Source organism: Vicia villosa, linkage group LG3 (assembly GCF_029867415.1).
Source record: "Vicia villosa cultivar HV-30 ecotype Madison, WI linkage group LG3, Vvil1.0, whole genome shotgun sequence".
In the NCBI taxonomy this organism is placed as follows: domain Eukaryota; kingdom Viridiplantae; phylum Streptophyta; class Magnoliopsida; order Fabales; family Fabaceae; genus Vicia; species Vicia villosa.
Window position 1 is genome coordinate 37511966 of NC_081182.1, and position 144179 is coordinate 37656144.

The 144179-nt window shown below is 34.3% G+C and overlaps 12 protein-coding genes and 1 pseudogene across 12 annotated transcripts; 8 read left to right on the forward strand and 5 right to left on the reverse strand.

Annotated features, from left to right (window-relative positions):
- Window positions 1-930: 930 nt before the first annotated feature.
- Window positions 931-5117, forward strand: LOC131661037 (protein SUPPRESSOR OF GENE SILENCING 3). Its single transcript, XM_058930439.1, has 6 exons — window positions 931-1093; window positions 1833-2882; window positions 3048-3345; window positions 3491-3738; window positions 4447-4604; window positions 4722-5117. The coding sequence occupies exons 2-6, from the start codon at window positions 1842-1844 to the stop codon at window positions 4924-4926; spliced, it is 1950 nt and encodes a 649-aa protein (XP_058786422.1). The 5' UTR covers window positions 931-1093; window positions 1833-1841; the 3' UTR covers window positions 4927-5117.
- A 91-nt stretch (window positions 5118-5208) lies between these two features.
- Window positions 5209-11284, reverse strand: LOC131661036 (putative pentatricopeptide repeat-containing protein At5g08490). The gene has a single exon (XM_058930438.1). The coding sequence runs from the start codon at window positions 10901-10903 to the stop codon at window positions 8282-8284; it is 2622 nt and encodes an 873-aa protein (XP_058786421.1). The 5' UTR covers window positions 10904-11284; the 3' UTR covers window positions 5209-8281.
- An 8608-nt stretch (window positions 11285-19892) lies between these two features.
- LOC131661038 (uncharacterized) lies at window positions 19893-26978 on the forward strand. Its single transcript, XM_058930441.1, has 12 exons — window positions 19893-20232; window positions 20506-20652; window positions 20758-20872; window positions 20970-21064; window positions 22280-22395; window positions 22859-22896; window positions 23559-23794; window positions 24460-24553; window positions 24661-24851; window positions 25666-25885; window positions 26077-26244; window positions 26445-26978. The coding sequence occupies exons 1-12, from the start codon at window positions 20026-20028 to the stop codon at window positions 26597-26599; spliced, it is 1782 nt and encodes a 593-aa protein (XP_058786424.1). The 5' UTR covers window positions 19893-20025; the 3' UTR covers window positions 26600-26978.
- Window positions 26979-29736: 2758 nt separating this feature from the next.
- LOC131655429 (uncharacterized) lies at window positions 29737-31051 on the forward strand (annotated as a pseudogene).
- Window positions 31052-33405: 2354 nt separating this feature from the next.
- On the forward strand, window positions 33406-34541 carry LOC131655430 (uncharacterized). Its single transcript, XM_058925315.1, has 3 exons — window positions 33406-33734; window positions 33812-33958; window positions 34090-34541. The coding sequence occupies exons 1-3, from the start codon at window positions 33537-33539 to the stop codon at window positions 34234-34236; spliced, it is 492 nt and encodes a 163-aa protein (XP_058781298.1). The 5' UTR covers window positions 33406-33536; the 3' UTR covers window positions 34237-34541.
- Window positions 34542-34712: 171 nt separating this feature from the next.
- LOC131655431 (uncharacterized) lies at window positions 34713-36428 on the forward strand. The gene is made up of 2 exons (XM_058925316.1): window positions 34713-34840; window positions 35054-36428. Exons 1-2 carry the CDS (start codon window positions 34745-34747, stop codon window positions 35354-35356), a joined length of 399 nt encoding a protein of 132 aa, XP_058781299.1. The 5' UTR covers window positions 34713-34744; the 3' UTR covers window positions 35357-36428.
- Window positions 36429-39931: 3503 nt separating this feature from the next.
- Window positions 39932-40773, forward strand: LOC131661041 (uncharacterized). The gene is made up of 3 exons (XM_058930444.1): window positions 39932-40182; window positions 40264-40410; window positions 40521-40773. The coding sequence occupies exons 1-3, from the start codon at window positions 40012-40014 to the stop codon at window positions 40662-40664; spliced, it is 462 nt and encodes a 153-aa protein (XP_058786427.1). The 5' UTR covers window positions 39932-40011; the 3' UTR covers window positions 40665-40773.
- Window positions 40774-41865: 1092 nt separating this feature from the next.
- Window positions 41866-44864, reverse strand: LOC131661040 (calcium-dependent protein kinase SK5). The gene is made up of 7 exons (XM_058930443.1): window positions 44218-44864; window positions 43780-43923; window positions 43498-43650; window positions 43268-43383; window positions 42643-42810; window positions 42327-42551; window positions 41866-42146 (listed from the first exon to the last, which is right to left on the reverse strand). The coding sequence occupies exons 1-7, from the start codon at window positions 44759-44761 to the stop codon at window positions 42015-42017; spliced, it is 1482 nt and encodes a 493-aa protein (XP_058786426.1). The 5' UTR covers window positions 44762-44864; the 3' UTR covers window positions 41866-42014.
- Window positions 44865-50208: 5344 nt separating this feature from the next.
- LOC131661039 (uncharacterized) lies at window positions 50209-58521 on the forward strand. The gene is made up of 20 exons (XM_058930442.1): window positions 50209-50767; window positions 50857-50992; window positions 51102-51409; window positions 52249-52330; window positions 52405-52726; window positions 53337-53395; window positions 53537-53626; window positions 54147-54238; window positions 54337-54435; window positions 54524-54601; window positions 55243-55327; window positions 55445-55503; window positions 55651-55720; window positions 56202-56293; window positions 56584-56646; window positions 56817-56883; window positions 57042-57314; window positions 57470-57592; window positions 57811-57963; window positions 58065-58521. The coding sequence occupies exons 1-20, from the start codon at window positions 50376-50378 to the stop codon at window positions 58149-58151; spliced, it is 2730 nt and encodes a 909-aa protein (XP_058786425.1). The 5' UTR covers window positions 50209-50375; the 3' UTR covers window positions 58152-58521.
- A 209-nt stretch (window positions 58522-58730) lies between these two features.
- LOC131657890 (uncharacterized) lies at window positions 58731-59123 on the reverse strand. Its single transcript, XM_058927241.1, is given in 1 exon segment — window positions 58731-59123. A coding segment is annotated over 1 exon segment (393 nt).
- Window positions 59124-75537: 16414 nt separating this feature from the next.
- Window positions 75538-79132, reverse strand: LOC131661042 (protein DYAD). Its single transcript, XM_058930445.1, has 8 exons — window positions 78783-79132; window positions 77708-78158; window positions 77221-77607; window positions 77081-77138; window positions 76911-76994; window positions 76474-76772; window positions 76219-76333; window positions 75538-76129 (listed from the first exon to the last, which is right to left on the reverse strand). The coding sequence occupies exons 2-8, from the start codon at window positions 78070-78072 to the stop codon at window positions 76034-76036; spliced, it is 1404 nt and encodes a 467-aa protein (XP_058786428.1). The 5' UTR covers window positions 78073-78158; window positions 78783-79132; the 3' UTR covers window positions 75538-76033.
- A 10844-nt stretch (window positions 79133-89976) lies between these two features.
- Window positions 89977-103509, reverse strand: LOC131661043 (probable manganese-transporting ATPase PDR2). The gene is made up of 21 exons (XM_058930446.1): window positions 103051-103509; window positions 102880-102972; window positions 101381-101580; window positions 101031-101103; window positions 100772-100944; window positions 100513-100684; window positions 99696-99800; window positions 99488-99598; window positions 99304-99390; window positions 99025-99207; window positions 98864-98914; window positions 98655-98780; window positions 96580-96659; window positions 95121-95229; window positions 94371-94499; window positions 93885-93950; window positions 93712-93783; window positions 92293-92444; window positions 91992-92103; window positions 91796-91912; window positions 89977-91425 (listed from the first exon to the last, which is right to left on the reverse strand). Exons 1-21 carry the CDS (start codon window positions 103297-103299, stop codon window positions 90310-90312), a joined length of 3576 nt encoding a protein of 1191 aa, XP_058786429.1. The 5' UTR covers window positions 103300-103509; the 3' UTR covers window positions 89977-90309.
- Window positions 103510-136215: 32706 nt separating this feature from the next.
- LOC131655432 (uncharacterized) lies at window positions 136216-140540 on the forward strand. The gene is made up of 4 exons (XM_058925317.1): window positions 136216-136870; window positions 137022-137069; window positions 137283-137355; window positions 140314-140540. Exons 1-4 carry the CDS (start codon window positions 136302-136304, stop codon window positions 140500-140502), a joined length of 879 nt encoding a protein of 292 aa, XP_058781300.1. The 5' UTR covers window positions 136216-136301; the 3' UTR covers window positions 140503-140540.
- Window positions 140541-144179: the final 3639 nt, after the last annotated feature.

Genomic DNA, 144179 nt, shown 5'->3' on the forward strand with positions numbered 1-144179 from the left:
TAAGCCACAGGCCAGACTTAGACCTTTCAACTTTATCATAGGTCAGGCCAGACCCAGGTTTTATAAAACCTAATCTAACCTAATCTATTTTCACCCCTATTCTCGATGAAAACAAACTTTATTGTTTTTTTTTAAATGTTGTTAAACTTGATGCAAATGTAAAGAGTATGAAATTACTTTTCTCAATCTCACATTTTCCAAAAATAGCAATGGAGGAAGTTGTAGAATAGAAAAGGAGAAATAAAGTTGATATAAATATTTTTGTTTAATATGGTTAAGAATGAAATAAGTATGTCTACCAAATTCAATTATCATGAAGTTGAGTCCATCACAAACTACATGACTTGATTCTCCATCCTAAAAACCACCGTTATCTAATAGTATTTTTTTTTTAAAATAATGTACATCGATAGGTTTTTAATTGTCTTATTTAAAGATGACATGAAACTCGAACATAGACTAAGATTATGAAAACCTTTTTTTACAAAATAAAACTTTGAATTTCACATTTTCAAAAATAGTAATACAGAGAATGTTGAACAAAAGATGAAATAATTTATTATAAATTGATTAGAGTGAAATCATAGATCTTATTAAATCTAATTTACTAATTATAAAAATATTAATTAAAATCGAGTTGCGGATAAACATAACACTGAGTCTATTTTCTAAAAGTCACGGACAGATAAACATGACATCGAGTCTATATTCTAGAAGTCGCGAACAGATAAGCATGACACCAATATCTATTCTAAAAATCGTGTACCGATAAATTTTGACCCGATCTCTAACCTAAAATAGCGCTCCTAATTAAATTTCATTTTTATTTTTTATACCTAAAATATTTACTATCTTTTACCTAATGAATCAAATTAGAATTAAATTTCAAGTCCGGCATGAAATACCACCTGGTTGTTTGTTTATAAGATCCTCGTCTCTTTTTCATGAGATTTTGGTCCCAAATTTCACGTTTCATTTCTCACTCACTCTCACTCTCACTCTAAACCTCACTCTCGCTTACTCCGGCGGCGCGTGAGGCTCAACCGCCTCTTCTCTTCCGATTTTCCTTCAGCCGATCCTCCTTCCAACACCGGTGATTTCTTCCACTCTTGCTGATTTTCACTTCTTTCTTTAAGCTGTTGTACGGTTTCGCTTTGTGTTTTGTTCTTTGTTTTCCATTACCCACATTGCTTCTTGGATGATGATTCTTAGGTTAAAACTGTTGCGGTGTGTGTATTTTGCATGCTCATACTCTTTTCTGCTCGAAAATGAAATAAAGAAACGAACAATGTTAGAAAAATAAGAAATGAAATGAGGTTTTTATTTTGCTTTCTTGTTTGTGTTCGGTTCGTTTTCTGTGATGATCTTTGGTATGTTTTTTGTTGTTGAACTTTTTGGCATGTTTTCTGTTCTAGGTTTTATGTCTTTTTGTTCTTTTTCATTCTTAACCTTTTTTCTTGTATGTTTTACTATGAGTTTTCTTGTTGTTGTCGATGTTGTAGTGTACGTTATGTTGGACTCTATGTAGCATTGTATTGAGATTTCATCTTAGATATATATATTTTTTTTTATATCTATTCTTTCTGTGTTTCTGTGTGAGTTTGTAACATAGTGCCGATTGCGTTTTATTTGAGCGAATATTTTTTTTTCTCTGGGGGTTTTACTCGCTTCTGTATGTTAATATGCGCCGATTTGCCATTTTTTGTTTCAACGGATGAATTACGTTGAATGATATTTTGTCATAAGCTCCTTCTGCGGCTCTGCGCTATGATTCTTTAAGCATTTCACCCTTGTATTTATGATTGATTGACAGAAGTTGTGATCCAAAACAGGTCACAGAAATGAGTTCTAGAAGAGGTGGGAGGTCTTTTACTGCGGCCAGCAATGATGAAATTTCGTCCAAGGGGAAAGGTATTTCCCAATCTGATCCCAACTTTGAGCAGCTGACTCAAGGTGTTGCTGATGTTAACCTAGGCTCAGGACAAGATGACGACGGGCAATGGGAGGTCTATGGGAAGAAATCCAAGAACAGAGGTGGAGGTAATGCTGCAAAACAATGGGGTCCTCCAGCTCCAGCCTATACTTCTAACCCTAGAGGACGGGGATACACTGATGTAGCTCAAAGGCCAGGCCCACGTAATCCCGGTGGAGCTGGGAGAGGTGCTGGAAACCAATGGCAGACACCATATGTTAATAACAGGCCTGCTGGTAGAGGCAATGTAAGGCCTCTGTCAGCAACAGGTGGTTATGGATACAATGCGACTGCTAATCCAATCATTCGTCCTCCTCTGGAACATGGCTGGAACTGGCAATCTAGAGCTGGTGGAATGCAGACAAATGCAATGACTGAAATGTCACTACAGGAGTTTGAACAGAATAAAGACGATGAGGAGGAGGATGATGATGATGATGAGGGTGACTATGACTGCGATGATCTGGAAGATACTGATGATGATTTAATGAGTGATGAATATGATTCGGATGCCAGTCAAAAGAGCCATGAGACACGAAAGAAGAGCAAATGGTTCAGAAAATTCTTTGAGAATTTGGATAAACTGACTGTTGAAGAGATAAATGAACCTGAAAGACAGTGGCACTGTCCAGCTTGTCAACGTGGTCCTGGTGCTATTGATTGGTACAGAGGACTGCAGCCCCTTATGAATCATGCTAAAACAAAGGGTTCAAAAAGGGTGAAGGTTCACAGGGAGCTTGCTGTACTTCTTGACGAGGAATTGCGTAGAAGGGGCACTACAGTAGTTCCAGCTGGGGAAGCATTTGGAAAATGGAAAGGTTTGAAAGAAGAAGAGAAAGATCATGAAATAGTTTGGCCCCCGATGGTCATCATTCAGAATACTAGGCTTGAGCAAGATGATAATGAGAAGGTATATCTATATTTCTTATACACATCAAATGCTGAAGGATGAATAAACTAGCAATATCACATTTATTATTTTGTCATTTTGTATTAATATTGTAAAACCATTCACAATTGTACAAGAATATTGCTGGATTTTGTGTAAACTTTAGATTTTATGCTTTTTGTACAGTGGTTAGGCATGGGCAACCAAGAGCTTCTTGATTATTTTAACTCTTATGCTGCTGTGAGAGCAAGGCACTCATATGGCCCTCAAGGTCATAGAGGGATGAGTGTTTTGATGTTTGAAGCCTCGGCTAGTGGTTATCTAGAGGCAGAACGTCTGCACAAACATTTTGCTGAGCAAGGAACGGATAAAGAGACTTGGTTTAGTAATCGCCGAATTTTGTTTCTCCCCGGTGGTAATCGACAGCTCTATGGATACCTGGCTACTACAGAAGACCTGGAGTTTTTCAACAGGCATTGCCAAGGTTCATTCTCTTCAGTTATTTTTTCTCTATATACTTTCACTGTGTAGATTGTTTGATGCCTGCCAGTTGTGGGTCAACCAAGCCAGAATGATGTAAGTAAAGTATATGCTAACATGTTCTTATCTCTTTTCATCTGACTCTGTAGTTAAGAAGACTAGACTAAAGTATGAACTGAAATCATATCAAGAGATGGTTGTAAACCCAATCCGTCAGATGAGCGAGGACAACCAGCAGCTCAACTATTTCAAGAACAAGATGGTCAAAGAAAAGAAACACTCAAAAGCTATGGAAGAATCCTTTGGTCTTGTAACTGAGAAGCTGCGGAAAACAATGGAAGAGAATCGCATTGTCAGGCAGAGAACTAAACTGCAGCATGAGGAGATTAAAGAAGAGGTAATACCGTAATACTGACTTCAGACACATTACTTGGTGTATATTTGGTTTACTTTTTATTACTTAATTTATTCCCAGTATATAATTTTTTTGGATCATCAAGTTGAAGTTAGGATATGCTTCTGCTTGGATGTCTTGCTGAAATGTTTTTGCTGTTATTTATGTTTTTGTAATTCAAGAAAATGGATAAGCTAAAAAAAATAGTCACATTCTCATTATCTTCTTATATGAGATGGTGTTTGCATAGAAATGTGATTTATGTGCCCATTAAACTGCACTCTGATTTTCCATAGTAGACTAGCTAGGAGAACAAAGAAATACAATTACTGCCACAAAATGCTTAGTTGTTGGTGCAGCATCTTTTCCCCCATTCTTAAAAGTAAACACATCAATGAGAAACGATAATGAGTTGGCACCAGCACATAGTGTTTTGGATTTGGGGGTCAAGTACTTATATTTTGTTGTAGAAGTCTGATGCATAGTATCAATTAACCAGTTTTCCAGACCTGCTGGTGTTTATTCTAAATCAATTAGATAATTTCTCTACCACGCCCATATGTCCTATTAATTTCAAAAAAATTGTTCGTTTTTTTTACAACAAAATGCTTACTAAAACATATTTTTATCTGCTTTCTCCTGAAGAATCAGAATTATTATTTATTACTGTTGTTACTTTTTCTCACTATTGTCCCTGTTACTTGATGGAAGATGTACGCACAAGAACAATTCTTCAAGGAACAGATCACTAGCATCCATGATTCAAGGAATGAAAAAGAAGAAGACTTTGAAAGGATGCAGCAAGAGGAGCGTGAGAAGGTTAAGCAGTCAAGTACCACTCCTCTCAATGCAGAAGAACGTCGACTCAAGTAAGGAATTTTCTTTCCTTGAGACTATGTTTTCTATCCATATCTCAAGCTTAGCACATAAGACTAATTTTGTTTTATTTCAATGACTGACCATGAATTTAATCTCATTGTATGTAGGATGGAGGGATATGTGAAGTTTGTTGAAGTCCAGGAGAAGGAGATGGAGAACTTTGTTGAAGAAAAGGAAAAGCTCTTCCAAGCTCACGAGGAGAGCATTGCTGCTATGAGGCGGAGACACTGGGAGGAGGAGGTGGAGATGGAGAAGAAGTTTGATGAAGACTTAACCAAACTCATGAAGAAGTACTCCCCAACTCAGCAGTAGAAAAAGTGCAATGGCTCTCTGACAGTGATGATGCATGCAAATATAAACACAGGGAATAGAAAGGCAATGAATAGTTGGTTAAACATTTAACTTCTTAGAAATTTGAGAATTTGGATATGCTGTTTTAGACATGACGTAATGCTCCTTGACATTCACTTAGATATTTGAATTTGATTGACCATTTTCACAAATTGGGAGTTGCATGCTGTTATTAGATGTTTCTTAGCAGCTGATTTTTACAATAAATGTTTGCAGTGGAATGCAATTGGGTTATATAAATATATGTTGCTTTAATCTCGTCTGCAGTGCAATTGGGTTATATATCTGATGCTTTGGTGCAATTGGGTGTTAGCTTTAGGTGATTTAGATCTTTTAAAATGACTAAATGGCTTAAGTGATGAACAAGAGCTTAATGACTTGTTAGTTAGTGAGAATCTGTTTTCATTATGAGTTTCTCTCCTATTAGAAAAATAGTAGTAACGATTAGGCATATACTTGTGTTAGAATGCGGTTTATCAATCATATCTATTTTGTTTGTTATATTCAAAATTTCCGAAAATAGAGAATTTTAAACTAGAAACATGAATAATAGATCAAAGATAAATATAGGCTGAAGAAAAAAAACAAGAGGTACCACACATCAGCATCAATGATTGAAGAATGTGGCAAGTTCGAATATAAAAGTTGTTTTGGAAACTTGCTGAAGAAGATTAGGGACAATTAAGTTGGCTTGTTTGGACAAGGACATGTGCAAAACATGCAACGTCTCTTTATTTACTATAAAGAGGTAGAATAAAGCCACAATTAGAGTTCATTTCTTTTACTTTGCTTGTCCAAAATGATGCAAACATCTTCTCTTTTTTTTTTTTTTTTAATTTAAAATATAATAAAATTTTCACCACTAGTTTCATTTATATATCATTAGACCTCTATTTATCAAAATTTCTTATGCTAGAACCTTACATGTAAATCAATTTTTAAGAATTTGAACTATAAATATGTCAACTTAGAATGCAAAAGGAACTAATTTAAATTTTAGATTGATAATCGAGTTTATTTGTTGAGATTAATATTTTGTACCGTAACAAATTATTATGCTTAATGAGACAAAGTTAGAATTAATTTCTATATCAAATATTGGTAGACAAATGGGTCAAAAAACATGGAAATGGATCCTCTCGAGCATTTCGTACTACTATCTATCCTGCTCAATTTCCAGCCCTTAGATTTAGTCTAACCAACCATGTGATCTTATGTATTTTCTAATGCAATTTTTTTATTTCTTTTATTTTCAATCATTTGAACAAAGCATACGACAAAAGAAATTGACGAGAATTCAAATCTCAAAAACACAACAACCACAGTGGGTAGAATGTGACTTCATAGTGAATTCGAAAAACTTTGATTTAAAACAAAACTATTTGTAAAATTAGAATTTGAAAACATTTTGTAAAAAATTTGAATAAATTGGCAGTAGAAAATCAAAGGAAAGAAAAATATGGAGAAGTAAAAGAAATAAGGGAAGAGAATGATACTATAGAATCATATAGGTTCGGCTTTAAAATAACTTATTCCTGTCACTAAGAATTATTTTTGAGAATATCTACTAAAGTTGATAGTTTTTAGAAGGACGTGCCAACAAACTTCTTTATATAAGAAAATGAAGTTTATAGGCTAACTTCAAACAAAACAGGGAACACAGTTTTAGAGTTGTTAATCTCAAAACCAAACAGAGATTTTTCTTGGAATAATCTCGAACCAAGACGAAGTTTTGAGTTGGTTATCCACTGAATCGAACTAAGATTTTACACAGGTTAACCACCAAACCTACTAAACTTTTACACCAAGATGAACTCAAATACCAATAAAGATTTTAGTCGGATTGATCTCAAATTGATAGAGTTTTTAACTTGAATGAACTCAAAAATCATTGAGGAAATTTTCACTAATTGATTTTCACGAATCATTCACGAATCAAAAGAAAGTTTTTCTTCCCAATAAATCTCACAAACCAAATGGAAGATAATTCACCAACTATACAAGAGCTTTTAACATGTTTACCTTTTAACCCAAATAACAACTTCCTACTTATAAAGCAATTATTAAGAATTTGATTGGTAAACCTGTCAACTTGAAGTCCAAAAATATTTCACTTGAATCCTAGATTAACCACTTAATTTATTGTTGAGTTTAATATATTTAATTTTCAATACAACTAAAACAAAACATTATTGTTTTATTAGCTCCATTTTCTTTGATAATGTTTCTTGAATAATCAAGCACATGTGTCAATATATTGACGATTTGTAGCTTCACTCAATATTTTTTAGGAATTCTGATTTGCTGACTGTTCGATTAAAGAATAGTATTTTTAAATTTGTAAAATAAAAAATGAAATCAATTATTTTGATCAGACCAAGATTACAAGACCAGTGATGTCTTGACTACATAATTGCATGAAAATCCAACTACACTGAATCCATATCCATTTTTTAGCTTTTCTAAAACAATTTCTCAAAAGTTTTTCCCAACTCAGATACAGTGCAAGCAATTAATATTTGTTTCTTTGCTTTTTACTATTATTGAATTTCCATGAGGTCAAGTTTTCTTATTAATTGTGATTGAATTAATATTTCATTATATTGTTCTTCATCTTCTTTATCTATCTCATCAACAATCTCGAACAAAAACCAACTGTGATCACAGAAATATGCGTAACAGAGAAAAGTGAGAACCATTTGTGAGCACAACATAAAAATCAAGAACCAAGGAAAAAGAATGTCTAAAAACAAAAACTAATTTCTCTAATAGTCAATTTTACACATAATTGGGGATCACAAAAAACATAATATCTGATTTCTAAAAAAATCCAGTATTAATTTCTTAAGAAATCCAACCATTGCAAAAACAGAAAAGATGAAAACAATTGAGAAAAATATATCGTATTAGATGGAGACCTGCTATTGTTGCAGACGAGAGGCGTGCGGGAAAGATCTCTATGTTGTGAGCTGTCATTATTGTTTGATGATTGGAGAGAGATCTCTATCTTTAATTTAGTTTCTTAGCTTTTGTTGTTAATTTCTCTATCTATTAAAAGAAGCCTTTGATAATTAATTTGTTATTGATTAGTTTAGTCAACTCAATTTAATAAGATATTATTCTATACAAGTATATATTGAATTGCCAATAAAAGTTAGTTAAGTTGGTAAAGAGTTGGCTCACCCAAAAGAACATCTGTTCAATTTTTGTCGCCAATTGGAGGATCTTTTTGGTGGGGGGTGAAACCCTGAAGATATCGGTAGATGATTTCTCTTGAGATATCGGGAATGTCATGATGCATAAATCCAAGATTGGGCTAAAATTCCATTGGCTGTTTTACTTGTTGATCCAATGCATACAGTGTACTGTAAATCAAGCTTCTTTGTGGGTGGGAACAATCTCCTGCCACAAAAATGTTATTTGTCCTCTCAACTTCGATCCAGCTGCATCCTGCTGGTTTTTTCAAATCTTTGTTCCTCATCATCTTTCTGACCTCCATTACCCCATCCCATTTAGCATCTGCTGCGTATAAATTTGACATTAGAATATAGTTTCCAATATCATTATCTTCCATTTTGAAGAGTTTGTCAGCAACAATACAACCCAATTCGACCTCGTGATAGGTTTTACAGGCACCAAGCAATGTTCCCCAAATATTTGCATTAGCTTCAATTGGCATCTTGGTCACAAAAGAATATGCTTCACTAATGCGGCCACCTCGTGCTAATAGATCCACCACACAAGCACACTGTTCCATAGTTGGTTTCATACCATGGATTTTCTCTATGGAGTCAAAAATCTTCAGTCCTTCGTCTATGCGGCCGGCATGACTGCAAGCAGATAATATTGAAGTAAAAATAACATGGTCTGGCTTGATTCCCAAATTTAGCATATGAGAAAAAATCCTAAGCGCGTCTTCACTCATGCCATGCATAGCATACCCACCAATCATAGAAGTAAACATAACCAGATCCTTATCAGCACTTGATTGAAATATTTTATATGCACAGTCTATGACGCCACATTTTGCATAAGCATCTAAGAGAGTTCCTTTAAGATGAAGATCCTCAAAATTTGACCGAATAATGTAACTGTGACACTGTCTTATTAAGTGAACTGATGCCGTTTGTGTGCATACTGGGAGGAGGCTCATGATAGTCACCACATCAGGCTTCATCCCTTGAGTTTGTAACTTTAAGAACAATTCAAGTGCTTGCTCAGGACAATCATTTTCGGCATATACTCTAACCATGAGATTCCAGGTGGTAAGGTCTGTCTCTAGCATCTCACTAAATATCATATTTGCATCATGATGTGATCCTAAACCCACGTAACCTGATATCAATGAATTGCATGTGACCAGATTCCTTTTATCTGATAGATTCTGAAACATTTTATTTGCATTCTCAATCTTACCACATTTGGAATATGCATCAAGTATTGCATTCCCAACAGTTGGCGCAGTAGCACTAAATAAAGATTCAGTCCTAATTGAATAGCCGTGTATTTCTTTCACCTTTTCAACTCTCAAAAGAGAAGCACAAAAACGGATTATGGTTAATATTGTAACGGAGTCGGGTCTAATTCCTATTTTAAGCATCAAATGTAACAGACTGATAAATCTTGAATGATGCCTCTTCTCTCCAAAGGCATCCAAAATAGAATTCCATGAAATTAAATCTTTCCCAGATATCATAGAAAATGCATGATATGCTTCTTTTATATAGCCACATTTTGCATAGAAACTAACTAGAGCATTTCCAACAGAAGCATCTTCAAAAAGAAAAGGATGTCTGAGAATATATGCATGAACTTGTTTCCCCACCAGCAAGTTTTCCAATTGTGCACATGCTGGAAGTATGCTGACCATGGTCACAGAATCCAATAATAATGTCTCTAGAGACGCTAAATTACCAAATAGATACAATGCTTTTAACCATTCCCCATTTGATGCATATCCTGCAATAATTGCATTCCAAGAGACTAAATCCCTTGCATCCATTGCCCAAAACAAAGACTCGGCTTCTTTCGTCCGTCCAATTTTTAAGTAGAAGCTCATCAAAGCATTACATACAGAAACATCTCCAGACAATTCAGGCCACTGCAGTATATAAGAGTGGATTTGTCTTCCACAATAGTACGCAACATTGTCATCAAATGAAGCACAAACTGGCAGAATATTGGCTATGGTTGCATAGTTTGGCCCTATAGGTCCTTTCACCATTGAACTGAACAAAGAAAATGCTTCTTCTAACAACCCATTCTCAGCAAGGCCTGCGATCATTGCATTCCACGAAACAACATCTTTGTGAATAATACTATCAAAGACAGCATATGCATCACAAGACACGAGTCCACACTTCGCATACATTGACACTAGAGCATTACCAGCAAATGCGTCCTCTTCAAAACCAGATTTGATAACATAACCATGTACACTCTTTCCAGCATTGAGATTACCCAAACGAGCACACACCGGAAGAACCGTAGCAGCAGTAACAGAATTGGGCATAGCCTTTCCACTCATATGCATTGTCCTAAACACTCTCATCACGTCAGCATCATGTTTACTAGACCCTGAAAACCCAGACAAAACAATGTTCCAAATGACAGGATCACAATGACTGAGCTGAAAAAACAATCTCTGACAATCATCAAGCATGCCACATTTGGCATACAAGTTAAGCAACGCTTTACCAGTAACATGGCAAGAAGCATGACCTTGTTTAACAACATAACTATGCAGACATTTTCCCAAGTTAGCAGCCAAAAGGGATGAACAAGACTTGAGAATTGCAGCAAGGACTTGGTGATCTGGTTTAAAAGCTGCACAATCCTTCAAGCAACGATGGAAAAAGAACAAGGCTTCGTTGTGCCTGGAATCCACGCATAAGCTCCTAATGATGGAAGCCCATGTCTTGAAACTGTGCTGAAGCATGCCCACGAGAATATATCAATGGGACTTCAATGTTATACTGTCATATGAAAATACAACATGTGGAATGCTACGAAAAAGCTTCAAATTTTGAGCTTTCAGTTTCTTCTTTCCTGTATGAGAAAAAGGATAAGAATATTGTTGGATGGCATTTTCACAAACAGTGGATGTGCAAAATGAAAAAGACCCAGTGATGAATTTCAATGCGTTGGTTGAAGCTGTTCAGTGGGCTAACGAGGTTGAGTTTTGTGTTCGCCGACCATGTGGCACGTCGGCACTTACACGGTTTTGTAGCCGGGCAAATGACGAGCGGTGGCACCACCGAAAATAAACAGAGTGAGAAGAAATGGAGTGGGAACATATCTAAACCCGTGGGCAATGACACCGATACTCTTCAAACAAAAATAAGTAATAATTAACAATAATATCCAAAATAGTCTAGTCTCATATTTATTTTATAAAATCAATTTTATATTTTATATTAAGATTAAATATATGTGTGGTCCCTTAAATACCTTTTTCTCTTAATCCACCATTTTGGTCTCTTGCACAGCATCATGCGCATTGTCAAAAATGTCTCTGTTTTCGTAGATGTATTTTTGGAAATATTTTTTTATCAAAATTTATTTGTTCCGTAGATGCATCTATATAATTCTTTCTGTGAGAACGATTTGATGTTATATTCGCGCCAGACAGCTTCTCCTCCCTCATTCTCACACTTTTCATCTTCTCAAACTCTCTAAAATCAAAATTCCACCAAAATTATTTTTTTCTCTCGAGTTTGGCGTTAGAAGTGTGCATCAATGATTGACACATTTCAACAACTTCAAAACTCAATAGATAAATTTTAGACGTTTCGAGTTATTTTCGAGTTTTCCCGTAATAGAGTTAGAATTCAATTTTTAGGTGTAGAAATAATAGGATAGTTTTAGAAACATAGTTTAGAGACAATGTAGGTATTTTTGGATGTGTAAAACGGACGATCAAGCCACCAAAATTTGATTTTAAGACCTGGAACAGTGATAGACGTCATTGTTGTGTTGTTGGAGTTTCAGAATGTTTCATAGATGCATCTACAGAACAAATGAAACGTTAGGTTGTTCCGTAGATGCACGTACGGAACAACCCTAATTTTTTGAGATGTTGGGTGCTTCCGTAGATGTATATATGGAAGTTTTCCGTATTTGCACATACGAAATTAAATTTGATTTTTTTCTCCTTTTCTTTTATCAATTAATTGTATCTAACCCGACTTTATTTGTAATACAATGCAGACATTATGGCCGGCCAGTCATACCGTGTTATACATGGGAGGGTTGCACAACATGCCTGCGTGCGTCATGCACGGATACAGGTAGTCTCACAAGTGACAGATGGAGCCTCCGTTCCAGCAGATGCACCTGATACCCCTGTTCCAACAGAGGCACCTATTACAGTCGTTCTAGCAGATGGGTCTTCCATATCTACTACCTCATCCTGGAGGCCTAGGGATGATGGTGAGGGTTTCTCACAGACGTCGTCGGGACACTTCTTTTACTGCTGTGCCACCTCCGGCTAAGGATGTTGGATCTTCAAGGGCACCTCCTAAGCTGCACGAGGAGGATGATGCGGGTGAGGACTGTAACGCCCCATATTTTCTAATTTTAATTTAATCGGAAATTAAATTATTATTATTTAGAATTATTTAGTATTTTCGTTGAACTAATTGGAGGAATTATGGAATATTGGTCTTTGGGCCAAGTGTGGTATTTAGTAATGAGGGGGTGTTAAGTTGTTGAGCCCATTACTAAATTATGTTACGTTTTCATAAAACAAAGAAATAAGAGGAAATTGAGAAATAGAGAAGGAAAACCTAAGAGGGAGAGAAGAAGAACTCATGTACAAAACCCATTTTCGTATTCATGGTGCAGCCCTCACAAAATGAATCATAACTTTCTTCTCGTAGCTCCAAATCAGGTAATTCTTGAAGATTTGGATTCTACACGAAATTTCCTTTGATTTGTTATATTAATTCATGTCAGGGAAATTCTTGATGAGGGAGATAAGCGAGTTTGAAGATTGGAGATTCTTGCTGAATTTGAAGAAAGAGGGCTTACGGGTTTGATGGAGAAGAAAGGGAAGAGTCCAGATTCTTGGCTAAGATAAGGGGGACTCTTCTGGTTAATTTCTAATATGCGATTATATTTAATAGAATAGATTAACATGTGATTCGATTCAATTGAGTATATTGGAATTGAGATTGTTAGGTTTAGGAATGTTATGATTTAGATTAATTGATGAAATTGTATGAATTGTGGTTGGTAATGAGTTTTATTGATGTATGATGATGTAGTTGAGGATTGTATGTCTATAAGTGTTCTTTGGAATCGATTTTGGGTGAAAGGAGTGTGAAATCGCAGGTCTGTCACAGAGCGGAAAATATGCAAAATCGCATGTCCACTAAGCGGAGCTATGTTTGCTAAGCGGATGTTGTTCGTTTTCAAAAAATAAAAGGGCTCATTAAGCGTACCTAGCCCACTAAGCGGAGGTCCCAACGTAGTTCGCCTCTATGATGTGCCGCTTGAAGCGGGGTTATTGAATTTTGATACCATAAGCGCGCTAGTGGTCGCTAAGCGAACCCTGTAGCGCAGAAAATTATTAAAACTTTGAAATAACGTATCTTTTGATTCGTATATCCGTTCTTAGTGTCGTTTTGGGCGTTGTAAAGCAAATTACATATTTTATATGATGAATTGGTGATATAGGCGGTGGCCCAACTTAAATTTAAAAATCGGTTTAATTGCTTGTGAAATAAAATATTATGCATATATATGAATGTGTGAATATGACAATATCTTTGTGTGATGTTGGATGAATTGTGATTGTTGTTGTCGTAATGAATGTGTGAATGATTGAATGGTTGTGTAAACATAGACATACATGATCGGTGATGAAAATGGTGAGTTATGGTGAGACGATGTGATGCATCGGATCAGTGATGTTTTAAGTATGTTATATGTGTGCATTCATTCATATGCATTCGGCGATGGATCCCGGTGATGATTTGGATCAATGGTGGACATAATTCCAATTGTGTGAAATTTGTATCGATAAGGCCGTATCTCGATGAGGTTTAGATCGGTCAGGTGGATTATTTCCACGACTTATTGGTACCACATGCATAGTGTCAGTTGGTCATATGCATTGTTGTCATAACATGATTGAAATGATTCAGTGTTATGTTTGGTGTGTAATTATTGCGGTTGATGAATGATGATTGAAATATGAATATATGACTAATTGGGTGAATGATATATTATGATGTTTTGTTGCTTATGAATGCATAACATTGATTAATTGAGAATGAGACTCACCCTTACTTGTTGACATTTTTCAGATTGAGGAGTAGCGACATTAGTACTCGGTGAGGATGACTCGTAGAGTTTATCCATTATTTTGGGTCGTGTCGGTCATGCTCTGATCTTGTAACACTAGGGAACGATAGTTTTAGAGTTTTATGAGATTACTCTATTTTATTTGGTGTTGGATTATATTTCTATTGGTTGTACTGGCAATGTTTTCTTATTCCGCTGTGATGAATATGATTATGTTTTGATAAATCGTTTCCTAATGAAGCATGACTTCAGACTATAGTTGGCTTAATTGTTTTAAATAATTGTGGCACCCTTGTATTTATGTTTTTACGCCGCGGGGTTTAGAAAGGTGTTGCAAGGAGTATGTCGTCTACCTAGGGGGTCCTTCAGATTTATCCCTATTGACAAGGTATGCAGATCATTCAGTCAAACATATCTGAGACGAAGAGGTAAAATTTCTTAGACTTATTACTTTTTTGTATTTAATTTCTAATTTATTATTTCTAACTTTGCTTGTTATTAACAGTATTTTCTTTGTATATTTTTAGGATAGGGCTTCCCAAAAGTTCTACAACCACGGTCGAAAAATTTCCTCTCTCGTGCAGCCTACTGAGTCGTGGTTCCAGGATGTCCTTACAACTTCTGGGCTGAATGACCTCTATCAAATTGGGTACAACACGATATATAATGGGATGTTGATGGATTTTGCAGAGAGGTGGCACCCAGAGACTTCGTCATTCCATCTGCCACATGGTGAGATTACCTTCACTTTTGACGACATCGCATGCCTCCTGCATATACTTATCATGGGAACCCTTCTTGGTCACGATAGGCTGACGAAGGAGGAAGCGAGGGAGATTCTGATTGCTGAGCTCGGGGTTGATCCTGAGGACACGCTTGAGGAGGTGGAGAGAACCTGCGGCGCACACTTGAGGTTTTACTTCTTGACGCGGCAATACGAGGCCTAGATCCTTGCGGCATAGCAGGCTGCTGGTGATCCAGTAGAGGAAGACATACACATGCAACGGGTGCTGAGATGTTACTTCCTATTTTTGTTAGGCACTCGGCTGTTTGTGGACAACAGCTCCTCCTACACAGATGTCGTTTACCTGAAGTACTTATCGGATACCGCACATACTCATGAGTACAACTAGGAAGCGACTACATTGGCGTACAACTGCCATAGACTCGAAGAGGGATGCATACGGAAGGAAAGGATTGTGGCTGACAGCTGTTCCCTCTTAGTGGTAAGAATCTTATATCATTTTACTTTTTCTCAAAGTTGTTCATTATATATTTGTGATATGTTTGATCATCGTGTTTTTTTTTAATTTCAAGGTTGGATATTACAACACTTCCCCATGATCATTGGCTGGGGAGAGGTGTCTGGCTACAGTGAGGCCATGCCGCGTGTTAGTGCCTTAATCCCCCTCAGAGGGAACCAAGTGTCGGATCCCTACAGATACTATATGGACCACATGAAAGCAGAGGACGTCCGATACGACAGCTATGCTGCTCATCGTGAGACGATTGCATGGAATGACGTTGCCCTATATTATGGATGGTTGGCTTCCAGTTCGACCATCAATATTCATTATCTTCCGGAGCGCGTCATGCGGCAGTTTGGGTATTGTCAGACGATACCTTGCAACCCTCATGTCTCCGCTCCTATCTTGATGACCCACCAACAGATAGATGATGTCTTTGTAACTTTGAGCATCACATGGTTTTTGACGAGACTCGGACGACCAGATTAGAGAGAGACTAGAGTTACGCTGACGGATACATTACTTGGTACTTCACGGTGTCACACTCATACATGATCCCCACTATAGCAGGATCACCACCCAGACCATTCCATAAGGAATTAAAAAGGCACTGAACCGAGAGTATATAAAAACTTATAGGTCATCCATGTATACAGAGAGACTAACAAATGTGTGAATATAATGATAAAGTTAGGAATAACCTTTTAGATCGAAAAATATGTCTTTGATGAGTGTCTTATATAGGTCAATGGTTTGTTTATAGGTGATCTCATGGGATCAACAACCAGGAGAAATATTATAGTGTAGTGTTTGTTTTTTTTTGAAAATTTCTTTGCCAACCTCCCAACTCTCTAGCCCACCTCTGGTGAAAAACCCAAACTACCCCTGACTTCGGAAGTTCATTTCCGAACTGCAAGAAAAAGGTGTTTTCGGAGATGCATCTCCGAAAGCGCCTTTTTTTTTGAAAAAATTGTCTTTTTTCGGAAGTTCATTTCCGAAAACAGCATTTCGGAAATGAACTTCCGAAATAATGCGCGTTCTGCAGATTTATCAAAACACTCCCCCTCCCCCATTCATTTACCCTAACTCAAATCAAAAAACAACCCCTCTTCAAATTTTCTGCCAAAATCAAGTGTAAGATCAAAGAGCATTCCCAAGTCTTCTTCCAAACTCATCATCAAACACTAATTGGTAAGTTCTACATTGTTTTTTCAAGTTTTAGATCTATTTGAATAAACTCTAATAGGGTGTTTAGAAACTGAAAAAATCACATTAAGATAGGTTAGTACTGATATTAGGATGTTTAGTAGGCATAAAAGTAGTTTTGGTTTAGGTTTTTTGGGTCTGCCATTGAAGGTTGCAGAAAAGCTCTGCGCAGGGGTGTTTCGGAAGTTCATTTCCGAAAACACCTCCATCCCAGTTTCGGAAATGAACTTCCGAACTGTATCAGAAGTGCATTTTTTTTTGTTTTTTCATTTGTCTCGCATATTAATCGATTTCGATTGTTTACAGGAACATGTCAGGCAACCAGCCAGCACGCATCAGACAGGGCAGGGAGTCCCAGACTGCGTCGGCTAGACGCGAGCGGGCGGCGGCGCAGCTGGCGTCGACCCAGGGACGGGGCCGGGGACGCCGTGTGCGCGTTCCACAGGACTTGGTGGAGAGTTCATCTGCTTCAGGCTCTAGGAGTAGGCTGGCTCGGGTATCTTCTTCCCGCCAGCGAGAGGAGGAGGATGAGGATGAGGAGGAGGTGATACCGGATGTTGACCCTCCAGTCGGGGAGGAGGAGGAGCAGGAGGTGGATAGCTATCCGGGAGGGCCTTTTGACACTTCCCTGCTGATTCACTACCAGGATCACGTCGCTCGGCGGATCTGGGATGGAGAGGTATTTTTTTTAACTTAGCCGTTTATTTTTCACCATTTTTTATAATTTTACCGTTTATTTCTCGCTTATGTGTTTTTTTTTGTAACAGGAGAGAGAGCCATTGAAAATGGTGAACCACTCCAGGAAGATTTTCGGTCTGTTTAAACCATCAGCTCAGTGGTTTAACGACCATGTGCGAGGTTCAGGGCTTAGCGGGTTCTGCATGACCAGGTACACCACCATCAGCACCGGCATGTAGGGGGCATTTGTGGAGCGCTGGCACAAGGAGACGTCTTCTTTCCACTTGTCGGTGGGGGAGTTGACGATCACCTTGCATGACGTCCAGTGTCTTCTCCACCTGCCCATCAGGGGGCCGCTGTTGGACCACTCCAGGATCCAGAGGGTCGAGGCCATTAAGTGGATGATGCACTATTTGGGCATGCCGCACGAGGTTGCTCACCTGGAGTGCGTCTCGACTTCTGGGCCTCATGTCCGGTTCAACACACTGAGCCTCTATTTTGAGTTCCACCTGGACGCGGCGGTCGAGGCCGAGCAGGAGGGTAACGACCTATTCAGGGAGTACCACCGCGGCTGCGCTCTCCGGTGCTGGTACATGCATGTGGTAGGCGCTGCATGCTTTGTGGACAAGAGTGCCAGGTACGTCGACGTGGCCTACCTCCGCTATTTCATGGACCTGGATACCGTTCACCAGTGGAACTGGGGGTCAGCTACTCTGGCATATCTCTACCAGAAGCTGAATGAGGCCTCCAACTGGAGGACGAGGCAGTTGGTCGGATCCTGCACACTGCTTACGGTACGTTTTATTTTAATACATTATCGTATTTATTTATTTATATATGTTTCGTATTTAAATTTAATACATTATCTTGTTTCTGTTTCAGAGCTGGATCATCTCCCACTTCTCCCGCATCCACGGCTACCACCTCGATCCTGCGTACGTGGACGCCTTGCCCAGGGCCGCCAGATACGATCTCCAGAGGGGGAACGATGCGGTGGGACCATACCGTGGATACCTGGACCGCACTCTACACGACGACGTCACCTGGAGGCCGTTCATCGACTACGCTCAGATTGTCCCCTTTGACGGCATTGCACTTTATTCTGGCTGGTTGGCTTGCGGGACCGGCATCATGGTTCGATATCTCCCTGAGCGGTGCATGCGTCAGTTTGGATTCGTGCAGCGGATACCCAGGTCACCCTTTGAGGCTGCTCCCGACACTGTGACCCGAGTGCAGCTCACTGCCATATGGCAGAGGAGGTCTCAGGGGGAGAGGTTTAGGCACACCCAGTAGTGGTCGGGTTTATATATTTTTTGTTATGGGATTGTATCTTTAGCACACTATTTTTATTTTTTTCGGTTTGTATATATTATTTTCATCGGATTAGTATTTTTTTTTTGTTTATTTATCATATTAGTATTTTCAGTTTATCTATTGCTTATTTTATTTGGCGTTTGCGTTTAATTAAAATGCGAGACTGTTATGAAAAAACATAAAAAAAAACACAGTTTCTGCATAATTCGGAAGTTCATTTCCGAAGACACCCCCCATGAGGTATTTTCGGAAGTTCATCTCCGAAGACACCCCCATGGGGTGTTTTCGGAGATGCACTTCCGAATTAAGGAAATTTTTTAAAATAAAAAAGCGCTTCGGAAGTTCATTTCCGAAGCAGGGGTATTTTGAGATTTTCGCTGGGGGTGACTCCACAGGAAGGTGGCCAAAGAAAAAAACTTTTTTTTTGCCTCCAGTCCTATTTATATAAAAAAATATGATTTTTTATTTAAAAAAATTATTTAATAAAACTATTTAAGAAGATATTGGATTTTGAAATTGAAAATTTTGATTCATTTTGAAATATCGAACTTTATGAAATCTGGAACTTTGGAAAATATGAGATTTTGAAATTTTGAAAAATTTATTTAAAAATTGTGGGTAATTTTAATTTTTTATGCTATTGAAATCTAAAATTTGAACCTTCTCAGAAGTGGTTCATGCTTGGTCTTAATGTTTGTTACTGAATACGTTTTGGTTTTGTTCAAAATTTAGTTTTATTGTTGTTATGAAGTTATAGTTGTTGATGTTTGAGTTATGGTGATGGTGTACTTTTTTTGGATTTGAATGAAGACATGAGTTAGAAGTGATGCATGTCTTTGAATAAATAACTTTTAAGTTGAAAAAGATAAAAAATAATTTAGTTATTTCTTAAACATTTTTAAATCTAAACTTATAATTTTAATTAAAAAATTGAAGGGAATTTTAATAAATATTTTAAAAATATTTGATAATTATGAGTATGGTGTAGGCGGTTTCAAATCTAACCATCGATTCAAAAGTAAATCTCAGTTTTAAGGGCTGAGAATAAGATCCTCGAAATTAAAAAACAAACTTTACTCGATCTTAATCCAATAGCATCAGTGGGAGGTTACGTGGCAACCTTATTCTACGTCACTTGCTAACTATTCCTTTTTCTTACTCCCTAGGCCACTAGCAACCCAAACCCAAACACAAACCCTTTCTTTCTTTATTAATATCACCTTTATACATCACAGAGCATAAACAACAACACTTTCTTCTTAGCATTCGTTTCAAATCTTCGATTCCATCGCTCTCTCTGCCGAACATGGCGCCGCCAACGGCAGTAGTTGATGGTGGAGGCGCTGCACCTGCACCGCAAGGGAGACAACAAGGCGGCGGAGGCTTTAGTTTCACCGGAATCATTCGTATGGTTGTTTTCTGGTATTTCGCTTCCAAATTCTTTTCTCCGGCTAAAAAAACTACCGAACCTTCCGCTCTCGTCTCTAACCTCTTCCACAAAGGCCAGCCTATGGTACTCTCTCTCACTTCTAATCCTAATTCAACTTCCATTCCATGATCGATCCCGAATTAATCGTATTTATTAATTCAGATTTCGATGCATTTAATTAGGTTAGGTTACGTGTTAAAACCTCTATTATCACTTTTTTTTCTTCACTCTCTTAATTCTCTGATACTAATTTGATGTTAATGATGCTTTTAGGTTACTTAATTGTGGCAAGTTTGATATTAATTTTAGGTTATAATTATTGTTGTTATCGTTTTCTAACTGAATAGAGTTATTCAGGATATGTGGCTTTATCTTACTGAGAATGAGAAGTTCAATGAATTTGGTAACGAAACTGCTCTTGTATGGCATGAAACAAATATTCCCTATGCTGTTTGGGTACCTGAGAGTACCAGGACTCTTACTTTGAACTTTCCCTCAACTGAGGTATGGCTTTCTGAAATTGCTACTGCTACTTTTGTGTGGTTTATTTACTAATTGTTTGTTGAAGGTTGAAGGGAGTTTATTTATGGTTACTTCTTCTTTCTACAGTCTTTGAAGCACAATGGGAGTCTATATGCTCATGTGTTCTTTGCACAATCTGGATATTCGCCTGACCCTAGTGATCCTGAATACCAGCCTCAAGCTGCATTTGGAAGGACGCTTCGTATGCTTATTCTTTCTCAATAACACTTTAGTAATATTAAATATATATAACTATAGTTAAGTTATTTACAAAATGCCTTTCTTTTTATGGGTTTCAGCTGTTGTGGTATACTCGCCGAAGTCAAAAGCAGATAAAAAGAAGAGTCTGTTGGGAGGTGTACCGGATTCAAGTGAGGGTCAAGTAACAGCTGAGGTTTGTTACTTGCTCACATGATTTTATAATCAGCAATTTAATAACTTTTTATGATGTTACTTTGGGTTGAGTGCAAGATATTTCTTGTTTTGAGTTTTTACGTTTTGAACTATTATATTTTGCATATTGTCTAGGTTAACAACAGTCAAAACATTTTAACATGATAACCTATCATTATTCATTAGCCTCACTACGATTTAAATCCTATAGTTATGCCTATAGTTATAGTAAGTCTTCATCTATCAATAACTATTGAATTATCCTTCATCTTATTTATACTCATAACCAGTGCATTTATGGGTATTCTTCACACATGCTAAAGGAACCTAAGCCATGAGTATCATTATCATATGTTGTATACTGATAGTACTTCCCTGACTTTCCGTCTAAGGCTTTCTTTCATAACCCTATCTTGACACTTTAATAGAAAGCATATATCATCTTAGCTTGAATGCTAGGAAGGATCTTTCAAAGCAATTTCTTAAGCTCCCCTCTTGCAACTTTGGCCTCTATGCAAGCGGGTACTACAGTGATCTTACCATACGTTAGAGATAATACCTTGTATCTTAAGGAAATGCTTTTTTTTTTCTTTTTCTATCTATGAAAAATAGACACTTGTTGAAAAAAGGACACTTGTTGAGAGAGGCAAAACATGGACACTTGTTGAGAGCGGCAATACTTGGACACTTGTTGAGAAAGGCAAAACATGGACACTTACTTATACATAACAAAGGCCAGCGTAGGTCATCTCATCAAGGATGTATATGCTATAATATTTATGTGAGGGGGGCAATTCAATTAATTCAAAATGGAAATTGGTCAGCCCCCTTCCCCCTTATTTGGCCTGCGAGCAGAGAATATAGTTTAGTATTCCTATTTATCATGCTTCAAATCAGCTTTTAGCAGTTTCGATAATGATTGAAATATTATTCCGTAATCTTATTCCTACTTCCAAAGGGCCTAGAAGAGGTACCCCATAGGTCTAATAAGTATGCTTTGAATAGGTATTTGAGCAAAGAACTACTCACACCAGTCCACTGATTTTTTTCTAGAATTTATTGTTTATCTATATCATTGTTGTTGCTGTTACATTAGGTTTGTATCAATAATGTTCTAATTATTTAGTTGGTCAGTGTTGAGTGTTCAATGCTTGCCCCCAAGATATGTTACTTGTTTCACTATGGTCTCAGTATTGATCTCTTTTGGTTGTACTAGGTCGTTGATGATACTGAAGATGATTCTAAAGATGATTCTAAAGATGATGGTCCTGTGGAGTGGCTTGCATATTGGAAACCAAATATAACAATAAACTTGATTGCCGACTTCACTCAGTATGGTTCTTGGAATTCATTAAATTTGTTGGTGCACTATTTTTATCTATATGCTCTGGTTTTTGGCCAGTCAAAATTTCCCTTCAGTTAGTAACTGCTAATTTATTTCAAAAGTACACCAGATATAAAAGAGACTATTGGATAAATTGGCCTTCTTTCAAGTGGAATTACTTTTATATTTAGTTTTGCAGTAATTGAGATTGTTTGAAGTTTGAAATTTTTAGCTACCTTACTCAATGATTCTTCTCCCTTTCTCTCCCTTTATTTTTGGGGTGAATGAGGCTTTAACTTTCTACAATGAATGGTGGATGTTCAGAAGATTTATTTGGTTAACCATGGTTGAGAGTCCTACATTAGATGTGATATTGTCTAAAACACATTTAAAATCATCTAAGTTTTTATGTTGCCAACCCACTTAATATTCTTTCAAACCTTGCTAATTTTATACTTTTCCTGTTTGCAGGTACCCAAATACAGGCATACCACCTAACATCGCTCCACGTATCCTTTCCATTAACATTGTTTGCCTTTAGTCATTTCTTTTTTTAGCCTTTTTATCGTAGTTTCTTGGCATTGGTATCAGGATACTATGTCTTTAGCTTTAAAATAATATTGTTATTAGGCTTTTATATTGGTCTAACTCATCCTTGGTTCTTTACTAGCCGGTTTGTAAGATGAGGAGTATCACTATTTGTAAACTCTTCTCGTGTTTTATCTATTTTCAATGTGGGATTTGAATTTTTCCCAATACACCCTCTTGCACCCAGCACTATTGGGTCCGGTGTGTGTAAAATTTGGTAGGCGGCCTAGATCAATAAGCTCTAATACCATATTAGTTTTCTATATTAGGCCTAACTCAAGCTTACAAAACCGGCATGTAAGGTGAGTGTCAATCGTTCTAAATCTTTTTAGGCCTTATCTATTTTCGATGTGGGACTTGGGGCGTTTCTCAATAATAATGGTCCTCTTATGCAAGGTTAATGTTGAAAAATGGAGAACTTATCTAGCCCTGACATATTCTTTAATTGTGCGAGTCAGTGATATATCTTTTGTCTTATATATTGAACAAGTTTCTTTTTTGATCTTACAATGTGTTCACAATGATTCACTGCTGTATTCGTGCAAGTCTCGTATATATTAGTTCCCTTAACTTTGATGATCAGACTTGAACATTGATCCTATCACTGGGAACTACTATCCAACCATTTACTTCAATGAGTTCTGGTTACTGCGTGATAAGTTAATAGCTTTGAATGAGACAGTTACTGAACTGACACTTCATCTGGAAGTTGGTCCTATTAGCATGACGAAGTGGCAATTATTCATGCAAGTTGATCAGTCCTTCCAGATTCACCGTAGTTACGGAAGCATGATTGAAGGCGAGGCTGATGAACTTAAGGTCTGTTCTCTATAACTTGCAAAATTCCACTGCCCTCCGGTGACTATTACAGAAATTAAGATTAAATTTGTTAAGAATTGACATAATATTTTCAAATATACAAGCTACATGAGATATGGTTAATTTATCGTCTCCAAATTGTTTATTGTTTAATTATTGGTTGGTACAAAAAAGATATTGACTTAGAGATATTTTGGAAAAAAACAAAACTCATGCAATTGAAATGTGAAGGTGATTTTATTGAAAAGACAAGCATTTTTTAGAGGGTCTTATATTTAGGGGTTGGCATTGGAGGTGGTAAATAATTATAATGGACTGGACTAATTACGGATTTTTTTTTTTTGTTGGTTTATTCTTAAATAAATCTTCTTATAGTCCTCCATTGAATGTACACCTATCTCTGGGTACTTATCATACCCTACCAGAGTTTCACCTTGCTTATCTCTACTAAGCTATTTTATTGGATTTATCTCTTGGTAGCCTGGAAGAGTGATTTTCTTTTTTAGTTAAACAAACTGGGACTTGATACCCTAAAAGATTTTAAGATAGAATTTCAAAATATAAGAAACTCATGATTTTTGTGTATAAGTTTCCCATTGTATTAATTAGGAGGTGCCTTGTTTTTCAGATTGTCTGACAATTTGATTTTTTTATTATTGTATCAGAGGGTATTCTTGGAAGGAAATCCTTACCTCCTAGGAATTACCATGGTCGTTTCTCTTCTTCATTCAGTATTTGACTTTCTGGCTTTTAAGAATGGTAAGTTATTTTGCTAGACTATTTTTAGGACAGTAGCTCTGACAAGAAAATCCTTATTGATATGATTAGAACATAGATTATAATCTAATGATTTTCTTTCTGCCCAGACATTCAATTTTGGAACAAAAATAAGTCCATGGAAGGACTCTCTGCGAAGACTGTTGTTGTGAGCTTTATTTGTCAGCTCATCATCTTCCTTTATCTGCTTGACAATGACACATCTTGGATGATTCTTCTAAGCTCTGGAGTTGGTTTGATTATCGAGTTCTGGAAAATTGGAAAAGCCATGCACATAGAGGTAGTATTTGTGATCTTCTAGCCTTTTTTAAAAGTGCATAAACCACTCCCTCCGTAACAAAAAATCAAAATCAAAATTTCTCTTATTAGTAGAAATGATTGCTTACATTAATTAATGATGATTTCCATTAAAAATTCATTGTTTATACCTAAAATGCACTCCTGTTATTGTTTGTATTATAAAAAATTGACATTTAATATGGTTGTTTGTCTATACACGTTCCAAAATAATACCACTCCCTAAGCTAATTATTTTCAGGTGCTTTGATTTATAATTGGTTCTACACACTGCATATTCGAACTTTAGTGATGGTTCTTTTTTCCAGCCGTTGTAAAATTAATTATGTACATTACATACCTCTGAAAAAAAAATTAAAATTGAATAAAGCATTTTTGGTATATGAGCAATAATAAAATGCTCTATGTCAAATTTTGCTTATATTTTGTCACAAGCAAATTGGTTAAAATTTGCTTATAATCTATTACCGAGTGAGTATTTAATGAGTGCATTTTGAATTTTCTGATATAATAAGTAATATGGTTCCTGACACAATTATTGCTATTACCAACGTTGCAAACTTTTGCCCCTTAACTGTCATGTATTGTGTGTATAAAATAGTTTTTGCCAAGACCTTTCTTGTTTACTGATTCTGTAACTATGTATAGAGAATTTTTTTGGGGCATTCCTTTTCTTATTACTGTTTTATCACTTCTTTGAGTGAGGTAGATGCACGCTGACGTTACTTTCTAGCTTTGTCTACTTCCATAAATTCTATGCTTAATTATTTTTATCTGAAATCTGCAATTTCCCCCAGATTGATAGAACAGGAAGGATACCTATGTTGAGGTTCAGAGATCGGGAATCATATGCCGGGAATAAGACAAAAGAATATGATGATATTGCAATGAAGTATTTAACCTATGTTCTATTTCTCCTTGCTGCCGGCTTTGCTGCTTACTCACTAATGTACGAACGCCACAAGAGTTGGTATTCTTGGATTCTGTCTTCCCTCACAAGTTGTGTATACATGTTTGGTAAGCTCCCTTCCTAATTGGTTAAACTATCTGTGTTTTGGAGTGACACTATCATTTGTGATCTTGTCTAATGATTACTAAGTGCTTTTCACAACCACATATATGACCAATTTTAGCACATGTTCTGATCTTGAAATTTCTAGTTTGGTAAACTGTATGTTCATACTCTTTGTACTGGAAAACCTTTACAGGTTTTATTATGATGTGCCCTCAACTGTTCATCAACTACAAGCTCAAATCGGTTGCTCATCTACCTTGGAGGCAGATGACTTACAAGTTTCTCAACACCATCATTGATGATCTTTTTGCCTTTGTCATTAAAATGCCGACACTACATCGGCTTTCTGTCTTCCGTGATGGTAAGATTGGGATCATGACCTCTTGTTATTTGCAAGAAGCAATTGCTTTAGCTACATATTCATTAATGGCTTTCTTTATCATCATTCAAGTGCAGGCATTTGTTCCATCATTGGACAATTTTGACTGCACCTGTATATTTTATTAAAAAGGTATTCCAATCGCGATTACTGACTTGATTGCTTTTCTCCTTTCCTTGCAGATCTTATCTTTCTTATATATGTATACCAGAGGTGGATTTATCCCGTGGATAAGAAGCGTGTTAACGAATTTGGTTTTGGAGGTGAGGATGAACAACAGGCTGTCGATTCTGCAGAGACGGTTGCAGCAAAGGAAGAAGAGAAGAAAACTAATTGATTTGGTTTTCTCTCAAGCGCTTGAGGGAGTTAATTCCAAATATTCTAGAATTCAACAGGGATCACGTTATGTTGCTATTAGATTTTTGTTTGAAGAAGTGTTGGCCTTACCTTCTGGAAGTTTTGCTAGGACAGAAGATTGAAGGGCATCTGACTACTACAAGGCAGACTGTATGTGATGGTCATTCGGCTTTTAAGTTATCTTGTTTTGTGTATTAGAAGAATGCCTTCTCCCTAGTTTTTTATTATTTATTATAAAGTATTTTTGTCTTAATTTTTGTTTGGGTTAGGTTACTTTTTTCATGTATTGTTTTTTCCGCTTTCCTAATGTATTTTTTGACTAATATATCTTTGATCTTAAATTATTCTTTTTTTTGTAATTTTTGTTCAACCTTTTTCTATTGTCTCAGGTTAAACTAACTTTTACACAGTTGTTTTTTAAGAATATAGTCAATCATTTAATGTGATTTGTTGGGCCGAGTTTGAAAAAGTTCAGTAATATTCCACTACTGTCTCCATATATAAGCAGATTTCGATAATTTTTTACATTAAGATAAGACAGTGTAATAAGTGTGATTTTTCTCTCTTGCAATGAAATTCAAAGGGAGTGTTTGGTTTGGAAAAGAATTGTAAAGAGAAAAATGGTATGAGTGTGAAAAGAGAAAAATGGTATGAAATATATAAAGATTTGCTGAATTAGGAGAAATATAAAAGAGAGTTAGTTTTAAAAAATATTATATTGTCTTAATGTTAAACGACACAACAAAATTAGAAGACTGTCTATCCTTCTCCTTTTAGAATTTGATTCAATATTATTTATTATATTTTAATTATGGAATCTTATTTAAAGTATTATTTAATGTAAGTAAATTTATTAGTTATAAAGCATTAGCACTCAAATCCTCAAAGAAAAAGAAATGGCTTTATTACTACCATCTCCCCCATCTCTTCCAATCTTCTCACAGCTCCATTCTTTTAATAATATCGGTAGCTCGAAGGATCTAAGCTTCGATACCAGTTTAGTAGAAACAAATAATATGATAACCTGAAACTGTTGGAAAAGGAATTAAAGAAAAACTCAGAACTCATAAGATGAGTTCTCTATATTTGTATGAATAAAACAATAAATTAAATGAAATGGAGGAAGATGGATCTCCTATCAAATGGACGAACGTATAAGAGTCTCTCCTACAGGCTGCTCGTTAAGCACAAGTTGCAGCACCGGTTTTTGAATTCAGATTCTTTATTTCTTCTTGGTTGCAAAATATTAACATGACGAAATATTGACTTGGTTCAATTTGAAAGGTCATGGTTTTGAACCGCTGTGACTACAAACTACTCACCCGTCTCATATTATAAGAGAAATTTATTTTTTAAATTTATTGAATAATTAATGTATCTAATCTATATATGAATTAGTTACATTAATTACTCAATAAAAATAAATTTCTCTTATAATATGGAATAGAGGGAGTAATTTTTTAACCTGATATGGTAAATTAATTAGTATAATGTCATAGTAGCATTGATGCAATTAATAAAACTAGATATTGGCTCGTGCGCGCGCAGGATGCTGTGGGAGTTTTTTATAGAGTTTGTAATATCAAATATTATAATATATAAATTAGAATTGGTTTATGAAACTAATAGAAAAATAAAAGTAAAATATATTTTTTGGGTATTTAACTTTACCTATGGATCCATTTTGGTTCCTCACACTATTATAAAAATATATATTTAACGTTGGATGCGAAATGCGTTTGACATCGACTACGGAAGCGATGTAGTGAATGGCGTCATGAAAAGCTACCCCTTATCACCTCGGATATTAAAATACCGAGGGGTAAAGTGAACTGCACGTGAGTTCGATTTCCAACAACAATATCTTTATTATTTTTAGACGCACTCAGTATTAGGGGTGGCAAACGGGCATGCCCGCGCCCGTTTAGCCCGCCCCGCAAAAGCCCGCAAATAAACGGGGCGGGGCGGGGCGGGCATAGTTGAAGATGCGGGCCTAAAACCTAGCCCCGCCCCGCAAAAAAGTGACGGCGGGGCGGGCAAAGCCCGCGGGCATTGCACCTTTTAAGCCTAAAAACATAAAAAATTATGAAAATGCACATGCCCGCAAAAGCCCGCGTTGAAAACGGGGCGGGGCGGGGCGGTCATATTAGAGGGTGAGGGCCTAAAACCTTGGCCCGCCCCGCACTAAAGTGCGGGTAAAACGGGCATGCCCAACGGGCCGGGCCCGTTTTGCCACCCCTACTCAGTATTAACACTCGAAATTTTGAAGAACCTGAGATAATAAATCAATGTTCTTAATAGCAATAACAAGAGTAATGAAAAACAAAAACAAAAGTAATTGAGATCAACAACAACAAAAATAACATAAATGAATAATATTAAGAACAACAAGAGCCTTAATATGGAGAATAACAAAATTAACAACAACAAACAACAATAATAATAAAGAACAACAATAAAAACAACAAGAACAATAATAACATCAATGACACAGTTTCATTAAAAACCATACTTTATACCACTCGATTACACTATGGGCCCGTTTGTTTTGGCTTTTTTTAAAAATGATTTTTATAGTGTTACCAAATTTTGTGAAAATTTTTTTTACAAAAAAAACTTTTTATAAAAGCTTCAAATGAAAAATCTGTTTGAATATCAAAATTTGGGGAAAAAATTTGGATATCAAAATTTCAAAAAATCACTTAATTTTGAAGCTATTTCAAATAGATTTTCATAAAAATCATTTTTAAAATACATCTTTTTAAAAAAATTACGATTTTGACTAAGTTTTGGTCTTCAATTATGTATGTTTATGTTATAGGATGTCAAATTAAGTGTTTCATTTTAGAAAAAACGAATATAAAAAAACTTGCAATATTTTAAAAAACTGTTTTAGAAAATCTATTTTCAAAAATACAAAGAAAAAATCCATTTTTTTAAAGCTGAAACAAACTGGCCCTATATTCCATTTGATTTTAATTGATAAAAGAAAAAATGAATCTCATACCATACCATTTTGTTATGCTCCATTCAATTAATCTAAAGATACCCTAAATTATTGAAGAAAAAGAAAAAAGCAAAGATGCTTCATATTTCATTTCAAGAAGTGAAATTTAACTTTAAAAAAAAGGAAAACATTTACTCATTTAATTATGAAACACAAACACAACCCGAAAGTGAACGCGCTAAACAAACGAGGAAAAAAACAGAATGAATAAAAGAGTAGAAACAAGAACAGAGTTTGAATCAGTGAAGAGATGCTTAGAGAAAGGCGAATCATCAACCACAGATCATGAATTTCCTCCCAAATTTTTGGAGCCTCTAATCTTAGATGGCATACCCTCGATCTAATACAGCCTGGCCGTGTCGTCTTCTCGATGAATATACCCCCGCGTTTACTCGTACTATTCTTCAACCTTCTTTTTATCTTTCCCTAATTAGTAACTTTTGATGATGGATTTTCTTGTTTTTTTTTTTTTCACCTAAATGGCAGAACTCGAGTCAGTATTTGCACGGTGGTGCCCTCGTTACTCTGGTGGATTTGGCAGGCGCAGCTGCAATTCCCGCCGCTGGATTTCCATTAGAGACCGGTGTTTCCGTCGAGATCAACGTCTCGTGCTTCGATGCTGCCTATGTCCATGTTAGTGTATTTCAAAGCTTAATACTCTTGATAATTATTTTTCCGTTTTTTTTTTATTTTTTTTTTATATTGGATTTGTGTGATGAAGATATCATAACAATAGTTTTGTTTTTTTTTTAAATTTTCTATTGTTTATGTCATCTTAGGAGGAGATTGAGATTGATACTAGGGTTCTACGGGTAGGAAAGACGGTAGCTATTGTAAGCGTGGAGTTTAGGAAGAAAAAGAGTGGCAAAATATTTGCTCAAGGTCGTCATACCAAATATCTTCCTATTGCCAGTAAAATGTGAAGCTGAGAATAACAGAGGACACAGAAGAGAGGATATCATAGGAGTAAGACATTTTTTAGGCTAATGCAATGGGAATCTGATTCCCTATGATTTGGCTATTAGTTGGTTCTTTCATTTTTCCTTTTTTTTTTCCTGTCATATGTAATGTAACCAATAGTGGATCGACTCGTGATATGATGGTTTATCTTATCGTGTATGTTTTAACATGACAGCCAAATATTTTTGAGGCTCATTTGATGGTAATGATATGATAGAGTCAAATAGGATAAGAGAGTTGGATAATGATAGTATATGGAAATCATAAGGTCTTATCTTATCCTGTGTTGAATGTGCATCTTATAATAAACTAGACATTATAATTCTGGAGTGCTGGCTGAAAGGCATGAGGTCCTATTAAGTATAAATTTTTTACTGCTTCCTTTTCTTAAGGGAGTACATGAGGAGGTATGTTGTTGGTGGAGTGTTTTTAATACTGCTGCAAGAGGCCTGCTGCTTGAATTTCCTATGGGTGTATCTAACCTCTTGTTTTTTTTATTTATTTCATTAGCTTTTGCCTTTATGTAGCAAGTGTGGTAGGTGTAATATTAAGTTATCCTGTTCCTGGAGTGTAAGGCCAATAATATGTATGGTCTCTCATGAATTGAAAGAATAAGATTCTCTTGACACAACAACCCAAATACATTACATACACATTACATTACTTTATAACAAGAGTTACATTACAACTAATGCACACAAGTAAAAATATAATCATCCAAGATAAATATGGAAAAATCTCATAAATTTAGTCTTCACCTTTAGACATTCTTCATTTTTCTTTGAGTCACTCATAATCTATATATATAGGCTCATCATTCTAATCTTCAACGATCTAATGGCATCATTTGCAGCTCATCTCATAGTCAAACCATTTAACATAATTACAATATTTTTTTCTCATCACCTACATCAAACTGCAAAAATGTATAAAGGCAAATCAATAAAAAAAAGGGGAGTACGAACAATGCATACATCAACAAACATACTTTAAAACAACCATAATTATTAATCTTCTTCAGATATTCGCGCATGTCTATATTATCATCAATAGCGACTCAATCTCACACCAACGTCTATTTTCTCTTCTCTTTAGATCGGGCTAATTTGTGGTTGAAAAAAGTATGAGACATGGTGAAAGAAAAAATAAAAAAAATAAAAAGATGTGATATCAAATGGGAGCGAGAAATAGATGCTAATTAGGGAAGAATGAGTTCAGAATGACTCTCTAATTAGAAATTAGGGTGCTTTGTTTTATTTTAGTTTAAATGTTCTAGAAATATTTACTTAGTATACATAAATTACATTATTATTAAAATTATTGTGAAAAATTGGTAAAATAAATCATGATAGAATTATCCAAAAGTTCAAACAAATTAAGAAATTGGGACAAATAAACCGTGACAACCAAAATAAATAACATAAATCATCATATTAATATTAACGTGTAAAGAGTGAAAACAAATATACTTAGAAGAATATAAAGAAAAAATAATTTATTTATTCAATTTGATCAAACGAGCTGCTATGCTATGAAGGAGAGAGTATCTCTTTGATCTACTATACTTTCAAAGGTTGTTACAACAGATTACAAAATAGTTATAAGATAACAGTTACCCACATTCAAAAAAACAAACCCTATTTTTTATCCGAAATCTTTCTCAATTTCTCCACTTCTCTGTACATAAATCACACAATCTCAAAGTGTTATCTCCAAAGATTTACCAAATTCTAAGAACACACTCATATAAATTTCTTCCATTACCTTTAATAGTTTCCCTAAATTTGTCACCTTATCCTCTGTATATCATACTACATTTTAAATTGTTAAGACAAGAATTATACCGATACATATTTATAATTGTTGAAACTCAACCAATTCTTAACAATTCAAAATACAACTCTTTAATTATTATTAATATCTTATGCATCTCTAAAATAATGTAAAAGATATTTAATATTTTAACATTAACAAATGGATTTATGAAATGAAAACATCAAGCTCGATGCCCACGAACTGACTGAACCACCGTCCGCCAAACTCCCTTGACACTATCAGACCGGCGACGCCGCTTCTTTAATGCCATAAGCCAGTTGCCAAATTAACGCCATCATAAATCCCAATGTGTTGTTGGCCGTCATCCGCCTGCTAATACTACCCCGACATCTTCGATAAACTTTTATACTATTGTTTTCTAACTTTTTAATTTCTGATAATTTTAAAACATATTTTATTTCACTTCTTCACTCGATATTTTAAAACATACTTATACAAAAATTAATAAATAATAACATGTAGATATATTTTTACACTTAAGTCTTGACGCATCGTAATAAGAAACGTGTCATTTAAAAATAGAGATTAAATAGCTGATTATAAAATGGAGATTATACATTTTAAAAAACTAAAAATAAAGAATCAAAAGTGCATTTTTAGCATATTTAAATGTAATCTGAATTTAATAATGATAACTGATTAACACATTTTAATCTTTTTAATTTGAGTTTAATTGATATACACTGTCAGTGTAAAAAATTTTACACCATCATTAAATCATGAACATTCAATTGGATTACTTTAAAAGAAATTAAAATAAAAGTCAAACCTTTTATACTTATCAATGGTTGTGATTCACTGACAGTGTAAAAAATCTTTACATTGTCAGTGTATTTCAATTAAATTCTTTTAATTTACTTTTAAGTATATATTTTTGCAATTAATTTTGTTAATATTAAATTCACGTTAAACTTCTTAACTTAGAACTTGGGTGTATATCAGAAACAAATAAAATGTAGTTTGACTTTGGAAAATTGTAGAATCTATTAAAATCAAATCAACATGTGTAACATGATATCTATGTTTTTGCTAAATTTGCTTTAAATTTGTCTACTACTTGGAGTGAGTGAACACGCAAAACAATCCAAAAGAAGAAAGAAAAAAAAAAAACAGAATGGTGAAAACAGAAGGAAAGATAACAGATTTGGAATCAGTGAAGAGGTATTTGGAGAAAGAAGAAACATCAAATTCAAAGCAAGATGACGAATTTCCCAAAGAGTTTATAGAACCTCTAGTCTTCCATGACCTACGCCTCGATCTCATACAACCTGGCCGCGTCGTCTTCTCAATGAAGATACCGCCACGATTACTTGTCCGTATCGTATCTTCTTACTCTCTTCAATCAATTTTGTTTTCATTTAGATTTTGACCTAACTAACCTCATCGCAGAATTCAGCTAAATACTTGCACGGTGGTGCCATCGCTACTTTGGTAGATGTCGTAGGCGCAGCCGCAGTTCCCGCCGCGGGTTTTCCGTGGGATTCCGGTGTTTCTCTCGAGATCAACGTCTCATGCTTGGATGCTGCATATGTTCATGTTTGTATCTAAAATCTAGATCTATTATTTGTGAATTGTGATATCAATCAATTATATAACTGAATCTGTGTGATGAAGATATCACAAAAGTGGTATTTGTTTTTAATTTCATATGGTTTATGTTATGGTAGGAGGAGATCGAGATTGATGCTAGAGTTTTACGAGTAGGAAAGACTATAGCTGTTATAAGCGTGGATTTGAGGAAGAAGAAGACTGGCCAAATTTTTGCTCAAGGCCGTCATACCAAGTATCTTCCGGCTATTACTAGTAAAATGTGAAACTCATTACAGATTACTGAACAAGAAATAGGAAAATTTTCCCAAAAATAGAATAATTAGTTTCACATTCAGTTTGCAGGTGATTTAGGTTTTGTGAAATAAGTTGATTCATTGAACAGTATGATATGAATATTTGAAATTAGTTTTCTTATGTTAAAGAGGACGTATTAAACCTCCCTTCAACAATTAATGGGTTATGGCCGACAATTGAGTCATAACTTTATTCCAGGGGACTGTTTTGGGTTGGATATGATTCAAAATTCAAACAAAAAGAAAATTGAATCGACGGTATTAGATTTGATTGAGTCGTCGGATTGATTGAGTTAATTCACACTTTTTCACTTTTTCTACAAAAAATAGTAGTTTCCTATCCCTGAGAACTACTATCCAACTATTGTTTTCATTGAGTTCTGGTTACTGTCAGATACGTTGATAGTTTTGAATGAGACAGTAACACAGTAACGGCACTATCTCTTAATCTGGAAGTTGGTCCTATTAGCATGACAGAATGACAATTACGCCTGCAATTCGTGACAAGTTCTTCCGGATTCACCGTGTAGTTATATATGGAAGCATGATTGAAGGCGAGGCCGTTGAACCTAAGGTCTGCTATTCTCTAAACTTGTAAAATTATACTATCACCGTTCTTAAATGTACGATCCCGTTGATTATATTACAGAAATCAAGATTAATTTTGTTAAGAATTTATCATTGTTTTTACAAATAAACAATGTATTGATGATATGTTTCTAGGTTTGTCTACTTCAACAAATTCTGTTCTTAATTATTTTTATTTGAAACCTGCAATTTCCCCCAGAATAAGAGAACTGAGAGGATACATATGATGAGCAAAATCATATGCACGGAATATGACAAAAAGTGTGATGATATTGCAATGAAGTATTTAACCTATGCTCTATTTCTCCTTGCTGTTGGCTTTGCTGCTTACTCACTAAGGACTCTTTACAAGTGTTTTATATCCAAAAACATGCAAGTGTTCTTAAACTTGAATTTGTTGGAGAAAATGAATTTTAAGCTTGAAGTACAAGATGAAGATTGCTTGAAACTTGGTTGTTTCTTGGATGAAGGGATAGTGAAAGAGTTTAGAAAATCACTATAAGAGACTGGGATCATCAAACTTTTGGACAAATTGATTGGTTATTTTGTGATGATGGATAAACTTAAGGTAATTTGGAAACCTTGGTAGTCTTGATATAGTCGATGTAGGACGTGGATGCTACATGGTTAAGTTTGACGTGCATGAAGACCGCAAGAAGGTTTTTGGCGAAGAATCTTGGATGATCTTCAATCATTACTTAGCGGTTAGTACCTAGACTTAGGCATGGACACCTCTCGAGGTAAATTAGCAAGAAACTACATTGAGATTGATTTGAGTCTTTATGTAGTTGATAAACAAGGATTTCGAGAAAGATGGTTCCATAAAGATGGTTCCATATAGATTATGATGGTCTCTACCTCTTTGTGCAAGAGTTGTGGGAATATAGCCATGTCGCAAGAAATTGCACTTTGTCTATATCAGAGACTACGAGAATATGGTTTTATATGAGAGAAAAACATAAAAATCGCAAACTTGCAACTCATTCAAAACAATAACGAAAAGAAATTGTTACTAGAAAAAATACAACTATACATGATATGTCTCAAACTGTCAAGGTGGGCATGCATAGTATTGCGAAATCGATGTCAAGAACAAATTATAATATGTTTATTTTTTTGGCAAGAAACCCACAAGGGTAGAAAAGAGGAAAGGAAGAAGAACACAATGAAATTGGTTATAAACTGATATTCTTTACTTTCTCTTTGAAACAAGATTACAAGTGTAATAGAATAACAAATAACCTCTCTTACCCTAATTAGGATTTGCAATATGCAATGATGAAAGACTAGTATGCTATTTATAATAAAACTTACACACTAAATTAATGAGCTTTTTCATACAGATCCACTACACAAGCTAACTTAGGGAACAAGCCAATTTAAACAATTGGGCTTCTTGGTTCGACATTTGTGAGATATTGGATCGAACTCTAGTAGGATCGAAGGGTAGCTTTTTGGTTCGACAACCCGACATAAAATTACCATGTCGTCGAAGTCTTTCACATGTTGTAGTCGAAGTATACTAGGATTGTTAGCATGTTGAATTGGTGCGGTAATTTGTTGTGAAATCGATGCAAAAAAACAAAGTATAATGGGTTTCTTTTCTTGCCAAGAAACCCACAAGGGTAGGAAAGAGGGAAGGAAGAAGAACACAATAAAATTGGTTATAAACTTCTATTATTTACTTTCTCTTTGAATCAAGATTACAAGTGTTACAAAATACTCCCTTCGATCCTATTTATATGAGACATTTGACTTTTTAGATACATTTAATAATTAATGTATTTGGTCTATATGTTGTCCAGATACATTAATTATTGAATGTATCTAAAAAGTGAATTGTCTCTTATAAATAGGACTAGAGGGAGTAACAAATAACTTCAGTATGCAATGATGATAGACTAGTATGTTATTTATAATAAAATTAACACACTAAACTAATCGGCTTTTACACATTGACTCATTACACAAGCTAACTTAGGGAACAAGCTAACTTAAACAATTGGGTTTAACAAACAGGTCTAATTTGACATGCTAATAATCCTAACATTTCAACTACTGCATACTTGAGCATACTTCGACTACATCATTGCAGGCCTTTGACTACAACATGTGAACATATTTCGACGACATGTTAAAATCCTCTCAAATTGTCGAACCAAGAAGTTACCCTTTGATCATACTAGAGTTTGATCCAATATCTCACAAATCTCCACTTTGAAAGGGAACAAACTAGCTTTCTTCCTGCAGCTTTATCAAATGCATACCCTTTGACACTTCTAACCAACTCTGCTGAACTAGTAGGGCTTTCATCTTCAAGCGCCACAGACCAAAATCGTTCACTCTGATGAACTTTTCAATCTCATACTTTGTTGACGGTATTCTTCTCTATGCTCACCCCAATTTGTTGTGAAATAAATGCCAAGAACAAAGTATAATAGGTTTTTTTTTCTAGCAAGAAATCCACAAGGGTAGGAAAGGGAGAAGGAAGAAGAACACAATGAAATTGATTATAAAATACTATTTTTTACTTTCTCTTTGAAACAATATCACTTGTGATGTGTTACAGAATAACAAATAACTTCTCTCACCCTAATTAGGGTTTGCAGTGTGCAATAATGAGATACTAGTATGATATTTATAATAAAACTAACACATTAAACTAATGGAATTTTTCACACAGACCCAATACACAAGCTAACTTAGGGAACAAGCCAACTTAAACAATTGGACTTAACAAACAGGTCCAATTTGACATGCTAACAATCCTAGCATTTCGACTACTGCATACTTGAGCATACTTCGACTACAACATCATAGGGCTTTAACTACAACATATGAACAAACTTCGATGGTATGCTAAGATATTGTCGAATTGTCGAATCAAGATGCTCATGTCTTTCGACCATACTAGATTCGATCCAATATCTCTCACATAGCTTTAAATTTGTAGATGAACTCTTGCTTGACCATGATAGAAATACAAAATCTAATAAGGTATTTCCATTTCAAACATCAAGAAAAATACAAATATAAACCTCATAATATTTATGTACTTTCTCTTAGAATAAAATCCACCATGCTAACTAGAATATTATACTGAATCACATCTAGTTTTTGGAAGATCCCGATCCACTAAATAACTCTGCTAATGGAAGCAACACCAATATAAATATGAATGAATCGTCTCAAAATAATAGTAAAAATATATTAGACTTTGTTGTTGAGACACCCAATACATAGGAACCTACCTTCAATTGTCTATCTTTTTTCTTCTTATTATAAGTGTGTCAAGCCTATTATGGTTGTGATGTGTGAAACTCATACTAAATGTAATTATTCTAAAATATTTTGAGAGAATGAAGGTTATACAATGTTTGATGTAATGGAGGTCGAAGAATACTCCGGTGATAGAGTATAGTTCAATGTAATACTTTTAAAATGACTCGGTGTAATATGTCTTAGATTTTTTCAAGAGTTTATCCAACTCCAAATTTTTGAAGAAGGCGTATGAGCATATCTTCTTAACATGAGAACTCAAAATTTTCAACCTTGGACATTATTTGGTGACATCAATGATGTTTTAACCCTTCCGAACAATGGAGAGACAACTTTTCTCAAACTACTCCCTCTGTCCCACAATGAGTGACCCAACACACCATTTCACACGCATTAAGAAAAAGGTATAAAAGTAAGAGAGAGAATATTGTTTTTACAATAGTATCCTTATTATATATTGAGAATGGTGAAATTTATATTAATTAGCGGGTAGAATTGGAAAAAGTGTATTGGAAATTGAAATGAGTAATTCATTTTAGAACATTATTTTATTCTAAATGAGTCACTCATTGTGGAATGAATGGAGTAATAAAGATAAGTTTGTTTTCATGATGGCCGAATATAACTTATTGGATTTGCATTTCCTTAGAAGAAAATTCACATGAAAAACTCAATGAAGAAATGGTTTTTTAGTGTCACTGAGGTGGTCTTTTATGTTCTTTTTCTGGTGTCAAAATAAGTTTATATATTCATGAATTTACACCTCTAAAGGTGTAAACCAGACAATTAAATATGATATTGAGTAGCTCATTAATATTATACTTACTGATTAATTAGAAAAACACTTAAGATTCAAAATGAAATCCGAACACATAAGTAAAATGATGATATCTTTAAAAAAAAAATCTAAGAACACTCTATTTTCAACACTCTCTCAAACACTTTTTTTTATTAGTTGAAATATGTGTGGATCCTACTACTTTATGTGAGACATATTTCTAAAGCGAGGGACCCTCACATGCTTCAACCAATAAAAAAGTGAGTGATTGAGAGAGTGTTGAAAAGAGAGTATTACTAGCACACTATCTTTAAAATATGTGATAGGTTAATTCCAAAATTTAAGTCTTGAAAATGTAGACTCTTTAACAAGTTAGGGTGTCTCACTCTTGCCAAGATTGTTTTTTACTTCTTTAACTATATATAGTATACAAATTTGTTGGTTTTCTCAAAATGTTTGTGAGACCTTGGACAAAACCTTGAAGGATTTGATTTGGCATGGAATGACACATTAATCCATGCATGATTAGAACAACAAGATTGTTAATCATAGAAGGTTAGGTGGTTTAGGAATTCGATCAACCTGTCGATAAAAAAAACTTAGATCAAAGGATAAATAATAATATTAGATCACCTACATAGAAATTACTCTAAATTATCCTTTAAATAATATTAGATCACCTTTGAGTACTTTTTTCTTTTTCTTTTTATTTCTCTATGTCACATGGATCAACTTTAGACATAATATTATATTTAAAATATTTATCTAAATCATTAATTTCAAAATATTTTTTAATAAGTCTTTTTTATTTCTATTGAAGTATATTCTTATTTTCTCTATACCACTAATAAAAAATAATCTTATAAAATTCTTTATAACTTTTTATTTTCATAATAAAAAAAACCTTATATTTTTTAATATCCATAAAATGATTGAATCGACTAATAATTTAAAAAAAAAATTGAAGGAGTATTTAATTTGAGATTGTTGAATGATTGGTTCAATAACAAAAATAAATAGATGAAAGTATTCCCCGGAAGTGATATAAGGAGAGGAGAGGTTAGTAGTGCGAGCAAAACTCAAAGAAGAAGAAGGTGAAAATGGAGTTGGAATCAGTGAAGAAATTTTTAGAGAAAGGAGGAGAAACAGCCTCCATGGTGAATGAATTTCCTCCAAAATTCCTGGAAACCTTAATCATGAGTTCCCTTCGCGTCGATCTCATCGAGCCTGGCCGCGTCATCTGCTCCATGATCATACCTCCCCGTTTACTCGTACTCTCCTTTCCTATCCCCACTCATCTTTCTTTCTCTCGATTTTTCAATTCAATTAATAATCTTCCATTTTCATTGTAGAATTCCGGAAATTCCTTACACGGCGGCGCCACCGCTACACTGGTTGACATTGTCGGCTCCGCCGCGATTCCAGCCTCTGGACATATGGGTCTCACGGGAGTTTCCGTTGAGATTAATGTTACCTACTTGGATGCTGCATATGCTGATGTATGTATTATATCTCTCTCTTTTCCTTCTTTTGAAATTGGTAATATTGGTTTTTGTTTTTTTTTGTGTGTTGAATGCGAGATCTGAATTGAATGTGTTTGGAATTTTAGGAGGAGATAGAAATTGAAGCCAAGGTGTTGCGATTAGGGAAAACCCTTGCTGTTATCAGTGTGGAATTCAGGAAGAAGAAAACCGGCAAGGTTTTTGCTCAGGGACGTCATACCAAATATCTTCCTGTTGCGAGTAAATTGTGAAAGACGCCCATTGTAACCAAATTTGTACTATCGATTGAAGTGTAAGCCTTTCAAAAGTGGTTAAGGAACTCTCACAAATATATAAATATATGCATGCCACTTTCAGTTAGGTTTCTTGACACTGTCCTTCATTTGTGTTACATGTGCAATCCTGCTTTTCATTTCTTTGTAGCTCTTCATTATTGTATGTGCATTGGTTTGCAATTTGCAATTTGGAAAGGCTAAAAGCAATTGTGTAAAATTGATTTTAGAGTGATAATGAGGTGTTTGATTTTTCTAAAGCAAAACTGATTCTTCTTCTAGAATTGATTTTACTAGAAGCTAGCTAGAATTTGTAGCTTCTAAGTTTAAACGCGGTTTTTGAAAATATAACAAATGAATGTGGTGACTTGAGCATTTATAAATGGGAGAACCCACTCATCTATCATCTTAAGATTTTAGGTGAACAAGTATTGTGTCTTCCACAAAGAGGTGTGTTGCTCAAAAAAAAGTCCTGAAAATTGAGAATATTCTTCGCTCACAATCAATTAAGAATATTCTTCGCTCACAAAGAGGTTAATATTCTTGCTAACAATTTTTACACTAAAATTTGTTATTCAATCACTTTTGCATAAATATATTCAAACATAAATCAATTATGTTAAACTCAATTTTGTTAAAATCAATTCTACCAAATTCAATTCTGTCAAAATCAATTATGTTCACCGCCAATTCAAACATAGAGTTATTCAAATTTGAATCCCCGCATTTAGGGTTTTCAAGATGTCGAGATGATATTAACCTCTTGGTCGTACAACTAACACAAATCCGCTTTAATTTTTCCAAAATTATCCGTTTTAAATTAGAATCCTATAATCATTTGTATTTGAATGCTTGGATGTGGACTTTTTTTATTGCAGCAAATCTAAATCCATATCATTCCCCAAGCACAATTAGCCTTGCTAGGGCTATCCGGAGAGTTTGCAAGTAATTTGAGTCCCATAAAATTTGAGGTATTAGTTTTTGCAATCATATTCAGTTTTAAAGAAAACAATGAAGCTCGATCTTGTTAAATAAAGGCATCTGTTTCCTCTTCAAAGTTTCTTTAGAGTTCTTTTTACACATCTTTTCAAAGTTATCTCTACACAATATTTCTTAGACCTTGCTCTAATGGATTTTTTTTAAACATTTATTTAACTTAAATGCATTTTGTATCTCTAAGTATCACAATGGTTTAATTTTGGCTTCTCATTTTTAGGTCTGTTTACAAAGACAAATTTTGGCCATGTTACTGATAATGTTGAAAGTTGTCATAGTTTATAACTCAGTCCAAATTTTTTATCACCAAATAGTTATTTGAGGTACAATAATTTAATTGGATTCGTTGCCTATGATTCCGAAAGCATTTCTGAAATTGAGTCTGCTTGTCATAGTTCGTCTTCCCATCCCGCCATTGCCCTTTCTCATCATGGCAGCAAATTCTCCATAATCTATTTGTCCATCCTGCAGTACAAATTTTTCATCAAACTCAATGAACAAGTTGGCAACTGATGGGATTTTACAGTTCTTCAATGAAAGACACAACAATGTTATTGGTGGCGTATAATCTTGAAAGACGAGCGTGCAGAAACATATCACCTATACAAGCAAGCTCTTAATAGCTAGACAAAGAAGAAAACTTACATTATCTTGATCAATTTCCTTGACCATTTCATCAATATGGATATCATCCAAACCGAACTCCTTACAAGCTACTTGAATCTCGTCAATGGTTATGTAACCACTTCCATCTTTGTCAAAGTAGGAGAATGCTGACAAGAGATTTTCCTCTCTCTCCAACTTGTTTAAGTGGACAGTAGCAGCGATGAATTCACCATAATCGAGCGTGCCATTATTATCAATATCTGCCTGTCACATTCAAAATTACAAGACTTGTCAGATTATTAAGTTTAGAATTAGGGAAAAGCATCACAAATTATGAACTAATGATTAATCTTACTGCATCCATAAGATCCTTGATTTCAGATTCCATAAGTTCAGATCCTACTCGCTTTAAGCCTTCTTTTAACTCATCCAATGTTATGGTTCCACTACTGTCAGCATCAAGCATCCTGAATAACTCTTTCAAACCACCAATTTCTTCCTCGGACAGCCTCTCTGCAATAACCTAGGAATAAATATACAAAACAGAAAACACCATATCAGGAGTTCACATACAGATAGATAACTGTTAAATGAATCCCTTTCAACTTCACACTCAAGACAATGTGGCCCTGATAGAGAGATCCAAACACAAGCAGTAAACAATAAGGCTAAGCTTAAAAACTTGAAATATTCCAGTATTCACAAACTAAGACATCATTATAAAAGCAAAAATTGGCACTCTTATTCATGAAGGTCAACGTATTGATCATGTCTAGAAAAGCAGAACAGAATGTGGGTTTTCCTGTTCAATGATATAGCTTATCCTAGCTTTAATGCATGAGGTTTTGTTTCCCCTTGATGAGGTTGAAGTGTAACCATAGTCCATACATGAAAAACATAAAACACAATAACTCTACAGCCATGTCAGACAAACTCCATATCTTGCTCATAACACCGAAGAAGGTTCAGGGAAGCCTTACACGTAAAGCCATCTTTTTAAGTTTATTCATTGCAGAGAACTGCTTCAAGCGAGATAAAACAGCAGAATCAAGAGGTTTGTCCGGTGCAATGCTATCATCGACAATCCATGGATGACCTGCCACAGAAAACCACTTAAGTTCCATAACTTCATGTTTCAACTCCATTCCAATCATTGTTCAAGTATTCATACAAAATATTACACTTGATTTATATGAAATTTTTTACTTACATAGCACTTGGTGAGCTGTAAACCTAGTTTTCGGATTCCTATCAAGCATTTTTCGAATTAGATCCTTGGCGCTGTCTGAAATCCCAGGCCATGGCTCAGACTGGAAATCAAGTCTTCCCTGCAAAATCTGTCTGAAGATCCCTTGTTCTGTCTCTGCAAGCAGTAAAATTTGCACAACAGTATTAGCAATGAGAAACAACGAAGATTAAGAAAACCGAAACATACCTTCAACCTGCAACCACAAATGATAACTTAATATATAAACGAAGAATATATACATACCAGCCCAAAATGGCGGCACCCCACTTAATAAGATGTACAAAATAACCCCAGCACTCCACACATCAGCCTCAGGTCCATAATGCTTGTGCAAGACCTCCGGTGCAACATAGTATGGGCTTCCAACAACATCACTAAAGATCTCACCTGAAAAACACATCAGTTTGTTAAGCATACACATCACTTTGACAATAGGATTTCCCTAGATCCCATCGCTCTCTTAAATCCATTACTCTCCTAGTGCTCTAGAATCAAGCAAGCGCAGCAATGAAATCAGAATCAGATTGACACAACACAACCATTCCCCGAAAAATCCCAACCCAAAATCAATATATTGAAATCAGAGCAATGACCCAGATGCAAAAACATCATCAAATCACTCATAATTTCATCAATCAAACCGAATCAGATCGAAATAGAAACCAAAATCAAGAAAAAAACCTGGCTTGTAAAAAGCAGACAATCCAAAATCAGTAGTTTTGAGAACAGCATCTTCCTCAACAGTATCAAACAAAAAATTCTCAGGCTTAAGGTCCCTATGCATAACACCAAGAGAATGACAATTTTCCACAACCTCAACAATAGTCCTAATCAGCTTAGCAGCTTCCCTCTCACTATAATGTCCCTTCTTCACAATCCTATCAAACAGCTCACCACCTTCACAAAGCTCCATAACCAAATGAACAGAAAACGAATCCTCGTAAGTCCCATGGATCCTCACAACATTCGGATGCTCAGACAAATGGTGCATTATCTGAATCTCTCTCCACACATCATCGTAATCCTCTTTGCATAAAAGTTTCTTCTTTGGGATTGATTTGCAAGCGTAGGTTTTACCGGTTGGGTTGTGTGTGCATAGATAGGTTGTACCGAATTGACCTTGACCCAGGGTTGTACCTAAGGTGTAGAGTTCACGGAGATTCTCGGTTACGTAAGGGAGAACCCAGGTGGGTTTTGGTGGTGGTGGGTTGTTGGAAATCGACATTGTTGTTGAGGTTGTACTGTGTTGGGTTTGGAACAAAAGAAAGAGAAAGAAAGAAGACAAGAGTCAGAGTCTGTGTTTTGTGTGACTTCACATTCTTCTACTGTTCATATGCTTCACACACAAGTCATAATAATAATAATAATAAATAATAATAATAATAATAATAATAATAATAATAATAATAATAATTAATAATAATAATAATTAATAATAATATAATAATAATAATAATAATAAAATAATAAATAATAATAATAATAATAATTAATAATAATAAAATAATAATAATAATAATAATAATAATTGCATGAGATAAATCAAACTCCGTGATTTTTGTGTTACTGTTTTTTTCTTACTTTGATAACACTTTTTGTTAAAGAAATTGAAACGGGATTGGAGGTCATTAATAGTATGTTATAAAATCATTAAAAATATGTTGTTTTTTTACTAAAAAAATGTTGTTACTTTAGAATTTTTTTTTTTATCCAAATTAGTTTATCAATATACATATCAATTAAAGTTTTTTTGTTTGTTTACAAGCAGGAAGATAAAGAAAAACTAGACAACAGAATCTTGACACAAAGCAACACCAATATTAGACGAAAGTAATTGTCAAATTTGACGACGGGAAACATCTTGCGATGCTTGACAAGCCATGAGATCTGCCGTAGTGTTGTTGTTCCTAGCAGTGTGCTCAATGAGGAAAGTCCACTCTTTAGCCAGAGTTTGTCTAATATGAATAATGAGATCTTAATCCTAGAAGTTAGAAACATCCACCTCTGCGGTGAGAACCTCAGTAGCCATCAAACAATCTGTTTTACACACCAAATATTTAAATCAAAGAGTCCACGCATGTTTTAGCCCTATGTCCAAAGTCAAAGTTCTATAATGAAAGCGGTTCAGAAACCAAATTTAAATATATTTTTATTTTTGTAAAATATGTTGGTTTTAAATTTTAGGCAAAATTATACTTGCGGTCCTCTTATAAATTATAGAAATTTTGAAATTTATAGGCTGTTATCAGAAATTTTGTCAGGTTATCGAAAATTTTGAATAGCTTACCATTTTTACTACGACAGCGGAAAGATTGCCAGAATTTTCAAAATTTCTGATATCGTAAATTTCAAATTTTCGGTCAAAAGATAGAAACTATCATAAATTTAGAATTTTCGGTAACTACCAAAAATTTCTAGAAATTTTAAAATTTCCGGTATAAGATCAGTAGTTTTTTCCCCACTTTTTTCTTGATTTTTCTCAAATAACCGAATCTATATAAATGCTACCCGGTTAAATATATACATATAATAAATGTCATACATACAAGAATATAAAACAAACTAGGATGAGTTCCTAACTCCGTCTTCCCAGTGACTAAAGCGACCCGGATATCTTAATTCTCATGCTTTTGCATCATCAGTATAATTTTGTCTCCAACAGTCAGTGACAAGAGGCAATGAGTAATATGATTTTAACTTTACCTGAACTCAATCATTGTTGTTGACAAAACCAACAACAATGATTTTATATTTGCTCGTATACATAGGTGGAGTTAAGGCAAGAGGAAAATTGTGATGTTAAGTCGCATGGAAAAGGAGACAAATACAACATGTATCTAGATGTAATAGGGTAACTCATATCAGGAATCATCATCCATTTATCCATATCTTGCACACCCAAGTGGTCTGCTCGTAACACATTCCTAATTATAGAGATAATGTCATGGAACAACTCGGAAAATAATTGAGAGTGTTGATGAACTTGAGCATCTAACAACGTTCGTATAAAAGGCCATCACTCTTCGTCCGTCCAAGTAAAGTTGCAATAGAACGAAAACCACAATTTCCATTGTCACCAACATTAATAATGTCATCGATGTATGAATGTAAGAAAGCAGAAAATCGTGACAAGTAAAGATGTCTTGAAGATTTGATGGACGGTTGGCTACTAATCAACATACTTGATGGTTGACTTGTTGTTGGTTTTGTGCTGGGCCGATTGAGAGCCTGTGCAGTCTGGCCTACTGCACAGGGCCACCATATAAAGAGGGCCTCAATTTATTTATAATTAACCTGATGGAATTGGTCATTATAAAAGAAAATGCCTAACTTACATAATTGTTATATGATTATTAAATTGTTCTAACCCAACATTTCTTTTTTCACGGTCTATGTAAAGCTGCTAAAAAAGAAAAGCATAAAAGCACAACGTTTAGTAGGGTTACTTACATTTGCATGGAGTTGAAATAATAATGGAACATATTTAATATACTTCAATTCAATTACTTACAGTTGTATGAAATTGAAAAATAATGGAGCATATTTAATATACTTCAATTCAATTAAGTAGATATAGTTGTTAATTTATATTTTTTACTTTTCTATAAATTCAAAAAATTTCCTTGTTTCTCTTTTGATTGTTAATTTTATAAAATTTATTTTCTTAATAGTTAATTTATTCCCGTTTTTTATTGTTAATTTACTAGTTTGTACTTTAATTTCTGAATTATTAATTATCTCTTAATTTTATTTATCTATTAAATTATAAAATTGTTTATCTAGTTAAAATTTAATGATACAAGTTTAATAGAATAATTAAATAATTTAAACCTATTGTTATATTAATCGTACTTTAAGTCTCATTAATTGCCTCATATAATTTAAGAGATTAGAAAGTTTGATTCTAAAATAAACATAATAAATTAGTAAATTTTATTTTGAAATTATTGATTAAAATATATGTCTTATTTATGTTATTAACTAGAATATTTATAATTTAAATATAAAAATTAAAATAAATTTACACTTTTTTATAAGTAATACTTATTTTTAATATAAGCACATGACCTCCAAATTATTTCAGACAACCCTGGTTTTGTAGTTTGAATCTCCTACCAGCCCTTGACATACTCCTGCTGACTAGGATCACGATGCACGTCACTCTCTTGACTCTTTTTACTTTTCTTAACACCCCTCTTTGCCTTGTACTTCACCAGCGGTGGACACATAAAAGTTGTGGATGGATGTATTAGTTCCCAGACTTTTTTATTTAACACCCTCTGGCCTACAATATCCAATATACTGAAACATGTTTTCAACTCTTCACACACTACTTCTAAATCCCACTTTGTACCACTCTCATCATGATTGATCTCATGCTCTGCAATGTGCAATTTCGCCTATAATACATGAATTGAGTCTAAAGGAACAATATTGCCTAATACTTGAAAATTGACAAGCTAACACGCACACGGTAATCCATGTGTTGTTTTGATGAAACAACCACGTCTTTCTTGGATTGCACCAACAAATTTTACCCTCTGTAGTTCCTTTCCAATGAGTTGAATACATTGTCTTGAAACAAAATCGTGCAAGTTGGCATATAATGAAGTGTTACACGGATGCTCAATATTGACAATATTTTTTTTGAAACGAAACTCTGATTGAACCTAGCTGCAAGTTCAACATGGTGTTCACAACATCCCAACTTCGGCATAAATATCTTCGACTTGTAGTCAACATATTTTTTAGTCACTAATGAGCAGACTCCACCCTAAAAACCATAAATATAAATATATGTTAACTTATGATTAGTTATGTAATAACATTAAATTGTCATGTTTCATGTACCTGTTTTGTGGTTGTGTTCTCTAAATGAGTAACTCTGTTAGTCTAAGCAGCAACAAACATTTCTTTATAAGGTGTTAACCACGTTTCGTTCACATATTTAACATGTAAAGGAATATCAGCACAAAAAAGTCTCAAAGTGCTTGAAGTGTTCGACAAAATCAACTTCTTTATTTGAATACATGATGTTGTTCCATAGATTCATGACATATTCTTGTCTTTCTAATTTAACATACTATTTACATTTCATAGTAACGTTTTTTGAAATATGGAACAAACACAACTGATGAGTTGCGTTTGAGAACATATATTCCATGAAATTCATCAATGTAGGTTCTCAGTCCGTCACCACAACCTTCGATAGCAATTTCTCAATAGAGAATAACTCTTTGAGCTTCTCCAGTGTCCATGTGAAATTCTCCTTCCTTTCATGTTCCAAATAGGCAATGGCAAATGAAAACGTCAATTTCATTGATGCAACACCAACAATCTCAAGTAATGGTATCCGGTACTTGCACACTCACAATGCACATAATCATACTCAACTCAACATCTACAACATATGTCAAGATGTGCAATAAAAAATTCTTACCTATTTGTCTTGTATGTTAAATCAAAACCAAATGAAACATATTCAACAACTTCACAAAATCAAGACGTGTTCAAAAGATATCAGCTACAACATCTGAGTTGTCCTTATTTCTAGTCTAACAAATGTATTTCTCTTTATGAATAAAGCTCAACAACATTTGCATTTATGTCAATGGACCTCTCTTGGTTGTTCTATATGTAGCTCTAGCTTTATACACTTGGGTAACACTCATGAGATTTCCTGGATCTTTTTCTTTCAAAGCAACAACTATGTACCTTGGAACCATAATGTACTTCGTCTTGTCCTCATAAACTTCTGTCATGATCTTTTAGACGACTAAATATGTCATGGCCTTCCAAATCCTCAGACGGATGATGATTGTGCATCTTGCACCTAACCATCACCTTCCAAATGATACCACTTGGAACAAATCTCAGCCTAAAAGAATATTTAACTTTCATACTATACATGCCTTCTGAGGAATTATTGCTTTTAGATGCATTGCTTCTTTTATAATTTCATTCTCTCTCTCAATCCATAATCAATTTATCCTTTCTCCCTGACATTCCATTAGCAGAATCGAAACGAATAGTGATAACAATAATACCATGTCGTTTACCAGTAGCTTGTGCCCATTATAAAACTTCAGATCGATACTTGAATAACTGTCAATTACAATTAAAGCATTAGTTTCATACAGACGGGAAAACAATTAAAAATAGCATTCATTGCATAAAAAACATATGACATCCGTGGTGAAGAATTCCGTTAAATCTATACAGGATTCTGTAGAAGAAGTTGCCTGTTCTGGACCACACAAGTAAAGAACTTTATCTACAACAAAATTTTCGGTATATCAGAAATTTCAAAATTTTTGATATAATTTATTATTATCCAAAAATTTCAAAAATTTTCGATATATTTCTTTGGTTTTTTAGCACAATATCAAATTTTTCAAAATTTTCAATAAATTACCTTTAAAAATTTTGAAATTTACACAATTTCCGATAAGAACGTGAAACGAATATTAGAAATTTCGATTTAGATACTAGAAATTTCATTTTGACTATATGTTCATAGTAAAATTTTTAAAGATAAATATTAACAAAGGCAATTTTATCAATAGCCTTTTTCTTTCTCCAAATGCTTCATCTACTCGTGCTCTTGATTCACTAACAACATGTATGTTCTTATAAATTTCAACTTTTTTTTTCAACTTTGTTACTTTTTCTCATTCTTTTTTCTAAAAGATATTTCATTTTTATTTAGTGTTTAGATCGACCAGAGCAAGTGTATATTTTTATCTTTTATACGTGAAAAAACTGAAAAACCCTATGAAACATAAACATAATAAAAACCTTAAACCCTGACGAACAGAACGTGAGCCTGGCTTGAAAACATGTCTAACTTGGAAGCTGATGTTGCCGGAATCCGTGGCTACGAGCTCCGCCTCCTCCGCTGCACTCTCTCCCCTTCTCCGGCGACACCTTTGAATCCCGAACCTCAAAACGAATCCACAGATGGCCTCATCAACAACCTCCTGTCCTCAATCGAGTCTGGCAATTATGCTGAAGCACTCACCTCCCAATCCTGCAGACTTATCTTTCAACTCAGCCCCAATTCACCGCCACCAAGTTCCGCCGAAACTTTCTACTCCGAGTTGGTGGACCGCGTCGAGTCTTTTATAACTGATGCTTCCGTTAGCCCTGTGGAACAGGCTCGTAGATCCACCCTCGTGTTGTGTATTGCCGTTGCTGCGTTTCTAGGGTTTACTCAATGTAATTTCACCGGGTAATGTTTTTTTCATCATTAAAGAAACCCTTACTATTCATGTTTTTATTTGCTAGTTTGGTTTATGAAGTTGTAGTTTGTAATTGCAGGCCTTTGAAGGAGAAAGTGCTACCGCGATTCCCTTTGCCGCTGGTTGAATTTGAATGTGCAGAATGGGACATTTGGGCGCGTAATTATCTTATGTCTGATGGTTCTGATTTGCTTGGGAAGTTCTCAAATCTTCAGGTACTCAATTCAACTTAACTATGTTGTTTATCTAAATAAGCTGATTTTGGATTATCAACTTATATTCGATTCAACTCAAGCAACTAATTAGTCATTATTTTTTTTCCAGTATATAGTTTTTGCTAAGATGTTGCTTATGAGGATGAAAGATTTATCAGTTGATATTAGAACCCTTACTTGGTGGCTTGGAAGGGTTTTGCTTCTTGAACAAAGAATTTTGGATGAGAGGTCTTCTACCCTTTTTGATCTGTTGCATGCTTATATGGGCGAAGCCTTACAGCAATTTGGCACTTCAGAACAAGTTCAGAGTTATTGGGAAGTTGGTTTGCTTGACGGAGAGAGCTCGGCCATTGTCTCATTGCTTCATTTAGAGGCTGGAATTATGGAATATGTATATGGACGAGTTGACCCTTGTAGGTTAGTTCTCTTGGATTTTTAATTTTTTTCTTTTACTTTGACTGCTGTTATTTATTTTGTTTTCATTTTGAATGGAAGGTCTGCTTCAGTATGTGTTACTTATGAGTCTTGCCTTATGAACCTGTATATACTTAATGCCTTTGTAAGTGCAAGTAAAATACTTAATGCCTGCATCTGCCAACTAGCTACTGTGAACAATGAACCACAGTAAATTATGTCATAAATTGCACCATAATTGGTATCCTGTCCTGAATGAATTCTCTAACTATACTGGCGCTCTCTGTAAATGCAATGTATAAAAGCATCAGAAGTTAATATTTATTTTTTGATTATTTGGGAAATTTATTAGTGATGTCTTTTCTTTAATATACTTGATTATAAATGTATCCTGTCTCATTACCTCTTGTATTGACTTTGTTATTCTTGCCTGTATAATAGCAACATACAAATGGCAATATTTGCACACTCAAAATTTGTGAGGTTAATTTTTCTGGTTATTTTGTGTGTTCCAACTGCTTTACGTTGCCATGTTGGAAGTGAATCCTTTTCAGGATTTACTAATCTGTTGCATAATTAAGTGAGAAGCTGAAATTGAAGCCAACTAAAATAATTCCGAGGAAAGAAAGAAGAGTTGGTTGGGGAAAAAGTTGTGTTTTCCTTTCCATGGTTTTTGGGCTTGCATTACATTAATTGTCATATCTTTTCCTTCTTACGTTAACTTACATTAAGCAAAAAGTAGTTGTCAAATGTTAAGCATGACCTGTGTTTGCTTAGTTTAATCGCATGGTTAACTTTCATTTCCCAGTGTCCTTTTATGATGAAGTACCTTACTGTAACAGGACACGCTTTGAGTCAGCTGAGATGGCAGCTGGGCTTGAGCTATCAGTGACTGGGGCACTTGGTTTCCGTACTGTACATCAGGTAAACTGTAAACTGCACTGTCGGCATGTTTCATTCATGGCACTAACCTTTTTGTATGTCATTCTTTAACACAGGTTGAACCAAAGGCACAAATGGTACTTGTTGCATCCTCAAATTCATCAAACAATGAGCACGACCGCTCCTTAACAGGAACTGGCATCCAAACATGTGAAGGCAACAATGGTGGAAATAATTTACGTCAGCATCAAGCCTCTGATGCATCTGACATACTTGTAATACCAAAGCTTTTAGAAAACACTGATGACTCTAAGACTAGGTCACAAGGCATGGAAAATGGTGCTGCTGTCACTTCCAACTTGACAGCAACACAGCAGGCTGTAGTTCTAGCACACTGCCTTCTAATTGAGAAAAGTTCCCGACACGATGAGTTGCAACGTAAGTTACCCTATTTTGTACATACAGTTACTGTATTATTTCTAGCATCTGTATACTTTCATATAATTCCCTCTTTCAACCTACTAATTTGAAACTACGTTGGATATGGGGTTACGCGTTGTTAAAGCCTAATTTTGATGTTCATATAAGCTAGAAGCGGAAAAAAAGATAGAAATGGGTAAAATTAGGGTAAACTGCTACAGTTTAATCAACTCTTCTGTTAAGCATATAATGTCTCTAATTATTTGAGTCTGATGAAACGAGAGATTCGTCTAAAGTAAAAATAAAATCAATTTCAATAATCTTGTTTTCTTTTAAAAGTGATCTGGTGTCTATTTAGAATTCCCTTTAGTTTGGAACTTTGAGTGTCCATTACTATGTAATCCCTAGCTAAGCCTTCTCTTTCATAGAAGAACCAACATTATGGTCTATGGTTTCTAACGTTTATTGGTCTGCTTTCTTTTCTTTTTCCTCCTTTTATTTTAGTGCTATTTACATTTTAATTGAGTTCTAAAATCTAAAACTGCAAATTTTACTGAAAAGAGGAGAAAACAAAATTGCCGTGTCTTGTAGATGTTCACTTAATTGCTGGCTCATTACTTGATTTCAGGATGGGATATGGCTCCTTACATCGAGGCAATTGATTCCCAGCAGTTCTCTTACTTCATTGTAAGTAGAAAAAAATCCACCACTTATATTTGTTTTAAAAGTGATTTTTTCCCCTCACACAATGGAGCCAAGTTTGTATGTGCTTATGGTGTTTATTTTAATGATCCACCTAATTATTCTAATGTTCTTTCCTTGCTTTAGATACGATGCTTCTGCGATATCTTGCGTATTAGATGGGAGTCATTGCGTAGTCGAACGAAGGAGCGTGCATTACTGATGATGGATAACTTAGTATGTGTTTCATTTCGGTAACATGTTAGCTTTATATTTATAAAACTATATCATTTTTCTGGTAATTGATTTTGCTGTATCCTTATCCTAATGAACTACTTTTATAATTTAGTGTCAAAATATTGATATAAAGCTTCTCATAGAAAAAGGTCCTAATCTATCAACTTTAATTAATAATTTTTTTAATGGTTTATTGCCCAAAATTGGATCACAAACAGTGCGTATTAATTAAGACATCATCTTATAATTTTGGTTGGGCCGAACTCGTCCAATGTGGGTAAATAAATTAATTTGAGAGACTAATGTTGAATTTATACAAGAATTACACAGTAACAAGTAATATTTCACATTCTGAGCATGCAGCAAGGTTGTATATATTTTAACATTTAATTTAATATAAATATAATACATCGAAGTTTACCTATAAATAGCAAACTGGTTTCGATTTGGCTACTATGTGATTGTGAATTGTCTTGATTTGTTTACTGCACCTAATAAAAAAATATACATATTCCTGCAGGTGAAGCAAATTAATGAATCTTCTCCTGAAATTGCAGAAAGAATTCCTTTTAGTTATGGTGTTTATATGGCTAGCATTCCTGCTTTGAGAAAGTATAAACTTTTGCTCTGGATTCTGGACATGACCTCTCTCACCCCAAGTTTTTTATTTTTGCCCATTTAATTCTTGTTACTTTTTCTTTCAATTTCAGGGAATATGGTGAACTTTTGGTGCGTTGTGGCTTGATAGGGGAGGCAATAAAGGAATTTGATGATTTAGAATTATGGGACAATCTTATACACTGCTACAGGTATGATGTGGTGTGAAATCAATGAATCAATTTTCTTTCTCAATACTCACGCCTTATTGCTTCATTTGATGTTTGATATGGAAATCAGTCTCTTGGAGAAGAAAGCATTAGCTGTTGATCTCATAAAGAAACGTCTTTTAGAAAGGCCAAATGACCCTAGATTATGGTATGTTGCTTGTCTGTCTTGCTTTTGGTTTTCTTGATCAGGCTGTGATTGCACTTGAGCAATAGCTAATTAGCTACTAGGGTTATTTTTCTTAGAAGCTGCGCTATACTTGACAGACACACGCGCGCACACACACACTCCATTCTTGAATTTAAGTGGGTTGTTGATAATCTTGTGGGCATTTGGAAGAGTATTTTTAAAGCTTATGACACAAACACTTCAGCAATAAGCTAATGGAAATAAGTTATGCTTATTGAATATTTTAAGCATTTATAATATAAGGTCTCATGTGAAAAGCACCTAGCTAAGTTGCTTATTCAAACACATTGGTGTTTTTAAGGCTAGCAACTAATGAGCACGGGGGAAGGAAGGAGATCCAAATCTTTTAGAAACTACTTTTTCTATCAAGAAATACCATGTTACTTATAGGATATGGATTATAGATGACCTGATATTTTGCAAAAAAAAAAAACTATTAAATGTATATTTGTGGAGCATTTTCATTAGCAGTAAGACAAAATTGATTACGTTGCTAGTGATGTACAGATGACAAACTAGCTTACACTATTGAATTTGAAAAATAAAAAAGCAAAAATATCATTATTTTGCATAATTTGTTTCTCATGTGAATATTATTCTAGGTGCTCATTGGGTGACATATCCATTGATGATGCTTGCTATAAAAAAGCTCTGGAAGTTTCAAACAATAGGTCTGCTAGAGCTAAGGTGTGCCTCTGCATGTGCTTAATCTATTGCGCTTATATTCTTCATGTTTGCTTCTATCATATTGTAAAATTCTTAAATTAACATTTTTTAATATATTTGTTCTTCTATGGTTCACAGCGCTCTCTGGCCCGCAGTGCATACAATAGAGGAGACTACGAGACGTCTAAAATTTTATGGTATGCTCTATGCTGAATCCTGAATGAAGCATTTTACTTTCATTGTTGTTTTACTCATCATTATGTTTAAAACTTCTTTTGATTTGATTGTAACATTGTTATATGGTGGGTATGTTAACTACTGTAAATTTTGTTTGTTAATTTAAGGGAGTCTGCAATGTCAATGAACTCTATGTATCCAGATGGCTGGTTTGCATTTGGGGCTGCTGCATTGAAGGTAAATTGTGTGATGTCCCTTAGACTTGTTTCTCATCTATTTGTTTTTAAACCATTAGGTTTACAATAATATCCTCAATTACTGTACAATTTCTCTCTTGTGAATTTCTGGATACCCATGAATACTCAATATTGAAGTAGTTATTATCGCTTTGACAGTATTAAAGTATTAGGATACAGCTTACTTTGATGAATTGGACTGTAGCTGCATGCATGTGTATGATCATAAAAGATTTAGCGCAGATGGTTTATTCCCGGGAGTCACATCTGTGATTGTGTGTAGAATAGATTACCACTTATGAAGCTGTTTGCAGTTGTCTATGTAGATTTATATATATGTTGCATCATCTAATTGGTTTGTCAGGATGGGTATTACAAGCTCCCATGTTTTGACATCTGTTAATGTAGATTTACTCCCCTTGTTTTCTATTTCTTACTTATGTTTTCTCAACTACTTCTAACTAACCATGCAAGTTCAACAGGCACGGGATGTTGACAAGGCTCTAGATGCATTTACTCGTGCTGTTCAGCTCGATCCTGACAATGGGGAAGCTTGGAATAACATAGCTTGCTTGTATGTAGTTTTTCCTTTCTTCTTATATTAATAAATAGTCTGTGTTTAAACAATTTTAGATTTTTACCTGCAAAGCTTTACTTGTAATTATTTAAAGAATAATGCTAGCAACAACTCTCTTACACACTTTCCAACACACCATCTTTTATTGGTTAAAATTCATAGGGGACCTACATGACTCTTCTTATTTTAAAGATGATGTTATTGGTGATAAGAGAAATCAGTTGTTATGGGCATTTAGATTTTTCCTTCTGGTCTGTACTAATGATATGGTTAACTTAACATTGCAGACATTTGATCAAGAAAAAGAGCAAGGAGGCCTTTATTGCATTTAAAGAAGCACTAAAGTTCAAGTTCAGTATTTATTTCTCTTATTAAACTTTCTCTTATGTCACACACACACACACACACACGTATTTGCATACTAAAGTGCACTCCTACTGTGATACGCATGTTTTAGTTCATAATCACTGTAAATTTAGCCATCTAGGATACACACTAACACCATGATAATTGGTAACAGACGAAACAGCTGGCAACTTTGGGAGAATTACAGCCATGTTGCTGTTGACGTTGGGAATATAAGTCAGGTGTGTGATTTTATTTTTTATATTGGTGGTCAAAACGAGTATGAGATGTGATGGTATATTATGAGCAATGGAAAATATATTTTATGCAGTTTCATTGCATGTTCTATGCCTTGTAGAACATGCAATGGGTACTCATCTAGTTTGATAAATTATTTTAGGCACTGGAAGGAGCTCAGATGGTTTTGAACTTGACTAAAAATAAAAGAGTAGATACAGTTTTATTGGAACGAATCACAAATGAGGTGGAAAATCGGCTCTCTACAAGTAATTTTGTACCTCCCGTGACAACTGATAATAAAGCTAACACGGATCAATTCTGTACGGTTGATTCTGGATCAGAACTTCAAGAGCAAGTATCTGGATTACATATTGCAGGAAGGACGCGTGAAACTGAACAATTAATATCATTGCTTGGGAACGTTTTACAGCAGGTATACAGTTCTATCAAGATTTTGTTTTTGTAGATTCATTCTACTTAGTGAAGTAGTCAACGAACAGCTCCCAGTCCCAGCTTATCCCTAACCCCTGGTTAAATAAAAGTCATGCAAAAGGATTGACCCTATTTAATATTATTTCACTAATACAGATAGTTAAAAATGGGAGTGGATATGGACCCGAAATCTGGGGCTTATACTCTAAATGGCACAGAATTAAGGGAGATCTCACGATGTGTTCTGAAGCCCTCTTAAAGCAAGTTCGATCACTCCAGGTATGTCCCCATAGCTTGTTCACAATGAACCACTTACCATGAACATTAGGAACACTGCAATGTTTTTCTTTTGATTGTCTAAAGCAATTTTCTCCGTCTTTGTAATTTTTAATTAGAAGTATCTTTGATCTCTTTTTTTGACTTATATACTAGTCCGTTCTCTGAAATTTCTCCAACATTTGTTGTCTTAATTTAACCGTCTTATTGTATTCTTCCAGGGTTCTGATACTTGGAATGACCGAGATCGCTTCCAAAAGTTTGCAAAAGCATCTTTGGAACTCTGCAAGGTGTACATGGAAATATCCGCGTCGACCGGAAGTAGGAAAGAATTGTTTACAGCTGAGATGCACTTGAAGAACATCTGCAGACAGGTAAAATATTTACTTAAGATTTCTGATGTTTGAGGGTTGAAAAACTACTGGAAACCTTAATGTTTTGTTAAGTTTTTCTAATTTATTACTCATTTTCTCAGGGTCAGAGCTTCTCCGACACAGAAGAATTCAAAAATATTCAGGCTTGCCTTGATGAAGTGAAAATTAAACTCCAATCTAATGCCTAGCTATATAAATCTTGTTAAAAGATAGCATTATGGGACTTGTTAGTGAGTTCAACCGAAGTTTTGACCTGAAGTTCACACACCAAATCTGATTCTCCTCCCTGTAACGTGTGGTGGTGTAAGGTTCAACCTGAAGTCATCATAGTGAATTCAATCCACGTTTTGAGCTGAAGTTATCATATTAAGAATGGCTTTGTATCTCTATTGTTTATGATGTATTCTATAGTTAGAGCAATTTAACAAAAAATTAGGCTGTATTTTAGTGTTTTGATTTTGTTTTACTCATTTATAAATTGTAAAATAACTTTTATATAGAAATTTGTGTAACATTTAAGTTATAGAGTTCAATGAGCAAACTTGTCAATTTAAATCAGTTTTGCATTAACATCTACTCTCTCATCTCATCAAAGTTGTGTGGCATTTGGCAATGACTCTTTGGAGCCTATGCTGGAAAAGGACCCACATTATGAGGGAAAACATTTTTGGCAATGATTTTTTTCATCGTAATTTTTAGTGCTTGTTAACTAAATTTAAAGACCTAAATTTTATATTATAGGGATAAATATGTATTCTTATAAATATCTAAAATATTGATTTTGGTATCTTTAAATTTAATTTAATAAGTTTTGGTACTAAACGTTTTGGGTCACAAATTTTGATTCTCATTGCATCCGCAATATTTAGATGCAAAATGAGCACCAAGGAGGTTAATGAACAAATGATGAATGTTCAGAACAAGAACTCATCATACTTTGTGGAATGGATCCCAAACAATGTCAAATCCAGTGTCTGTGATATTCCTCCAACAGGGTTGAAGATGGATTCGACATTCATCCGAAACTCCACATCTATTCAGGAAATGTTACACAAAGAGAGTGAGTAGTTCACTGTTATATTCTGGAGAAAAGCTTGCTTGCATTGGTACACAGGTGAAGGAATGAACGAGATGGACTTCACCGAGGCTAAGAGCAACATGAATGATTTGGTGGCAGAGTATCAACAATATCAAGATGCCATTGAGTATCAACAGAATTAAGAAATGGACTTCATGTTCCTTATATTTCAATTACTATGTCTGTAAAATTGGTTTTGGTCTATTTGCTTTTATGTGTGACCAATTGGTAGTTGAGAAAGATAGATTAAATAATGAAAATTTCTTTGGCCACCTCCCAACCTTCTAGTCCACCTCTGCTGAAAAACCCAAACTATTCCTGACTTCGGAAATGCATTTCCGAAATGCAAGAAAAAGGTGTTTTCGGAGATACATCTCCGAAAGCGCCATTTTTTAAAAAAAATTTGACTTATTTCGGAAATGCACTTCCGAAAACACCATTTCGGAAGTTCATTTCCGAAATATTGCACGTTTTGCAGATTAAGCAAAACAGCCCCCTCCCCCCAAATCATTTACCCTAAACCAATATCAAACTCAACTCCTCTGAGATTTTCTGCTAACACACTTCCAAGGCTGCATCAAAGGCTCCAATCACCTTGCTATACTACATCCAAAAGCCCTCAAATCACTCAAATTGTAAGTTTTATATTTGTTAGATCCATATTTCAAATGCATGTTAAGGTTGTTTTCAATTGCATAAATGATATAGGGGTAGGTTGTTAGTAGTATTTAGGTTGTTTAGAAGCATTATGGGTTGTTTTGAAGTTTGATTTTGGGGTCTGCCATTGGAGGTTGCATAGAAGTTCTGCGCAGGGGTGTTTCGGAAGTTCATTTCCGAAAACACCTCCATCCCAGGGCGGTCCAGAGGCAGTCGCCGTGATGGAGATGATCGTCACTGATGCGGGCCGTGCGGCGGCATATAGGCGGCAGAGGAGGGCCCAGGGTGAGAGGGTTAGGCACACCCAGTAGTGGTCGGGTTTATTTATTTTTTGTTTTCGGATTGTATCTTTAGCACACTATTTTTATTTGGATTTGGATCGGCTTGTATATATTACTTTTTTTTTATCATATTAGTTTTTTCTGTTTATATGTCATTTATTTTATTTCCCGGTTTCCTTTAATTAAAAATACGAGACTGTGAAAAACATAAAAAAAAACCAGTTTCTGCATAATTCGGAACTTCATTTCCGAAACCCCCCAAAATCTGAACAAAGGTGTTTTCGGAAGTTCATCTCCGAAAACACCCCCCATGAGGTGTTTTCGGAGATGCACTTCCGAATTGTGGAAATTTTTTAAAAAAAAAAGTGCTTCGGAAGTTCATTTCCGAAGCAGGGGTAATTTGGGTTTTTCGCTGGGGGTGACCCCCATAGGGAGGTGGCTAAAGAAAAAACCTAAATAATTCCTTCAAGCATCAATTTTGTTGTTAGAATTAAACATCAATATTTGATTCAAAATGATTGACATTATTGAATTCTATGAAATTTGGATGCTAAATTGATTTTTCACATACTTGCATGTCTTTATCATTTGATTTTACCATGATTATATTTATAATGAAAGTAGAAGAAATGTTATATTTTGAAAAAAAAATTAAATAACCATGTTTAATAAAAAAAAAAAAAAAACAAGTTTTCGGGGTATTTACCAAACTGTCTAGGTTTGGGACCGGTTGAAAGTGAATGCGCCATTTGGTTTGGCGCATAAGTGTTAAAATTTGGTGAATGCGCCAAACCATTTGGCTAACACTAAAAAAGAATGTGTTTGCGCCAAATGGAATGGCGCATTAGGCTAACTTTTTTGCCCTAATAGCCAAACCATTTGGCGCATTAGGGTTGCTCTTTTTTTTTCATTTTTTTTATTAGTTAAGTTATATATATATATATATATATATATATATATATATATATATATATATATATATATATATATATATATATATATATATATATATATATTCAAATTTCCAATTTTTTTTATTAGTTAAGTTATATATATATATCGACAAATTTTTTTTCGATAAATTTTTTTTATTAGTTAAGTTTTATATATATATATATATATATATATATATATATATATATATATATCGATAAATTTCCATTTGTCAAATTATTTTGTTAGTTTTGAAAATGTAGTGCACAAAACGTAAATTGGCATTTAATAATCGAAAACGAAACATCGGTTACAATTGATTAAAGAAACGAAACATCAATCACAAATGATTAAAGAAACGATACATCGACACAATTGATTAAAGAAAACACAACAAAATGTTTAATGGCCTCCATCACCAAGATAACTATCTGTTACGCACCCTGGTCTTGTTATCACACGTTTACCGCGATCGTTGATGCCGCCGCGAAGATTAGCACCACCCCTTTCCCTAGCTCTACCCCTACCCCTACCCCTTCGTGCTTCTTGCTGGGTCTGTGTCACCGGGCCTGGAATTGGGTTGTCTCGTGGGTCGCTGTCTATGAATTCGTCCAAGCCACCATAATTTTCCGGAAACCGAATGTTGTAAAATCGGTTACCCAAGCCCTCATAAGTGTTAAATTGTGGTGGTGGAGTGGGTTGGGGAAAGACTTCAGGTTCGTAGCACCCAACAGCACCAGAACTACCTTGATTAAAGCCGAATTGGTTCGACGGTGTTGCATAGCCAGAAGGGGTGCCACGGTGAGAGGATTCATCATGAGGATCATCGTCGGGACTTAGATGTAGGCTTGACGAACCGGGCGTAAGGTTTTGGCTGAACGATCTTGTGAACCCTGCAAACGCTGCAAATCCAAATGGTTGTGATAGGGTATGATATTGGCCCGCGGAATGATGGCGGTATTCAGCTTCCTGAAAAGGTTGAGACTGTGATTGGAACATATTTGGTTGTCGGTAGTTGCGGGCGGAACGGGATGGAGTATTGAAAAGATTTTGTTGTTGTTGCTGCAGTTGTTGTTGTTGTAGTTGTTGTTGCTGCAGTTGTTGTTGTTGTAGTTGTTGGCGTTGTTGTAGGCGTTGTTGTTGTCGTTGTTGTTGCCGTTGTTGTTGTTGTTGTTGTTGTTGTTCCTCTTCAGCTTGTTGTGGGGGTAGGATGTAGTTGTGAGCACGGGGGTCAATTAAGTAGAACGGATCTGCAATAAACAAGTTAGGGGATGTAACCGTACGATACCAACTCATGTACTCGGCGGACGGTTTCATCTCATGGTCATTGATCGGTCCTTCCACATCTGGCGGTGATCGGGTGCAAAATCCTTCCAGTTTTGGTGAGTCCATTGATGGTTGACTCGTCTGAGGTGCCACACTCCCAAGTCAACTGGAGGGTCGGGTATACGTTGACGCATTCCGAACTGTAGCATGACCCGGTCACTATGATACATTTCGATGATGTTGTACCGGATCAGGCAACACTTTGTGGTCCAAATTTCTGCATCCTGAGCTCTAGGCTCATGCTCGCATTCGAGATACGGTCTCCATATAAACTGCATGCATAAGAGTTATACATTATTTCGGGAAAATATTTATAAAAAAATACACTTATAAAAGAGAAAAAGATTAGAGATAATACTTGATGGGGTCCTAGGTGATCAATCAGCTGGCAGTACATTGTGATATTTGACCGCGGATTCAGTTTGAAGTCCATTTTTTTCACGCAAAATCTACAACGTAAATATAATGATTTAGTTAGAGTGGAGTAGATCATAATCCACTAATTGTGCATGAAAAATATGGTATATTAAAAACTTACCTCAGTGCATACGGAAAGGTCCAACTGCCATTGTTAACCGGGGCCATTATGGGCATCCTCCACCACCCCCACACCTGCACCAACAGAGCGCAGCCATAGAATGTGCAAGAACCATTTTTTGAGTTCTTGCACAGTGATTGGTACACCATAACCAGCACTGTAGACCCCCAGCTATATAGACCAACTCTAGTAAAATCCATTAATAAACGAAGGTACATAAAATTAACAGTGTTACCGGTACTATCTGGAAACAAAACGTTTCCAATTAGCAAGAGTAGGTAGCACCTGGTTTTCTGAAGTATGGTCTCTTGTGGAGACGCATCATCCATCCGAAAACTATCATAATAAAGCCTTAACCTCTTAAGATTAATACCCTGTCCCCTAGCACCAACTTGTCCCTCTATCAAGTCTATGCCAATTGCCTGAAAGCATAGTGAATTTGCCTGCATTACCTGGCCATTAATTGCCTTCCCGTCAACTGGAAGGCCTAGTAACATATGAACATCCTTCAGGGTGATGGTGCACTCCCCTGTTGGAAGATGGAAAGTGTGTGTCTCCGGCCTCCAGCGTTCTAGCAACGCCAGAACAAATTTGTGATCAATAGAAGACTCAGCGATGGTGCTAATCGGTCCGAAACCAGCAACGTCCAAGTATGGTCTTATGCGGTCGTCCAGAGCGATGGTCGAGTGACTACGAGTCCGAACACGGCTGGCGTCCTGAATATAATTATGTATGCATAAGTAATCAGTTATTTCATAGGCTGGAAATAATTAACGTAATAGTAAAATACTTACATAGGCTGCGAAGTTCTCGGGGGTTCCTCGGTGCGTATCACCCATTGTTAAGAGAGACATGGTGGAGCACTGAAATCTGGAATTTGAAAGCTAAACGAGTAATGCGAGAGTAGATGAGTGAATGTGGTGAGAAATCCGCAGAGGTCATGGTAGTATATATATTGATGAGGCTTAAACGGTAACAAGCTGCATGTTGGACATGTCAACACATTCAAAGTTGCTAGGTGTTGCTTGTGCAGAAGTGGTTGGCATGCATGCAATTAACTTTCGGTGACATGCATGCAGAGCAGAACTAGGTGCCAGATAGGGTTGCATGCATGCAGTATTAGGAGGAATCGTTTCAGGAATCTTGCCAGGAATTGTTTCAGGAATCGATTCAGACGCATGCTAGGCTGCAGGAATCGTTTCGGACGCATGCGAAAGACTGAAATTATTAAGACGTTAACAGATGGGGACTATGTGGGGACCAGGTGGGGACCACATACCTTACATATGCGCCAAATGAAATGGCAAGAATTTTCAAAATTCCTTCTAATGCGCCATTCCATTTGGCGCATTTCAGTTAAAAAAAACAACTAATGCGCCATTCCATTTGGCGCAAATGTTCAAGCCCTTTTTTTTTTGAAAATTAGGGTTTACGTTTTTTGTTGTAGAGGAAACCCTAATTGTGCTATAGACCTTAAGCCAGTCGTCCGTCCCTCTATAAATTAGGGTTTCTTGCGTTCATACGACCACACACACGGAAAAAATGAGATCTCGAATAAGGCCAGATAGCACGCACCGGACCTCTGAGCCTCCACCTCCTGTGAGGCGGTTTGACTATCAACCGGAATATCGTCGACGGAACGGGCACGTAATTTTCTCCCCCGTCAAACCTCCCATGCAGGTTATGTTTTGGAAAATCCATTCCATGGACCAACTTAAGAGAACCATCCTGAGGTTTTTGGACGGGGAGTACAGTCCCGGCGAAGAAATCAGATCGATCAAGAGGCTTAGAACAAGGGGTGGTGTTTTCCTTGAAAGACAACGTTGGTGGGAGACTATGGAAGACAACATTCAATGCACTCAGATGATGGAGGACAGACATTGTTTTAATCGTTGTAATTTCCTAGATGCCGTAGTTTCTTTATCATTTCTGTAACTTCTGTACCGTTCAATCAAATGCTCTTAGCATATTTCAATGAAATGATATTTTATCGTTACAAAGTTGCCAATGAGTATTTAAGTTATTAATAATTAACAAAAAAATATCCCGCCATATTTACCCGCTAAAAAAAATTTGCCACAAGCGCTCTGCTCTTCTATAAATAGCGGTGTGTGTGTGGAGTTGAAGTAATAACTCTTTTTTCTTCTTGCTACAAACACTTAAACATGAATTCAGTTTGGGCTGTAGTTTTTTTTGAGGAAGGTAGCCACATGCGGGTTCGTCAACTGGATGGTCCAACCAGGAAAGTTAAACAGATAGATTATCGTTGTCCATACATTACGTTGACGGATAATAACCCAGAAGGCACGTATATGTATTATTGGGATTGTGCGAAAGACGATGTGGACGTGGATCTAATGTTTTGGACACACAGTGGAGAAGTTAACCGAGGCGTCGAAAATCCACTTGTTCTTGCAGTGTTACTTGAGTAGTTTAGACTAAGTGTTGTTTTATTTGTTGCAGTGTGATTTCATGTACTACCAGTTGTTCTGTGTTATTTTCTTTTTTGCAGTGTAATATCGTGTTCTACCGGTTGTTTCGTGTTGCAAACGCCGGATCATTTAATTAAAATTAATGTGGTTGTTGTGTTAGTTGTGGTTGTCTGAACATAATTTTAACATATAAGATTATATATATATATATAAAATATAATTTTATATATATATAAATATATATATATATATATATATATATATATATATATATATATATATATATATATAAGATTATATATATATAAAAATCAGCGTGTGACAGACATAGATCAGCGTGACAGACATAAATCAGCGTGCGTCTGTCTAGTCTCGTCAATTTGGAATCTTGTGACAGACATAGATCAGCGTGCGTCTGTCTAGTCGCGTCGTGTTGGAATCTTGTGACAGACATAGATCAGCGTGCGTCTGTCTAGTCTCGTCAATTTGGAATCATGTGACAGACATAGATCAGCGTACGTCTGTCTAGTCACGTCGTGTTGGAATCTTGTGACAGACATAGATCAGCGTGCGTCTGTCTTTTATGTTCAATTTGGAATCTTCGGACAGACATGTATCAGCGTGTGTGTGTCTTGAGACAATGCAAAGCTGTAAGATTTACCCTATATAAGACAACCAATATTTTCTAAACATTACAACACACACAATCAATATTGCCTACTCTGAAATTATAACACCCAAACACTAACCCGAAAAAATGGTTTCAACTACCCAATATCTTGTACATGCCCATCTAAACGGTGAGACTTACTCACATGAAATAGCTGGTTTTGTGATGAGAAACACGTAGGTTGTGCCATTTTTGTTAAGCAAAAGAGCCACATTTACATACTTCATTCAGCGACTACAAGCTAAGATTGCAATGGGTCCTATTGCTAGGGGTGGACATTAAAACACCATCCAATGATAACCGACCGGACCGAATCCGAAGATAAGCAAACGGTCGGTTTTATTCGGTTTAACGGATTGAACGGGTGAAACTAACGGTCTACTTAGGGTCTGCATGGTCGGGTTCGGATGGATTGATTGGGCCCGTCGGACCCCGAACCCGACCGATACCATATTTACTCTATGTAACTGCTACTGATAATGGCCCAATCCAGTGCAAAGAGTTCTCTGGCCCAATCCATTTCTCAAACCCTAACCTTATAAACACATCACACTAACACCATTACTCTAAAATTGTCCAAATCGTTTCATCTTTTTCTCGCCGCCGTCACCATGCGTTGAAATCCAAACCCTAAACAACTCATCCATCTTTGTCGTTATGACCAACCCCGCCGTTCCTCCCTCATCCTCACATACCCTTTAATAAGAAGCTGAGAAAAGTGGATCTACTACCCCTTTAAAGCCATGAACTTCTTCAAAAGGTTAATTTTTGACTTCTTTTTTAGGATTGTGATTTAGATTTTGGGTTGCTTTATCTTATAAAATGATTTCATTCTTAGGTTATTTTAATATATTTTGTTTTGTTTGATATTTGAAAAAGTTAAGTTTCATCTGGGTTTGGCAATAAGAGTTAGGGATAAGAAATTTGTAATTTTTGTTTTATTAGAAATTATTTTGAAATTGATTCTGATGAAGTTTTGTATTTTTAAAAATGATTTAGATTTTCTTACATGAGTTTTTGTAATATTTTATTTTTATCTGTAATATTTTATTTTTATCTGTAATATTTTATTTTTATCTATTGATTTTAAATAGTGTGTGCAGATCAGATCTAAGTGTCTGGAAGTCATGAGAAGCATAAAAAACGATCACATTGGACAAAGCATGATGTTTCTTTGGGACCTCACACATGTAATGTGTTTTTTCCTTTTCTTATTTGAATAGTCTCTGTTTGTTTTATCTGATATAACTGTATAAATGAGCATTCCAGACTCTTAATTTTGTATTTTCCAGAAAAGTAGCTGAAGATAGTGGTAATATTTTATTTTTATCTTTTGATTTGAAATATCGTGTGTGCAGATCAGATCCTGGAAGTAATGAGAAGCTGAAAAAAGTGGTAAATGATTAACTCCACAAACTTTACTCTATTGTTTCTATGTTGTATCCTACTCCCTCTGTCCCACAATGAGTGACCCATTTGGAATAAAATAGTGTCCCAAAATCATGAATGATCCATTTCAATTTCCAATGCACTTTTTCCAATTTTACCCTCTAATTAATAAAAGTTTCACCATTTTCAAGACATGATGAGGGTACTATAGTAAAAATGATATTCTCTCTCTTACTTTTATACTATTTTCTTAATCTGTGTGAAATGGTGTGCTGGGTCACTCATTATGAGACGGAGGGAGTAAAAAAGTTAGACTATTTTTTCTTTAATTAAAAATTTCGTTTGCATGGCTATACTTAACCTGCAATTAAATATGAAGGTTAGTTTAAGACATAATATCTACTTTCTTCTATTTTTGCATTGTTATTCTAGTTTTTTTTTTTTAATTGAAAATTTATTCTCAAACTTTTAGTTGATTTTTTTTGTCAATTTTATCATTTTTACCACTGTTATTGATTTTGAATTTTATTCAATATTTACTTTGTTATTAATAATTTGTAATTATTGATTACTCCCTCCGTTCCTTTTTAAGTGTCATTTTAGAAGAATTTTTTTGTTCCTATTTAAGTGTCGTTTTATAATTTAATGTTATAATTTGTCATTTATACCCTTATTTTTTCAATAACTCCACCTCAAATTTTTCAATTAGTTATTGGAAAAAGAGAGTGTATGATTGAATTTATTTGGAAAGAGAAAAATAAATAAGGGTATAATAGAAAATGTAACTCTAATAATCCACTATCTTGGTTGAAGAGCTTTTTGCTAAAACGACACTTAAAAAGGAACGGAGGGAGTAGTTTTGAGTATTTTTGTTTACATATTCAATTTCTCATTATTAATTTATTACTTGTTGAATCTTTATTAACTATTATCACTTGTGTTTAAATTGACAGGTAATCTTGGAGTCTCCATTAGAAAGAAGGGAGAAGAATCTATATTTAATATTTAGGGAATATTATTGGAAAATATAATTATATTAGATTTAAATTTCATTGAATGTATATTTTTAATAGGCCCAATTAATATTTAGTGAATATTATTGGAAACTGTAATAATATTAGATTTAAATTTCATTGAATGTGTATTTTTATTTTTTATGTGTGTACAATTTACTATGTTTTTTAGTTTTAAAATAGGTTAGGTTTAATCAGTATTTTAGATAATTTTATTTTAATTGAAAAATTAAAATGTTTTTCCATGAATAAAAAAAGAGAGGCTAAAATAGTCTAATTTTCTTAATATGAAAGTTTAGTAATTTGAAATGCGCTTAATGATAGGCCCAATAAAGAGGCTACATAATAAAAAAAAATGTTCAAAATTTTTAATATGGGCCACATGCTAACCGAAATAAACCGACTCCCTAAACCGAACCGTTTTAAACCGAACCGGAAAAAACCGAGAAGGAAAACGGTCGGAAATAGGGTCTAACCCTTCCACCCGTGGGTTGGTCCGGTTCAGGGATTTGGGCTTGAACCGAACCGAACTGTTGTCCACCCCTACCTATTGCAAACGTTTCTTACCAATGTTCCTCTTTCAACGACAACAACACCGTTAAGTTTTATGAGATGGAGATTGCAAATGACGAAGACCTGCAAGATATGTTTACTACCCACGAATACTTTGGCTTGGATTCCATCGAGCTGTACGTTACTCTTCAGGTTGGGACACAAGAAACTCAGGTTGTCCAGTCGCAAGTTATAGACCCACCAATCAACGAGCAAGAAGAGGTTGATGTCATAGACGAGGAAGAATAAGATCTGGAAACTGATTTTGACGAAATGGTCAACGAGGAATCCGACGACGAGCAACACATTCCGGTGCCTCCAGCCCATGTGTACGCACCTCCATCGCATATGAGTAACTTGAACCTTCAAGGTGACGAACCAGCATCCGACATCTTCTTCACACCGTACATCCAAAATGACGATGAGTTAAAGGAAGGAGACAAGTTTCCCTCTAAGGAGGCATGTCTTAGAACAATAAAAAAATGGCACATGGCGCACAACGTTGATTTTGAAGTAGATCGTTCAAACCTGGAACGGTATGTAATCACTTGTAAGAATCCAGAGTGTGGCTTCAGACTGTTGGCTTCTTATAGGAAGAGAAGTAATGCATGGAAAATAGGGTCGATTACGCAACAACACACATGTGTCAACCCTAACACTTCCCAGGATCATACGAAACTCAGTGCCGATCTCATCTGTCAGGAGATCTTGCCTCTAATAAGCGTTGATCCGTCTCTGAAGGTCAAAAATATTATCTCGCATATAGTTACAACCTTCAACTACACTCCATCTTACAGAAAGGCGTGGGTTGCAAAAACAAAGGCAATTGAGACAGTCTACGGCAACTGGGAGGAGTCATACAAAATTCTTCCCCGATACCTCAATGCGCTACATAGTTACGCACCTGACACTGTTACTATTCTAGAGACACTGCCTGTGCATGCCCCGGATGGAAACCCTGTCCAAGGAAACGAAATATTCCATCGGCTTTTTTGGGCGTTCAAACCTTGCGTACGAGGGTTTGCACATTGTAAACCCATACTTCAAATTGATGGTACATGGTTATACGGTAAATACAAAGGAACCATGCTCATGGCGGTTGCTCAAGACGGGAACAACAACATATTTCCAGTGGCGTTCGCAATTGTCGAAGGTGAAACTGCGGCGGCTTGGAGTTTCTTTCTAAGGAACCTCCGAGAACATGTTGCTCCTCAGCCAGACATTTGTTTAATCTCCGATAGGCACGCTTCCATTGAGAGTTCCTATAATAATCCAGCAAACGGATGGCATGATCCGCCATCAAAACACGTCTATTGTATTCGCCACATCGCCCAGAACTTCATGCGGGAGATCAAGGACAGACAGCTAAGGAAGGCCCTGGTCAATGCTGGTTATGCATTGACCCAACCCACATTCCAGCATTATCGGAGTGAGATTATAATGACAAATCCAGAGGCAGGTAGTTGGATAGATAACCTTTCTAGGGAGAAATGGACAAGGGCTTACGACAAAGGCGTGCGATGGGGCCATATGACGACAAATCTCGTGGAATCCATGAATGGCGTTTTCAAAGGCATTCTTAACCTTCCTATCACAGCACTAGTGGAGGCTGCCTACTTTAGGATGGCTTCCCTCTTCTCAACGAGAGGCAGGAAATGGGGTGATGTTAGGCAATCTGGTCAACTATTAAGTGATAGTTGCATGAAATTTATGCAACAGCAATCGGCAAAAGCAAACACTCATCAAGTAACTTCTTTCGACCGATTCAATCGCACGTTCAGTGTGCGCGAAACAATTGACCACAACGAGGGTTTGTCAAGACAACAATATAAGGTTCTTCTGGACGAAGATTGGTGCGACTGTGGAAGGTTTCAAGCTTTTCGTATGCCTTGCTCACATGTCATAGCTGCATGTGCGGTTGCGCCCCGCGACGCAAAATCACTACTGTCTCCAATTTACGAGACTCAGACATTGCTCCGAGTTTACAGTGTTGCGTTTCTAGTGGTAGCCTAGGAGGATTACTGGCCTGAGTATGATGGAGAGGTAGTTTGGCATAACGATGCAATGCGGCGAAAGAAAAAGGGTCGTCCCAATAGTACACGGATTAGAACCGAAATGGACGTCCACGACAAAATGGAACGAAAATGCAGCATTTGTCGTCAAGTGGGGCACAATAGAAAAAGATGCCCTAGTCGTGGCTCAACCTCGTCGCAAGTTTAATCTACTCTGTATTTTTTTCGACAATGTAACAATTTTGCATGCAACTCTTGTAACCTTTCCTCAGTTGTGCTTTAGTAAAAAACTGAAATCGACGATGCAAACATTATTTAGGGTTACAAAAAAAATTACGATCTCGATTTATTAGACGTTTTTACGAAAATAAAAGACAGAAAATAGAAACTTTGCGCGAAAATACCCGAAACGGGTTAATTTTGAAAAAAAATAAGGCACAGCACATAGGAGCCAAATGGAATGGCGCCTATGTGTTGCATGATGGCCTTATGCGCCATTTGAAATGGCTAAAACATTCTAGCCCTATTTTTTACATGTTTGCGCCATTTGGTTTGGCTATTTCAACAAGCATGCGCCATTCCATTTAGCGCATCCAACTGTCTGGGGTCCCAAACCTAGACAGTTTGGTAAATAACCCGAAAATATGGTTTTTATGATATTTTTTTATTAAACATGGTTATTTAAAAAAAAAATTCTTATATTTTTTACAACATCCATCCAGTTTAACCAAAATATTAGTTTTTTAATTCATATGCTGACTCATATTTTGACCAATTGCTTTGCTGTTATGCCACATGTGCAGATGTTAAAGTTTTTTCCACAAAATTTAACGGAAAAAAGATCAATTAAACTAACATAAGTGTTTTTAAGATTTTAGATAAAGGACTAAAGTCAGTATTTTAAAAACCGGACCGAACCGGCCGGTCGGATCGGAAATTGGAGAGATCACCGGTCTGGTCTGATTGCTGGACCAGAAATGCTATTGAAACCAAAACCGAAAAAAACGATGATTCAAATGCATACTATTTTTTTTCCATATAAAACGACGTCATTTTCATGTTTTTTAAAAAATATAATTAGATTTTTTTTGGGCTTATCACCACAGGTATAGTCCGATTCGAGGGATCAGCTCTAGCATCAAGTGAGTCAAGCCTAGAGATGGAGAGATCACCGGTCTGGTCTGATTGCTTATCATTCAGTGACCCAGTGATTCAACTAAGAACCAGTGACCCAGTATCCTCACCTGTTTGATGACCGGTCTAATTTTTAAAACATTGACTAAAATAAAACATTAAATTAAGTTAAAGAAGTTCGTGATTAATTATGCTTTAAATCAATTTAAAATGACATTTTTCATCTCTCAAATTAAGTATGATAAAACTATAAACTCTAAATTTTGGTTCGTCTCTTGTTATTTATGTTGGTCATTAAAAAGTTATTAGTTTGCTAAAAAAATAAAAATAGTTAAGTTAGTTGTAACTAGTTTTCAGTTAGAAGGTTACTTATTTTGCAAGCTTTTTATAAATTCCTTTGCCCATCGAATATACTTGAGAAGTCTTGATTGATATAGTTTTTTTTCCCTTGACTAGCCTTATAGTGAAAGTACATAGTGTTCCTATCTCACCTTCCTTGAATCAGATAATTTTTGCCCTCTGACTCCACCAAACTTCCTGATGAGGGCTACGTCGACTTCCTTTTAAGCTTCAACAACCGTGTGAATATTAGCAGATTGAGGGTACCTTGTCTTAGTTTCTCCAATTTGGTTTGAGCCGGATTTTCCCTTGGATCTTGGCTAATTGATTCCTTTTGGAGTTATGCCACGTTTTCTCCATAAGGCTCTTACTTTCTTCATCGATGATCTAGATTCTTTAAAATATGGTGTTGTTATTTTTCCTGTTATAGTTCAGCATATATAGTTAGTAGAAAACTCAAGCATTATAAGACTGTGGTCGGAGTTACATCTCAACAGATGAGTGTTACTATGGGATCGATATTTTTCTATCCGATTGGAAGAGGCTAAATATCAATCAAGTCTGGCTTGTATGAAATTTTCGTCCATTTGATTACTAGCGCAAGTATGCATGTTTCCCTTGAAACCTATATAAAAATTAAAAAATATTACAATTACGAATGGTGTCATTAAACATATTAGTAATGTTTTTATCAATCAGCTGCCCTCCTATTTCTCACTATTAGCTAACAATAAATTAAAATCACTAAAGATTAACCAATTATCCATATTATTAGTATTACTAAGATCATTAACCAACGTGCAAGTGAGGTGTTTATCATTATGGTTAGGATATCCATAAACACAAGTGATGCGACATATATCATTACTATTGATTGGAAAGACATATGTATCAGTGTAAATCTTATTACCGTAAAAAAATGTTCATGTTTACAAAGTGATTCCACATTAGAATTAGGCCCCCTTACTTTCCCCACCAGCGGTGAAAAAATCATAGACAGAGAAATTAGACACGACATTAGCAAAATTGTAAAAAAAAGAAAATTAAGATAGGAATGACATCTTAGCTTATGAGAGGAAGAAAATATCAGACTTGTGAGATTTGGTAATCTTTTTAAGAGCACAAATTGTTACGAAGGTTTTCCAACAATCTTTTTAAGAGCACAAATTGTTACGAAGGTTTTCCAACCCTAGACAGTTGCAACTAATGATCTTCATGCTTTTCGACTAGCTCTTGACGAGTTTTCCGCTTGAATGATAATAGATAATTGAGATTATGAGCCCTCTTCAATGCGTTTCCTTTTTTTTTTCCGGGAAATCTGTGTTGTAGTCTATTTTGTGAATTGTTGACTAAACAATTTAAGTATTAAAAGTGATAGCTGCCTGGTGTTGTTCCTCTGTGATGGACATTCGGCCTATCTTCTTCAACAGGCTTTTAGGATCAGGGCTATAGTTACCAAAGCTTGGGGATTTTAGAGGGTTGCTGTTGTAACTCTTAGGCCTTACATCTTTGATTTTTTCCCAAACTCATTCGAACGTAACCAAGGTCCATAGGGAGATTCCCTTCTGGGTCCAGGTTTTTCTAGGACCTGATTCTTCGTTATGCCCAAGAATACCATAATTAAAACAAACCATAGGTAGTTTTTTCGTACCTAAAAACAATCCAAGTAGTATCCTTTTTAGCACTGCCAATGTGCATATTGAGTCTTAGAGGTTTTGATGAGTGAATTTACACTTTCACCTTAATAATAGTTCCCTTGTTGGGATAGAGATATAGGTTTGAATCTTGGACAGTTCCCAGTTTAGCTCCTATCTTCTCCCCCGTTTGCTTTGTTTTAATTTTCTGTAGAATACTCCAGATCTGAAACTTTGTGAAAAGGGATTTCATTGATTGGCGAAATTTGGATCCCATGGGTTCCCTTTCATCAGTCTTTTTACATCCATAGGATTTTCAACTGATATTCTCTATAAACCTAACTCCAACTCAGCAATATAAGCTTGGTGGGTCGCCCTAGACGAGTAGACGCTAGATGATCCTGAGAATAGTGAATTTTTGTGGATGAGGAATTTTTGTGGATATGACAAAGTCCTCATCCTCACTAGGAACATAATTGAATCTTCTTAGTTTGTTGTCTTCTACCTTATAATACTGTTGGTTGTTGTTTTCACATGTGGTTATGCTTTTTGGTATTTGCAGAACTGGAGGTTAATAACAGGTTGATGGTTATTAACCATATCCCAGTTGGGTCTTAGTCTTTCTTCAAGATTGGAACTTTCAGCCAGGAACGGAAAACAAAAAATACACTTGAGTCTGGATTGAAACTTAAGAAAAAAACACAGGATAAGCCAACCTAAAAGGAGAATTGGGAAGAAATACAAAACACAAGAAAAAATTGATATAACTAGAAAATCAAGACCACCAACCGACCACCTCCAAAGAGCAAACACCACCCAGGACGGGGAACACAATACACTCATTTCAAATAAAAGAGCAGCTAAAGTGGAAAAGAAATCGGATCAAAAGGGAGGCAACAAAACGGGAAACAAAAGAGGAAACCAAAGGGATGGCAAACAGTGAGTGCTGAAAAAGAAAGACAAGGGCCTTGAGAGATCAAGAAGATCTCATCCAAATCTTGGAGCAAAAACTTTTTCAATTTGTTCCATTACTTTTAGTTGATATATTCTGCCTAAAAAACCGGTGAACCATTATGAAGAGCAATCGTATTTATGGTTCCACTTTCGTGTTAAAAAGAAAAAGGTGAACCATAAATATTGTACATCAAGTTGAACCAAAATTAGTCAAGAATCTTAAGAAAGATTAGAAACAAAATTTCAAATATCTATTTAAACCATAAATATTTATCCCTAAAGGAAATTACATAAAGTTTTCTCACGTCAAAAAATAAAAAGGCAAGCCAAAATAGAGATTATTGATATATAGCAATAGTTCCTTGTTTATCAAGGTCAATCACAATACCAAATTTGTTGGGAAATTTTCTGACCCATTCACCACCCAAAATTCAAATCCTAACTTAACCGTTAATAACCAAAAGGTTTAATTTAAAATTTTGAAGGCAAAATTATTTTTGATAAAAAATCTGGACAAATGTTGGTAATTAGCCTCTATTCCTCTTTACAAGTTTCTTCACCAGTCTAATCCACCTCCACCCACAAGGTCATCGTCATCGCCATCGGAAATTCGTCCAATTACATTAGACGAGTTTAAAACAAAACTACATTTTGTAATTCACACTGATAAACAAACATCCACAAGATGCTATTTGATACTGCAGAAATTCTATATAGTATGGCAACTTGTTCACCAAATAGGCTAAGTACAAATTCTCATCGAATAATTCTAGCTAATATGTAAATTACGGGTAAAGCCTACCTAAAGACCTGTACTAAAAGGAACTGGTAATCTTAACCAACAAGTCAATAATACAACCAATTTCAGACCCACCGAAGACCTGCCTCTCAAATTAGAACAAACTATACTCTATAAAAGGCCAGTCAAACATATCAACAAATCGCAGCTCGACAAGTAGGCAAGGTTCAACCTCTTCCATGAACTTAGTGGTTGGCAAAGATTTTCAGTATCAGATTGTTAATGCTGTACGATATCTAAACTCTACCATTTTAAAGAGTAAAGAAAAACTTTTGAAGAGAAGCTGGGGTTATAATCCTATCCTAAGGCCTGGTACCTCAAAGCAAAGTCTACTTCATTGCTAGCATGCCATATACAGTGTTTGATACATCCAGCAGCTGCTGCTCCATTTTTTCTTTCCATTTGAATAAATCCATAAACATCTCCTGCACAAAAATAGTGAATCATGAATACATTGAGGAGAAAGAAAAAAAGATTTGGACTGAGTGCCATATACACACACTATTGCCATCACCTGAAACATTATCAATGAGTTGTCAATGTCTGCCTTTGAATTAACAGTTGTAGAAGAATCTGGGGTGACATTGGGTTGATCATCTTGCATCGTGGGCATTAGCTCCTCAGCATCACTATGATTTCGAAGGATATAGAAAATGATGAACACTAGAGCAAAATCAACTTTTTTCCCTTCTTAGTTTTTTCCACTTCGAAGGAGGTGTGTGTGCCAATTTGGTGGTTAGGCTAAAGAATTTGACTAAATAGATATTACCTCTTCTTGTTAATGGCTTCTTCATTGAGTGGCTGAGTTGGCATGCCGGTGTAGGGATATTCAAGTAAACACTCTTGTGGAACATTAAGTAGCTCTGAACTCCCAATCCAAGTTGCCAATGCATCCTCCTGAGTATTATTGCATGGGTGACTGGCTTCTAACCAATCTTTCCATTTTTCTGAAGGAGGGCTAAAAGTAGTGCATTCTCTTGGTGCTTGAAGTTCATTCAACTTATTTGTTATGTCCATAAGATGTTGCTCCACTTCGGTTTTCCAAGTCACCATTTCACCATACTTGCCCTGTCAATATACAGAGAACTATAGTAAGCCATATATCACCTAAGTAAACACATAAAAGGAAAGTCTTTAATATGACATGAATCCCATTAAATCTTGAAGGATTACAGAGTAGTAACAATAACAATACTGCCTATATACCTGCAAATTCTTAAAAGAAGCCATGATTTCAGTTAGGCGATGGTCAGTTATAGCTTTCCACTTCACAAGTTCTTTGAAAGTCTCCTGCCATTGAAACTCAACATAAGACAACCATAAAGTGTTTTAGGAGATAGCAGCATCATTAAATTATTAAAGCATTCATAATTCACCTTCATCAAGTTACTTTCACTTTTCTTTTTCTTCTCAGCAACGAGCTCCTGCATATCTCTGCTATGCAAATAAAGTCATTAGGAAAATATAATAGCAACCATAAAAAAATATTTTGATATTCAGTTTCCAAGTTCAATACTTCTTCATTTGGGCCATTTCCATTTTAAGTTGTTTCAATTCATCAGAAGAATCAGTATCCTTGCAAGGGGCAGCAGGGGTTTCCCTAACAGTGGATGGTGGTATCCAGTAGGGATCATGCACCCCGGCCTCCTGCCGGACGCCATCCAAATCAGCACTCTCCAACCAATACTCCATGACTCCGTCGGTGTTGAACCATCTTCGGAACCGATCAGTCCCTCCAGGTGCCACTTTACCATCAATGTGCTTCAGTAAGTGGTCTAGAAGTCCAGTATCACCAATGAATTTACGGGCAGACGTTCTTAGCGCCATTCGGGGTATTGGGCTTTCAAAAGTCGCACCCTCTGCCTTCAATACCTCCCACATGCTTTGCTCAGCTAACTTGTACCTACATTAGATTAGATGATTACCTCATATATAATTACTCATGGTGAAACGTAGAAATAAATAAGGCAACGGTTAAATCATTTTATATATGTTTGCTTCACCTCTCGCTTGACCATCTTTCCTTATTATCATGCTTCTTTCTCTTACTCTTGCTACCGCTTTCCTTCCCATCATACTCCTCTTTCACCTCCCTAAGCTGACTAAGCTTCCCATAAGACTCCTCTTTCACCTCTCTAAGCTGACTAAGCTTCTCACACGACTCCTCTTTCACCTCTCTAAGCTGACTGAGGCTGAGGCGCTTCCTTTTCTTAAACTCCGGAAAAAAGACAGGTTCATTCTTAATAACAACCTCTTCTTCGTCATTGTCTGATTCCTCTTCCTTGGTAGTAACATCAGGAAAAGAACTCTCACTTCTCCCATGCCAACCAATAAATGGCTGTCGATGATGAACACCCCACCTATCCATCCCTGCAGCTCTAAGCTAAACTACAGCAAGTGCTTTGTCGTTCTTCGTACACTTCAGAAGCAGATATAGATCTTCAATGCAGTAAGCTGCATTAACAACACAGTAACAAATAACAATAACCTAAAAGCTCATCGGTAACAAAGGTTGATTGTATCGCAAATACATGAAATGGAACAAGTTATCAGTATGACAATACACGCGGAAGCAATATTCACAAACCAAAGTTCACAAGGCTGAAAAAACTAGAGAAACTTAAGCACACCCAATAGCTCATACATTAAAAAAACAACCAAACAAAATCCAGCTGAGTAAAAAACATTAGATTTCTTGGCACCCAAGAGTTCCCAAAACACCTCATCTACTAACTGTTATATTGCACAACTAAAAAAAAACCTAGAACCAAGATCTCTCATTTCCGCAACCATCAAATCAAACAGTAACGGATCAACTAAACAGACCCAAACTTTAAAAAATAAAAAATAAAGAACTTAATCCTAGCATAATACATAGCAAGCACAGCAAATCTGAGTAAGCAAAATTCACACTAAACCCCACAAAATAAAACCTGAAAGAACTCATCCGATTTGAACACAATGAGATGAAATAGTAGCAAGAAAAAAACCCTAATCCCCAATTCAGAAAGCAAAAAACCTAAGTGCGAAAAGCAAATCAATAAACGGAAGAAATTGGAAAAGGAAAACTCTACGAACCGGTAAATAGAAGAGTGTGCGTGAGTCGTGACCGACAGCACAGTGCTATGAGACGAAATGTAGAGGGAAGGAAACGAAAGGCGTGGTTGCTGGTGGTGGATAGACGTAAGAGAGAAATGGAATGAATCAGTTTTGTTTATTGATTTTTTTTCTCTCTCTAAAATTAAACCCTAACCAACCGCCAAAACCCCACAATGCTCTGGATTCATTTAATCCTAATCTCGGGTTTCGTTTCTTTGACTTCTTTCTCGGTGTCTTGCTTGAGATAAAGAACCTATATACACGCTATGTGATGCTATTGTTTCATTAATCTGAGCTTTGTTTGTAATAACGGTTTCATGGTGCTTTAATTAAGTGATTGGACTCTTTCTTTATTGTGAAAATTATGAATATGATTGAATCATGAGTATCTATCTATTCAACTAAATTTAAAGAGTATGGTGGGTTTATGTACAGGTTTAATTTAAGTGTGTTATCTTTAAGTCGATTTAGTGAAGATTTCGTTTCACGTTTAAATCTTTGAATTCACGTCTAGTTTTATTGTAAATGTGATTTTCCAGAAGCTACGAAATGGAACTTCTTCATAAATGTGAAAGTATAACGTGATTTTTGAGTTAATATGAAAACGTAGACGTCAATCCAGTCAATCCAAACACATGTCTAATGTGTTTGAAATTCCGTAGCTTTATACGTTTGGTTTGATTTGATTTAAACTCTTAAGATGTTATCACATTGTTTTAAATACTTGAGCATACATTAAACACATATTTATTGTGAGTTTATCTTTACATGTGTTTATAATCACATATAAAGAAAAAATCTGGGATGGTCTGCATATCTTCTCTCGACTGACAGAAACGATATTGTTATGCTGGATTTATCATCAGAGCTCGAACTCTATTATTTATGACTGTGTGTGTGAATTTGTAATAATTATCACTTCTATTAACAACAAAATATATGATATTTGATTTCAACTCGTAATTCTAATTGGTAGCCTTTTGAAATTGCTCTGAAATAAAATTGAGAAGCACTTGATGAATCCCAATACAAGTTTAATTTCACCATGTTTGAATTTGATTCATTTAGTGCTTGTTTGGATACGCGTTTGAATGACCGGATGCACGTTTGAAGGGTATCCCCACCGTCAAAAAGAGAAGTTATAAAAGTGTAGCTTCTGTGTTAGACGCACGTTTCTGGGATTTCTACCATGTATCCAAACACATCATTAGTCATGAAATAAGTTAGGTTTAATTAGTCTTGTCAATTTCTTAATTTAATTATTATTTGTGTTTGTTCTTTATTTAACAAACATAATTATTTAGTCCCTTAAATATGATATCGTTACTTAATGAATCATTTTAATCAACTTTTAACTCTAAAAGTCTAAGGTACCAACATTGTTGGTAAAGTAGTTCATTAATTTAAAAAAAAAAATTTAACCGTTCGATCTTTTTTTATGAATAGAACAATGTTGGATCTTTGAGATCTATTAAATTTAACGGCAAACCATTAATATGTATTATTTTAATACTTTTCTTCATCTTTTTTCTCCTTTTCATCATCATCTTTGTAAACCTTGATCCATAGATCAAGAAAATTTCAAAAAACTAATTTAGATTAAACAAATTATGTATTAACATAAACCATACCAATACAAATAATCATTTCTCTCCAATTCAATTTCTATGTATTAGAAACTTTATTTAAAAACTTTCGATTTTCATGGACAAATAATCTTTTTTGTTTCGTTCAGAAACTAAAATTGTTGATGAATTGATTATATGGACTATCAGCATGGTGGTGTAACTTTTTGATGTGATAATGTGGGGGTCAACGGGCAAGATTAGCACTCCAACGCTCAAGTCAACTAATGAGTCCAAAAAGAAGTATAGTGAATTATGGTAAAAATCATACATCCAATTTCACGCTCGATGATGTATATATCTGATGGATGGTTGGAGAAATCTTTTCTTTTTCCATGAGGATCGAAGGAAACCTCCTGATTATATCAAATGATAGGTATCCATAAGAACTGGACTGCCATGAACTTTTATGACCTGAGTTGGATGGTCTTAGAGTGTCAATGGGGTCCTTACTTTATTGAGTTTTGCGGACAACCTAGCACAGTTTTCTCCAAGGCTTATCATGGCATAGGGAATGAGAAGTCTTTGCTAAAAATTAGGTCAGCTACACGACACGAGAAATGCCTCGGATTCGGTACAAAGAGCTTAGGAGATAGGTAAATTAAATGCTAGTGTCATCATTGAGACTTTTCACACGACCTTTTTGATATGTGGCCCTAGATTTGTAGGTTAGGGTGTGGCATTTTCCTATAGGATGCTTGAGTGCATTCAAGTGTCGTTTGTATTTTTTAGGTAAATCTTAACCATTGTTTTTCATCTTCTCATTTTCTTTCCCCTTGGACCATTGATTTAATCATCATGTTTTACTACATAAATGTTATCTTGAACCTTCAAACAAAATTTTGCTCTTTGTGTAAGATAAGACTTTTATTTTTCCTCGGAAACTTTGACTTTCATCCTTGAGCTCTGCTGACCTTTAGTTATGTCATTTTTTCTTTCTATTTGGATTCTCTATTTCCTAATTTATCGTTATCTTCAAGTTTCTTTTGCTTCTAACTTCTTCTTCGATTCACTTATTTTTCATGTATCATTCTTATCCCGCTTTCTTACATTTGTTGCTTTTATTTTTTTCTTTATCATGGTCAACGTAGGAAACGTACCTACAAATATGTTAAACATCCAAGTCGAGGGGGATTCTTCTTTATCCACTGGAATAGAAAACCCTTATATGCCAAGTATTAATCCTTTATAGGTTAATTGATAAGTGCCAAATTGTAGTTATTTTTTGTATATAGTTTATGGCACTTATCGTCTCTTTTTCCTCAACTTGTGTGTGAATTCACACGTTTTAGTTAGATTTGTACATATTGTGTATAATTTGTGTTTTTGATTCATTTATGTACTATTTGATAGTTTTTCATTCATTTTGTAGGTATTCATTCATAATTGGAGCATCAAGTAATAAGAGCTGAAGGCACAACTTCAAGCATGCAATTTTTAGCAATTCATTAAAGAATAAGTCTCAAAACAAAGATGAGAAAATCATCAATTTGGATTATATTTAGGCATTGTTAAATAGATCATTGAATAAGCTTTCCAACGCTTCAAACTGGGTGTAAATTAGAGTTACGGTTCTCAAGTTATGGCGAAGACAAGTGCTGAATTTTTTTCAACCCAGCACAGAGCGTGCTAAGCGCCCACAGATCGGGCTAAGCGCGCCCTGTGACTTTGAAACTCGTTAAATAGGTAAAAAACAGATTTTTAGGGCATGGGTTGGATATTTTTGAGTCCCAACTCCATCACCTTCATTCTTGGAGATTTTTTTAGCTTTGACAACATCAATGAAGGTTGCAACTCGATGAGTCGGAGTCTGAGATTCTTTGATCGTGATTAACAGCGCGAGAGATTTTGATTCTTCTCCTTTCTTCCCTCTATAGTTTCCATTGATGGGGTTTATATGTAACTTTACTCTGATTTTATGTATATGTACTGATTATGGTATTGTTTAATATCTATTTCTCAAATCAATATCGATGTTATCCTTGTTTTTGCTTTATGCTTTGGGTTTGGGATGCTATAGACATATACAGTTCAATTCTCATTCTTGGATGATTACCTGTTAGATTCTAGACTCTGAAGATAGATTTAGGTCTAATGTTCACAATGGGTATTAGTTCTTAATGCTTTGTTGTTGTTGTTGAGTTACGCGCGACATCACCTCCGAGATAATACAATTGTTCTCTCAACTCTGCGTTAGACATAACCTTGTTATGAGTGATACGTGATGATATTGACGAGGGGATTTAGATTGCGTACAATTGATCAGTAGGTTTAAGTATTTGACGGGTAAATGAAATTCAATCCCGACGAGTTCTCTTTTCTTCAAAGAATGTATTATTTTATTGTTCAAATGTTTACTTTCCGCATTTTACATGTTTTAAACCATTCAAAACCAAGCTTATAAATGTAGAAACTATTGAATGACATTCTTTCCCTTGCACCGATCCCTATGGATACGATAAAACCCAAAATACTTCCAATCTTTTGCTTCTGCTTTACTGCGTCAACATTAACCAACTTAACCCAAACCTCACCGGGCTTAGCGAGAGTTCTGGAATTGGTGAGGATTCTCTAGAAGGTGGTTATGAATCCTCTAGTGCCTCTTTTGATAAGATTACTAACTAGTCTTTTGAAGACGTCGGGTGGATGGAATATGGTAGTCTCGTTATATGAAGTGAAAATGATATCCTTTCTTTCTCCGTTGAACCTGTTGCAGATTCATATATAGTCAAAGTAGCTCACGATGAGCAGAGAATATGTCGTTTCACTAAGAGCTTTGGAGCAGTGAATGGTTGGGACCCGAGTGGTGTAGATATTAGGGATCATAATAATTTTTTAATTCATTCTCAAGTTTATGACCAACATTAAATTTTCGCACACAACTCTTTTGTTTTAACACATATTTTGAAAAAGGTTCTTGTGGAGTACCACATATGTGATGGGTGTTAATACCTTCCCCTTGCATAACCAACCTCGTACCATTTTCTCTTTGTTTTATTAGTTTTGTTTTAAAACTTCTTTGGGTTTTATTCTCTCTTTTCCCATTCCTTTGAAAACAATAAAGATGAGTGCCGACTTTTTCTTTATTTGTGAGTTAAGTTAATCAATAGCTTAATCTCTGATTTTTCTGCCGCGACAATCATGTATGCAGAAATGTACAAAAATTTTACATCCCTACCACGGCAGAAACCTCCAAGTTTTACATGTAATCGGCATAAAACCCTAGAGGTATGCGGAGCTCCATATGGAATTTGATGTCATAAAATATAAAATAACCTTATGGTGAGATTCTTAGTGATTGTATGTATGTATGTTTTTAATTGCATTTTGAAAAGGATGGTCCTAGCAACCTTGTGCACGATGTCATCGAAGACACACCTAAGAGTGAAATTCCACTCTGGTACGGTAAAGTCGTGGTGTTAAAAACATATTTATGGCCCTATTAGTTAGAAAACATTTGTTCGATGAAATTGTGGTTCGTAAGGAAACCTCTAGGGAATATGTAGATCTGGATGCCCGAATATAAGCATAACCCTCGGATGAGAATTAGGGGAGAAAAAGCAATGTTGTTGGAAGTAATGGGAAGGTGGAAAGATATGATCATAACATAGATTTTGTTAAAATATATGTTAGAAGTGATTTGGCTAAAGTCATCTGAATTGGAGCAGGGTTGCCCAAATTTGTATCAAAAAATGTTACAATCTGCATGTGGAAATCCATGATTTATTTGCTTTTTCGACAAAGGGATTTTCAAGGCTTAATCTCAATGTTGCAAGCCACTCGGTTTCCTTGAGAATAAATGTCACTTGAGAAGGATGAAGCAGCTAGAAGGGTCGTCAAAGAGCTCTTAAGGGCCAAATTCATGATTGAGGTGAAGTACACAATGTGGCTTTCCAGTATTGTGCAGGTAAGGAAATCAAATAATAAATGGTGCATATTCATCGATTATTCTAATTTAAATAAGATTTTCCCAAAGGATGTGTGCAATTTGCTAAACATAGATAAATTAGTTGAAAATTCTTTGGATTTCAAACTCATGTCATTCATGTGTGTACACAGTCTATAAATAGATCCTGATGGATCCCACAACTGCAACAAAACAACATTCAAGAAGGATGCAAGGATTTTTTTCCTACAAAGTCATGTCTTCCTAGCGGATCCTCTTGGCGTGCGTCTTAGTGACTCACTCTAGCACCAGTTGGTACAAGCTATCGACACTTCAATCAGGTCATGTACTCTAGCTCTATCAAGTTTAATTAATAAACTCCAAAAGTTTGGTACAAGCTATCGACACTTCAATCAGGTCATGTACTCTAGCTCTATCAAGTTTAATTAATAAACTCCAAAAGTAATAAAGTCAACTTATTTGATCCTCTCTTAAAAGATAATCTTGCTACCCTTCATAAATTAATTCCTCTAGAAATGATCAGTAAATCATATTCTCTGAAAATGAATAACTTAGTTGTTTTTCCTCTAAAACTTTCAAATTGACAACCAAATAAGCAAAAGTGCATAAGATACAAATAGTCCAAGCTTTGAGTGGCAAAAGGTACAATGATGTTTGTGATATGACCTGATATGAGTGATGAGAACATGAAATAGCATGATGCAATAATACAAGATCTCAAAGGCTCCTTTTACAAACAAGATGAAGACCACCCAAGTGACATAAAAATAAGTTATATAAAGACTCAACTCCTCACTATTTTATTCACTAACCAATAACTCATCAACCAACAAATGCATCAACTAAATAACTTATTGAATAAACATTTGAGAATGTCCTTAAGTAGAAAAAGAAATTAACTTTTGAAGAAAAATATCTAGAGATAAGCTCTATTAAAAGTAAAGAGAAAAATTAAACAAGTAATTTTATTATATACAATTTCTATTGAAAGATTAAATCACTTGTATTTATACGCAAAGTTATTTACATCCTTTACTAGGCTTATTTGTAAATATTTTACCATTTATTAATTTATATGATTATAATCGTAAAAGGTTTAAATGTTAGCCGTATTATTTAAGAAGACAAATAGATTAGTTGGAATCAACTATTTGTGTTTAATAAACATAAATATAGGTCAATTGGAACAGAATATATCCTATTAATCATTTGTAACTAGTTGGATTATAATGAAAATCTCTCAATATGATGGAACTGGATGCAACTCCAAATTAAGGGGGTGAAACAAGATATAATTTGTGTATGAATATATCATCCTTTATCTCTTTACCTTCCAAAGTTTGTGATTGAATTGAACTTCATTTTTTTTATATCTTAGGTTTTGCGGTACTGGAACCTTCTCTATGGATAACTGTCTTGAAAGGATGATGACATTGGTTTCACGTAACCAGGATGATGTTAATACACACGATCCCTAATCCGACGACCCTTATGAAACTTGTCGACTTGGCTCCCATGTGTTGCTTGGGATGAATCATAATGTGTTCCCTAGACCTCGTATTGCATTTTAGTTAAAATGGTGGATCTTTGAGGGGGGGGGGGGGGGGGGGGTTGGATAGATATAACAACTTGTCTTACAAGTTATTGGATGGATCCTTTAGTACTCTGGATGTAAGTGTATTGAGATTTTTCCCATATAGAAACACTTTTAAATATCTTTCTATTCATATAGCACATAGTAAAGAATAAAACTCTTCTTTTACATATTGTTATCATCTAAGATTTTTATTCTTTTAACCAATTTGGGTTCAACAACTTTAAGAGCATATTTATGTAAATATTTAACAAGTATGTCGGCCATCACATACTCATCGATCCTAAAAAAAATTATTTCCCTTTTTGATATTTCTTTTTCAAAAAATATAATTCCCTTTTATAATAATTATAACCATGGAATAACCTCATCCCCCAAGATAAAGTTCTACAAAATAGAAGAATTGTTAAATAAGTCATGAAAGTGATCCATCGCGCGATTGGTTATTTGATCCTTGTACGCGACTGGGGAGAATATTAACGTGGTTGCATTCTTGATCTTAGCTATTCTATGGAAAAACTTTGTGTTCCTGTCTCCACTAGAGTGTCACTTAATTTTTGCATTTTATCTCTGGAAAATCTCCTCAATGTTAAGGGCCTAGTCAAGTTTATGTTGCATTTGCGTTTCTTGATCTGCAAGAATATCATTATGACTGTAGATTCTATTGAATGCTTTAGAGATGAACCTCAACTTGTTTCACATTATCTTGAACATTTTCAAATGTTTGTTTATTCCATAGATTCAGTTTTGACTTAATAATTTAAAGCTTCCTATTTAAAATGTAAGTTGGGAAATATACAACATTTGCATCCCAAGAGGATTTAATAACATTAAAACATTCAGGATGCTTGCTCCACATTTGGAGAAACCTAAATTGAGATGTAAATTTGATGTCACTGCATTCAAAGTCTAGCAAAAAAGGATAGTAGTCTGAGTTAGTTTTGACAATGGTAGAGCAAGAGATTTTGGTACATACATCAATCCACTTGTAATTACAAATGGATCTATCTAGTCTTTTTTTTAGAGTTAGCTACTTCTCTACTACCATTATTCCAAGTAAATTTAGCTCATGTGGTGGGAAGGTGGAGGAGATAGTAGAGTCTGACCAGTTAGAAAAGCCTTCCATGGGAGTTTTGGCGGGTTGGTGAGATCTTAAGTATTCCTGAGCTCAAACTATGGTATTGAAGTTGCCAATAAGGCACCAGGGTATGTCAATAACTGCAAGGATATTGGAAATCATGTTCCAAAGCAACCTTTTTGTGACATTTTTTTGTATAGGCATAAATAATAGCCATACCAAATATTTTATCTTGAACTTTAATGGAAAGAGCTACACGTTTGTCATCAATTTCAACAATAACAGGATTTAAATCATAGTCTCAAAAGACCAGATATTTGGGCCCATGCTATCTCTTTTGTTAACAACAAAAAGCTTCAAGCGAAGCATTCTAAGCCAGTTGGAGGGGAATTTAGAAAAAAAATCTTCCAAGTTTTAGCTACAAAGATAAAATGAGGCTTATGATTGGTGATTATCCTTTTTAGAGCCAGTTTGGTGGGAGAATTGGCAATACCTCTCACATTCAAAATATGCACTTCATGAGGAAGAGTTGATCTTACCAACTCTTAATCTAGTCGAGTGTGAATTTTTCTTTTGGGTCTTCCTTATGCCCTTTGATTTACCACTGCAGCTTTACCTTTCTCCTTGGTAGCATCATCTTGGCCAAGATCTTTGCTTTCAACTTGTTTGTAAACTCTTTTGTTTTCCTTCTTCTTCTTATCATTCTCCACATGAGGGATGCCTTTAATTTTCCTTCTCTAGAAAGCTTTCAAGATATGGCCCACCATGTTGCACATGGAACAAAAGTCTGATATGTTCTCATAAGCTCTAGAAATGTCCACTAAGACTCTGACAAAGTGACCAAAAGGCCTTTCAAAGCTTCCTTTGCTAGTTATGAAATTGGTGCATAGAGGTGTTCTGATACTACTTGATATGTAAAAGACTATGTTATATCGAAAACTCATGTTAGGTCTCTAACACTCTTGAGCCAAACCATGAATTCACATCCATACCTAAGTTGAGGTTTTCTTTAGATGACTGAGGCTAAAGTCTTTTTTCTATGAAAAAAGCTTGAGAAAACCAGAGTTGATGTTCCATGTGTTTTTTTTTTTGTAAACAAGAGATATATTGAAGGGAGAACTAAGGGTTCTCCAACCTTGGTACACAACAAACGGTTTAAAGCTGGCAAAAAAACAATATTACAACCAATTACAATTATGACATAAAAGACAAAGGGTTTTTATAGAAATCGTAAAAACTATAATTGGAATGAGTAATATTGCCATATGAAGACCACCTCCAAACCAAAAACTTAATGCTCCGAACCATATTATTTATGTTCCACACTTCATTCCTGAAACAAAATCCATTCCTTGTTAACCATATTATCCAAGTCGTGGCTAACTAAAACACCCTCAATTTGCCGCTTTTAATCTTTTTAACACGGCTCAACGAGTGCCATTCCAAAAAAAATGGAATACACTCTTTCTCAATCCAACCCGAAAAACCCACCCACGAAGCAATTTCTTTCCAAACTATCTTTATCACTATGCATTTAAAGAACATATGATCCTTCTCTTCCACATGAGAATCACAAAAAACACAATTTAAATTAGCAAGGGTAAAAGTAATACCTCTATACACCAATAAATCTTTTGTGGATAACCTATTCACAAAAAGCCTCTAACCAAACCATAAATCAAATCAAAATCAAACCGCTTTCCAAATCAAATCGAAAGCCTTTTAGCACCTAATTGAAGGACCAAAAGGAATACGCCTAGAAGCATAATAAGAATAAAAAGAAGAAACCGTATAACCTTTCTCTAAATCCATCAATCAAACCGCATAGTCCTTCGTATCATGCAAGATATCAAAATTTTCTAAAAGACCCTTGAAATCCGCATAAGAAGATAAAAAAATCTGCCTCCCTTCCAACTACCGAAATATCAAGATCACCCCACTTCCAAATCTCATCACACCACCCACCCATTACCGCTATCGAAATACCAACCTTACTCTTCTGACATCTTCTAAAGAGGAGAATGTGACTTCAATAAACTTTTTTTTTCTAGGATGTGATACCTCATTTTTCTATAGACTTCCAAAACACTTAATAATTTAATTTTCAAAATGGCAATTGTAAAATGAGTTGAACCCTTAGGCCACACTATCCGACCATGCAAGTTATGTATATAACATTCTACTCTTTAAAATGACAATTGTGAATCTGTGTTTAAGTCAATCTGTGTTTAAAGTTGACTTAATGGAACCCTACCGACATTGTTTACTGTGAAGTTTACTCTCTCTGTTCCTTTTTATTTATCACTTTTGTATAAAAATTTTTTTTTAATTGTCATTTTCAAAATTTTAAGTAGTATTAATTATTGTTTTGTCAAAATTGTCCTTAGTCACTTTAATAATTTATTAAAGAAAGAAAAAATAAAATAGATTAATGAATATGTAAGGATATTATTGGTTAAATAAAATTATTATTTAAAAAATAACAATAATTATTAATTTCCTTGATGTGTCAAAAGTTAAACAGTGACAATTAATAAGGAACCAATAAAATTGAACATTACAAAACTAATATCCTAATAATCTTATACATAAATTAAATATATGTACCTATAAGACCGTATAGTCAATATTTTATTAGTAGTTTCTATTATGAAACCCATTTGATAACCTGTCGTATTTTTAATATTTTTTTAAACTTTATAGCTCCAATCTACCCAACAAAAATCAGTAAATTGACAATTAAAAAAATATAAATAAAGAAATCAATTATAAAAAAGGTAATTATAAAATAATTGATTGTTTCAATTTTTTATTTAAGTATTAGTTTTTTTTTTCAATCATACTCTAATTAAATACTATCTGCTCAGATTACTTAACCAAAATAAAGTTTGTTCGAGGTTCAGATTTTGAGCAGAAGTGCACCTGCACATAGATTTGCCTAATAGTGCACTTACATTATACAAAACGAATTCTTAACATATTGCTGCTTTCATTTTACCAAGTTAAGAGGCAGAGTAGAATGAATTGTAACATTTGAATAATCAAAAACTAAAAAAAACATCCTGGATAACTTATAGAGCCCGTATCTAAAACTCACCCTTCTCCCAAAAATGATTTAACATTAGATAAATTACCTCAACAATCAATGGGAAAAGAACTAGAAAGAAAAAGCCTATAACAAAAACTCATTACAAGGTGTATCTCTGCAAATTGGTTCATAAGTTAAAGGCGACTTGTCCCGTGTCTGACCTAGTCAGCACTGCATCATCCACTGTCAGTCTTCATCACATCTCTTCAACTACTTAGAGCTCTTTCTTCTTTTCTAAATTAGATACGGCAACCTGTTGTCGCCTCTTCCAAGCTGGGACTTTACCGGGAAAAGCCCACCTCAACAGTCTCTCCCATGAGTAGCATATGAAAAACATCAGAAAAGCCCAAATTAAAAGTTTATTCCTCAAACCAACTGGCAATGGAACCAACTTCAACCAGTCATTCAAATCCCTGAAGAGATCAGATGTTATCACAGTAAAGAAACAAACAGCAGCAAAGAGGGCATAACGGAAAGGCCTGTTTTCAGAAATACTTTGGTTGAAGGGATGGCCCATGTAGTTTACGGCAAATGTGGCCACCTGGAGCATCATGCTCACCATGTAGGAAACAGTATTAACCAAGTTGGGATGAAAACTTGCATCTGGTTCAATACATTCTTCTGGCATGTATCTTTCAGCTTCTTTGACGGATGCCATAAGAAAAAACAGGTGAACAGAAAACTGTCCCAAGAGGGAAAGCAAGACATAAGCACAGAAGATGTTGGGGTGGGGACGTTCGGCTGAGAGAGTGGGAAGAGGGCGTGCATGTGAAATAAAGAGGAAGAATGCAGCAGTGAAGACACCACTTATTGTTGCTTGTACATCACCTAGCTTGACACCATCCAGATACATAACACTCAAGACATATGCAGTAGCAAGACAGTTGAGGCCCAGAATTTTAAACATTTGAAGGGTTGTCACTAGGGTACTCCGACCTTGTCGAATTATGTCAGTGGTGGGAGAAACAGATGCATGCTTAGCAGTAAACGGGGATGCCATTGAGGCATCACCAAGCTTGACAATGGGTGCACGCCCATCTCCTTCTTCATTGAGCTCATCCATCATCTTCTTAAGCTTCTGTCTTTGCATATCAACGGCTGTTTGATGACGGTCACCAGCTGAATGGCTAGTGGAGTCTGATTTAGAAGCACCTTTGGCTTTTGAAGTGCCTTCTCCACTTGGGCTAATACTCTTTCCAGATGTTTCACCTGCAGGCTTGGATTTCTTTTGCTTAGCAGGTTTTGAACTGTCTTCGGCTGCTGAATCTGAAGAGGAGTTTCCACCTTTAGCTGGCGGCATTGCATTCAGAAGAGCAACTCCTACATGTGCCTAAATCAGAGAAGTTAGTCTCTAGTCCTGCAGCCTATACTCTAGGTAAAATAAACACAATTTACAGAACAAAGGTAAAATAGAGGCAACTTGTGGTGCAAGGACCACCAGTACCGCAGATTAAATATCTGTCACAATAGAAACAAGATTCAAGTTCCTTTTAAATAAAAAAACATGAAAACTCTATGGAGAATCACATGGCTATATAAACAAAAAAAAATGCTGTAAATAAGGATATCAGAAAGGCTCCTTGGTATGGTGGCTTTTTGGCGAGTATAAAAGTTGTAAATTGTAAGCAGGTTGAAATTATTTATTTTTCAAACATATTGTTCTATTGATTGTTAACATGATTTCATAAACACTGGGATACCTGCTTCAAAGCTCCAACATCATTGGTTCCATCCCCACACATCAATGTTACCCGTCCGACTGTTTTGAAAGTGGTCAAGATAAGTTCCTTTTGCTCAGGAGCAACTCTAGCAAAAACCTGATACCAAAGTTACTGTTATTGATGAATGCAATTCAAAAATCCAGTTCTACTCTTTAGTTTAAGCATCGATGAGAACCTTCACATAAGGAATGACCAGAAGATGAGCTGATGTTTGTTGCAACATCTCGAAACAATCACCTCCAACACATAGATCATGAGACTCTGACAAACTTTCCACCTCTTCCTTACTGAAACAAAGTATACCTATGATCAGTCTAAAAGCATAAGGAAAAAAATAACAAACAGAAACAGCAGCAGAAAAGAATTCAGACATTCAGCAACAACTTATCAAAGTGAAAGAGAATAAGTAAAGAAACAACCATATATATATAAGAATATAAGATAGCACAGCCAGATAAAACAAAATAAAAAATTACCTGTATCGAATGTTTTCATTTTCATCGGGAGACACCCAACTATATCCTTTACCATAACTCAATGGAGTAAGAATTAATGTTGGTTTTGATATAATATGAACTTGACTAGCGACATGACAGGCTGTCAAAGCTTGGTCACCAGTAATCATCACCTATCAATTTAGCCCGAAAAGATGTTGGTCAATTAGTTGTTTTTAATAGTAAAACAAGGATCCTGAAACCCTTTATCATGCCCCAACACCCACCCACCCACCCAAAAAATGAGGAAAGATGGTTTGCAATTAACATAAATCAAAGGGAGCATTTGTTTCAAAGTATGGAATCATATTCTCACGAATTCTATTCTCAGAAATATTATTCGAAAGTACAACCTACAAGTATGTTCGGTAATTATATGATTCTCTGTAGGACTATGTTTAAACACAATTTAGTTTTTAAAAAAAAAATCAAAAACAAAAATATGGTAGAATATGGTGAAAATGGGAGATTAGAGTTGGTTAGATTTTAAATGATTTCTATTTTATGGGAATCTACTATTCCGCCCTTTATGATGGGAACAAAAAGCGAGAAAACACGGGCAAAAGATATTTAAAGAAATTCATAATGCCCAAAAATATAATTTTTGAAACCTTAACCACATATGGAAATATAACTTAACAGCTGTAATAATATATAAAGACAGCACAAAGAAGTTGTACAAAAAGTATGTCTCAACAATGCACTATACAGGAAAAAAAATATAAACAATATGAAGTGCTTAAACAACAGCAAAAATAATAACAATAATAACCAAATCTTCTCCCACTTATATGAGAATGGCTGCATGAACTAACGACGTCATAAGGCGCTATCTCAAAGGTAACTCATTTACTTCTTGTTTTAATAAAAACTCAGACCGGTCAATATAGTGGGTCAGTGGCCGAACCATTGAGTCACTAGTTGAATCACATGACTCAGTCTAAGTATAACCAAAAAAAGAATACTGTAGCATTAATTTAATACATGTCATAATTATAATCTTCTAACATGATTTTTATACATCATTTATTAAATATTTTCTTAAATTAAAATACACTAAAATCACTTAGATATAGTGGAATGCACTATTTGGTTAAACTAGTTGTAGTGGGTAACATGTTTTTTTTTATACTGGACCTTTTAGTAAAATAAATAAACAAGAATAAAAAAGGACCAAATCACAATTCTGAACCCAACACTCCTACTATGTTTTCATCACTTAGTAAAAACACAACCCAGAGGCCATAAGAAAATAACTAAGGTTTTATGTTCTTTCCCCCCACACTGCCCAACCACGCAAAGGCTGGTGTATATAGCTAGTAAGATAAATTATTTTGCAATCTAAAAAGTTCTGTGGTTTGTTTGTTTTTACAAGAGAAGTCAATTTAAATGCATACTTACCAAGTCATGTGAAGATTCTTTCAACCCTGATAAAACATCAGCTGAATCTGATCTTATGGGACAGTTGAACACCTAAATACAACATAATTTCAACTTTTAGTATCAAGTCAATGAAGAGGGAAATTGTCTAGAATTTACACAAGTTTCATGTAAGGAGGAAGAATATCAATTACCACAAAACCAGCAAAAGTAAGTCCACTTTCTACCACATCCCTCTCCAAGCTTCTAGCTTCACTAACCTTCAAGCAGTTAACAAGTGATAAATAACATTCCAAACAAGCAAACATTGAAACTTCAAGTAATTTTATGATCCAACTTCAATAAATGGTAGGGGAGAAAAAGACCAAGCATTCTACAGCTGCAACGATGCAAAAGGATGCAGTTTTAACTGCTAGTTCTCTCAGTTACACTTGAATTTAGGATTCAAGGTCATTGAAATGATACAAAAGGTAATTTAAATTGGCATGTCAAACAAACTATACAAAATTGTTAATAGATATCAGAGATGAAACAAAAACAAATGGGCATTGTTCCCAATCAACACAGTTTATTTACTTTGGATTTACGCTGATTATCATTCATGTTCCCCTTTGCATAATTTAAAATATATTATGGAAAAAGATTCATAAAGCACAAAGTCAAACTCATAATATTCTTACTGTCATGTCTGGAAGAGACTTGTGAGCCAGAGCAAGAACACGAGACCCCTGGCGTGTATATTTTCTGTAGGTCTCAACATATGATGGAGGCACATTAATGAGCCTATCTTGTATAATTTCTGGGGCCCCCTGAAATATAAGGCAAAGGAAAACTGCTAAGAGAGAATAAAAAAGGAATTATCACGGTAAATTTTAGGTTACCACTACTTAAAACAATCAATAGGTATCCAAATGTAACTGCTGATCAATAACAAATATAAAACACGATAAAAAATAAAGAAAACGAATGTTGAGTCAGAATTTGAAACTGTATGGAATCTGTGTGTACAGCGCACAACTGCTATGAAACTGCGTGACTACAACTGCCAAATTTGTATAAATGATTTTTGTTATTCATTTTTCAGACTACTATAACTGTATTACCCCTCCGCAAATTTAAATAATAATGAAAAATATCAGATCCAGTTCTCAAAATCTTCCCTGCAATTTCTAAACTTTTCTCAGATTATCCATCACTTTCCTTCATTTTCTCTTCTGTTGTTTTTCAACAAGTTAACATAAAATATTTTAGTTCTGAATACTTTGATGACATTAATTAACCCAAGTCAGACATGGATATTCTACACTGTTTATTTTCATTACCAGCGTGGACTTATATTTGTTGACCAATCCCTAGTCCCATAAATAAAAGCTATCACATGGTGTTATTTCTAAAAACTGCTCTACATGGGAACAGAGAAATAAACAAACCTTCACAAATGCAAAAAATTCCTCTTGAATACGAACAATAACTGCCATTCGTTTTAAGTGAGATGCAAAATGGTACCGCTGAACAATTTGGACAGGATGCCCATTTCCCCTGAAATTTGAAAACATTTGAGACTCAAACTACAAAGCATTCAAATCATAATTACCAAATCGAGACTCAAATTTAAATCAACAGACATTTTATTAATCGCGAACCATATCTTATTATGAATCATAAGATACATGATCAATAAAAATATGACATTTTAAAGTAAAAACAAGTGCAAAGCAAAAACATATGTCGACATATCATATATGAATCTCTAAATAATTCGAGATTCAAGTCATAAATCAAATGACAAGAGAAAAGTGGCAAGATATACGATCAATAAAAATATGGCATTTAAAAGTAAAACAAGTGTAGCAAAAATAGATAACAAGGGATTCATTAGATTGGGTTCAGTTTTATATGGAGTTGAGATACGAATCGCATGTATCGTTACTCGAAAGATATTGATAACTACTATTCAAACCCCCAAAACGCTAGGGCGGTTTAGTGGCCACCAATATGGTATTGCCGCTGCGTCAAAATTTAGGGAAACCAAATGCGGATTTATCATTTAAGAAGAAATTTATTTATACCATACACATAAAAGCTCATTAATAGAAGAACGTGCAAAATTAAAGACACAGCTCACAACTAATAATTAAAATTCATTGTTACCAGTATTCAAATCAAATATAAAGGAAATATGTTAAGAGTTTCCAAGTCTTAAAATAACTCCACTAAGCATTAAAAATAAATACATACAGGTGATTCCTCAAATGGAATCACAATCTCCAAGCTATTCCTCATCATCTTAAGCACTATCTTTACTACTACACCTTACTTGTTCTGCCTCCTCCTCCTCCTCCTCCTCCTCTGTCCCTATGGTTTGTGCCTCTATAGGGAAAGCTTGGTTTCTAATTCCTCAGGCCAAATGAGAAGAGCTTGTGTTTGGTTGTTCGAGGAGAAGAAAACAAAAACAAATGAAGGTATACCTGATTTTTAGGGCCAAATTTAAGACACAGTAGGAGTTTTGCAGTTGGGCTTCTATGTAGGCTGTTGTTATTTGCGATGCTACGGCCACTACTCAACTAAAAAGCTACAGGATTTTGTGTAGCACCTATGAGCTACTACGCTACTCAGTAGCGCTGTAGCAGCCACTATTGACTACAAATATACATACACATATATAATAACCTGTCCCTGTTAGTCAAATATTACTTGTTTTCTCATTATATTTTATAGCTTTGGCAACAGTAACACTGGAATGTATACAGTTTATTGACAGTGGTGGGCAACAAGCAAATTAAATGAGCTCAAATACCAAAAAAACTATCATAGATAAATAAATTTTTCTTCATGGAATAAATGGATAACATATGCAGAATCAAGATACTTAAGCAGAAAAGTATTCACCTTTTAGGAACAGCCTTCTCATCAGATTTATAACTCCAATCGATTCCCTTGAGTGCGGCCTTCTCGAGAGGATCGCCAACCTGTGGGATATTAAACAATATATAATAACATAGTATCAACAAATAATAGCTAAGAAGGGGGGAAATCTAATTCTTTTAGGCTCTCAAGCCATAATCAAGAAGACCTATAGCTCATCAAGCAAAACTCAAAGAAAAATACTTGTAACCTAGAAAAATAGAACTTAAGAATGACAACGAAATATGGAAAGAAAGGGTAAAAAGATTATTTTTCCGATCCCTGGAAAATTGATTTAGCATGACTTCTGACGAAAGCAACTTCTGGTCTTATATCAATCGATAAGAAATGTGGTGACAAGGGCAACAGTTCATGCTTAAAAAATCAGTTCCAAAAATATCTTAAAGTAATTTAGAATATCTTGGATTATATCTTTAGGATTGATTCCTATGTTTCCTTATCTTTCATGATTTTTTTCTTATATAATTTGGTTTAGAATAAATAGGGATAAGGATCGCATAGAGCTTGTTAGGATCCAGGTCACATTACCACAGGTGTTTCAAAGAGGAATAATAAGCTCATTTTAAAACTAGAAGTGGTATTTGTGCTATTTAATCTATGGCTTTTGACATTTAAAAATGAATTGCTTATGCGGATTCCAACAGCTTCTCAACATCAGCTTAAGAGAATGTATCATCCAAACACATTAATCAAGAAGCAGCTGTTCACATCAGACCTCTAGGAAAAGCTCTTATCTTATAAGCTCTTCTAGATAAGCTTACTAAAACAAGACCTAGGTCTTTCGTACCAAAATCACAAATCAAAATCTTCATACTTTGCATTCTCTCCTTTCTTATCTAAAAAACCTAATAATTTCAACACTGTATCAAGTGATAACATATGATATGAGCTGTTTTGTCTCTATTCCCATGCTGAGCTCCTTAAAATATGAAATTATGATGTAACAACATCATTATCTCCATAACCACCAGGGGTTGGCCTGGTGCTGGTGGTGAAGGCTAAGGACCTAAGAGTGTGCTCCTTTCTAGGTATCGGGTTTAAATCCCTTAGGTGCCCACAACTCTTGTGTTGGGTCAGTCCCAGATTAGTCTGTTCTTAAGCTGGATACCGAGTTTTCAAAATAAAATCATCATCTCCATTATTTTTCCTTTGTATGAATGTTCACAGATTCCAAGCATCTTTTTTTCTCAGCTTGTTAGTAGTTTTTCCGGTCTGCCTCTTCCACAATCTGTTTCAAAAGTCTTAAATAAGATCATCTTAATATTATATCATTTCAACAATCTTCGGTCATCCTAGATGAAGTTTAACCCCCAAAAATTATTGACTGAATGATGATTTAGTTGCGACTCATACAAACCTCACAAAGTGAATCATACTAATAGTGATTCCACCAATCTCACTGATGAGACATGCGCAAAAAATTATCCATGACTGAATCTGTGATGCACACCATTTATCTTTTTGGGCATTTTAATTTCTTGTGATAGTTTCCTTGTTTCCTTCTAGCAATTATCATGATAGTTTCCTTGTTTAGTCGGGATTTGGAGTCTATTCTGGTACTAACATAAATAAGTCTCATTTATTGGTCTTTAGTATCAAAACCATAGTTAAACATCAAAGCCTTCATAACTTCTTTTCCCTTCTTCCATATCTAAAATTCGACTCTCGCTCTAATAAATAAAGGCAATACAAGACATGTGAACTTTCCCGTTGATTAAATTAAATTGAAAATCAATGATATTCTTCCTCCTTAGTTTTAAGGTTACCAGGCCTTGCACCATTTAATCAAGAACAGTCATATATTCTTACACATAGGGTAACCAACCATCCATGATCTAAAATGTTAAACTCAGTCGCACTAAGTTTCTTTACACAAATCTAGATTACAAAAACTATAAACCAGAGGACAATGGATTACTGAGGAAAAAGTTGAGAGAAAATATTGAAATGTGGTATGCTTCTAAATTCATATTCAACATCATAACGAGGTCCGAAAACTTAAACTGGTTATACCACCCAAAGAGAGAAGAGAATCATACCAGCTTATTCTCAACAAATACCAATGCATGGCAAGAAGCCAGAATTTCTACTGTTCGCACAGGCACTTTACTCATGTCAGATTCCAAATCTGTAGTTTCTGTCAAGCCAACCACTCCGGAAAATTCCTATAAGACGAGAATGAAGGTGTTATAATGCAGAACATGGTCTAAGATGATAAATAAATATCACATGTTTTATATGGGTATACCATGTCATCAGATGTAAGTGTCCCAGTCTTGTCAAAACAACATATATCAACCTATAGGCAATGTAGGAAGTTCAATAAAAACCAATGTCAGCATCTGATCTATGATCTATATTTGACAAAGAAAAGGAAGTGCAATAGCAAAAGCATAAACCTCCAGTTACCTTCCCAGCAAATGGTATCCGAAAAGGTTCTGTGCAAAAAATTCCTCGACGTGCAAGTGCAATCAGAGAAGTGTTAACAGCTATAGATAATTCCATTGGTAACTCGGGAGGTATCACAGAAGTAACAATAAGAGAACAGTTTAGTATAAGTTTATACTTGCTCCTTGAGGGGTCTTCTAGCCCCTGCAACATATATCATTTAAATTTTAGCAAGTAAGATCATAAATCGCAGTAAAAACCAAGCCATATATTTAACACTCATAAGTGGGGAAGCATTACCTTAATAAACACATAACCAGCCGCAATTAAAGCAAATACAACCAAGAATAAAATGAACAGTCCACTTTCCCAGCTATTAGCAGTCACCTACAATTTGTCAATTCAGAAAGCAGGAAAAAAAAAAATTCAGCAAAATGAGACTGAAAATATGTGTTGGGGATTAACAAAGTCTATATCAATTTACCCTTTCAGTAGAGAATAAGATTGTTCGCATCAACTTTCCTTGACTCGTTTCAAACCCAGTTCTAAGGACAACAGCCAAGCAGCCACCATCAGGTGTTTTTAGAGGAAAGGTCTGACTCCAAAAAGATTGTTAAAAACAAAAAGGATAAGAAGCATGAACACTAGTTCAACTATAGATAAAAAATATATTTTTTCAGCCTGAAATAAACCTTATCTGGAGAGTGCTGCAATATTTTGGTTCCACCATATAAAACATGGGTTTTATCTCGCTTTGCTGACAACTTCTCCTCCATACCCCTACCCGCAATAGAAATCTAAAAGGAAGATCAGTTGTAAATGAGAATCGGTGAAAATAACATAAAAAGGCTCCAGTGCTTGGATATGCCAGACAGCTATAAAATTGAAGATGTCTTATTCCAGCCTTATTTCATAGGAAAGAGGGATTCAAGGATGATAAAGAATTCACAAGATGAGCCTCATAGTTACATACACATAACACAAGTAAACATAGACATGCAAATAAAATTAAAATTTTGGTAAGAAAAACTGAAACAAAATTGTATGTTAATCATATAGCGATCAAATCACAGTGTAGTAGGCATATAGTAAATAAAGAAAGACGTGAGGCGAAAAATAGCATGGCACAATTAGAGCTCCGGGCAAGTAAAAGTCAAACAGAAACTAAGCAAAATATTTCATCATATCTGTCTAAGCAAGTGACTAAGCTTGATGGGTAAAAAACAATAAACAGAGTACAGACAAAATAAGTATCAAGTTTGTAGCAAAATGACAATGTTTCATCATATTAGCAATATTTGGCTAAACAAGCGGCTAAACTGCAGGAGGTACTCAACAAGCAACCTCGGTCAAACATGTCCACACCAGCAAAACAACTATATCAAATTTAGCAATCAAACGCAAATTCATTACATATTCAACCGCAGTCAACAATGTCCAAAATAGAAAATCAATTTAAACATCACATATTCATTACTGCTAAAACATAGATGACGAAAAGAGAAACACCTTCCATTGAGGAGTAGACTCGCCTGTGAGAATAGCTTCATTCACAATTGCACTTCCAGCCAATATAAGCATGTCTGCAGGTACAGATTTCTCCTCTCCATTCTGACCAGAAGAACGGCCTATAGAGACAACATCTCCAGGCAAAAGGTCTGTACCAGATAGTTTTACCCATCTATAATAAACACAAATATACAAGAAAGCATTAAAATCGCAATGCATTAAACCCAAAAATTAGCTAGCTAATGATGAGATAACATACTTGCCACCACGATGAACCATAACAATCTGATTATCCACTCTAACACGTCTTAACTCAGTCAGAGTCCTTAACCGACTTTTTGCCATGGTCGACTCAAACATAAACAGCATAAATAGAGTGAACAAACTATAGTACCAATATTCATCTAAACACCAGAGACCAACACAAAAAACCTGGTTATAAGCAAGAACCAGTCCAAATCAAAAGTTAGATAAAGACCAAACACAAACAAGAGAGAAAAATAACATCAAAGGTTTACCTGAAATACGAAAAAAGGTTCCATGCAATGTTCTTTCATCAATTTCTGAAATGTTGGCTGAGGATAATCAAATCTAAAAGATCAACCAGCAGAACATTAGAGAACAAAACTAAAACATAATCCTAAAAAAACAGATGAGAAAACATGTTTTTTGAGAAAGATAGAAGTAGCGAATAATATCACAAATACCAAAGTAAGCCATTGCATCTAAAACGTGTCTAACTCATAAATATTGTATGAGCACAAAATCTCAATAACAAACACTATAATTTCACCACAATCTTGTACTGAAGCGAAGTAAATGGATATGGAAAAAACGACGATAATGATCAAAGTAAGAGATCACCCACACATTCCGCCCCCATTTCTCGGTAGCAGCAAGAACTTTGGCTTCGGAACCATGACCACTACACTTGAGATAATGTCCAAATGTTTCCTTGGTAGGATACGATAGTTTGTTAAAATTCCCATTCTCCTTCGAATAAACAAAACATTGTTTTCTAAAATCAAAGTAAATCTCTTCCAGATCCACTGATGAAGAACCTGCAGGCTGCACAACAAAATACTTAACCATGGAAGACAACCAAAGCAAGAGAACCTTTGAAGAAAGAACCAAACAAGAAAAATAAACTCAACATAACAGAGTCAGTAAGACAATGAAAGAACAAGAAAACAAAGAAACAGAAGTGGGAGGAACCCTATCAAAGCACAAGGATGCATTAAATCTAGCATATAACTTATAAACAATACATTTAATTTTAAATTATCAAAGAATCGCACCACAATTATGCACAACAAGCATTATCAAATAAGAATATCTAATCAAAAAATAAATTTCAAACAAAAAATCCAGTAAAGATTATACATCAACACAAAACCAGAGAGAGAAAACAAACACATCAAATTAGCAAATATGTCAATCTGCGTGTATAACTACATACAATAAAGAAACCCTGCCAAAATGATTGGAATCCTAGCAACACAAAGAAGCAAATATTGTTTTATCTAATAAAAGAGGTAGCTACAATAAATTGTACTTGAAAATTAACCTGACTTTACTTTCCAAACCATAGGCAACCGGCCAATGCATGTATTGCTAACTGCCCAAAAACAAAATCGTTTCCTGATTTACTAGTCCTCTCAAAACCTCTAAATTAGCAATGAACAATTGCTCTAAAATTCTGGACAAATGCAATTTACACTAGTCCTCTGTTAGTACTAGAAATGCGCAGAGAGGTGAATTAACCATTCCCTTTTTTAAGCCATTTTAGCCAATAAAATACATAACCTTAACTGGATAGTCTTTAAGTATATTCCATTTTAAGCCATTTTACCCAATAGCCTACCTAAACTCGACTGGATAGTTTTAAGTGTATTCGATGCATAAACTCACCCCAAATCAAAGAAAAACAACAGCCATGGAAGCAATAGATGAGACAACTCACCGGCATGTAACCATACATTAGCAACCTTAAACACTAGCAGTACACTTTCGCTCAATATATATTTCTCCGCATAAATTTCAATATAGTTTTATTTTATCTTTCAAATCAAAGGGAAGATCTCAAAAACTACTTTTATTTTATTAAGAGAAGATCACAAAAACTCGTGTATGCCTTTGTAGCTACCTTAAGATCCGAAACACACTCTAAGCAGGATTGGAGATTAAAATATAAACAGCTACAAAGATCATACTCATCGTCAAGTTAATATTTTTCAATTAGTATATTCAAATCAAAAAACATACTTCCTCTCTCACCACTACAATACAACACCAATTAAAGAACTTTATAAGAAGAACCTCGCTTTAATTTCAACTCAATCGATAAAAACAAGTAAAAAAACTTACTGATTTCCGAGAATTAAGCGGCACAACTTCCTTAGACCCACAAAATTTAGCCGGAGTTATCTTGCAAGAATCAGCCTGATCAATATTTTTGACCTACACAAAAACAGATTACTATAAACAAAAATTCCAAATTCAACAAACCCCATAAACATCCGCAACTAAAAACCATACCTTGCTATAATACGCAAAACATTTGAAATCAACCGACCAAGCAGTGAAGAGACAAACGAGTATATGAGTAGAAGACAGTGCCCCTAACACAATACAAGCATCAACAAAATCAAGACTGGGAAGAATAATTGAAAGCCACACGCCATAGAAAACGGCGAAAGGCCAAACGTCTAAGCGCCATAACAATTGCTTCTTCCTCAGCAAATCAACTCTGTCGACGACCTTGCCGCCGACGTGAAAAGTCGACATTGATCGGTTTTTTTGTTGATCGGTGAAGAGTGGAGAATTAGGGTTTGTAGATCTAATTGAAGATTTTGGGGAATGAAAGAGGGGTTGGGTTGAACGCCTCGCACTCGCGAGGATTTGGTCTCAGTTTGCGACTCTTCCCAACTAGGATTCAGTGTCTAGTCTCTCTCTCTACTTTCATGTTTGTTTAACTTTCAATCTAGGTTTTTGTTATTATTAAGAATTAATGTTCAATTTGTAGTAAATTTTATAATAATCACATTAACTTGTCCCTTAGGTTACATGTTAACAAACCATAAATAAAAAAATTGTGATGAAAAATAAAATTTAAAAAAAATGTTAATTACAAATTTTTAATAAAATCAATACATAATTTTGTTTTTTTTATATTTATCTCTTAATTTGTTGTGTCATTAGTAGAGATGGCAAACGGGTATGTCCGCATCATTTAGGGCCGTCTCGCAAAAACGCGCAAGAAATCGGGACGGAGCGGTCATAGTTGAGGGTGTGGGCCTAAAACCTCGGTCTGTCTCGCAAAAAAGTGAGAGTGGGGCAGAATAAGCCTAAAAATGTAAAACTTATGTTGATGTCCGTGCACACAAAAGCCCGTATAAAACGGGGAGGGGCGGTCACAATTGAGGGTGAGGGTCTAAAACATTGGTTCGTCCCACACAAAAGTGTGGACAAAACGGGCATACCCATCGGGCGGGGCCCGTTTCGCCACCCCTAGCCATTAAGATTCAAGTTAACATTTACCCTTTATTTTCTAATTTTCTTTCAAATAAATTTTATGCTATGTTTGAATATTATAAAATGTATGGAGCGAAATGGAGTAGAATGGATTGGAATACAGCATAGTGAAATGGAACAGGGTGGAATGGAGCGGAGCAGAACAAATATATCATTCTATTGTTTGAAAATTTTAGGACGTAAAAGACAAGTTGTTCATTTCGCTCAAATTGGAAAGGAAGGAATATGGTGTTAAGTGATAGAATGGAATGGAATCCATACCACTCAATTTTGCTCTACTTCATTTGATTTTAATTTATCCAAACAATGAAATATCATTCTATTTCATCATATTGTACTCCGCTTCATCTGATTCCATCAATTCAAACAAAGCTTTAGGGTGAAGCTAGATGTTAGCTAGCAAAGTTCTTAACAATATGATTGAATATTTTATATCGAACGAAACATAATAAAATGGATAGGAGTAGAGCATATAAGAATAAAAATGATATTTTATTTAGACATGACAACAAAACTCGTATATGTGGGTACTCATCCAAACTCGTTGTTAGTTAATGAGGAGAAGCATTTAACATTGGGTCAACAGCAACACACAAGTGACAGAGACGCCACATATTCACCCAAAACCTTAAGGTGATAGGTGTGTGAATTCTCCCAATTGTAAATGCCCAAGTCTTCACATTTATAACCAATATGAGACTCTAACTCACACTTGAATTATTATTCTCAACACCTGGTATCAGAGTCGTGGTTCGGCTTGGTGGGAGTGAGAGCTGGATCCCCAATATTGAATCATATTATAGGATGTGGAGGACTCAGACTTATGGGAGAGAATGTTATGTGAAAGTGTGAGTGATTAAAGTCTTGCATTGAGTCTCGCATTGCCTATGAATGGGTGAAATATTGGAATTATAAGAGAGCTGACTCGTTCACCTTTAAGCTTAAGGTTTTGGGTTGAGATGTGGTGTCTCCCTCATTTGTGGTCCTGGAGCATTAGTCTCATTGGTACTCTCGACTACCCCAGACTCCCCAACGGTGGTATCAAATCATAGAGATTGAAAGGAGATTTGGTAGGAAAAAATAAACAAAGCATAGAGAAAAAAGGAACACAATCACAACACAAAAACATAACGTGGAAATTCCAAAATCAGAGAAAAAACCACGGTTGTTGTCAATTGAAAACTAGATAATAACACTATGTGAAAATTATTACAACGCATAATATACCCTCAACTAACACAAACTCTCAGTACATCCTCACCCTCCAAAACAAATATTTAACTACATCTCATAACACTCTAATACAAGAGCATAAGAGAACCAAGAAAGTCAAATACAAGTTTAAAGTGCTTTTGACTGGTGCATCTTGTAAAGAAAAATTTGAATCTTATATATAGTATTGGATTCTCTCTTCCATCACTAAACTAAGCGATGTCGAACTTAGAAGAAAAACTTTAATCATATATATAGCCTTGGACTCACTTTTCCTTCACAAAACTAAGCGATGTGGAACTTCTTCAACATGTATGTTCTCAACCAACCCCAACACTCACCATATATTTGACAGGGAAAACTCTATTTGACTAGGTTTTGGTTTATATTTTCTTCAACTTAAAAAAGGTGGGGATGAGGCTGATAGCAGGGAGGGACATTAGTACCCACCCCGAACTCGTCTCTGAATCTACTTCGTTGATAATTTGTAATATTTTATAATTTAGAATATTAATTGTTTGGATCATACATTATTATTAAGGTTTATCCTTTATTATTTGAAATCTATATTTAAAATGTTTAAGATTATTTTAATTTATTATTTCTAATGTATGTTAATATTCATTAGAGTTCGGAAAAATTTATGAATTTGAAGAAATTGACTATTTCAATTTTGAAAAAAAAATAGGCTTAAAAGCACTTTTGGTCCCCTTATATTGATTTTCCTAACATTTTAGTACCCCCATAAAAAAACAAGTTATTAGGTCCCCATTATCAAATAACGTGAATTTTTTATGGCCCCTAATTATTTGGCAGATTTTTTAATGACATGACATTTCAAGATTTGTCCAATCACTTCCCACCTTATTAAAATCAATTAATTCTTAACTTTTCAGAAACATTTTAATGATTAAAAAATCCTAATTTTTCATAAACATTAGATTTTATCATCATTAATCTTATTTTAAATAGAAATTATAATTTTATTATTATTATATGAAAAGAAATTCCTTTCCATTCGCATTCATCAGGTTAATCTGATTTCAATTTTGTATAAAAATCAAACCATTTTAAATCTTAAAAAATCTCTACTTTTTTCCAACAATAATTTTCATTCTTCTAACATAACAAATATTAAATATCTTTCTAATGCATACCATAATTTGTATTCTTTTATATAAATTGTTTCTATTGGATATATGGATGGAGAATACTGATTTTTGTGTGACCATCTATCACAAAACCCAAAATTGAAATATTAAAACAATTTATCTCATAAATCCAATATAAACAATAAGATCCATAATCGAGATTCACTCCCTACCTTCTTCTTCGTTCACCATTTTCCAAATTCGCTTTCCACCTTCTTCTTCGCTCAACCGTTTTTCAAATTCGCTTACATTTCTCTCTCCACACCTTCATCTTCGACAACAAACGACATCAAACAACATCTTCTGTCAACATTAATTTGGCTTGATTGGTTTTCATTTGCACTTTTTATATAACGGTGTTTCCGTTTATAAAAATAACACCGTTATATAAAAATAATAGGATGAAAAATATATCTTTTTACATTATATGATCGTGGGCATGCATTTGAAAAATGAAATCATATAATGTTTATTGGTTACCCATGTTAACATAGACAATCATGACTTTTTGAAGCACTTATTCCCATACTGTCTTTATTCTAAATCAAATTGATCTATAACATACTTCATGTCAGAGAGAAGCAATCTTTGTTCAATTTTAAAATCAAATCAAGCATGAAGAGAAGCAAAAAAGTGAAGAAGATCACATTTTATTAATTCCAACAACATTCGCATTACAAGATTCCTAAAAAACCACAGAACAATATCTCCCATCTCATGAATAATATACATGGATGAAAAGACCTATCATACATTCATTTATTTCAATTTGTTCAAATTTACCAAAGCTTTTTTTTCCAAAATTTTTAATCACCAATAAGCAACTTATTATTGATTAATAATCAGCACAATGAAAAGCCTTCATTCTCAATGTTCTATTTCGTAGTCCACGTGAGACAATTCCATGTCTATATGATGTTTTATCATTTTGGTTAATGTTGAGCTTATATTTTGTTTCTTTGAATTGAAGTTCTCCATTCTCATGTCTTGAGTTTTTTTAATAATAATATGTGCACCACGAAAATATTTTTTTACAACACTCGCAAGTAAATGTTTATATCAATAAAAAAGGTTATTTGATCTTAAATCGTTATACATCACTTAAATCCTTATATCGTAACAAATTAATAACAACAACCAGAATAGTATGTGGACATAAATAATTTTCTAGGTTCCTAAGACAAGTGTGAAGTTCATTAAAGCTTGGTGAAGGGCAAGCCAAGGGCTGGCCCCAAACCCACCCTTAACATGTTCGACATTGGGGGGGGGGCAAAGACAATAGCAAAGAACACTTATGAACATAACCCCAACTTCCCTAATATTTCATTTGATAACTTAACAATGCTAATGAATATAATGAAGCTCACTCATGTTCCATAACACATGCAAGATTTCCTCAATCAGTCTAATACTATTATCTTCTTCATATTCCAATTGAAAGAGCCTATTTCACCTTGTCTAATAGAAGAAGTGATACTCATCACATGGAAAAAGACTCGGTAAAGCTATATGTTACCATGATTTCATAAATACATGTTCGTCCATTTCTTTTACAACACTCACCAAAATCGAATCAGATCATTATCCTTTGCTTATAAATTTCCAACACAAGAAAAATAAATTTGCTACTCAATTTAGATTTACGAGAACATAATCATCACACATTCACTACTTTAATGTTATGGAAAATACTTGGAACACCAAAATCATAGGATTTTCATGTTTATTTTGACTAGAAAACTTAAGCTCTTGAAAGATAATTTAAAACCTTGGAATAATACTGTTTTTGGGAATATTCGTGAAAAATTATAAGAAGAATGAGACAAACTAGATGAGATTCAAAACAATATCAACATCACTAGACACACATATACTTTGTCGTATCTTTAAAAACATGCATAAATGGATCTTGACTTGGATAGTCCCAAACGAGAGGAAAAGTGAGAGGTTTCACCTAGCCACACATTCCACCTGATGTGAAAAATAAGATATTTCCTCTCGGTTAACCTCATAATCGAGGGGGATAATGGCACACTTTCCAGTTTACTGACTCAGGTAAAAAGTGGTGCACTTTCCATAACACCCTTCATTTCCTCAGACCCCCGAGCGAGGTAAGAGCCCATTCTCAGCTGAGATAAAAACTTTTATTCATAGTAGTGAATGTTTTCCATGAATAAATATGGAGGACCATGATAAATTTAGTGTCTTCTTCCAAACTTCTTAGAGTATTATCAAGAAATATGTCATCATTGTTAGAACTAAATATTTTTCGCAGGGTTGGATTCTACCAAACTTCAATGCAAACACCTTAATTCTCATCTCTAAATTCTCAAATGTTGATTTTGTGGATCAATTTAATCCTATTGCCCTATCTAACTTCAAATGCAAAAACCCTCTCTAAAATTATTACAGACAAGTTAGTCAAAAATCATCCCTTCAATCATCTCAACTAAGTAAAGATGCTTTATTATGTTAAGGACATGATATGAGGGTATCTGAATAACATATGAAGCCATTAATAATTACACAAAAAATAAATTTGGTTTAAAATCTATCTCTCAAAATAGATATATTGAAGACCTTTGAAATCATTTGTTGTTTTTGGATTTTTGAAAATAGGCACAGAAAAAGTTACTGAGATGAGTCGTAGAATAGTTCTCTCTCTTTAAGAAGTTTCACGGTACTACCCAGAATTGTGCAAAATAGTTGAACTATCGTGTCGTCTCCAGGATAAAACATCTCATTTATATCTTGTACCATTACTACTTGCATGATAGATAATCGGTTTAGAAATATATCCTCAGATGGTATAAATACCATTTAAATATGGCATAAATACCACTCATAGTATATGGTATAAAAACTAGTTGTAATACTTGGAGAAATTAACATAATCCTCTAAAGTGAACTCAAGAAAATACTTGGAAAATTCAACGAGTAGAAAGAAAGGGAGAGAAGTTGGCGCATCGACTACTCGAAAAACGCAAAATAATGAGAGTGAGGAAGGAAAACCTCAAAACAAGTTTTTGGTATATTTTGGAATGAAACATGAAATTTCCTTATATAATGAAATGAGTTAGCTAAGATATCTCACCTAAGCAATGTTGGACTAAAGAGTTTTTTCAACTAACACACAATGTGAGACTTCATAAACTTTTTTCAAATTCATCTCCCTATTGAAATTTTGACATGTTCCAACATCATTGATCGAAAATTTATAACCAAATTTCTTCATATTTTGGTTTCAATGAGAAGTTTCACCAGTGAATCCAAATTACCATGAACTCTACTATTATCTCAATCTCTGGCAATGTTCGATGCTTCCCTTGCAAGACAATGGTTAGGTGGGGTAATCCAATATCCCATATTCTATTTTGTATTATTAAAGATCTCATCTATATATTTTTATTTCAAACATAGTGCAAAAAGTTGAGTTTGGCCTTATCAAATGACACAAGAACTCAAGGATCCCTTCTCATATATTGTATGCTAATGACGTTGTGATTTCATGCAAAGGTAAGATTGTCAGTATTAAGGTTTTATCCATCCTTTTAAGTATATATGATGAGATTTCTGGTGATGTATTAAACCCTCATAGATCCATACTTTTTATTGGATAAATTCCTCAACACAACCATAATAACATTGCTTATTTGCTCGATTTCAACATTGGTATGTTACCTTTTTTATTCACAAGTGTAACTATTTTTAAAGGTAAACTAAAACCCATTCATATGTAACCAATTATCAATAGGCTTATTTTCTTTCAATTACAAGAAGATTCAAGTTGGTTAATAATGACATTCATAAATTTCAATACATATTTTATCCATCTATGAGGGGATTGTTAGTTTCATTAAAGACAATGATAGGTGGATGAGAAATTTTATTTGAAGAAGTGGTATCAATCAGAGAAAAATCATCATAATGGCTTAGCATAAGGTTTGCACTTCATTTAATGAAGAACATCTAGACCTCAAATCCTTGAGTCATTGTAGATACTTTAAGAATAATGTCCTTATATTTAATAAAATATCACGATTGAACCATGCTTAATATTTCATAAAATAGACTAACTATTCTAAGAACTTAATTACTTTAGAAAAACAAACATAAAAAATAAATTTCTTATTATTATTAATATATAATCTTTTAAAATTGTAGGTGCATAAATCTTGCTAATTACTATTCATATTTATTTATTAGTGTATTTTATAAACTAGTAACAAACCTGTGCATTCGCACGGGTTCTGGTACGGGACGCGCATTTGTTTCAGATTTATATTTTTTTTTAATAGAAAAATGTCTGGCACCCATAAAAAATAATAATTAAATGTATAAAAAAAATCGGGTACCCGTGAAAAAATAATAATTGAATGTATAGAAAAATATCCGGTACCGTGAAAAAATAATAATTGAATGTATAGAAAAATGTCTGGTACCCGTAAAAACATTTAGATCAATAAGATCATTTAATTAAAAAACTTAAAAATTTAACTAAAATGACATATATTTTTATAAACACGTTTAAATATCTATGAAACGTGCATTTTCATCTTTTATTTTTATACTTAAAAATTAATCGAACTATTTGCGACTCAGTTAGAATTCATCTGTTGACGGGTCAGGCTTAAAAAGCTCAGATATTAAACAATTTTAATGTGGCTGGTGTTCACTACACCCCATATAGTGATCACACACCTTATGAAAACTAAAATAAATTCTTTGTAGCGTCTGAAGATTGAAATCCAGAAGCATTTGTTCCACAACAAAATCCCTTCATAAAGGAGACACCATAATTTTCGCAACAAAATGTTTGAATATCAATACACAAATATGTTAGAACAAGATTTGTTGCTACAATAAGTCTCCATGTTTTGACGATAACAATATATATTTTGTATGTAACAATTTTGTTTCTAATAGTTTCTTGAGTGTACAAATACTGTGTTCTAAGAGATTATGGATTATTGTCCGTGAAGAATCATCAAAAACAAGCAAGGGGCCTCAGAAATACCATTTGCATCTGATTTTGAAGAAACATCAACAGTTATGAAGAATACTAAATGGTTATTAGAAAGTGGAGTTACGGTGTGCTTCTCAAATAAGTTGTTGCTTTAGAAGTCACAAGTAATCAGAAGAAAAAACTCTATTAGAGCTTCTGCTCCAAGATCACAAATCAGTGAGTGAGCTTTCAAGTCAAGTTCAGAAGTCAAGATTTGTTAATCAGAAAAGTTGTTGCTTCTAATTCTGAAGACAAAGTTAAGATTCTGAATACATTAAAGGTCAAGCCTTACAAGATCAGAAGTGTCTTCATTCAATGGAAGGATGTGTTTCTCAGATGCTCACATATCTAATAACAGTGTTCTAACTCTTAAAGGATTCTAATATGAAGTCTGAAGAAACCAATCCGAAGACCAGGTGATGAAAGACTCTAGAGACGCAGTTCTGAAGACTCTGAAACTTGAAGCTCTGAAGATTCGTGTTTTTAAAGACAAGGGATACTAAAGACCAAGTGTTGAAGACTCTGAAGACGTAGTTCTGAAGACTTTGAAGAATTGAAGTTCTGAAGAACCAAAAGCTTGTTTTCCTTCTTCACTCATGCTGCCAACCTCTGAAGTTCAAGAAGAATAGAAGATAAAGCTATGTAGTACGATGTACAAGGTACAAATGAACGTTTCGTTCCATAACCATAAAAGTACGGACAAGGTGAATTATTCTACAAAAGCTATTTTCCACCAATTCATAACAACGTATCAAGCTACAAAACAAAGACGTATTGCACCATTCACATCTATGCTTGATTCTATCCATTGGGAACTAGCCGTTGGAAATCAAAAGGACCTTCTTGCCCTCCAACGTCTCGTTTGAGAAACTATAAAAAGAATACCAAATCATCCAATAATATTGAAGACAACTTGTAATGTTGTCGTAGCAAATACCACGATGCTAATATTCATACTGCCATAACGGTTGTTGTCAATGCAGTTGTTCATTGTCGTTTGACTTGAATGAAATTCAACCAACACAGATGGACAAGAATCAACGTATACAGAAAAAACAAATACTCAGAAGCCGATGATTGAGAAGCATCTGTCAAAAATAGAAGTTGAAGCTCATGCCAATTTAAAATGCTATTGGGCCAATTTGAATAGAGAAAATGAAGAAAGAAGATTTTACAAGATGCTAATCAACTATAATCATATACATCTTGTTAGAAATCAGAAGAAGCAAGGAGTTGTTGCTCGTGACTTGCTCAACAAAGAAGATGAAGAAGAAGAACACTACAAAATGCTACTCAACATATAATCATATGCGTCTTTGGAGAACAATGTAATGAACACAAGAGCTGTTGCTCGTATTGTGTTATAGTTTTAGGATTCTTCATGTAAATTATTTTAACATAAGAGTTATTGTTCATAATTATGTTAAACAATATGTGCTTAATCAATTGTGTAATCTACTTAAAAGAAGCAATCATGCAATCACAAATCTTATCAACTGTATGTTGAGGGTACCCTGAGAGATCGAGTGAAGATCAAAAGCTCAAGAAGACAATGGCAGTGAGTCATTATGGAAATCCTCTTAGAAGACCGAGTGAATGTCAGAACTCTAAAGGGGTAAATGAACGTTATGTTAGTCGAGATCACTGAACGTATCATTTCTTGGTGGTTAGTCACTTACGGTTGCTTGTGAATTGTTGTTAGTCACTTACGGTTGCTTGTGCATTGTATTATGAGTCACCGACGGTTGCCTGTGCAATTGTAATCAGTTTGGTTATAGTGGATTAAGACCTTGAGTTCAAGGCGAAATCACCTCGGAAGGGAGGACTAGCCTAGCTTGAGGATTTCTCAATTGCACCAGGATATATCAAGTGTTGTTGGCTTCTGTTTAATATATTATAATCATCATTTATGAAGAAGTCCTGAGAAGGTTAAAAGCTTCTGATAAACAAAAGCTTCTTAAGCTTCCGCGTAAGAACTCTAAGAAAGGAAAAATTATTGAAAACCCAATTCAAACCCTCCTTTCTTGTGTTTTTCTCCACCTTCAAGATATACCCTATTAAAATTTAAATTTTGATCTCTAGATAAACTCCACACATTAGCTTGGATTTGTGCTTAATCACAAGATGGTTAAAAATAGGGTGAATCCATATTTCAAAATCCGGACAAATTCCCGTTTTTTATTAATTAAAATAAGTGAAATATCGTTTGTTACCATTTCATTCATCTTTGCATTAGCTTTTGCTTTTTTTATTTGCCATTCATTTTTGCATACATGGAAAATAATAATCGATAAAATGCCATTTTTTTACTTTTGCATTCATTTCCATTTTTTGAGTTGCATGATAAAAAATAATAATAATCATAACACCATGTTTCTGCTTGCATAAAAAAAAGCAACTTTTATTAGCACTAAAATGGTAAACACTAGAAAAGTCCTTCATATTTCAAATTTCACAAAATCACATTGTTCAAATTTGCATTACATTTGCATCACACTTAATTTTATATTTACCATCCATTTCACTCAAATTACATCTTACAGCCAAATTTGCATTACATTTCCATTTCACATTTACATTGCATTTGGATTTCATTTCAAACTAACTTTAACTACCACTAACAAACTGGTCTAACTAATTTTGGCTCCAAATCCATCTATAAAAGCAATTATTCTCCATTCTTCATTCATTCATCATCAATTCACAAAATTCACAATTTCTTTCAATCTTCATTCATCTTTAACTCTCTCCAATCCATAATATTCACCATCAATCTTCATCTTCATCTCCATTCATCATTTCATCTTCATCTCCATCAAACTCCATAATAACCACCTTCTCAACTTTATCACCACCTTCAGAGTATCCCTTCATTCCCATCATCAACTTCAAAAACTTAACACCAAAGCAACAATAACAAATCACAATAACAACAAGGAAAAAACAGAAGCAAGAAAAAGAAGCAAGAATTTGGCTTAGACATTTCATTGAGCACGTCGTGAGCAAGGAGCAAAAGGTAATAACGGCAACACCATAACCAATTAACAAACCACAATATAAGCATAATCATCGATAGCAGCATAACAACACAACATCACAAAGTAAGTAAATCAAAATAGATGAGAAGAAGATGAATTTGAAATTGGAAAATAAACGGAAACTTGCCTCGCCGAATTTGTCGCCAAAACGCAAGAACACGTGCCGATTTTTTCTTGTTTTGACGCTTTTGGGCCCCCAAATTGGGCTACCTCTTGTTCTTACTAATCCACACTCTCCTTAGCTTCTTTTTACACCACTAGCTGTTTGATTATGTATCAATTAGCGGGCCTTAAGTCTACTTGTTATTTTTGTTGATTAACACCGTAATCTTTTCTGCACCCCTCTTGTTTTATTTCTATATTTTAATTGATTTATCAAGGAAAATAGATTAATTAATTGAGTAAGAGTTTAATTGATTAATTTTTTTTCAAAGTGATTAATTAAATGTATAATTTTATTCAAACTAACTCAAATGAACAGGTTTGAGATTCTGCTGGACTTTCGCTAAGCTAGATCATCTAAAGAACAAGGGAGGAAAAATTGAAAAATTATCCTTTTCAAAATCTCCCTTATTCACAGACTCCAACCAAGAACAAAACGCAGTACTCAAGGTTTGTAGAGATTCTCAAAATCCTGTAGAAAAAATATACCAATTCTATAAGGTCTTGAAGCAACAGCCTTCCTATCTCAAATTTATGAGAGATATTATGAAGAACAAAAGAAGATGTTTCAAGGAATCCTAACACAAGCGTTGAGCTAATGACGTTAAACAAGCATTTTTTGGGAGGCAACCCAACTTTTTAGCTATAGATTTAATTTTATGTAATTTATATTTTTTTGAAACAAGTAAAAAAAAGGTTTGAGATTCCTTTGAAATTTCGCTAAGCGAGATCATCCACCCGCTAAGCGTAAAATTCACTAACATTTCATTTTATGAGTTTACAAAACTTTGTTTGGTGAAACTTTATTGTCACTAAGTGAAAACTTCAGGTCCAAAATGCAGATTTTTTATTCAAATCCCTAGTTTCACATGATGAAAGCCTGAGGACAGGCCAAATTTTCCCGGAGGAAATGGATGCTGCGACTAAAGCTCGCAAAAAATTATGAAATTTACTTTACTATTTATTTTTAGTTGATTATTTAACAAAAACATGATCAATATTAAAATACATGAATATATTTTGTCGAAAGTGTTTTGTCCTTAGATGGTTCAAATGACTTGAAAAAGTTAATTACAGATAAATCAAAGCTTAAGATATAGACAAAATAAAAAATAAAGGCATGATAAAAGTTATAATCTTTCAAAATTTTCATTCTTGATTAATATTGTGAATATCTTTAAATTAATAGCATGATTATGGATCAGTCGTTTAATTCAAACTAAGTGAGACGATTGCATATCTCATGTTTTACATAAATAAATGAGAGTAGACGTGCATTATAAAAATGATAATTTTGCATCATTCTTTGATATATATGATGTCATGGATATTGTGAAGACATTATTTGATTTTGAGTAAAAACTACTTGACCTAAAATGCTTACTTCATGAGGGTGTGAATCCTTTGACAAACTTGTTTTAGCCTCTAAAAAACTTTTCAAATGTTATAACCCTTAGACAATTTAAAAGAAAAACAATGCTCACTACCTTATCTTAAGGACATAAGAGCCCAGAAAAGCAAGGGTATTTTGAAATCAAAAGTTGGGGAGAAAAATAAACATGACATGTTTTGAATAATAAAAGTCAAGTAGTACTGGTGTCATGAAAAAATAAAAAAAATGCTTTTATATAAAATAATCCAAAAATCAACAGTCAAACATACGAAAGAGAAAGCACCAAGAGAAATGACTGTAAGAAAATGGACAAAAGAAAGAGAATTTTAAAGTAAATAATTTATGGGCTTAAATGCACTTTTGGTCCCTGTAAGTTAGCGAGTTTTTTATTTTCGTTCTTGTAAGTTATTTTTTTTGGTTTGAGTACCTATATCTTACTTTTTGCTTGAGGTTTAGTCCCTAAAGCCAAAATTCGCAAGAAAATCTGCAGGTTACCTACGGATTTTCCTGTGAAATTTCCTGTGGATTTTGATTTTAGGGACTAAAACGAACGCGAAAGTGAAATATAGAGACTCAAACCAAAAAAATTAACTTACAAGGACGAAAATCAAAAACTCGCTAACTTACAGGGACAAAAAGTGCATTTAAGCCATAATTTATGCTACCTTATCTTTATGCTTTTGACTCTAGAGAAAAACTATTTTTTTGTAAAGCCCAACCACATTAAAACCAAAAGAAAGACTTTAGTGATCCATGATTGATTATGTATTCTGAGATATTTCTTAGATGAAGTGAAAAATATTTCTATAGTTGATGCATGATCTGATAATTGAGAGAAACACTAACCTATTTTAGTGATACACACGTGAGATAATGAATCTAATGAACAATTGGTTGTTGATTTGAACACATTTTAAATCATACTTTGGTCAAGCAAATAGTTCATCTTTATGCTATGGTTTATGAATGCTTATAATTTTGATTCTGAACTAGCATTTTAAGAAAAATCATGGCATACTTCAAAGTGATTTCAAAAACTTCTTGATAAAGTCTCGAGACCTTTGACGAACACTACATAGTGAAATTTCCTGAACCAATTGTATTGATTTTGTTTGAGAATAAACAAAAAGATAAGCTAAGGAGAGTTAAGGAGAGAGAGAAACAGAAAAATAGAGTCACATATTCTGAGAGAGAACTCTTGCCACTCCAAAAGTCACCAAAGATCATATTCTTCTCCAAAATCCTTAATTCATCAAAAGGTTTGCAATCGGTAGCGTGCAAGGGAGAATTGTTGCCATTGTTAGAAGCTTCGCATATTTTTTTAATAAAAAAACATAGTAAGAGAGGGAGATTGTTCTATAATTGGGTATTTTAGCGTTTAGGGTAGCGAGGTTTCCATTGAACCCTGACTTTGATCTAATTCCCTATGGGAATTTTCATATGGAAGGATTATTCATGAACCCTATATCATGAATCTCCCTTGCATTATATATCTTTGACTTTTGTGTGAAATGATATGTTTGTTTATGGGTATCTATATGATCATTTATTCATATTTTGTTTTGATGATGATGTATTATGATGGATTGGTTGTGTTCAATTAATGTTTTGACATGTTATAATCTAAAATTTCATGCCTATAATTTTTGTTTTCGTACTTGATTTGAAGGAACTATAGGTGAAATTTGGATACAAGATCATGCTGAAAAATGTTGTTTTTTTTTGTTCCAGTGGGATTGGTATTCGAATACCATTGTTTGGTATTCGAATTCCAATGTTAAAAACTTGAATTTTTTTACTTTTGGATGACTCATAATCGAATACCACCTTTTGTGAGAGTATTGTAGTATGGACATAGCTTGCTTGTACACGTAGGTTAGAGTTTAACGATAGTGTTGTAGTACGTACGTAGTTCTCATGTACTCCTAGACATTGATTTTATCAAGAGTGTTGTAGTACGAAACATATCTCATATGTACTCCTAAACTATAGAACGCAAGGAGAGTGTTGTGGTACACAACGTAACCCGCATGTAATCCCATAATATTCCATGAGTTCAGCAACTGGTACCACATGCATATGAAGTGGGGGATAAGGTTCATTGCATGAGCATTTATGTGTATACTCCCATAATATTCCATGAGTTCAATGGCTGGTACCAGTAATGTCGTTAACTCTGTATATGTTATATGATTCAATGTAATATCGTGTGGTTACGTCATTCATTAAGTGTTGTGATTTATGTTATTAGTTGTTGTTACTATACCTTGTAATATGTAGAATGTATTTTCACCATCTGTTTATGTGTTTCTATGTTGTAATCCATGTGCAAAATATTTGATGACAGTCGTCATTACGTAATTTTTACTAGAAAATTGAAATAAAAGCATTGAAATAATGGAAAAAGTCATGCAATATGTGGAAGAATAGAAGAAAACTTAATAAGAGTTGAAAATATGAGACTTAGAAAAATTCTGAAAAAATCGTGAAGAAAATATGAAGAAACGAGCATTTTTCAGTATAATTTACATCAAGACGTCTGTCTAGTAATTTGATCATACATGGAGTTTCGTAACTCGGATTGAGACAATACTTTTTGCAAAAGAAAGCTACAAAGTAGATCTAGCCCCTGTAATTACCACGTCGCAATAATTACGATTGTGGCGCGATTCATCGTGGCGTGATGCTTATCATCGAGGTGCGATGCTACATTGTTCCGACGTGACCAAATTGCTATAAAAAACTTTTATGCTAATTTTTGGAGGAATTCACGAATTTGGGAGATAAAGTTACAAGTTTTTGTTCTGAAAAGAGGATTTTGAGGGTTTGTAACTCATCAAAGACCTTATTCTTATGGCTGATTGATATTTATTGAATTATTTTATGTTATTTTTACTATTTAATTGTCCTTGATATTAATAATTTTTATGTGTTGACGAATGCATGAATCAATATTAGATGAGTAGGGATTTCTGACCGTTAGTCTATCGATCTGATCTAGGGCAATTATTCAACTTTGTAATTAACTAGGAATAAGTAATAAAAAATTATAGCTTTTAAATTAATGAACGAAAAACACCTAAGTTAACTATGAATTAACCAAAAGAATAAGGGAATTATTGTGTAATTTAGTGAGCAATACACCAAGAAATTGGGTGCAGTGACCTTGTTAATAAGTCATAATACATGACATATTAGAAATTTTGTAAATGCACATTTCATTAAAATGTAAAAGCATATGAGTTGAAATAAAAATCAAATTGCCCCTGTAATTTTTAAGAAGGAGATCATCTGTTCTTGAGAGTCACTTTAGTGATGGGGGTTGGTTGGCATTAAAGTTGTGGAAGCTCAATCCTCATTTTATTGGTCCTTATCAAATTCTTATAAGAGTCGGAGAAGTCGCCTACCAAATTTTCTTACCCTCATCTATTTCAAATCTCTATAGTGTATTTCATGTCTCTCAACTTCTTAAGTAATTCCTGATCTGCCGTATGTGATTCTATCAAATGATGTGGAAATAAGAGATAATTTAATTTATGAAACATCACCCTTGCAGACTGAAGATCGAAAGGTAAAACACTTGATCGGAAAATAAATTCTTTTGGTTAAGCTTAAAATATGGCAACCTTAACTCGCAAAAAAGAAAACCTCTAACGATAATGTCTTAATCAATTAAGGAGTCATTTTCCTCGCTATAACCTACTCTAACAAGTCCCTAATCGATAAGACAGTGTAGAAACTCTCCCAATTGATTAGAGATACTTCTGAATCAATCCAACACAAGCCTTAATATGCTTTCAAGAGATTTTAAGGTGTTTTATCAAAAGAGAGAGGTTTAAAAATATTTTCAAGTGTGTGCGTGTGTGTAAGTTGCCTTAGTATCTTAATAGTTGCTTTTATACCTTTACAATACACTGATCACTCAGACACATCGTCAAGTGAGCTTTCACACTTCATATCTTTCACAACTTTAAAGCTTAAAGTTCTGCGGATTGATACATCATGGATTCACCACTTAATCAGGAACTTGATTCTTCTATCGATGAAGCTTGATTAACTTCTTTGTTAGACACGATCACCAGAGATTGCTTGACAAATGTCATTAGAGATTCCACCGAATGCCGCTTAAGAGATTGAATTTGACATATTGATCTCACAAGCAAAACAACTTGATCATCTTGATCATAACTTTAAATCAGGACTTCGCATTATAGCGTTGTTATCATCAAAACCATTGAGATCACCTGACTGTTGCACACACTGTACTTGCAAGCACATAGATCCATAAGAACTGAGAAAGATTGAAAAATGTTGGAACAAGAGTAGGCTCACAAGCTTTGTTTTCACATGTTAACTTTGCTGAGACGAAAGGGTAAGAAAAAAGAAAAGACAAATTACGAATAATTAAATGAATGCGTTCAAATTTCACTCTCCGTAAGACAAATCTTGATTTTGAAATTAATTTTTCTAAACTTTGTTCTCGCTTGGTTTTGCGATGGTTTATGGTGGTGTGTGGGACGTGTCCGGATTCTCAGATTCGAATTTTCTTTTTACCTTTGATTTGGCTTGTTTTCAAGAGAATTTGTTATGTATTTGAAGATTGGAATATGTATTTTAAGGTAATTTTAGAATTTTACTAGAGTGTATGAGTAAGACATGTTGTAATGACTAAAGTCATTTAATTATGTTTTCAAGTCTTAAATATCTATAGTTTGTCAATTTTAGATTTTAGTTATAGTTCTATCCGTGTTTCTTTTTATTTTTAAATATATTTAACATAAAAAGAAAGAAAAAAGAGTCTCCTTATATTAGAAATCAACAACAAAGTAAGCTAGAACATGAATCCTCCAACAAAATGCTAGTATTCTGTCACCTATCTTGAGCTAAACCAACTTCCTTTAATCGTCTAATAACCATAAAACAAGAGTGATCTTCAAGTATGTTATGAACAACATCAGATTTAGTTTGAGTGACTTTGTGATTTTTTTAGTCATGTGCCACAAAAATGAAACAAAAATACCAATATGCCATGAAATGAAAAAAAAATACCAGTTTGCCACACTTTCCTTTGGGGTCCGTCCAGGGGTTGGCCGGACTGATGAAACACTTTTTTCTCCTGTTGGGGTCCGGCCAGGAGTTGGTTGGACTCTAACTAGTCCGTTTTTTTTTTTTATTTTTTTAATTGATTTAAATGTTTTATTAATTATAATAAATGTTTTTTATTAGTTATAATGATTAAAATATAATTAAAAATGTAAAAAATATTATAATAAATAAAAAAATAATTTTTTAAAATTATAAATAATGATTAAAATACAATAAAATATAATAAAAAACATTATAATATAATAAAAAAAATTATTTGTCAATAAATTTTTTTTAATTGAATTTAAGGATTTATTAATTATAAAAATTGTTTTTTTATTATAATTAATGATTAAAATATAATAAAAAAGCCAATATTTATTTTATTCAATACATAAACGGGTGCAAGGAAAAAAAGCCTATTTTTTCTTCTTTGGTTGGACCATATGTCCCCCAGTGAGACATTTTTTGGGTATCTTTGGTCTCGTACCCCTACGTAACGGTTGATCATTGTTTGGTGGAGGTTGCCTTTGTGGAGAATCGTCGCTTGAAAGATCTTACTTATAGGCAATGTGGCTGTACAATCTTACTTATAGGCAAAAAAATAATAATAAAATATATGTCCTCGTCCATCTATTGGCCGAACCTACACATGCTCGTCCATCTATTGGCCGAACCTACACATGTTCGTCCAACCCGTGACTTACTCATATTTTTAATAATTAAAATAGCATTTTTTAAATTTTTTATTATATTTTAATCATTAATTATAATAAAAAAACAATTTTTATAATTAATAAATCCTTAAATTCAATTAAAAAAATTTATTGGCAAATAATTTTTTTTTATTATATTATAATATTTTTTATTATATTTTATTGTATTTTAATCATTATTTATAATAATTTTTTTTATTTATTATAATATTTTTACATTTTTAATTATATTTTAATCATTATAACTAATAAAAAACATTTATTGTAATTAATAAAACATTTAAATCAATTAAAAAAACAAAAAAAAAACGGACTAGTTAGAGTCCAACCAACCCCTGGACGGACTCCAACAGGAGAAAAAAGTGCTTCATCAGTCCGGCCAACCCCTGGACGGACCCCAAAGAAAAATGTGGCAAACTGGTATTTTTTTTTCATTTCATGGCATATTGGTATTTTTGTTTCATTTTTGTGGCACATGAGTAAAAAAATCTGACTTTGTGTTAGGGTGACTTCGTAATTTTATCTCTATCTTTTTCTAAATCAAATTACTCTCTCCATAAATAATATATTTTAATTATTTTTTCATCTTTCAAATACACTGAAATTACCAAATCACCATTACACCAAAATCACTCAAGCCAAAACACGAGCAAGACCTCCTTTCAATCTCTAGAGAAATGGTGGTAACTGGTAACTATGTAATACTAATAAGACCATGTGCAATGGTGGGTTTATTTGAACTCAACACCACAAAATCATGTGCAATGGGGTGTGTAGTGTAGTGTTGAGTGTGTGTTGGAGGAGAGAGATGTTGAGAAAACTCAACACCATGTAAACTGACGCAGGCGCTGACGTGGCAGCGGCTGGTTGGTTCAAGACTGGCGCGTGTGGGCCACGCGCTGGCAGTGAGAGTGGTCCAGTTTTGCACGCGGAGAAAGAAAGAGAAAGGGGATAAGTGCAGCCACGTGGCTGGTCTTGATTGGCTGGCCAGATTTTTATCCATTTAATACTTTGAACTCAATTATTTCGTTGCAAATTAAATTTTTTTTTTACCAAAATTCATGATTTTTTTCTCTATAAATAGAGACTTGGTTCATTTGATTTGGACACAGAAAAAAAAACCAAATTTTTCACTATCTTTCTCTATTATTATCTTTCTATTAGTGTTTTTTTTGAAGTTAAGTGTCTTTTTTTAGTGAAATGGATCCCAATAATCATTTTAACACTCAAAATTCTGCTAATTTTCCATTTAACCAAGTTTGGAATGTTCTGTGATTGAATTATTTGTGTGTTGTATTGCATTTTAAATTATTTGTATCGTACTAATTACGTTACTTGTGTGTTGTATTGCATTTTAAATTATTTGTAACGTACTAATTACGTTAATTGTGTGTTGTATTTTAAATTAATTTAAGATGATTTGTATCGTATCCAATTATTTAAATAAATTTTGTTTTTATTACAAAAAATTAAAAAATAAATTATTAAGTATTTATTATTTTAATTTAATTTTAATCGATAATTGTAATTTTATGTAATCATAAAAATAAAATTTAAATAAGACTATGAAAATAAAAAGTGGTGGGGTAGGGTGTTGAGTGAAAAATCATTGAAAAGGGTAAAAGTTGAATGGGTATTGAGTTATTAGGTGGAAGAAAGAGAAAATGATTTGGAGTGTTGGGAGTTGAAAAAGTGGGTGTTGAGTAAACCATTGTAGATGGTCTAATAAGTGGTAACAATAAGGATGTACAGAGAAAAAAGGTTTGAGCACAGTTATTTCAATGTCCAATGCTTGCAGAGCTAGCTATATAGAAGTATATATTCGTACATGATGAATTACTACTACAAAAGTAGTAGCAGCAGAAGCTACATAGTAATCATTCTCTCTCTGGTGTTGTTTGCGTGTAGAAGTAGGCGTAGAAAGAAACAATCCAATGCCACGTACAAATCCTAGTTATCGAAAAACTGTTCAGATGCTTAGACAAAAAGAAACAACAGAGAACACATCATAACGTACCTCGGAAAAGAGCGACACTCAAATCTAATCTAACCAATTTCTTTCTCACTCTAATTCTATTTTTATGTTTTCATCTCAAACAAGTAAAGGAGGAGTTCACCAATAAAACCATGGAAAAAGAAATGCATACGTAGCTAGTCGTGAAAATAAATTGAGTACGTAGCAATAATAAATTGAGTACGTATAGTAGTAATACCTACTCTATTTGTAACAATTTTATTGTCTTTACTCTTTACTCAAAATAATGTTGATACACCACTTTATTTGAATTTCTTTTTAAATATTTTTTTCAAATACTCATTTTAAGAGTAATTGTTAAAAGCTTAATATGATAATCATAGGAATGCTTCACGACTCCATTTCGATTGAGTCTTCAAATATACTAATTTTTTATAAAAGTTTTGAGACGGTGTTATATTGAAGGAAAAGAATGACAGAGCAAGTACATATGAATGTAAGTACCATTTTAAAAGAGAGTATATAAAAATACAAATTATTGATATATCAAATATAAGTATGTGTTTACTTTCTCCAAAATAAATGATAAGTAAATTTGACTTTTTTGATATATATATATATATATATATATATATATATATATATATATATATATATATATATATATATATATATATATATATATATATATAACAATTAATCTATGTAGTTTATATATGAACAAGATATAAATGTATTAAAAAAGTCAAATTTATTTATAATTTATTACAAAATAGTATGTCGAATATGACTTATATAATATTGAGATGATTATCAGTTGTTGAGATAATTATGAATTGTTGAGGGTTTAATTCATATTATTGAAATAATTATGTGTAGTTGAGATACCTATAGATTGTTGAGAGTATAACTCATATTATTGAAATAATAATGAGTAAGGATAATTAGTTATTGAGGGAAATTAGATATTAGGGTTTTAGATAAACTAAAACCTCGTATTATATATATAGTTTGTAACATTGTAATCTAAATGTAATTCACAAGACAACATAAATAAAGGGAACTATATATAACGACTATATAGTTGCAGACGTAGATAATTTGGCCGAAGTGCGTGACACTTAATCTCAGAGGTGCAGAATTTGAAGTGACTCGGTTCGACGAAATGGGAAATTTTTGTTTATAGCAAAGGAGAGTTAAGGATTTGTTGGCTCAACAAGGTTTACAGAAGGCACTTCATGATGAGAAACTGACGGATATTGCAACCATTGATTGGAACGAGATGAAAGAGAAGACTGCATGTTTGATAAGATTTTGCGTTTCTAATGACGTGATGAATCATATCTTGGACCTCACAACTCCGAAGGATGTATGGGGTATTGGAAAATAAGTACATGTCTAAAACTCTCATGAATAAATTGTTCGCGAAACAACGTCTCTATATCCCAAAGATGCAAGAAGAAGGCAGTTTACATGCCCATGTCAACGCTTTCAACAACATCCTCGCTGATTTGACACAGCTTGGGGTTAAGGTTGACGATGAAGATAAAACCATTATTTTGTTGAGCTCTTTACCAAACTCTTATGATCACTTAAGTGACCACTTTCACATACGGGGAGGAAACAATCACCTTAGATTCTATTTCTTCTACTCATTTGTAACACGTACACTGTCGCCTAAGTGTAGAGAAAGGTAGAGAAAGTTTAGGTGAAAGTTTGTTTGTGAAGGGAGGTCAAGACCGTGGCAGAGGCAACATGTAAGGCAGTGAGTTCTGAAAAGAAAAAAATGTCAATTTGTCATTGGAAGAGGGACTGAACAAATAAGCCAGACAATAGTATTTCAGCAAATATAATTCAGTCTGATGGTTCCTCTAGTGGAAAAAGATTTGCTTTGCGTTTCATCTAAAAAGTGCATTGATGCATGAATCCTTGATTCTTGGTGCTCCTACCATATGATGTCGCATCAGGAGTGGTTCAACTCATTTAAATCATGTGATTTTGGTTTTGTCTTTTTAGGTGATGATTAAACTTATACAAGCACTAAAAATGAGAAAATTAAATTTACTTTGGATGATGGTGGCGTGCACTGAGTGAGGATGATTATTCATTTCGGTCAGATGGGGGTTAGCAAGGGTGCAATAACATTGATGACAGCAAGAAGGATTGCATGCAATATTTATAAGTTGTTGGAGGCATAATTATGGGTGATGTAGCATCTGTTGAATGTGGTAATGATACAAATCAATTTCTATTGTTAATAAAGTGGCTATCATTTACAACTAGAAAAATCAATTTCTATTATTAATAAAATGACTATTATTTACAACAAGACAAATCAATTTCTATTGTTAATAAAGTTACTATTATTTATAACAAGAGAAATTCATTTTTATTGTTAATAAATTGACTATCATTTACAACTAGACAAGTCAATTTCTATTGTTAGTAAAGTGACTATCATTTACGATTAGACAAATCAATTTCTATTGTTAATAAAGTGATTATCATTTACAACTAGACAAATCAATTTCTATGGTTAGTAAACTAACTACCAATAACAACTACACAAATCAATTTCTATTGTTAGTAAAATGACTATCATTTACAAATACACAAATCAATTTCAATTGTAGTAAATTGACTATTATTTAATTTTAAGGGACTTGGGTTCGAGGCCCTATTGATACAAATTTTGTATTCTTTGTTTTAAATTCAAAATTGTTCAAGATTATTCGAAATAATGAGAATTAGTTATCATGAATGTATATTGGTCTAGTGGTAATGACTTTATAACATGTGGATTAAAAGGACTCTTTATAAGAAACAATTTTTATTTTTTTAAATTATTAATTTATAATTATTTAAAAACGAAATTAAAAATAAAAATCACTTTAAAAATCAATTTGAAAAAAATATTACCAAAAGGACTAATATCATGTTTGTGTTAGCTTTTGAAATGGCCAAAAGCAATTCTAGATGTCTAGAATTGATTTTGGGTGATATTGAGATGTTTGGTTTATCAAAAGTAGAATTGATTATATCTCCAAAGTTGATTCTACTTGAAGCTAGAATTTGTAGCTTCTACCTCTGTCGCACGCTCGCGAAAAATGAACAGAGTCGCCACCAATATATTTATCCCATAAGGGAAAGGAATATCAGGAAACCTAACAAAGGAAGCTACAGGGTCTTGCGACCAGAGAATCTAGGTGCGGGAGTCGGTTACGCGAGGGGAAGGTGTTAGCACCCCTCGCGCCCATCGTACTCGATGGTATCCACCTATGTCTGTTTCTATCTAAAGGGTGTGTATCTATGTCTAAACCTAAATGCGAATGAATGCAAAATGTAGGGAAAATAAAGAATTGTACTCGCACGGGCCCTACCCCGCTGCCTACGTATCCTTTTCAGGAATCAGAGTTACCGTAGCTCGGCTCAAGATTTTCTGTTTGTTTTTGTGTTTTTTAGTTGGGCGGAGTTAACGCTCGCGCTCTTGCATAAGGGATCGCCTAGGATGCAATAGAGCGGAGATAACATGCCCTTAGAAAGGAGAAAAAGAGATTGGTTTGTATCTTTTAGGGTAATTCCATGATGACGAGAACCCACTACAAGGTCTCGCATCACTTCCTTACTTTTGCTTTAAATCTGACCATTTATTAGGTTTTTTGAAGTATTTTTGGTTAGTGATTTTTAAGGGGATTTAATTTTGTGACTTAGATCATACCAAAAGAATTTTGTTTGTTTTTTGAATATTTAGAGAATGCACATCGAGGTCTACACCACAATCGATTCTCTAAATGACGGATAAGAAATACATCGAAATCTACATTTCAATCATTTCTTTTCCGTCTAGTAGAAAAGAACGTACATCGAGGCCTACGCCCCAATCATTTCTTTTCTACTACGTGGGGGAGAACGTACATCGGGGCCTACGCCCCAATCATTTCTTTCCCACCATATATCAGAAGTGTGACAGTATGATCTTTGTCAGTATTTTATTAAGTGTTTTAAAAGTTGAAAAGGAAAAGAGAATGAGGAGGGAACTATTCCTAAATTCTAGTCTAAATTGTCTATACAAGTCTAAATCCTAATGTTAACATGGTGACTAAATCCTAAAAGGAGTAATGAAAAGGTACTTAACAAAAATAGGCCTAAAATAAGGCCAAGAATAAGAGCAATAAAATCGCACAAGCGACATACAAAAATAACATGAAATAGTACAAAACGATTCAAGCATTAGCACAAAATGAAACTAAAAAAAACTACTATTTTTATGGGTTTTCATGAAAGAACTCAAATGTCAAAATTAACCTAAAAGATCTACTATTTTTATGAGCCTTTTTAATGTCAATGATCACCTAAAAATCTAAACAAATTTTAAAGGTTCTATCATGTTTTTATTAACTAAAAGTAAAAAGCTATTGTGAAGTGAACCTAAAATCTAACATTGATTTTATGCATTTTTTATATGATTTTAAAAATGGAATTATGAACTAAAAATAAGAGCAAAACAAGGATTAAAAGTGAAAATCTAAGCTACACTGCAGGGGGGTGAGTTAGCAGCATTTGTATGAACTAAAATTGGTTACAAGCACAAACAGGGCTTAAACAGGGGTGTGTCAATAGCTGGGGCGCTAAGGCCCAGTCTAAACATGTGATGGTATGTTGGTGAAGCAAGGGTGCAATCCCGAAAATAGCATGGCCCAATGCACACTAAGGCCCAGAATTACCACAATTGATTTATTCCATTATTCAGCATGTGACAATATTTATTTTTTTATCATACGATTATTCAGTGCATGGCGTTCTATGTTATGTATCAATAGGGCATGGCTTACTTAAATGTAATAGGACAAAATTAAGCATGAGCCAATCAAATTTAAACACTCACACTATTCTCAATCATCAGCAAAAATAAAGTTCATGAAATGATGGAAGAGGAACCAATGAATGCTCGCCACGTAATAAAAACAAAAGTAAACAAGCTAAACCTCACCGGAGCCGGAGATGCTCCGGTCATCTCCTTCGATCGAGCGCCGCCGCTAGGGCCGCCAGAACAAAACCAGAAACAGGAAAAAAGTACATCATCTCGATCGGAATCTCGCGTAGCGTATGGATCTGAGTTTACCTTTCTCTAAAACTACTTCTATCATTCCAAGCAAGATAACGCATAAAATCCTAATTAATCTACAGTTAACAAAACGAAACTTCAACATTACGAGAACGAACCTACGCTATCAACAATCTCACACATCTCAAGCACACGCAAATGAACATCAGTTTAACATGGATCAAAAGCAAGAAGGGATGAAATATCATACAAGCGAAATGCAAGAGATTATCCTGATGCCGAGAGAATCTTCATGTTATCATGATGCCGAGAGAATCTTTTGCGTTTACCTGGAGCGAAATCTTGATGATGATGAGAAAAGATCCAAGAGATTATCCTTTGCTCCACCGATGATGCTATGAACTTGTTATAGTTCTTGGACCGAGGAAAGAGAGAATGCTCCACGAGTTATGCTTCTTGGTGGTGGTGTCGAAACTGTGAGGCCTGGATGAGTGGTGGAGAAGAGTTGTCGCCGTTGCGGTTAGAGGTGGCTGGAGAGGTTCCGTTGGAGCTTACTAAGGCGGTGACGAGTTGAGGATGATGATGAAGCTAGAGGAGGGTTGATGACGGTGGTTCGCGGTGGTTATAGTGGAGGTAGACGGTGGTTGGAGGTTGATGAAGGTGAGGTTGTTATGAGTTAGTTAGAGTGGTTGTTATGGTTGTTGAGTGAAGATGAGGTGAGGGATGAAGAGGAGAAGAGAGTCATTTGAGAGAGTGACGAGGGAGGTGGGAGAGTAAAGAAGATATTGAAACTGGAAAAATGAGAGTGTAGTTGAGTTTGTGAAGGATAGTGAGTTTATATAGAGGGGATGTGTGGAAGTTATGGTGGGGTTGCATGTAGGGTGTAGTTTCTCTAAGCTTAATGAACAAGTTTTGTTATCTTTGGCAAGTTTTCTATGTGCTTTTGAGTTCCAAAATCATGCATGGGCAATAGGAGTAGTGTGCATGTGTATGTCACGTGCTCAGCCATAACACTCTTTGGCTCGCTGTTCTTTCCACATAACCTCCATGGTGCCATCTTCACCAGCTTATAACTCTAGCTATGGCTCACTATTTGTTTCAATTTTGGGCTTTTTATGAAGAGGGCATGGAGGTGAACATGAGGATACCAAGTTTGCATCTGATGGGCCCTTGTATTTTCTCAAAATTAGTCCCAAAGTCAGCACACCACGTGCTCGGTGAAAAGCATGCGTGTGACTCAGGATTTTGGCTGGCACTTCTTGCAGCGTATACCATGACAAGGGCTTGGCTTTGAGCATCCATAAATGATTCAATATTCAACCAAATGACTCAAATCTTGTTTCATTACATAGAGGACGTGGCAAAGAATTGAAGCATACCAAGTTTGCTTCCATGACATTTTTGTAGAACCCTAAAATTAGCAAGAGATTTGGCACGCCATGCGTTTGTTAAAATACCAGGTCATGACCAAAAATATGCCTAGCTGAATGACTTGAACAAATGCATTTCTTCTAACTTCAAACCAACATAACTCTTGAATCAAGCTTCAAATGGAAAAACTCCCAACTAGAGAATTGTAGAGGGCTATGATTTGAACACTTTTGGTGTTGAGCTTGTCTTAAAATTCTGTCGTTTTCAACATGATAATCGAACCTGAAGTCAGCTGCCCAGCCAATTGGAAATTTACTCAAAAATTCTCTAAGTGTAGAACTTTCCTCTTTTGGCAAGTTCCCATTTCAACTAACTTTCCAAATTTGGCAGTTTTGATTATTTCTTGATTTTCCTCATTTCCTTGACTTTATTTGACCGGTTTTCCACCAAAAGTCGATATTTGAATAATTCTTCTGATTTTGACCCAAAAGTCAACTGTTCTGATTTTTCCGGCTATTGAATGAAATTCCCGACTAAATCTCTTCCAGTCAAATCCAGTCAAACAAACACATCTACATAGTCAGTATGAGAAGCTTTTCACGCATAGAGACCATTCCTGATTAACTGTTGACCAGAAAGTCAACTGGTTGACTTTGGTCAAAGAAACCCTGTTTTAAGGAACCAGATGATTTGCAAGCTTACACTCTTCAATCAATGCCCTGATTTGAAGCAGAGAGACACCCCAATCCAGGAGGACTTCAATGAACATAGAGCCACATGATTATACCTCAGTTTTCTTATTCTCTGATCAAACTTCTTTGCAATGGAGTTTTTTTCTTGCTAGCCTTTGAATAGTACCAATGATATGCATGCCTGGGTATGAATTATGCTCTAAGTGATGTATGTACATGAATGCAAAGCCTAAGCCAGTTAGAAGTTAAGGGGTAGGACAAATTTGGGGTATGACAACCTCCAGAATTGATTCTGAGTAATTTTTACACTTAAATTTATTGTTCAATTCACTTTTACATAAATATATCCAAACATAAATCAATTATGCTAAACTCAATTCTATTACAATCAATTTTACCAAATTCAATTATGTCTGTTAACTCATGGGAAGCTCTCGCGGAAGGGGAAGACCGCTGAAAAAGGTGACCCAAATGCCGGGAATAACTCATGGGAATGATACAACCACGCCGATGGAGGCAGTGCCGGTGAATGATACAGCGAAGATTGATGAGGTGGAGAAGGTAACAGAAGAGATAGTTGCAGATAAGAACGCGAATGCAGCGAAACCTGCAAGCCCTAATACGAAGGAACAAAAAGATTTAATTTAGACGAAGATGAATGCGGACAAAATCAAACTCCGGGTTGATGTCATTAGTGGCAATCGTCACTCAACAAACGAGATGCAACTCCAATTTGTAGCGCCAAAAATTATGGAGGGAAAATGGAAGTCGAAATTGAAGAAAAAGATGTTGAATCGGAGATTAGGTTTTGGGAGAATTCACTAATCATGTATGTGATTGGAGCCAATTTGAGCATGAATGCGAATTTTGTAACTTTGCCAGAAATGTATTATAATGATGAAGGTTATTTCATCCTTAAGTTCAGGAATGGTGACGGCATGGATGAAGTAATGATGAGAGGCCCCTACACAATCCAGAACAAGCCTATGATTCTAATGGAATGGCGCCATGATTTCTCTATGGCGAAGGATATGCTACGGTCGATTCCGATTTGGATTAAGCTGCCAAGCTTGCCCTTACCGCTTTGGGGAGTTCAGAGTTTGGGGAAGATTAAGAGTGCAGTAGGAAATCCTTTATTTATTGATGAGTGCACAACAGGGAAGCTTAGAGTAAGCTATGCTCGTCTATTGGTAGAGGTTGATGTTACACAAAAGCTGTGTGAAGAGGTAACCATTAAGGACCATGAAGGAAATGTAACGAAGCAAAAAGTTGAGTATGAGTGGAAGCCACAATAATGTGAAAAATGCCAGAAAGTGGGGCATGTTTGCTCCAATGAGAGGAAGGTTATAGTGAAGACATGACAACCAAAGCCCAAAAGGAGTGATGAGAAGGAAGCACCTAGTCAAACAGAGCCTGGTGAAGGCAAGGATGAAACAGAGAAGGCTACTGGTGATAGTGATGTGCCAAATGCACAGGGAAGAGATAACTGGACTGAGGTTAGAAGAAAGAAAGAAGATGGCAAGAAACGTATAAATGGATGCCCAGGTACAAATCTGTTCTGCTCTAATGTCTTTGAAACTTTAGGTGTTTTGAATGACCCTAAAGACACACCCCTGGGTGTGACATGATTGTATCCTGGAATGTTAGGGGGCTCAATAAAGGGGCCAGGAATAGAGAGATTAGCTCCCGTCTCTCTAAGCTGAAACCTGATATTACTATTCTTGTTGAAACCATAGTTAAACATAATAACACTAAGAAAATTAGAAAGGTGATAGGGGATAATTGGAACTTCCTTGATAACTATAATAAACATGACAATGGGAGAGTGTGGATCCTATGGGATAGGAACAACGTTGACATTAGAAGCAGTAGCAGCTCTGATTAGATGATTCATTGTGGGATTTATGATTTGGCAGGAAGTTTCAAACATTGGTTAACTGCAATTTATGCTTCTAACAAGTTGGATAAGAGGATACAGTTATGGAAAGATATAGAGAGAATTAGTTCTAATCAACAGGGGACTTGGTATCTTATGGGAGATTTTAATAATTTGTTAAGTACTACTGATAGGATTGGAGGTAAAGATGTGCAGGAAGGAGAATACATTGATTTGAGTAACATGATGGTTTAATGTGGGCTGTCTGAGTTGGATAGAAAAGGATATATATATATATATATATATATATATATATATATATATATATATATTTACATGGTGCAACAAACATGTAACTGACACTATTTACTCCTGTATAGATAGGGCTATTGCTAATAGAGATTGGTTCCAGCAGAATTTAAATTGGGAGCTTCATGTGTTAGAGCCTGGCATCTCTGATCATGCCATGCTTTGTCTTAAAAATGGGGAGCATCAAAGAAGAAGGAAGGGAATATTCAAGTTTCTTAATAAGGTGACTGAAGTTGTTGAGTATAATGAGCAAGTGCAAAGAAGCTGGAATAGAGGGATCAGAGGTAATCGTCAAAATATTATGTGGAATAAATTGAGGAGATTGCAGCCTATCCTCAAGAATATGAGCAGGCCCTTTAGTGGTATTAAGGAACAAATTGACAAAGCTAGAGGAGAGTTGGAAGAGGTTCAGAAATACATTGTAAATGACAAAAAGAATGAGTACTTGACAAGGGAGCAGAAGCATAAAACTGGAAGGCTTCTTGAACTGCTAACAATGCCTATTTTCATAAGCTATGAAAGGAAGATGGGACTGTAGTCACAAGGCATGAGGATATCACAAAGGAGGTACTTCAATTCTATGGGAAGCTCACGGGGAATGCTCAGAGAAGGTTGGAGGCAGTGGACATCAAGGTACTGAGAAAAGGTAAGCAGCTATCTAATAACCAAAGGATTGATTTGATCAAGGATGTCACTGAGGCTGAAATTGAGAAAGCTTTAAAAAGCATTGGTGATCTTAAAGCTCCTGGAGTGGATGGTTACAACTCAAAGTTTTTTAAAACTTCTTGGAACATTGTAAAGGAAGATGTCATTCAAGTGGTGAAGGATTTCTTTGAGAAGGGTATGTTGGATATGAAGTGGAATCAAACTCTTATATCTTTGATTCCTAAACATGCTGCCGCTAAGAGTATCAAATAATATCGCCCTATAGCTTGTTGCACTACAATGTACAAGATTATAGCAAAGGTGATGGCTAAGAGAATGAGTGGAATTCTTCATCGTATTATCAGTAGGAACCAGGCAGCCTTTATCCCAGGGCAGAATATGCATGATCACATTCTGTTGGCTTATGAATTGGTCAAGGGGTATAGCAGAAAAGGATGTACAAAAGGCTTATGACTCTGTGGATTGGCAAGCTTTGAAGAAAATCATGGCTGAAGTTTGATTTCCTAGAAGATTTAGTGAATGGACTATGCTAGCTGTAACTACTGTGAGCTATCAATTCAACATAAATGGGACTATATCTAGTAGTACGAAAGCAGAAAAAGGATTGAGGCAAGATGATCCCATATCACCTCTCCTTTTTGTAGTGGTGATGGAATACTTACACAGGAAATTAAATGAGTTGCAGCTGAACCCTAATTTCAATTTTAATAGCAAGTGTGAGAAAGTAGGGTTGATTGACATGAGTTTTGCTGATGATCTCCTCTTGTTCTCTATAGGAGATGAAATCTCAATGCCGTTTTTAATGGGGAAGTTTCAGGAGTTCTCCAAGTCAACTGGGTTGGTGGTAAATCCTGCCAACTGTAAGCTTTATTGTGGTGGTATGTATAGGGTGCAGGAGAGAAACATGGTTGATATAACAGGGTTTGGTATAGGTAGATTGCCTGTACAGTATCTTGGCATTCCTTTGGAGAGTAAAAGGCTGTCTAGTAAGTATTGTGTCCAACTGGATGAGAAAATTGGAAAAAGGATCAGGCACTGGTCAACTCAGATGCTGAGCTATTCTGGAAGGGTTCAATTGATTAACAGTGTGATTTTAACACTGCTAACTACTGGCTGCAGTGTATTCCCCTACCTAAAGGAATCACTAAAAGGCTGGAGAGTATGTGCAGGAATTTATTGTGGTCAGGAAAGGAGGAGAAATCTAGAAGAGCTCCTATTGCATGGAGCAAGATATGTGAGCCAAAGAAGCAAGGAGGTATAAATGTGGTTGACTTGGAGAGATGGAATAAGGCATGCCTTAGCAAGCTTTTGTGGGACCTGTGTAGGAAAAGTGACAGCCGATGGGTGCGTTGGATCCACACCTATTACATGAAGAAAGAGCAGGTCATGGATGTGAAAATTCGTCCCACCTGCTCATGGATGCTGAAAGCTATTCTCATGCAAAGAGAAGCTGTTGTGGATATGCAGGGTTGGAAGGACATGATGACTGCTGGGAAATTCTGCAAAAAGAAGATTTACAATGGTTTGCTAAGTAGCACACAACCTGTGACTTGGAGAAAACTGTTGTACGATAATGAAGCTAGGCCCAGAGCACTGTTTATAATGTGGATAGCTTGTCATGGTCGCTTAGCAACTAAAGACAGACTTTTGAAGTTTGGTATCTTGGATAATGTAAACTGTGTGTTGTGCAAGTGTTGAAGACTTAAATCATTTTTTTTTTTACTGCCGAAAAATTGTGACATATGGAAGGAGGTGGATCATATGCCAAAAAGGTGGGACCAAGAGCTAGATTGGATGGTCCACAAGAGTAAATGCAAGAGCTGGAAGACGAAGCTGATAAAGACGAAGTTGATAAAGACTGCTTTTGCTGAAACCATATATGCTTGTTGGATGTATAGGAAAGAGACTGTATATAGTGCAAATGATAGTAATAAGGATAAAAATAGAAAAATACCTAATGAGGTTATAGATAACATAGTGCATATAATGTGGAGAAAACTAAATCTTAGAGGAAGTATTGCTCCTTTCCTTCTATGAGTTGGGTATAGGTTTGTGTGTTAGTCATTTTTTGCTGGACCATATGGGTCGCTTGTGTTTTTAACTGTTTTTTGGAATTATATATATATATATATATAATTTCTTATTCTTTCAAAAAAATTCAATTATGTAATAATCAATTCTATCCACCGCCAATCCAAACACACCATAATTTGTAATGTATAGACTAAAATTAAAAATTAACGTTTTTATTATAAAATATTTTTTATTATAAAATACAAACTCCAAACTTTACCAATTACTAGTATTTATTATTTATATTTCTTATAGAAAATCCTTTATATGTAATGTATAGCCGTATGAAAAGTGTGAGGCTAGACTAGTGTACGTGTGAAAATGCCATTGTGGGTTAAAAACAGTGGAAAAGCATGGCGTTCCATAAAAGGGTGAAAGTGAACCATCTTTCTTTATCAATTACCAAACATGTTTCTTCATAACCCTACTACTGTAGCACCATAGCTTATACTTTACTATACCCCCTATGCACCTCACCATGGCTTCTTCTTCTTCTCGCTCATACCAAACTCATCTCAAAAACACAGAACAAGATTTCAATTTTTTCAAAGATGAAAAATCATCAAAAGCTCTTCAACATGATGATGAAGAAGAAGAAGATTGGCTAAAGTTAGGGTTAGGTTTAGGAACTAGCACATCATCATCATCACCATGGAAGAAAATAGTAGTAAGTCATAATCCAATTTTAGTTTCTCCATCATCATTATCATCTACTTCACAAAAACTTTGCTCCCCTCAAATAGGATTAGGGTTAGGGTTTGAAGATCAAGGTTCAGGTTTTGTATCAAGAAAAGGTAAAGAGGGATTAGAAAACTTGAATTTATCTAATGACCATCATCACCATCATAATGATGATGATAATGGTAAGGTTATAGGGTCATCATCATTATCATTATCATCATCATGTGAAATCATGAATCCTCGTGGTGAAGAAGACTTGGCTATGAAGTTTCCTAGTGATTCTCATCATTACTTGGCCAGAAATAATCACAACCAATCTGGTTTCTGGTTTACCCTACGCTCCTTTACCAACCGGTAAGCTATCCAATTTATTAAAGTTTCTTACATATTGTAGTGAATGAGTATTTATTATAGTTTGTAATTGATGAAAATGAAAATTTTATATGATAATTAATATAAAATCATTTTGATGTTTGTTTCTCTTTATTTATGTATGGCATGGAAGGAATGGTGAAGCTTTGCCTCAAATATCAAAGGAATACATAAGAGTAAAGTAAGTGGTGCAAGTTAGCATGCATGGTGATGGATCCATCATATCATATAAATTTTTTCAATTTTGCTAATGATGATGCACATTGAAATGAGAGAAAAAGCTAACTCTTGCTTTTTCATATCTTTTTGTTTCTTCTACTTTTTCCAATCTTAGTTTTTTGGAGTAAGTAATTAATTGTTCTTATTTTTTTTCTTTCAAATTGTGATTGAAAAGGGATGAAAACATGACGGTGTTGATGGTTAAAAAGTATCTGGTTACAAAACTAGGTCTCTCCAATGAAGATGAGGTAATCTATTCTATTTATTTATTTATCTAGTCTAGATCATTAATTAAAAATACAAAGTACTTTATGCATGCATTTGATTTTTGTTTTGTTTGAAATGACAAGGTCTCGTAAAAGTATGTCATGCATTTTTAATCATAATGATGATATGATCTCTCTGGCACCATGCATTGGCAGGTTAAACTAGGGTTTATTGCACGGGGTGTAGAAAAGACCATTCATGATAGGATGAATAAGTACACATATATATCTGACATTATTTCATTATTTTAGTATTTATACATGTGTTTATTTTTGCAATTATTTAAGCCAAATTCTTTGGTACCCATGAGATTAAGTTGGGTACCAGTACCCTTAGTGCAAATTGTATTTAAATTTTAATTTATTTTAAAATAAAATAAAATATAAGAGTGATGTGGCATTGAATTCCTCTATTTGATTGGTTTAAGGTACCGGTACCCAATTAAATTCAAGGGTACCTGAGTATTCACCATTAATTAATTCTCAATCAAAAGATGTTGAAAGTGTGTACTCTATAGCTAGGACTAGGAGGATCAATACACCTACCTAGTTTGGAAAACCAGGTCATTCCCATTGTGTCAAACTTGAATTGTTTTGATCTATATCCTCCAAATTCTTCTAATTGATATGCCTTGGATGATGAGTTTATTATTTTTTAAAATGTTTATAAAAAGGATTATGAAATTAATTTATTGTTGTAGAATATGGGCATCAGACCATCAGTAGAGATGAGATTCATATAAGATAGTAGAAATTGGAAGGGAGAAAGAAAATTGGAATCTTAATTAGTAGAATAATAGTAAAAAAATTATTATATATTTTAAGGAGATAATTAAGCATTTGATTAATTAAAATTACGATTAAGTTAAATTAGTTGATAATTTATGACAGATGACAAATAGTCGTTTATGACTAGTGACTGATAGAGCGTAGTACGGGTTTCAAATGAAAATCCTAGATTTAAAATAATTATACTAAAACACTTACTTATTTATATTAATTTTTGCTTGCACCCTTAGTGCAAAAAATTCAAATTGATTTTATTTTATTTATCATAATTTTTATTACTGAAAACTCTTGTACCATTAAATTTAGTTGGGTATTGATATATTCATCCAATAAAATAATAATATGCAATGTGATGTAATATTAATTCATTTGCAAATAAATTCAAAGTTTAAATTTATTTAGGTACCAATACTAACTAAAACTTGGTATCAAACAATTTATCTTTTTTATTTCATTTATTATATTTTTCTTTTTAGTTGTCATTTACATTTTCTTATTTATTTAAATTCAATATATAATTCGAAGCGTTTAGTAAAAAATAACTTTGCACTCTCTTACTCAAGATCTTAATTTCGTCACAGTTATAGTTAATAAATAATTTGAAGTGTTTAATAAAATTAGTGGTTTAACTTGCAGATAAATTTAAAATGATATAAAATAATATTTCTTGATTAATAGTAAAATTTATATTTAAAATACTTAAATTATAATATAAAAATAATTTTTAATTTAAATAATAAAATAAAAGGAAAAGAAAGAATTATACACTATAAGGTAAAATACTATTTAAAATAATATTTTAAAAAATAAAAGAATGTGTTTTTTTATTACTATATGAGTTTATAATCTAAACAATATATCAGATCAAACAAAGCCTATTTAAAAAAAATAAATGAAATTCTTTTAAAGAAACATTTAAAGTAATAACAATAGGAGTATAAAAGTAAAATAAACAATGCATTTTAAAAGTATTATTTTCTTATAAATGAGACAAAAATACTTAAAATGTTCCAAACGTTTTCTTATATTTTTTATTATCAAAATTGAAAAACCAGTAATCCAACCTTAAGCAAAGAACATAATTTACCACTCCAACTCAAATGCATAGTTACGAATAACTTCTATTTAGGTGATTATAATTTGAGAAGTTATTCGTAATCTAAAATAGAAATTCTTGATTTTTTAAATAATTTTATATAGTCATAATCTGACATTAATTGAAATAAGGAATATGAACTCATTCAATTTAACTGTAGAGTTTACATTTTTAATAAAAAGAAATAAATTTGTTAAATTTGTTTTTTAATTAAGAGGATTGATTGTGAATTAAAAAAAAGTAGTTTGTTGGTATTTTTTCTGTTAATTATGTATAATCTTTATTTATTTTACATATAGATAATATTTTATTTTTAAAAAATTAAAAGTTGAGCAAATGTTTTTAAATATTATAAAATTTTAATTAAAAAAATAATGAGTTTTTCATTAAACTATTTTTAAAGCTTCATATTAGATTAACCCGACATTAATTATTAAGGAGATCTAATATTGACCCGAGCCAACATTATTATTTTTTAATAATTTTAAATAAGTTTAATAAAATATTTTATTTTGTATTTATTTTATACTTAAAAATTTAAGTTTTTGTAAAAAAAATTTTTAACTATTTTTTAAAGAGTAAGTAGATAGAGGCTCTAGTTATGATTCAAAAGAATATTATGCATTTATCTCATTTTAAAATTTTGAAGAAGTGATTTTTATTATATTAAATATGTTGTTAAAATTAACAAAATTATTTTGACTATAGTTTTAATGGCATGATTAATTATTAAATGTTGTAAAATATTCATTTTTGTCAATATACTGATTTATTTTTCTCTATAAAAATATTTTTATTTATTTTATAAATAAGAAAATTCTTCCATCATACATAAACTATCTTTTCACACAAAACAAACCACCTAAATAATTATATAATGTTGTGAAATATTTCCTATTTATACTAAGATTACACTAGAATTAATCTATAGGTAGTAATTCCCAACACATAAAAGTGCCTTTAACAACAAATACACATTTATAGGTATATATTTATTTTATTTGTATATTTCAAGAATCCAATTTCCTCACTAAACTTTATCTTTATGGCTATAGATTGACGTCTCTTGCATGGGAGAAAGCTTGTCGCATGTCCAAACTCTGAAGCAAGTAAGAGACACTATTTGGCTCCCAAGATTGGTTGAATATGTAGATTCAACTACTTTGTCACTTGGAGATTTCCATGAGGTGACCATGAACCATTTGATGTCACTAATTTACCAAAAACATTATATATTGAATTGAGATCAATAAGTAGGGCTTACTAATATTTCCTATTCCATTTTTTTTACGACCACCTATTTTCATGAGTGTAAAAAAGGATTTTCAAAATAGTTTATTATGGGGAAAGAGACTCCATTTTTGTGTGTGTATATATATATATATATATATATATATATATATATATATATATATATATATATATATATATATATATATATATATATATATATATATATATATATATATATATATATATATATATATATATATAAATATTAAGTTTAATTAAATTTTTAATTTTTAACTAAATTGTAATGATTATTTTTTTACTATTTTGTCTATATCTTTCTTCATATTTTGCTTAAGATTTTATTAAATTAAATAGAATACTTTTTAATTTAAATTCTTCTAGGATATTTGATTGATCAATTTGAATGGATTTTACGTCGCACAAGCTTTAAAATCATTTAATAAGGGGGTTGTTCTCTAAATATAAAGTAGGGGTGGACATCGTTTCAGACTGGTTCGGGTCCAAAACTCCAAACTGATCCAACTTTCGGGCGGAAAAAAGTGGCCTAATTCCATCAATTTCAGCTGTCAAATTTTTCGAATTCATTATTTTATTTGGATTCGGATACAAAACTAGGTTTTTTTTCCGGGTTTATCAATACTTTGGAGCCATTTTAAAAATTCAATTTTTTCATTATATATCAGGACAATGATATTTTAAAAATGCTCAAATACTTTTTTTCCCCACATATCTATTGTTTTTAGATTTATTAGAATATGAACCTTATATTAAACTTTACAAAAATTTACTTAAAAAATAATTGTTACAGAATATTTGATTTACTTATTTTTAAGTATGAACTCATTCATCACTTCAAATCACTGGTAAATTTGAGTTAATTAGAACTCATTTATTACACTTTAAAATTGAACCAAATTCAATAATATTTACACAACTAAATAAAGTTTGCTAAAATAAAACTCAATACATAAACATATAAAATCTTAGTTTTTTGAGCGTATAAATGTTTGCTCAATTTTATTATAACCAGTATAAATTTAATAGCATCAACACAATCAAGCACAAATTTGTCAGCATAGTCAATTTAAAATAGGAGTTATCTTTCTTGAGTTTCATAATTTTTTTCTCCCATTTCTTTCAATTCCTACAGACATATGTACAAAGTTAAAAATGTACATTGTAATTCCCAAACTAAATTAAAAATATATAATACAATTACAAACCAAAGAGTTAAATTCATCACAATATATCTTTAATTCTCTCAATGTGTCTCTTGGTTTTTGTTGAAACCTTCACAATATATATTTAATTTTCTCAATGTGTCTCTTGATTTTTGGTGAAACCTTCCCAATATATGTAATGTTTCAAAATGACTATATCAATCACAAAATCACTAGTTATTGAAAAACATCAATTTAATGGTTTTACAATAAACTTCATGCCCGGTCTCATGGTAGAACAAGTCATTTGAATGAGGTTTCTCCTAAAAAGTTTCACGTCTTCTATGGGTGGATTTGAGATCAGAGAATTAAACGCAACAAGTTTCTTCTTGCTATTTGAATGAGGTTCGTATAAGTCTCTCTCACCCCTGTAAAACCAAATCTAATTAGGCTCAAAGCAGATATAAAAAAGCCATTTCTTAAGCATAAAACAGAGATAAATGTCATACATACGCTGCACGCTGAAAATCCAAAAAGACACAATTTGGTTTAACTAGATATCTTAGCTCCAAATACACCATCTACATAAAATATCATAAGGATTTATATGAGCACCAAAAGGGATATAAATGAAGATAAAAAAATAAGCCACTATATAAACACTGAAATACCTTTATACCTTCTTAAAAAATGTTACCATTAATTTACTGATTATCCATAAAAACAGAAGCACTGGTGTGCAAGGGTTTCATATTCCTTGAAAATCATAAGGAAGAATTAACACATATAACAATTTAAAAAAAATCTCAGCTGGACACTAAGCAATAATTTTAATCTCAACAAGGGTTTCATATTCAACTTAGCTGGATACTCAACAACAATTTTAAACCAAAACTCAACAAGTATTTCAACAAAAGAAATAAAATCAAGTTTTTGAACAAAATTAAACTTACTCTTGATATTTAGTTCATAGACAACTCTCTCAAAAGTGTATTGGATCAAAAGTTTCTTAACATTTTTAAAAAAAGTGATTGGTTGTGTTATTTATGAACTCCAAAAAATTCAGCAAATTGTTGCTGCAAATACAATAAAAAATATTAGAATACATACAAGTTGTTGACCTTAATTTGTTCAAAATTCAGCAAATTGTTACCGCAAATACAATAGGAAATACTAGAAAACATTATGATCCAGCAAATTGTTAACCTTACTTTGTTTTTGGCACGACAAGAAGGATGTGACCGAGTCTGAGAAGATGACAGGGCTTCGCTTCCACCTGAAATTACATTAAATCCTATAATACATTTTAAAAAATAATTAGCAACGTATTACAAAACAAATTAAAAAATTACACTTAAGTTAGAAAAAATATCTTGTAAAGCATTGATCGGTCACCATTTCTACCTAGTTTTGTTATTAATTCGGCACAAGGTCATCAAGTTTGGTAACACTTTGAGTTGTTTATTAAGAGTTTTCATTGATTTCCCTTTGTTTTGTTAATTAGCTTGCATTATGTTATTTATTTTATAATCATGTCTTTTTAGATGCTTTTGATCTCTCTACTTAGTGGTTGTAGGTTAACTCTGGATCAGATGGAAATTTCATAAGTGTTGGTGTAAAAGAAGCTGATTTATGCAACAAATGAAACACAGGGGCAGAAGCTGACACAGGTAGCCCATGTCAGCTGACACGGCCGTGTCAGCTCTGCTGAAGCAAGAAAGTGGAGGTACCCGAGGCTGACACGGGCAGCCCGTGTCAGCCTGCGCGTCAGATTTTAGAAATTCAAAATTTTGTGATTTTTAAAGAACCAGAGGGCAGTTTTGGTATTTTACCTAGACTAGAAAACCTATGAAGATAAATAAGTGATTTGGAGAAGGAGAAAAACAATTTTTGACGTATACGATAGAATTCCAAAGAGAGGAGAGAAGATAACTTCATCAAGGGTTTCGGAGACGAAGAGATTCGAGGGTGGTGACCATTGAAGATCAAAGTTTCCGTTCATATTTGTAATGTCTAAACTCTTTGGTTTGTTGTTCTTGAATATTATGAGAGGCTAAACCCCCCAATGCTAGGGGTGGTCCTGATTTGGTTATTGTAATGACTCTGAATTTTTGATTTCATCAATACATTGCTTGCTATTATTTAGTTAAATTATGCATTATGCTTAATATTTTCTTTATCGGTCAAATAAAGATTAATCTATGGCTAACAGGTACAGGACTGTAGTTGTTAGGGTTTGTGCATAATCTGATTATAGTAGATATCACCTAGGACTAGGGGTACCCTATAATCACCTGTTAAATCTTGATAAAATAAAGGCTTGGTTTCATCTTATGTCTCTAAGGACTTAGGTATTAGGTTGAGGGACCAAAGGTTTTCCACTAAGGACTTGGGGGAAAACATCCTAAAGATTAGGTAATTGGATACCATGAACTTGTTGAAGAGATCTGAATTCAGAGTTGTTGCAAGCCAAATCAACCACTCATCCTAGCATGTCTTTTACATTA

What these genes read in the sequence shown, in the direction of transcription:
- LOC131661038 (XM_058930441.1), top strand. Translation starts at nt 20,026, where the DNA reads ATGGCGCCGCCAACGGCAGTAGTTGATGGTGGAGGCGCTGCACCTGCA. An exon ending in TCCACAAAGGCCAGCCTATG is followed by an intron (nt 20,233 to 20,505) that starts GTACTCTCTCTC and finishes AGAGTTATTCAG; the next exon opens with GATATGTGGCTTTATCTTAC. An exon ending in ACCACCTAACATCGCTCCAC is followed by an intron (nt 22,897 to 23,558) that starts GTATCCTTTCCA and finishes TTTGATGATCAG; the next exon opens with ACTTGAACATTGATCCTATC.
- LOC131661043 (XM_058930446.1), bottom strand. Translation starts at nt 103,299, where the DNA reads ATGTCGACTTTTCACGTCGGCGGCAAGGTCGTCGACAGAGTTGATTTG. An exon ending in AACCTTTTTTCGTATTTCAG is followed by an intron (nt 100,945 to 101,030) that starts GTAAACCTTTGA and finishes GCTTATAACCAG; the next exon opens with GTTTTTTGTGTTGGTCTCTG. An exon ending in TATTTGTTGAGAATAAGCTG is followed by an intron (nt 96,660 to 98,654) that starts GTATGATTCTCT and finishes AATATCCCACAG; the next exon opens with GTTGGCGATCCTCTCGAGAA.
- LOC131661039 (XM_058930442.1), top strand. Translation starts at nt 50,376, where the DNA reads ATGTCTAACTTGGAAGCTGATGTTGCCGGAATCCGTGGCTACGAGCTC. An exon ending in AATCTTATACACTGCTACAG is followed by an intron (nt 54,436 to 54,523) that starts GTATGATGTGGT and finishes TATGGAAATCAG; the next exon opens with TCTCTTGGAGAAGAAAGCAT. An exon ending in TTGGGGCTGCTGCATTGAAG is followed by an intron (nt 55,721 to 56,201) that starts GTAAATTGTGTG and finishes CAAGTTCAACAG; the next exon opens with GCACGGGATGTTGACAAGGC.
- LOC131661040 (XM_058930443.1), bottom strand. Translation starts at nt 44,761, where the DNA reads ATGTCGATTTCCAACAACCCACCACCACCAAAACCCACCTGGGTTCTC. An exon ending in GGTGCCGCCATTTTGGGCTG is followed by an intron (nt 43,651 to 43,779) that starts GTATGTATATAT and finishes TACTGCTTGCAG; the next exon opens with AGACAGAACAAGGGATCTTC. An exon ending in TACAGCTCACCAAGTGCTAT is followed by an intron (nt 43,384 to 43,497) that starts GTAAGTAAAAAA and finishes TTTCTGTGGCAG; the next exon opens with GTCATCCATGGATTGTCGAT.
- LOC131661036 (XM_058930438.1), bottom strand. Translation starts at nt 10,903, where the DNA reads ATGCTTCAGCACAGTTTCAAGACATGGGCTTCCATCATTAGGAGCTTA.
- LOC131655432 (XM_058925317.1), top strand. Translation starts at nt 136,302, where the DNA reads ATGCACCTCACCATGGCTTCTTCTTCTTCTCGCTCATACCAAACTCAT. An exon ending in AAGGAATACATAAGAGTAAA is followed by an intron (nt 137,070 to 137,282) that starts GTAAGTGGTGCA and finishes GTGATTGAAAAG; the next exon opens with GGATGAAAACATGACGGTGT. An exon ending in GTCTCTCCAATGAAGATGAG is followed by an intron (nt 137,356 to 140,313) that starts GTAATCTATTCT and finishes TTATGGCTATAG; the next exon opens with ATTGACGTCTCTTGCATGGG.
- LOC131661042 (XM_058930445.1), bottom strand. Translation starts at nt 78,072, where the DNA reads ATGGATAGGTGGGGTGTTCATCATCGACAGCCATTTATTGGTTGGCAT. An exon ending in GAAAGATGGTCAAGCGAGAG is followed by an intron (nt 77,608 to 77,707) that starts GTGAAGCAAACA and finishes AATCTAATGTAG; the next exon opens with GTACAAGTTAGCTGAGCAAA. An exon ending in ACTCATTGATAATGTTTCAG is followed by an intron (nt 76,130 to 76,218) that starts GTGATGGCAATA and finishes ATTTTTGTGCAG; the next exon opens with GAGATGTTTATGGATTTATT.
- LOC131661041 (XM_058930444.1), top strand. Translation starts at nt 40,012, where the DNA reads ATGGAGTTGGAATCAGTGAAGAAATTTTTAGAGAAAGGAGGAGAAACA. An exon ending in TCATACCTCCCCGTTTACTC is followed by an intron (nt 40,183 to 40,263) that starts GTACTCTCCTTT and finishes TTTTCATTGTAG; the next exon opens with AATTCCGGAAATTCCTTACA. An exon ending in TGGATGCTGCATATGCTGAT is followed by an intron (nt 40,411 to 40,520) that starts GTATGTATTATA and finishes TTGGAATTTTAG; the next exon opens with GAGGAGATAGAAATTGAAGC.
- LOC131661037 (XM_058930439.1), top strand. Translation starts at nt 1,842, where the DNA reads ATGAGTTCTAGAAGAGGTGGGAGGTCTTTTACTGCGGCCAGCAATGAT. An exon ending in TTTCAACAGGCATTGCCAAG is followed by an intron (nt 3,346 to 3,490) that starts GTTCATTCTCTT and finishes CTGACTCTGTAG; the next exon opens with TTAAGAAGACTAGACTAAAG. An exon ending in ATGAGGAGATTAAAGAAGAG is followed by an intron (nt 3,739 to 4,446) that starts GTAATACCGTAA and finishes ACTTGATGGAAG; the next exon opens with ATGTACGCACAAGAACAATT.
- LOC131655430 (XM_058925315.1), top strand. Translation starts at nt 33,537, where the DNA reads ATGGTGAAAACAGAAGGAAAGATAACAGATTTGGAATCAGTGAAGAGG. An exon ending in AGATACCGCCACGATTACTT is followed by an intron (nt 33,735 to 33,811) that starts GTCCGTATCGTA and finishes ACCTCATCGCAG; the next exon opens with AATTCAGCTAAATACTTGCA. An exon ending in TGGATGCTGCATATGTTCAT is followed by an intron (nt 33,959 to 34,089) that starts GTTTGTATCTAA and finishes ATGTTATGGTAG; the next exon opens with GAGGAGATCGAGATTGATGC.
- LOC131655431 (XM_058925316.1), top strand. Translation starts at nt 34,745, where the DNA reads ATGACAATTACGCCTGCAATTCGTGACAAGTTCTTCCGGATTCACCGT. An exon ending in GCGAGGCCGTTGAACCTAAG is followed by an intron (nt 34,841 to 35,053) that starts GTCTGCTATTCT and finishes AATTTCCCCCAG; the next exon opens with AATAAGAGAACTGAGAGGAT.